At 46.5% G+C, this 144,179-nt stretch overlaps 3 protein-coding genes across 6 annotated transcripts; 1 reads left to right on the forward strand and 2 right to left on the reverse strand.

Annotated features, from left to right (window-relative positions):
* The first annotated feature begins 7,731 nt into the window (after positions 1-7,731).
* Positions 7,732-45,280, forward strand: IL7R (interleukin 7 receptor). Its single transcript, XM_073681610.1, has 9 exons — positions 7,732-7,899; positions 15,337-15,472; positions 17,783-17,919; positions 19,643-19,797; positions 24,841-24,882; positions 25,658-25,814; positions 37,715-37,811; positions 39,970-40,045; positions 41,711-45,280. The coding sequence occupies exons 1-9, from the start codon at positions 7,818-7,820 to the stop codon at positions 42,158-42,160; spliced, it is 1,332 nt and encodes a 443-aa protein (XP_073537711.1). The 5' UTR covers positions 7,732-7,817; the 3' UTR covers positions 42,161-45,280.
* Positions 45,281-47,957: 2,677 nt separating this feature from the next.
* On the reverse strand, positions 47,958-85,892 carry CAPSL (calcyphosine like). Of its 4 annotated transcripts, none has more exons than XM_073681616.1 (6): positions 85,742-85,892; positions 74,033-74,169; positions 73,724-73,901; positions 55,354-55,563; positions 53,059-53,162; positions 47,958-48,642 (listed from the first exon to the last, which is right to left on the reverse strand). In XM_073681616.1, the coding sequence occupies exons 2-5, from the start codon at positions 74,167-74,169 to the stop codon at positions 53,061-53,063; spliced, it is 627 nt and encodes a 208-aa protein (XP_073537717.1). In that variant the 5' UTR covers positions 85,742-85,892; the 3' UTR covers positions 47,958-48,642; positions 53,059-53,060. The 4 variants fall into 4 exon arrangements, with proteins under 4 accessions (XP_073537717.1, XP_073537725.1, XP_073537731.1 ...); XM_073681624.1 differs by lacking the exon at positions 85,742-85,892 and adding an exon at positions 78,590-78,672; XM_073681630.1 differs by lacking the exon at positions 85,742-85,892 and adding an exon at positions 78,516-78,623.
* Positions 85,893-93,650: 7,758 nt separating this feature from the next.
* Positions 93,651-117,377, reverse strand: LOC141271593 (UDP-glucuronosyltransferase 3A1-like). Its single transcript, XM_073681640.1, has 7 exons — positions 117,246-117,377; positions 111,075-111,176; positions 102,812-102,926; positions 98,665-99,199; positions 97,297-97,528; positions 96,972-97,191; positions 93,651-93,944 (listed from the first exon to the last, which is right to left on the reverse strand). The coding sequence occupies exons 1-7, from the start codon at positions 117,337-117,339 to the stop codon at positions 93,668-93,670; spliced, it is 1,575 nt and encodes a 524-aa protein (XP_073537741.1). The 5' UTR covers positions 117,340-117,377; the 3' UTR covers positions 93,651-93,667.
* Between the last annotated feature and the right edge of the window lie 26,802 nt (positions 117,378-144,179).

A 144,179-nucleotide genomic window follows, 5' to 3' on the forward strand; every position in this document is an offset into this window, starting at 1 on the left:
GCTATTTTACCATGAAGGCCTGCTGCACAAAGTCTCCTCTTAACAGTTGTTGTAGAGATGTGTCTGCTGCTAGAACTCTGTGTGGCATTGACCTGGTCTCTAATCTGAGCTGCTGTTAACCTGCGATTTCTGAGGCTGGTGACTCGAATAAACTTATCCTCAGAAGCAGAGGTGACTCTTGGTCTTCCTTTCCTGGGGCGGTCCTCATGTGAGCCAGTTTCTTTGTAGCTCTTGATGGTTTTTGCAACTGCACTTGGGAACACTTTCAAAGTTTTCCCAATTTTTCGCACTGACTGACCTTCATTTCTTAAAGTAATGATGGCCACTCGTTTTTCTTTACTTAGAATTTGTATTATGGCAAGAAAAAAGCAGCTAACTGTCTATTCAGTAGGACTATCAGCTGTGTATCCACCAGACTTCTGCACAACACAACTGATGGTCCCAACCCCATTTATAAGGCAAGAAATCCCACTTATTAAACCTGACAGGACACACCTGTGAAGTGAAAACCATTTCCGGTGACTACCTCTTGAAGCTCATCAACAGAATGCCAAGAGTGTGCAAAGCAGTCATCAAAGAAAAAGGTGGCTACTTTGAAGAACCTAGAATATAAGACATATTTTCAGTTGTTTCACACTTTTTTGTTAAGTATATAATTCCACATGTGTTAATTCATAGTTTTGATGCCTTCAGTGTGAATGTACAATTTTCATAGTCATGAAAATACAGAAAAATCTTTAAATGAGAAAGTATGTCCAAACTTTTGGTCTGTACTGTATACCCTATGGGAATAAACATGCTAGAAATAGGAGGAAACCACTATGGCTAATAGAGCTGTAAGGGGTGCAATAAGTGACAAAAAGAAAGCATTAAGAGAACTAAAGCAAGTAGGTAGTGATGAGGCATTAAATAAATACAGAAAATTAAATAAATTCTGTAAAAACCAAATCAAGGCAGCAAAGATTGAGACAGAGAGACTCATTGCCAGAGAAAGTAAAAATAATCCCAAAATATTCTTTAACTACATAAATAGTAAAAAACTAAAAAATGATAGTGTTGGCCCCCTTAAAAATAGTCTTGGTGAAATGGTGGATGAGGAAAAAGCCAATATGCTAAATGATTTTTTTCAACAGTATTTACACAGGAAAATCGCATGACAGAAAACATGATTAGTGATGACAAAAATTCTCCATTAAATGTCACTTGCTTAAACCAGCATTAAGTACGGCGGCGTCTAAAAATCACTAAAGTTGACAAATCACCGGGACCAGATGGGATACACCCGCGAGTACTGCAGGAATTAAGTAACGTCATAGATAGACCATTATGTTTAATCTTTAAAGATTCCATAATAACAAGGTCTGTACCACAGGACTGGCGTATAGCAAATGTGGTGCCAATATTCAAAAAGGGGACAAAAACTGAACTTGGAAATTATAGGCCAGTAAGCTTAACCTCTACTGTGGGTAAAATCCTGGAGGGTTTCCTAAGAGATGCTATAATAGAGTATCTGAAGAAGAATAACCTCATGACCCAATATCAACATGGGTTTACGAGGGACCGTTCCTGTCAGACTAATCTGATCAGTTCTTATGAGGAGGCAAGTTCTGGACTGGACCAAGGAAATGCAGTGGATGTTGTGTATATGGACTTTTCAAAAGCTTTTGATACGGATCCACACAAAAGGTTGATACATAAAATGAGAACAATGGGGATAGGGGAAAATATATGTAAGTGGGTTAAGAACTGGCTCAGTGATAGGAAACAAAGGGTGGTTATTAATGGAAAACACTCAGACTGGGTCACAGTTAACAGTGGGTACCATAGGGGTCAGTATTGGGCCCCCTTCTTTTTAACATATTTATTAATGACCTTGTAGGGGGCATACACAGCAGTATTTCAATATTTGCAGATGACACTAAACTCTGCAGGGTAATCAATACAGAGGAGGACAATTTTATATTAAATGTATACGTTTGGTGGCCAGTGTCAGGCAGCAGCTGCACTTGCAAATAAAATAATGGGATGCATTAAAAGAGGCATAGATGCTCATGAGGAGAACATAATTTTACCTCTATACAAGTCATTAGTGCGACCACACTTAGAATACTGTGTACAGTTCTGGTCTCCGGTGTATAAGAAAGACATAGCTGAACTAGAGCGGGTGCAGAGAAGAGCGACCAAGGTTATTAGAGGACTGGGGGGTCTGCAATACCAAGACAGGTTATTAGAGGACTGGGGGGTCTGCAATACCAAGACAGGTTTTTACACTTGGGGTTATTTACTTTGGAAAAACGAAGGTTTAGGGGTGATCTTATTACTATGTACAAGTATATGAGGGGACAGTACAAAGACCTTTCTACTGATCTTTTTACTCTGAGGCCTGAGACGGGGACAAGGGGGCATCTTCTACGTCTGAAGGAAAGAAGGTTTAATCATAATCACAGACGGGGATTCTTTACCGTAAGAGCAGTGAAACTATGGAAGTCTCTGCCGCATGATGTTGTAATGAGTGATTCACTACTAAAATTTAAGAAGGGCCTGGATGCCTTTCTTGAAAAGTACAATATTACAGGTTATATATACTAGATTCCTTGATAGGGCGTTGATCCAGGGAACTAGTCTGATTGTCGTATGGAGTCAGGAATGATTTTTTTTCCCCAATGTGGAGCTTAGTGTTTGACACATGTTTTTTTTTTTGCCTTCCTCTGGATCAACATGTTAGGCTATGGGTTGAACTAGATGGACTTAGTTTTCCTTCAACCTTAAAAACTATGTCACTATGTTACTATGTTACTATAACCCCCACCAGTACAGAAATACATCACCAGAACTACCATCAGTACATATATATATATATATCACTAGAGCCACCAAAAGTACATGAATACATCACCGGAACCACCATCAGTACAAAAATACATTACCAGAACCACCATCAGTACAGAAATACATCACCAGAACCACCATCAATACATGAATACATCACCAGAACTACCATCAGTACTTGAGTACATAATGAGGACCATCAACAGTACATAAATATATCACCAGAACCACTATCAGTACTTAAATATATCAGCAGAACCACAATCAGTACAGGAATACATCACTAGAAAACCCCCATCAGTACAGAAATACAGCAACACAACCCCTATCAGTACAGAAATCACCGGAATCACAAACATCATTAGGATGACCAACAGTACATAAATACATCACCAGAACCACCATCAGTATAGAAATACATTACTAGAACCCCTATCAGTACACAAAAAAACAACAAAACAACCCCCATCAATACAGAAATACAGCATCGCAACCCCCATCAATACAGAGATACATCACCAGAATCACCATCAGTACATGAATATATCACCAGAACCACCAAAAGTACATGAATACATCACCAGAACCACCATCAGTACAAAAATATATCACCAGAAACACCATCAGTACAGAAATACATCACTAGAGCCACCATCAGTCCAGAAATACATCACCAGAACTACCATCAGTACATATATACATCACCAGAACCACCAAAAGTACATGGATACATAACCAGAACCACCATCAGTACAAAAATACATCACCAGAATCACCATCAGTACAGAAATACATCACCAGAACCCCCATCAGTACAGAAATACAATAACACAACTCCCATCAGCACAGAAATGCATCACCAGAACCACCATCAGAACATGAGTACATCACCAGAACCCCCAAAAGTACAGAAATACATCACCAGAACTACCATCAGTACATGAATACATTAGGGCCACCAACAGAACATAAACACATCACAAGAACCACCATCAGTACATAAATTCATCACCAGAACCACCATCAGTACAGAAATGTATCATTAAAATCCCCATCACTACAGAAATACAGCATCACAACACATATCTGTACAGAAATACTTCATCAGAACCACCATCAGTAAATGAATACATCACCAGAACTCCCATTAGTACAGAAATACATCACCATAACTACCATCAGTACATAAATACATCACCAGAACCCCCATCAGTAAAGAAATATATCACCAGAAGAGCCACCATCAATACAGAAATGCATCACTAGAAGCACCATCAGTGTATAAATACATCATTAAAACTACCATCAGTACAGAAATACATCACCAGAACCACTATCAGAACAGAAATACATCACTAGAACCCTCATCAGTACAGAAATACATCACCAAAACCCCCATCTGTACAGAAGTACATCTCTAGAACCATAATCAGTATATTAATATATCACCAGAATAATCATCAGAACGACCATCAGTACAGGGCCCCTCTTCACACTGTCTTCTCACACTGTGTCCCCCTAGACAGCTCAGTCTCTATACTGTGTTCTCCTTGGCATACTGTTCACTCCTTCCTGCACGCTCACATTGTCCACCCATGCTGCCCCTTCTCTTTACTGACCCCGACACTACCCAGTCTTTATACTGTGCCCCCTCATACCTTTCTCCCCCATGCTGTCTCCTTGCACTATTCCCCTCAATACTGTCCCCTCACACTTTTCTCCCAGTATACTCCCCCCCTTTTTTTCTCTTCACACATTCACCCCTACACTCCCCATACTATCTTCTCAGACATTTACTGCGCACCCTCCATTCTGTCTCCTCACATATTCCCACCTGCTCCCCATTCTGTCTCGTTACATTTTCCCCATTCCTCTTTCCTCCCCCCACTTCCCACATTGTCTCCTCACACATTTTCCCCCTGCTTCCGATACTGTCTCCCTCCACATTCCCCCCCGCTACCCATACTGTCTCTTAACATATTATCCCCCTGCTCTCTGGCGGTCTCCTCACACTTCCACCCCCCGCTCCCATACTGTCTCCTCACATATCTTTCCTGACCCACATACTGTCTCCACACACATTTACTTCCCCCTTTCCTGCTCCCCATACTGTCTCCCCACACAGTCCTCCACCACCACTCATCATACTATTTTCTAACACATCCCCCGCTCATGATACTATTTACCCACACATTTCCTTCTCCTAATATTGCTGTCTCCTCAGACTTCTCCTCCACCCCCCCCCAACCCCATATGTCCCCTCACAATAAATTACATAAATTACATTGCAATAAATCTTTGGTTAGTTCAGCTCCATTGGAGCACTTACCGTACCAACGTTCAACACCTAAGCAGCGCAGGAGAGTGACGTCAGCGGCATGATCAGATGACCTGATTCCGCTCCTGACATCACCCTGACACGGAAGTGCCGACGGACAGGGCTTGAATTTTATTCTCACATGAAAGATGTGAATCCCACTCCAGCATCTATTGTTGGACTCACCCTAATATTATAGTGATGTCCTATCCAAAAGTAATACGCTTGGAGAACCCCTTTAAGCTGAATTTGACATGGGTAGACAATGTATAACTGTGTGAGATGTGGATGGAGTGGTGGGTGCAGACACTTATATGGTGGAGACCGTGGCAGAGACCCCTTTGTCTCATGCCATAATGCACATTTGTCCTCAGTAAGTGAAGCTGATTGGACATGCCACATTTTGCCATCGATTCGCATTTTCTGGTGGGAAGATGCTGCATATTCCCGATCTCACACTTTACAAAAGTCGTTTATAAATTTATGTGATGCGGTTTAATCTAAAGGGAAAAAACCTCAAAACTCTAAATCAATACCCCGGCACGGCTTCCTGGGACGCGTCCTGTAGATGATAACTTTGGTGAAGTCTGTGGTTTCCTTTAGTGTCGATTTTGCAAACTTCATTTTGAAGATGCAAGAAAATATTTGTTTTGTGGTGGCAGAGACCTACAATAACAAATGCATAATTATTGGGCTATTGTTCAGACCCCAGGGAATGATTACTAGGTGTTAACATACATGGGCAGGTACCATCCTGGACTAATTTGTACCACCTGTCCAGCCCTGATTGTCCCGCTCTAATAAGAGAACTACTTGCTGATCTTTGCTGTTTTACTTTTTGGATCAGAAAGACATAAAGTGACTTGTTTGATCTCAAAACCCAACTTTGGCCTTGTCCACTGATATTATGATAATCTGGCGGCAAGTGCTAAATTTCCCTGCAGCACCCCCACAGGATAAATGAGGCATTACACTTCTGGACATGCTGTGTATGCCAGAACAAGGGATACTTTTAGTTGCTTTTGTAGAACCAGGATCATAGGAAAGGCCAAGAGTTTAGCACCCCAAGAAAATGTCATAAATCCTTGGAAACATTTTGGACCACAAAGATTATTAAGAATATTTTTATTTTCTATGGTCTTTAGACCCCCAGACATATAAAGAGCCACCAAACCACCATAGACTATCAAAGACCTTAACTGACCCCAGCTTGTCAACTTTCCTTCCAACTTCAGTTTTGTCTGCAGTTTTTGTGCCTGCTTTGTGCCTCCTAATACTGAGCCGGCTTTGTTTTACCATCCTTGCCTCAGACTTGCTTTTCCGGCCAGCAGCTACTCCATGGATGCAACACCGAGGGCCCCTTTGTAAATACAGATCCTTGTATAATGGTCAAAGTGTGGTGGTCCAGGGTTCCTCTGGTATCTGCTAGACAGAGTGGTTTGTGTCAAATCTGTCCAATGGTAGAATTTTTGGGTTGATGGTTTTTGACAGAAGTGATAACAGTTGACAGTTGGGAGCACTGAGTGTTGGATCCATACCAACGCCTTATTCACTGATGGAAGATGATAGTTGGGAGCACCGAGTGTTGGATCGGATCCCTACCAACCCCTTTATTCACTTATGGAAGATAACAGTTTTTGCACCCGTTTTTGTCCCTCCTGATATTGAGCTTTGTATGAGCATCCTTGCTGCAGGCTCACTTCTGCAGCCAGCAGCTACTCCATAGATCCAACCCAGAGGGCCCCAATGTATAATGGTTAATGGGTAGAGGTCAGGGTTCCTCTAGTATCTGCTAGACAAAGTAGATTGAGTCAAGTCTGTCTGAGGTAGACTTTTTTTAATTGATGGCTTCTGACAGACTTTGCATAGAAGTGATAGCAGTTTGGGGGGTGCCAGAAGTTGGATCACCACCAACCACTTTATTCACTGAAAGAAGACTTACAAGTTTCTTTACTTATATGTATTGTATTGCTACATTTAATGAAATTTCTATTTCATGGAGTATGGAACACTTTATGCTTCAGTACTGAGCAGTGTAGCTGGTAATCCTGCTCTGGAGTGAGATAAAGCAATTACTAGAAAGCAGCAGTATCATCAGTCTGTGCTCCTCCTTTTCCCTCTATCAACTTCAATAGGCAGCTGTAACCTGATCCCTCAGTGACCTGGCATCCTTATTGTTTTGACCAAGACAGATTGTAGCTGTTTTTCTGAGTCAAAGATGAGTTTGGGAGACAGGGGTGAGGAGAAGTGGCTCATAAGTGGAGATTTCTCTGATAAGATATATTACAAAGTTTCTTGTATTCACTTGTATTTTCGATTTATTCAAAGTCTGATAAAACAACAATGATAATAATAAAAAATTATGCACTTACTAACCACAGGCATCACCTTATACCGCACATAATGTACACCCACAATCTCAGGATATTGTCCATAAACTAAAAAAAAAAATCTTCCATTTATGTTGAGGGCGTTTGCAATGATAATTTGTTTTTCTTAGCAGTATAAGGTGATATCAGAACTTTTCACAAACCTCTGTGTAATTTCCTCTCTAGCGCTCGCTCATCATTGGCGCATCTACATTTCTTCCTGGCTGTGGTTATTTCAGAAGTGCTTACTACATGTACAATGTTGTGGTAACGTCAGAGATGGTAGCAGACGGCTCGGTATCATGCACGCCTCGACTCTCGCTCTTCTCTTTCTCCTGCTCCGGGCCTCTCTGCAACAAAGTGGAGATTTCCCTGGGACTGACGGTAGATATTGCACTTTTCTTATATTTTAGTCATCTAATTCCTGACAATAGATAAAGCTTTAGATATTGGTGAAGGAAAAGGCAGAGACACCACTTGTGTTTTTGTTATTATGTTGCATTTCGGGGGGTTTGGAGGGAAGAGAAGTATTCTGTATTTACAGGGAATTTCCAGTTTTCTATAAAAAAAAACTCTCTAATCAGTTTATTAAATAACAGTTGGCAACTTTTTAATATACTTTATATTTTGGTTCCTTAAGGGTTTCAAGATCACTGTTTAGTCAGTGAATGAGAGAACGCTCTTGTCTCCATTCAGAGGCAGTAACTCTGTACATATCTGGTCCTGTTCTCAGCTGATACAATGTATCCAGTGTAGACAATGCTCTGTGAGCGAAACAAATCAGCAGCAGCTGCACAGATCTCTGCTGGATTGTTACAATGTATCCAGTGCAGACAATCCTCTGTGAGCTAAACACATCAGCAGCAGCTGCACAGATCTCTGCTGGATTGTTACAATGTATCCAGTGTAGACAATGCTCTGTGAGCGAAACAAATCAGCAGCAGCTGCACAGATCTCTGCTGGATTGTTACAATGTATCCAGTGCAGACAATGCTCTGTGAGCTAAACACATCAGCAGCAGCTGCGCAGATCTCTGCTGGATTGTTACAATGTATCCAGTGCAGACAATGCTCTGTGAGCGAAACACATCAGCAGCAGCTGCGCAGATCTCTGCTGGATTGTTACAATGTATCCAGTGCAGACAAAGCTCTGTGAGCGAAACACATCAGCAGCAGCTGCGCAGATCTATGCTGGATTGTTACAATGTATCCAGTGCAGACAATGCTCTGTGAGCCAAACACATCAGCAGCAGCTGCGCAGATCTCTGCTGGATTGTTACAATGTATCCAGTGCAGACAATGCTCTGTGAGCTAAACACATCAGCAGCAGTTGCACAGATCTCTGCTGGATTGTTACAATGTATCCAGTGCAGACAATGCTCTGTGAGCTAAACACATCAGCTGCAGCTGCACAGATCTCTGCTGGATTGTTACAATGTATCCAGTGCAGACAATGCTCTGTGAGCTAAACACATCAGCAGCAGCTGCACAGATCTCTGCTGGATTGTTACAATGTATCCAGTGCAGACAATGCTCTGTCAGCGAAACACATCAGCAGCAGCCGCACAGATCTCTTCTGGATTATTACAAAGTATCCAGTGCAGACAATGCTCTGTGAGCGAAACACATCAGCAGCAGCCGCACAGATCTCTGCTGGATTGTTACAATGTATCCAGTGCAGACAATGCTCTGTGAGCTAAACACATCAGCAGCAGCCGCACAGATCTCTGCTGGATTGTTACAATGTATCCAGTGCAGACAATGCTCTGTGAGCTAAACACATCAGCAGCAGCCGCACAGATCTCTGCTGGATTGTTACAATGTATCCAGTGCAGACAATGCTCTGTGAGCGAAACACATCAGCAGCAGCCGCACAGATCTCTGCTGGATTGTTACAATGTATCCAGTGCAGACAATGCTCTGTGAGCGAAACACATCAGCAGCAGCCGCACAGATCTCTGCTGGATTGTTACAATGTATCCAGTGTAGACAATGCTCTGTGAGCTAAACACATCAGCAGCAGCCGCACAAATCTCTGCTGGATTGTTACAATGTATCCAGTGCGGACAATGCTCTGTGAGCTAAACACATCAACAGCAGCTGCACAGATCTCTGCTGGATTGTTACAATGTATCCAGTGCGGACAATGCTCTGTGAGCCAAACACATCAGCAGCAGCTGCACAGATCTCTCTGCTGGATTGTTACAATGTATCCAGTGCGGACAATGCTCTGTGAGCCAAACACATCAGCAGCAGCTGCACAGATCTCTCTGCTGGATTGTTACAATGTATCCAGTGCGGACAATGCTCTGTGAGCCAAACACATCAGCAGCAGCTGCACAGATCTCTGCTGGATTGTTACAATGTATCCAGTGCGGACAATGCTCTGTGAGCTAAACACAGCAGCAGCAGCTGCACAGATCTCTGCTGGATTGTTACAATGTATCCAGTGCGGACAATGCTCTGTGAGCTAAACACATCAGCAGCAGCTGCACAGATCTCTGCTGGATTGTTACAATGTATCCAGTGCGGACAATGCACTGTGAGCGAAACACATCAGCAGCAGCTGCACAGATCTCTGTTGGATTGTTACAATGTATCCAGTGCAGACAATGCTCTGTGAGCGAAACACATCAGCAGCAGCTGCACAGATCTCTGTTGGATTGTTACAATGTATCCAGTGCAGACAATGCTCTGTGAGCGAAACACATCAGCAGCAGCTGCACAGATCTATGCTGGATTGTTACAATGTATCCAGTGCAGACAATGCTCTGTGAGCTAAACACATCAGCAGGAGCCGCACAGATCTCTGCTGGATTGTTACAATGTATCCAGTGCAGACAATGCTCTGTGAGCCAAACACATCAGCAGCAGCCCACAGATCTCTGCTGGATTGTTACAATGTATCCAGTGTAGACAATGCTCTGTGAGCTAAACACATCATCAGCAGCTGCACAGATCTCTGCTGGATTGTTACAATGTATCCAGTGCAGACAATGCTCTGTGAGCTAAACACATCAGCAGCAGCCGCACAGATCTCTGCAGGATTGTTACAATGTATCCAGTGCAGACAATGCTCTGTGAGCCAAACCCATCAGCAGCAGCTGCACAGATCTCTGCTGGATTGTTACAATGTATGCAGTGCAGACAATGCTCTGAGCGAAACACATCAGCAGCAGCTGCACAGATCTCTGCTGGATTGTTACAATGTATCCAGTGTAGACAATGCTCTGTGAGCGAAACACATCAGCAGCAGCTGCACGGATCTCTCTGCTGGATTGTTACAATGTATCCAGTGTAGACAATGCTCTGTGAGCTAAACACATCATCAGCAGCTGCACAGATCTCTGCTGGATTGTTACAATGTATCCAGTGCAGATAATGCTCTGTGAGCGAAACACATCAGCAGCAGCTGCACAGATCTCTGCTGGATTGTTACAATGTATCCAGTGTAGACAATGCTCTGTGAGCTAAACACATCCGCAGCAGCTGCACAGATCTCTGCTGGATTGTTACAATGTATCCAGTGCAGACAATGCTCTGTGTGCTAAACACATCAGCAGCAGCTGCACAGATCTCTGCTGGATTGTTACAATGTATCCAGTGTAGACAATGCTCTGTGAGCTAAACACAACAGCAGCAGCTGCACAGATCTCTCTACTGGATTGTTACAATGTATCCAGTGCAGACAATGCTCTGTGAGCTAAACACATCAGCAGCAGCTGCACAGATCTCTGCTGCATTGTTACAATGTATCCAGTGTAGACAATGCTCTGTGAGCCATAAACATCAGCAGCAGCTGCACAGATCTCTGCTGGATTGTTACAATGCATCCAGTGTAGACAATGCTCTGTGAGCTAAACACATCAGCAGCAGCTGCGCAGATCTCTGCTGGATTGTTACAATGTATCCAGTGCAGACAATGCTCTGTGAGCTAAACACATCAGCAGCAGCTGCACAGATCTCTGCTGGATTGTTACAATGTATCCAGTGCAGACAATGCTCTGTGAGCTAAACACATCAGCAGCAGCTGCACAGATCTCTGCTGGATTGTTACAATGTATCCAGTGTAGACAATGCTCTGTGAGCTAAACACAACAGCAGCAGCTGCACAGATCTCTCTACTGGATTGTTACAATGTATCCAGTGCAGACAATGCTCTGTGAGCTAAACACATCAGCAGCAGCTGCACAGATCTCTGCTGCATTGTTACAATGTATCCAGTGTAGACAATGCTCTGTGAGCCATAAACATCAGCAGCAGCTGCACAGATCTCTGCTGGATTGTTACAATGCATCCAGTGTAGACAATGCTCTGTGAGCTAAGCACAACAGCAGCAGCTGCACAGATCTCTGCTGGATTGTTACAATGTATCCAGTGCAGACAATGCTCTGTGAGCTAAACACATCAGCAGCAGCTGCACAGATCTCTGCTGGATTGTTACAATGTATCCAGTGCAGACAATGCTCTGTGAGCTAAACACATCAGCAGCAGCTGCACAGATCTTTGCTGGATTGTTACAATGTATCCAGTGTAGACAATGCTCTGTGAGCTAAACACATCAGCAGCAGCTGCACAGATCTCTGCTGGATTGTTACAATGTATCAGTTTGGAGTCCAGCGATGTTTAGCTCACAGAGCATTGTTTAGACTCAACACATCAGCAGCAGCTGCACATACCTCTCTGCTGGTTTGTTACAATGTATCTGTCTGGAGTCCTGGATGTTTAGATGTTTAGCTGCAGGCACCAGGCTTGGACTGGCCCACTGGAGAACAGGAGAATCCTCCGGTGGGCCCCCACCCTCTTATATGAGCAGTACTTGGCACAATATACTTGAATCACTATGTACAGACAAAGGAGCATCATTTAACAATCTACCCAGTTCATTGTTATATAAATTTGTGATTAAGGATAATGTCACATTTGCATGTAGCTGAAAATTGGGGCCCTGGAGTTGGCTACTGGTGGGCCCTTGGTGCCCCAGTCTGACACTGGCTGCCAGGTATGATTTACTCGGATGTGACTGCAGTGTTTCTGAGAAAATATAGTATGAGAAAGATCCGGGGACTATAGAGAGAGACCTGATTAGTCTGGTGCAGCCCCTGGCCGGCTTCTCCCCAGCCTCCTCCTCATGACTGGAACATCTCTCCCTATGTTCACACATGGCAGACACCTGTCAATTAACTGGAGTGTGGTGCCGGAGTAGTCAGTCGGTCGGCCTCACAAGTTGTGTTTTCTATAGAATGATGCGGCATTTCATAGAATAATATAACTGGTGGCAATCAAGCTGCCAGGCTCTGATTCATGCCGCCCGTGGTCCAAGCAAGAGGAACCTAATGACAGGATGCCCATAATACATATGGTGACTGTCACTGCTGCGGGATTTTAATTAAAACTTTGGATAGGAAATTCCAGATCTGATAAGTTTTCCCCATGAATAATAGAAAAGTTTAGAACTTTCCATTTATAAAACGAAGGATTCACATAAAACTGAAAAAACACCATTGACATTTTTTGCATAATCAAGTGGAGCGGCGGTGGAGCTGCTGTAAGTGATGTGGGGGAGAAGGGTCTTCACCACCGAGCGCTCGTCCTGTCACATTGTTACAGGAGATAGAGACACTTTGTAACACGGAGGCAGAAGAATCACATCGTTCCTCTTATTACAACCATAGTACAAGTCTATACAAAGAAAACTACAACCCCCAACATGACCCAACCACTGGACATGACCAAACGCAACCTTGCTATCCTCAACATGACCCAAAGCCAACGCCACCTCCATGTAAGTCATTGCATCCACCTACATAAAAAACTAACGTGCCCTATGATAAGGGGGCAGTAACTTACTCAGGGGGCCGGTCTGTACGACGTCATTGTAGCCTTTGTTTCATGTCAGATTTACACATTGTAACCAATATTATCAAGTGGGAAACAATAAAACCACAGTGAGAGCACGAGATCACTGAGCGACTGTGTGCGGAACACGGCTGTGACCAGAATGCACTGGGATGGGAGGGTTTGTACTGGGATGAGAGGGTCTGTACTGGGATGGCAGGGTCTGTACTGGGATGGCAGGGTCTGTACTGGGATGGGAGGGTCTGTACTGGGATGGGAGGGTCTGTACTGGGATGGGAGGGTTTGTACTGGGATGAGAGGCTCTGTACTGGGATGGGAGGGTCTGTACTGGGATGGGAGGGTTTGTACTGGGATGGGAGGGTCTGTACTGGGATGGGAGGGTCTGTACTGGGATGGGAGGGTTTGTACTGGGATGAGAGGGTCTGTACTGGGATGGCAGGGTCTGTACTGGGATGGGAGGGTTTGTACTGGGATGAGAGGGTCTGTACTGGGATGGCAGGGTCTGTACTGGGATGGGAGGGTTTGTACTGGGATGGCAGGGTCTGTACTGGGATGGGAGGGTCTGTACTGGGATGGCAGGGTCTGTACTGGGATGGGAGGGTTTGTTCTGGGATGGGAGGGTCTGTACTGGGATGGGAGGGTTTGTACTGGGATGGGAGGGTCTGTACTGGGATGAGAGGGTCTGTACTGGGATGGGAGGGTCTGTACTGAGATGGGAGAGTCTGTATTATGATATGAAGGTATGATGTACTGGGATGTGAGAAGGACCCCCAAAACACACCCAGTGCCTAAGATGACCCTAAAATGACATATAATTCTGTGAAACCAAAATTACCAATAATACCGCTATAGAATGGTAAATAATACTGCTACATTAAACCACAACATGGTGACCGAATAATGCCAGCATACTGATCATTGCCAGGTATGAATGTACCAAGACCGATATTGCCAGGGGCGTAACAACCAGGCCTGGTGGGTGAGGGGCCTGCAGACAGTAGACAGTACAGGATCAGTAATGTAATATATTGTACACAGTGACTGCACCAGAAGAATAGTGAGTGCAGCTCTGGAGTATAATACAGGATGTAACTCAGGATCAGTAATGTAATGTATGTACACAGTGACTGCTCCAGCAGAATAGTGAGTGCAGCTCTGAAGTATAATACAGGATGTAACTCAGGATCAGTACATGATCAGTAATGTAATGTATGTACACAGTGACTGCACCAGCAGAATAGTGAGTGCAGCTCTGGAGTATAATACAGGATCAGTATAGGATCAGTAATGTAATGTATGTACACAGTGATTCCACCAGCAGAATAGTGAGTGCAGCTCTGGAGTATAATACAGGATGTAACTCAGGATCAGTACATGATCAGTAATGTAATGTATGTACACAGTGACTGCACCAGCAGAATAGTGAGTGCAGCTCTGGAGTATAATACAGGATCAGTATAGGATCAGTAATGTAATGTATGTACACAGTGATTCCACCAGCAGAATAGTGAGTGCAGCTCTGGAGTATAATACAGGATGTAACTCCGGATCAGTACAGGGTCAGTAATGTAATGTATGTACACAGTGACTGCACCAGCAGAATAGTGAGTGCAGCTCTGGAGTATAATACAGGATGTAACTCAGGATCAGTAATGTATGTACACAGTGATTCCACCAGCAGAATAGTGAGTGCAGCTCTGGAGTATAATACAGGATGTAACTCAGGATCAGTAATGTAATGTATGTACACACAGTGACTGCACCAGCAGAATAGTGAGTGCAGCTCTGGAGTATAATACAGGATGTAACTCCGGATCAGTACAGGGTCAGTAATGTAATGTATGTACACAGTGATTCCACCAGCAGAATAGTGAGTGCAGCTCTGGAGTATAACACCAGCTTTAATTATCTTTCTATGTAAACAAATTTCTTTGATATCTAATATTTTATTTTCTTGTTAAAGATGATGAAGAGCCTGGAAATGATGTACGACCAGACTTTGACTGTTTTTCCAAGATTCGCATGAACAATATCTTGCTTTTGTGCAATGTTACAACGTTACCTCCTGGAAACATGACAAATATTAGGTTCGACGTTAAGTAAGTTCACATATGGATTGTGATATAAATCATCTAGAGAAATATGTGTAACAACAACCAACATGGCTGATGCCAAACAGCTGCTGCCAGAAGACCCGTGGCATATGCTCATGGTGCCAGGTGCTGGCAACGCTACTGCTGATGACATCCTAAGACTGGTCATCAGTGTTTAAGTCTTACAGAAGAAGTCTTTGGTCCCCAGAATCTCTACTTCCCTAGATTGTTTGGAATAAATCGCCCAATATCTAATCTGCTATAAGGAGCCCTGTCCCTCTCCCCTCTGCACTTCTTACTTGATCCAGTGATTGGCATCTTCAGCTTCTTGTGGCTCCTGCAGACTTGACCCCTCTCTTTGCCACTGCCATTTATTTTTTACCAGCTATTGAACCCGTTCTACACCCGGGTGGTGAACATTTTTATTGGTATATGGTCTCCCATGCTGGTATGTGCTGCCCCCATCCTGGTATTTGTGCTGCCCTCATCCTGTTCCCACCATCCTATCCTGGTGTGCATGGTCCCCTCACCCCCCAATCCTGGTATGCATGGTCCCCTCACCCCCCAATCCTGGTATGCATGGTCAACCCACCCCCCAATCCTGGTATGCATGGCTCCCTCATCCCTGTCCTGGTATGCATGGCACTCCTCATCCCTATCCTGGTATGCATGGCCCCCCTCATCCCTGTCCTGGTATGCATGGCACCCCTGACACCCCAATCCTGGTATGCATGGTCCCCTCATGCCTCAATCCTGGTATGCGTGGTCCCCTCACCCCCCAATCCTGGTATGCATGGTCCCCTCACCCCCCAATCCTGGTATGAATGGTCACCTCACTCCCAATCCTGGTATGCATGGCACCCCTCATCCCTATCCTAGTATGCATGGCACCCCTCATCCCTGTCCTGGTATGCATGGCACCCCTGACACCCCAATCCTGGTATGCATGGTCCCCTCATGCCTCAATCCTGGTATGCGTGGTCCCCTCACCGCCCAATCCTGGTATGCATGGTCCCCTCACCCCTCAATCCTGGTATGAATGGTCACCTCACTCCCAATCCTGGTATGCATGGCACCCCTCATCCCAATCCTAGTATGCATGGCACCCCTCATCCCCAATCCTGGTATGCATGGCACCCCTCGTCCCCAATCCTGGTATGCATGGTACCCCTCGTCCCCAATCCTGGTATGCATGGCACCCCTCGTCCCCAATCCTGGTATGCATGGCACCCCTTGTCCCTAATCCTGCTATGCATGGCACCCCTCGTCCCCAATCCTGGTATGCATGGCACCCCTCGTCCCCAATCCTGGTATGCATGGCACCCCTCATCCCCAATCCTGGTATGTGTGGCCCCCTCATCCCCCAATCCTGGTATGTATGGCACCCCTCATCCCCAATCCTGGTATGCATGGCACCCCTTATCCCCAATCCTGGTAAGCATGGCACCCCTCATCCCTATCCTGGTATGCATGGTACCCCTCATCCTGGTATGCATGGCACCCCTTATCCCCAATCCTGGTATGCATGGCACCCCTCATCCCCAATCCTGGTATGTGTGGCCCCCTCATTCCCCAATCCTGGTATGCATGGCACCCCTAATCCCTTTCACGCTGCACACATACAAAAAAATAAACACTTATACTCACCTTTCTTCCCTGTGCTCCAGCGCTGCTGTGTCCTGTTCTGCCGGGGGAGGAGTGCGGCGCCGGAGTACGCGCGTGCCCATACCGCGCTGCCTGGCGCCATTTTGCTGAAGACACACTGCAAATGTGTCTTCAGTAAAATGGCACCGGATAGCGCTATGTGCATGCGCCGATTCCGACGCCTTCACTCCTGCCCCGGTCTCCGGCCAGAAGAGAGGCGCCGCGGCAACGCTCCTCCCGGTCAGGTAAGTAAGTATGGCGCCGGAGATCGCGGTATGCGTTCAGTGTCTACACATACTGCGATCTCCGGCGCCATACACTCCTCTTACCTGTAACGGCTGGATGCCTGCTTCTGTCTGGAGCCAGACTGCGTGTCGCGCTTGCGCCGTCCACAGAGGCTTCAGACAGAGACGCATCTCCGGTTATATTATAGATTTAGAGGTCTCCATTCCCGAGGATCCCATGGCCCCTCCACTGATACGTTGGTGCCGGGCTATGGCGTCCTGATGTATGGAGGATGTGGCACCACCATGATAGTCGTAGCCCCTGTAAGGTCTTCTGTGGCCATCATGATGAATGTCCTGGACTTGCCCAGGACACCTGAACACAAGGGAGTTACTTTTCTATTAGTCTCCAGGTGTTATTATCTTTATTCTCTCTTATGTTTTTTAGCAAAGAATCTGATCGTTGGTCTAAACCTTGGACTAAAACTAAAGCTGTCGAGTTCCATCTGCATTTGTTAGAGTACAATGTTTGTATGGTCTGGAAGAAATCACAACCTTGTCAGTCTGTCAATCTGCGGAAAATTGGTAAGTGCTTTATATCTCCTGGACTGATGTCTGGGGTCATTTTATAATGAAGGTTATGAGCACCGCCGGCTACAGGTGTTCGTGGGCCCCAGAGGAAAGTTTCTCAGTGGCCCCTTTGACACATATCACAATTCATGATGCACAGATAAGAAATATAGGTATAGTACAATGCAAAGATTTCACTTACTTCTTACATTACATTACTGATATCTATTGTAAATCCTACAATATCTCAGAAACCGGCGAATCCTCACAGCGCACAGTGCAGACCGGACAGCATAGTCCTCCATACAGTATTATGGGCACCATATAAGGCTCCATACTGAATAATGGGTCCCATATAATGCTCCATACAGAATAATGGGCCCCACATAGTTCTTCATACAGTATTATGGGCACCACATAGCCCTCCATACAGTATTATGGGCATCACATAGTCCTCCAGACAGTATTATTGGCACCACATAGTCCTCTATACAGTATAATGGCCCCCACATAGTGCTCCATACGGTATAATGGGCCCCACATAGTGCTCCATACGGTATAATGGGCCCCAAATAGTCCTCCATACAGTATAATGGGCCCCACATAGTCTTCCATACAGTATTATTGGCACCACATAGTCCTCCATACAGTATTATGGGCCCTATATATTGCTCCATACTGAATAATGGGCCCCATATAATGCTCCATACAGAATAATGGCCCCACATAGTGCTCCATACAGTATAATGGGCCACACATAGTCTTCCATACAGTATTATGGGCACCACATAGTCCATAGTCCTCCATACAGTATTATGGGCCCTATATATTGCTCCATACTGAATAATGGGCCCCACATAATGCTCCATACAGAATAATGGCCCCACATAGTCCTCCATACAGAATAATGGCCCCACATAGTCCTCCATACAGAATAATGGCCCCACATAGTCCTCCATACAGAATAATGGCCCCACATAGTCCTCCATACAGAATAATGGCCCCACATAGTCCTCCATACAGAATAATGGCCCCACATAGTCCTCCGTACAGAATAATGGACCCCATATAATGCGTCTTACATAAAAAAGAAATAATCAAACACTCACCTCTCCCTGTTCCCCCGCTGCTCCGGTCTCCTCAGCGTCTTCTGACTCTCTGCACTGCTTGGCACAGAGGGCGCACTGTAGTGACGTCATCACTCCCTCTGCGCTGAGACATCACAGAGAGTCAGAAGACGCTGAAGAGACTGGAGCAGCGAGGGAATGGCGAGAGGTGAGTATTTGATACAATTATGCGGGGGGGGGGCCATAGCGTGTTGGTGCACCCGACGGCGAGTGGGTCCCCCCATTTGCCCAGGGTCCCGGTGGTGACACCAGACCTGGTTATGAGTTTTGACTCCTCCCTGACATCCGCTGGATTCATGTGCATGGAGGGGGCTCAGGACCTGAGAACAAATCACAACAGAGTCTTAAAAAAAGAAAAAACTGGCAAAAACTTTCATCTGAGTCCAGTGATTGTCTGCAGTGGTCACCAGAGTTGTAGTTGTGATTTCACTGCTGCAGACTGTCAGCAAAGACTGGCGCAGAGGCGAAGAGCCATCGGTGGACCTGGGGAACGTATTTCCGTGAAAGCCTATGGATAACCCCTTCAATAAATGCCGCTGTCATTATAATCCTTGCATTTGATGCGTTTGCTTTCTGTGTAACAGTAACTTCTGTTATTTCCATATTCACAGCGATCCCCGACCGTCCGAGCAACGTAACAATCATCTACAATAATGAGTTAGAGGAATATGTGTTTAACATTTCCGTGCCGTATGGAGGGAATGAATATCTAAGGGACAATCTGGAGCATGAACTTGTTCTACGCAATGAAGGAACGTCGTGGCTGGTGAGTGAAGCCTTTATGGGAGTAGAGAGACTTCCAGCTGTGGAGCAACAAGTGGCCGAGAGGTACCATGTAAAACGTAGATTGGTTTCTAACATGACCAACTTCAGCATAAGTACAAAACATCAAATGCTTCCGTACAGGGATAATGCACACAGTGATGTCACAGTACAGAGATAATACACACAGTGATGTCACAGTACAAGGATACTACACACAGTCATGTCACAGCACAGGGATAATACACACAGTGATGTCACAGCACAGGGATAATAGACACAGTGATGTCACAGTACAGAGATAATGCACACAGTGATGTCACAGTACAGAGATAATACACACAGTGATGTCACAGTACAGAGATAATACACACAGTGATGTCACAGTACAGGGATAATACACACAGTGATGTCACAGTACAGAGATAATACACACAGTGATGTCACAGTACAGGGATAATACACACAGTGATGTCACAGTACAGGGATAATACACACAGTGATGTCACAGTACAGAGATAATACACACAGTGATGTCACAGTACAGATATAATACACAGTGATGTCACAGTACAGGGATAATACACACAGTGATGTCACAGTACAGGGATAATACACACAGTGATGTCACAGTACAGAGATAATACACACAGCGATGTCACAGTACAGATATAATACACAGTGATGTCACAGTACAGGGATAATACACACAGTGATGTCACAGTACAGGGAAAATACACACAGTGATGTCACAGTACAGAGATAATACACACAGTGATGTCACAGTACAGGGATAATCCACACAGTGATGTCACAGTACAGAGATAACACACACAGTGATGTCACAGTACAGGGATAATACACACAGTGATGTCACATTCTAGAGATAATACAAACAGTGATGTCAAAGTACAGAGATAATATACACAGTGATGTCACAGTACAGGAATAATACACAGTGATGTCACAGTACATGGATAATACACACAGTGATGTCACAGTACATGGATAATACACACAGTGATGTCACAGTACAGGGATAATATACACAGTGATGTCACAGTACAGAGATAATACACACAGTGATGTCACAGTACAGAGATAATACACACAGTGATGTCACAGTACAGGGATAATACACACAGTGATGTCACAGTACAGGGATAATACACACAGTGATGTCACAGTACAGGGATAATACACACAGTGATGTCACAGTACAGAGATAATACACACAGTGATGTCACAGTACAGGGATAATAAACACAGCGATGTCACAGTACAGAGATAATACACACAGCGATGTCACAGTACAGAGATAATACACACAGCGATGTCACAGTGCAGAGATAATACACACAGCGATGTCACAGTACAGCGATAATGCACACAGTAATGTCACAGTACAGAGATAATACACACAGTGATGTCACAGTACAGGGATAATACACAGTGATGTCACAGTGCAGAGATAATACACACAGTGATGTCACAGTGCAGAGATAATACACACAGTGATGTCACAGTACAGAGATAATACATACAGTGATGTCACAGTACAGAGATAATACACACAATGATGTCACAGTACAGAGATAATAAACACCGTGATGTCACAGTACAGGGATAATACACAGTGATGTCACAGTACATGGATAATACACACAGTGATGTCACAGTACAGGGATAATACACAGTGATGTCACAGTACAGGGATAATACACACAGTGATGTCACAGTACAGGGATAATACACACAGTGATGTCACAGTACAGAGATAATACACACAGTGATGTCACAGTACAGATATAATACACAGTGATGTCACAGTACAGGGATAATACACACAGTGATGTCACAGTACAGGGATAATACACACAGTGATGTCACAGTACAGAGATAATACACACAGCGATGTCACAGTACAGATATAATACACAGTGATGTCACAGTACAGGGATAATACACACAGTGATGTCACAGTACAGGGATAATACACCCAGCGATGTCACAGTACAGGGAAAATACACACAGTGATGTCACAGTACAGAGATAATACACACAGTGATGTCACAGTACAGGGATAATCCACACAGTGATGTCACAGTACAGAGATAACACACACAGTGATGTCACAGTACAGGGATAATACACACAGTGATGTCACATTCTAGAGATAATACAAACCGTGATGTCACAGTACAGAGATAATATACACAGTGATGTCACAGTACAGGGATAATACACAGTGATGTCACAGTACATGGATAATACACACAGTGATGTCACAGTACATGGATAATACACACAGTGATGTCACAGTACAGGGATAATATACACAGTGATGTCACAGTACAGAGATAATACACACAGTGATGTCACAGTACAGGGATAATACACACAGTGATGTCACAGTACAGGGATAATACACACAGTGATGTCACAGTACAGGGATAATACACACAGTGATGTCACAGTACAGAGATAATACACACAGTGATGTCACAGTACAGGGATAATAAACACAGCAATGTCACAGTACAGAGATAATGCACACAGTGATGTCACAGTACAGAGATAATGCACACAGTGATGTCACAGTACAGGGATAATACACACAGTGATGTCACAGTACAGGGATAATACACACAGTGATGTCACAGTACAGAGATAATACACACAGTGATGTCACAGTACAGGGATAATAAACACAGCAATGTCACAGTACAGAGATAATACACACAGCGATGTCACAGTACAGAGATAATACACACAGCGATGTCACAGTGCAGAGATAATACACACAGCGATGTCACAGTACAGAGATAATGCACACAGTAATGTCACAGTACAGAGATAATACACACAGTGATGTCACAGTACAGGGATAATACACAGTGATGTCACAGTGCAGAGATAATACACACAGTGATGTCACAGTGCAGAGATAATACACACAGTGATGTCACAGTACAGAGATAATACATACAGTGATGTCACAGTACAGAGATAATACACACAATGATGTCACAGTACAGAGATAATAAACACCGTGATGTCACAGTACAGGGATAATACACAGTGATGTCACAGTACATGGATAATACACACAGTGATGTCACAGTACAGGGATAATATACACAGTGATGTCACAGTACAGAGATAATACACACAGTGATGTCACAGTACAGGGATAATACACACAGTGATGTCACAGTACAGGGATAATATACACAGTGATGTCACAGTACAGAGATAATACACACAGTGATGTCACAGTACAGGGATAATACACATAGTGATGTCACAGTACAGAGATAATACACACAGTGATGTCACAGTACAGGGATAATACACACAGTGATGTCACATTCTAGAGATAATACACACAGTGATGTCACAGTACAGAGATAATATACACAGTGATGTCACAGTACAGAGATAATACACAGTGATGTCACAGTACATGGATAATACACACTGTGATGTCACAGTACAGGGATAATACACACAGTGATGTCACAGTACAGAGATAATACACACAGTGATGTCACAGTACAGGGATAATACACACAGTGATGTCACAGTACAGAGATAATACACACAGTGATGTCACAGTACAGGGATAATACACAGTGATGTCACAGTGCAGAGATAATACAAACAGTGATGTCACAATGCAGAGATAATACACACAGTGATGTCACAGTACAGGGATAATAAACACAGCAATGTCACAGTACAGAGATAATACACACAGCGATGTCACAGTATAGAGATAATACACACAGCGATGTCACAGTGCAGAGATAATACACACAGTGATGTCACAGTACAGAGATAATGCACACAGTAATGTCACAGTACAGAGATAATACACACAGTGATGTCACAGTACAGGGATAATACACAGTGATGTCACAGTGCAGAGATAATACACACAGTGATGTCACAGTGCAGAGATAATACACAAAGTGATGTCACAGTACAGGGATAATACACACAGTGATGTCACAGTACAGAGATAATGCACACAGTGATGTCACAGTAGGGAGATAATGCACACTGTGATGTCACAGTAGGGAGATAATACACACAGCGATGTCACAGTACAGGGATAATACACACAGTGATGTCACAGTGCAGAGATAATACACACAGGGATGTCACAGTGCAGAAATAATACACACAGCGATGTCACAGTACAGGGATAATACACACAGCGATGTCACAGTGCAGAGATTACACACAGTGATGTCACAGTACAGAGATAATACACACAGTGATGTCACAGTGCAGAGATAATACACACAGTGATGTCACAGTGCAGAAATAATACACACAGCGATGTCACAGTACAGGGATAATACACACAGCGATGTCACAGTGCAGAGATTACACACAGTGATGTCACAGTACAGAGATAATACACACAGCGATGTCACAGTGCAGAGATTACACACAGTGATGTCACAGTGCAGAGATAATACACACAGCGATGTCACAGTGCAGAGATTACACACAGTGATGTCACAGTACAGGGATAATACACACAGTGATGTCACAGTGCAGAGATTACACACAGTGATGTCACAGTGCACAGATAATACACACAGTGATGTCACAGTGCAGAGATAATACACACAGTGATGTCACAGTGCAGAGATAATACACACAGTGATGTCACAGTACAGAGATAATACACACAGTGATGTCACAGTACAGCGATAATACACACAGTGAGGTCACAGTACAGAGATAATACACACAGTGATGTCACAGTACAGGGATAATACACACAGTGATGTCACAGTACAGGGATAATACACACAGTGATGTCACAGTGCAGAGATAATACACACAGTGATGTCACAGTACAGGGATAATACACACAGTGATGTCACAGTACAGGGATAATACACACAATGATGTCACAGTACAGGGATACTACACACAGTGATGTCACAGTGCAGAGATAATAATGCTCTTGACTGGCCGCTTCTATTTCTCACTTTGATACCAGCGAACTGATATTTTTATGTTGCAGGATTGTAAAGATGAAACATATAGGACTGGACACCACAAGATGGTAGGTGTACAGATCCTCCTAAGAGCTACCTATGGACAACGCGCGTCGTGGACTTTACAATTTGCACTTTCTGATGGAGTTTTCGGTGCATGTTCGAAGCAGAATCCAAAATAGAGTAAAAGTGTAAAAGAAGGATTTAGGAGACATCTAGATGGTGGATTTATTGTAAATCCCCCTTTAAATTTCTACTTTACATTTCAGTATCACCTGCATAAAAGATTGCTGCAAAAATATCAGTGTGTGTATCTGAATCACACAGTTCCCACTTATGAAATCCCCCAAAGTGCCCAGAAATGCCCCTTGTTATGGAAACCTGCAAAAGCAGCACCACAGCATGGTCCCAATCTGGGGATGTAAGGGTGAAATGTACGAGTCTGGTACATCGAAAAGAATGGAGGCGCCCACAGTCACTCTGCAGGGCGGCCAACCATCCAGAAATTCCAGGACAGTTGGTAAAAATCGGCACTTTTTTGCCCGGTTCATGAAAAGAATTTGAGGCGTCCGTGATTTTTTTAGAAGCTGAAGAAACTTTTACAGATTGTTTTGACTGTAATTCATCATTTTACAGTTTATGTCTTATATGAGAATTCTGGGCTGTAGACACGGATCACTTATCATAATGATTTATTATGTTTTCCAATGTGACTGCAAAAATGTTTGATAAGTTGTCCAGAAAAAAATTGAAAAGTCAAGTTGGCGACCTTGGGGGTAGGGGGATGGGGGATTTCTATCAAACCTGCTTACATATTGTTTTATTCTTATCCTTATCTTTCAGTGTTTTACTATTAGAGCTCTGGTCCTGTATGTTCCAAAGGGAAATCTAGATTATTCCACAAAGTACGAGGTGAGAGTCCGATCCAAACCTACAGAATTCTATGACGGCTCCTGGAGCCCATGGAGCGCGATAACCACCTTCAAGACAGAGAACAATGGTAAGAGAAAATGGCGAGATCCCCTCAGCAAGGGAACGGTTGTACGTTGGGATAAATGTCAGTAATCTATGATATCTGATCACCGGATTGGGGTGGTCATGTGTTATGGAAAGGAGCAGGAGGTGGGAGGGTATTGATTCCCTGGAGAACTAGGGTAGTTCACCTTTACCTTGGTAGTCTAGGGTAGAAGAGGGAGGTCATTCCCCTTTACCTTGGTGGTCTAGGGTAGAATAAGGAGGTCATTCCCCTTTACCTTGGTGGTCTAAGGTAGAAGAAGGAGGTCATTCCTCTTTACCTTGGTGATCTACGGTAGAAGAAGAAGGTCATTCCCTTTACCTTGATGGTTTAGGGTAGAAGAGGGAGGTCATTCACCTTTACCTTGGTGGTCTAGGGTAGAATAAGGAGGTCATTCCCCTTTACCTTGGTGGTCTAAGGTAGAAGAAGGAGGTCATTCCTCTTTACCTTGGTGATCTACGGTAGAAGAAGAAGGTCATTCCCTTTACCTTGATGGTCTAGGGTAGAAGAGGGAGGTCATTCCCCTTTACCTTGGTGGTCTAGGGTAGAAGAGGGAGGTCATTCCCCTTTACCTTGGTGGTCTAGGGTAGAAGAGGGAGGTCATTCCCCTTTACTTTGGTGGTCTAAGGTAGAAGAGGGAGGTCATTCCCCTTTACCTTGGCGGTCTAGGGTAGAATAAGGAGGTCATTCCCCTTTACCTTGGTGATCTACGGTAGAAGAAGAAGGTCATTCCTCTTTACCTTGGTGATCTACGGTAGAAGAAGAAGGTCATTCCCTTTACCTTGATGGTCTAAGGTAGAAGAGGCAGGTCATTCCCCTTTACCTTGGTGGTCTAGGGTAGAATAAGGAGGTCATTCCCCTTTACCTTGGTGGTCTAAGGTAGAAGAAGGAGGTCATTCCTCTTTACCTTGGTGATCTACGGTAGAAGAAGAAGGTCATTCCCTTTACCTTGATGGTCTAGGGTAGAAGAGGGAGGTCATTTCCCTTTACCTTGGTGGTCTAGGGTAGAAGAAGGAGATCAGTCCCCTTTACCTTGGTGGTCTAGGGCAGAAGAAGGAGGTCATTCCCCTTTACCTTGGTGGTCTAGGGTAGAAGAAGGAGGTCATTCCCCTTTACCTTGGTGGTCTAGGGTAGAAGAAGGAGGTCATTCCCCTTTACCTTGGTGGTCTAGGGTAGAATAAGGAGGTCAATCCCCTTTACCTTGGTGGTCTAAGGTAGAAGAAGGAGGTCATTCCTCTTTACCTTGGTGATCTACGGTAGAAGAAGACAGTCATTCCCCTTTACCTTGGTGGTCTAGGGTAGAATAAGGAGGTCATTCCCCTTTACCTTGGTGGTCTAAGGTAGAAGAAGGAGGTCATTCCTCTTTACCTTGGTGGTCTATGGTAGAATAAGGAGGTCATTCCCCTTTACCTTGGTGGTCTAAGGTAGAAGAAGGAGGTCATTCCTCTTTACCTTGGTGATCTACGGTAGAAGAAGAAGGTCATTCCCTTTACCTTGATGGTCTAGGGTAGAAGAGGGAGGTCATTCCCCTTTACCTTGGTGGTCTAGGGTAGAAATCATTTTTAAATCTCTGATGGTTTAGAATAAGTGGATAGAACAGGTCTAATATCTGATTCCCTGATGGTCTAGAATTATAAACCCTTCATTAATGGTCTAGGAACAAGAATTCAATGTAATGGCCATCAAATCCACAATACATGTATGGTTAATCAGGAGGTTGTTAATTAAACCCCTGGTGGTCTAGGGTAAAGACTCCTTCCTTAATGGTCTAGGGTGCAAGGATGGGATTAATATTTGACTCCCTTGTGGTGTAAAGTAAAAGAGGAGATTATTATTGCATACCATGGTGGTCTACAGTAATGCGTTAATGGGTTATTATTTAATTCCCTAGTGGTTTAGGGTAGAAGAGTGGCGTTTTTAATCTATTCCCTAGTGGCCTAGTGTAATGCCCCTTCCTCAGTGGTCTAGGGTCAAATGGGATTCATATTTGATTCCTGGGTGGACTTGGGTAATTCTCCTTTCCTTAGTGATCTAGGGAAGAGGAATAGAATATTATTTTATTCCCTGGTGGTCTGGAGTAATGCCCCCTTCCTTAGTGGTCTAGGTTAAGAAGGGGGGTTAATGTGTGATTCCCGGTGGGTCTATTAAATGCCCTTTTCCTTAGCAGTCTAGGGTAGAAGAAAGGGTCATATTTTATTCTCTGATTGTCTAGAGTAGTGTCCTCCTGCTTGGTGGTCTAATGTAGAAGAGTTATTCTATTATTCCCTGGTCGTCTAGGGTGCAGCCCCCTTTCTTAGTGCTGTAGGGTAGAAGGGGTGATATTTGATTCTCATGTGGTCTAGTGTAATAACCCCTTCCTTATTGGTCAAGAGTAGAAGATGGGGTTATTATGATTATTCCCTGGTGGTATAGGGTATCGTCTTCTATAAGGACTGGGGCAGGTAAGGGGTTAGGTGTCTCCCATAAATTGGGACTCTATGGCCTTGTAGTCATGAGGAAATAGTGCACATTATTATATGCATAGCCTCCTCTATCAGAGCACAAAGAATAAAGTTATGGAGAACGAGACTTATGAAGACTTAAGATTTTGCCTCCAAGAAAGTTTCAGTCCTTGGTCCAAAATTAGACAAACGTGGATTATTCCTAGAATTAAGACTTATGTTTCAGGGGCATATTTTGGTGAGAATCTTACCAAAGTTCTAGGAGTGGAATGGAAATTTTGGAGAACAGTCTCAGGAGAATTTGATATAAGTATAGGATTCTTTATACTGTGTGTGTCCATTTTTTAGGATGTTTTCCTACGAAACCAGAAGGAATATTATTTGATCCCCTGGTGGTCTAGAGTAAGGCACATTTCCTTGGTGGCTTGGGGTAGAAGATGAGTTTAATAGCTGATTTCATGGTGTTGTAGGATAAGGTTTTCATCTTTAGATTTCTAGGCTGGAAGAAGGGGGTAAAATCAGAGACCCTGGGAGTATAAGGTAATGCCCCTTTTCTTGGTGGTTTAGAATAGAAGAGGTCGGTAGTTTATGATTTAATGGTGGTCTGGGGTCATTCCCTTTCCCTAGTGGGTGTACATTTACATTAAAAGAGGAGGTAAAGAGTTAATTCCCTAGTGGTCTAGGGTAAGGGTAAGGTTCTCTTCCTTGGGTAACAAATGCTGAACTGGTAGTTTACTCACCACCTCAGTTTGTGAGCTTTGTTAGATTTCAGTGGCAAGGAGGAGGGACACTGAGGACCTGCCAGTCAGGCTAGGTGGTGGGAGATTCCACATTAGCAGGGAGGAAGGACACTGAGGAGCTATAAATCAGGCTAGGTGGGTGGAGATTAAGCAGCAGGGAGGAGGAACATTGAGGAGTGGTCAATCAGGCTAGGTGAGTGGAGATTCAGCAGCAGGGAGGAGGGACACTGAGGAGCTATAAATAAGGCTAGTTGGGTGGAGATTAAGCAGCAGCAGGGAGGAGGGAAACTGAGGAGCAGTCAATCAGGCTAGGTGAGTGGAGATTCAGCAGCAGGGAGGAGTGACACTGAGGAGCTATAAATCAGGCTAGGTGGGTTGAGATTAAGCAGCAGGGGGGAGGAACACTGAGGAGCTATAAATAAGGCTAGTTAGGTGGAGATTCAGCAGCAGGGAGGAGGGACACTGAGGAGCTATAAATCAGGCTAGGTGGGTGGAGATTAAGCAGCAGGGAGGAGGGACACTGAGGAGTGGTCAATAAGGCTAGTTGGGTGGAGATTAAGCAGCAGGGAAGAGGGAAACTGAGGAGCGGTCAATCAGGCTAGGTGAGTGGAGATTTAGCAGCAGGGAGGAGGGACACTGAGGAGCTTTAAACAAGGCTAGTTGGGTGGAGATTAAGCAGCAGGGAGGAGGGACACTGAGGAGTGGTCAATCAGGCTAGGTGAGTGGAGATTTAGCAGCAGAGAGGAGGGACAGTGAGGAGCTATTAGTAAGGCTAGTTGTGTGGAGAATAGAAGCAGCAAGAAGGAGGGACACTGAGGAGCTATAAATAAGGCTAGTTGGGTGGAGATTAAGCAGCAGCAGGGAGGAGGGACACTGAGGAGCGGTCAATCAGGCTAGGTGAGTGGAGATTCAGCAGCAGGGAGGAGTGCCACTGAGGAGCTATAAATCAGGCTAGGTGGGTGGAGATTAAGCAGCAGGGGGGAGGGACACTGAGGAGCTATAAATAAGGCTAGTTGGGTGGAGATTCAGCAGCAGGGAGGAGGGACACTGAGGAGCTATAAATCAGGCTAGGTGGGTGGATATTTAGCAGCAGGGAGGAGGGACACTAAGGAGTGGTCAATAAGGCTAGTTGGGTGGAGATTAAGCAGCAGGGAGGAGGGAAACTGAGGAGCGGTCAATCAGGCTAGGTGAGTGGAGATTCAGAAGCAGGGAGGAGGGACACTGAGGAGCTTTAAATAAGGCTAGGTGGGTGGAGATTAAGCAGCAGGGGAGAGGGACACTGAGGAGCTATAAATAAGGCTAGTTAGGTGGAGATTCAGCAGCAGGGAGGAGGGACACTGAGGAGCTATAAATCAGGCTAGGTGGGTGGAGATTAAGCAGCAGGGAGGAGGGTCACTGAGGAGTGGTCAATAAGGCTAGTTGGGTGGAGATTAAGCAGCAGGGAGGAGGGAAACTGAGGAGCGGTCAATCAGGCTAGGTGAGTGGAGATTCAGCAGCAGGGAGGAGGGACACTGAGGAGCTTTAAATAAGGCTAGGTGGGTGGAGATTAAGCAGCAGGGGGGAGGGACACTGAGGAGCTATAAATAAGGCTAGTTAGGTGGAGATTCAGCAGCAGGGAGGAGGGACACTGAGCAGCTATAAATCAGGCTAGGTGGGTGGAGATTAAGCAGCAGGGAGGAGGGACACTGAGGAGTGGTCAATAAGGCTAGTTGGGTGGAGATTAAGCAGCAGGGAGGAGGAAAACTGAGGAGCGGTCAATCAGGCTAAGTGAGTGGAGATTCAGCAGCAGGGAGGAGGGACACTGAGGAGCTTTAAATAAGGCTAGTTGGGTGGAGATTAAGCAGCAGGGAGGAGGGACACTGAGGAGTGGTCAATCAGGCTAGGTGAGTGGAGATTTAGCAGCAGAGAGGAGGGACAGTGAGGAGCTATTAGTAAGGCTAGTTGTGTGGAGAATAAGCAGCAAGGAGGAGGGACACTGAGGAGCTATAAATAAGGCTAGTTGGGTGGAGATTAAGCAGCAGCAGGGAGGAGGGACACTGAGGAGCGGTCAATCAGGCTAGGTGAGTGGAGATTCAGGAGCAGGGAGGAGTGACACTGAGGAGCTATAAATCAGGCTAGGTGGGTGGAGATTAAGCAGCAGGGGGAGGGACACTGAGGAGCTATAAATAAGGCTAGTTGGGTGGAGATTCAGCAGCAGGGAGGAGGGACACTGAGGAGCTATAAATCAGGCTAGGTGGGTGGAGATTTAGCAGCAGGGAGGAGGGACACTGAGGAGTGGTCAATAAGGCTAGTTGGGTGGAGATTAAGCAGCAGGGAGGAGGAAAACGGAGGAGCGGTCAATCAGGCTAGGTGAGTGGAGATTCAGCAGCAGGGAGGAGGGACACTGAGGAGCTTTAAATAAGGCTGGTTGGGTGGAGATTAAGGAGCAGGGAGGAGGGACACTGAGGAGCGGTCAATCAGGCTAGGTGAGTGGAGATTCAGCAGCAGAGAGGAGGGACAGTGAGGAGCTATTAGTAAGGCTAGTTGTGTGGAGAATAAGAAGCAGCAAGGAGGAGGGACACTGAGGAGCTATAAATAAGGCTAGTTGGGTGGAGATTAAGCAGCAGCAGGGAGGAGGGACACTGAGGAGCGGTCAATCAGGCTAGGTGAGTGGAGATTCAGCAGCAGGGCGGAGGGACACTGAGGAGCTATAAATAAGGCTAGTTGGGTAGAGATTAGCAGCAGCAGGGAGGAGGGACACTGAAGAGCGGTCAATCAGGCTAGGTGGGCAGAGATTTAGCAGCAGGGAGGAGGGACACTGAGGAGCTATAAATCAGGCAAGGTGGGTGGAGATTCAGTAGCAGGGAGGAGGGACACTGAGCATCTGTCAATTAGGCTAGGTTTGCACAGATTTAGCTCAGGGAGGAAGGACAATAAGAATCTATCAATCACATTAGGGAGGTGGAGATTCAGCAGCAGCAAGGAGGAGGGACACTGAGTAGCTGTCAATAAGATTAGGTGGGCAGAGATTGAGTTTAAGTTTACAAAACGCATAATTTAGACATTCTAATATGCGTTTCACAATAAGTACATCCGTCTGATCAAGTCTAAGAGATGTATTTTAGAATACAGTTATATGAAAAAGTTTGGGCACCCCTATTAATCTTAAGCTTAATGTTTTATAAAAATTTGTGTTTTTGCAACAGCTATTTCAGTTTGATATATGTAATAACTGTTGGACACAGTAATGTTTCTGCCTTGAAATGAGGTTTATTGTACTAACAGAAAATGTGCAATCTGCATTCAAACAAAATTTGACAGGTGCATAAGTATGGGCATTAATATTTAGTAGTAAAGTGACATTAATATTTAGTAGATCCTCCTTTTGCAAAAATAACAGCCTCTAGTCGCTTCCTGTAGCTTTTAATGATTTCCTGGATCCTGGATGAAGGTATTTTTGACCATTCCTCTTTACAAAACAATTCCAGTTCAGTTAAGTTTGATGGTCGCCGAGCATGGACAGCCCTCTTCAAATGATCCCACAGATGTTCAATGATATTCAGGTCTGGGGACTGGGATGGCCATTCCAGAACATTGTAATTGTTCCTCTGCATGAATGCCTGAGTAGATTTGGAGCGGTGTTTTGGATCATTGTCTTGCTGAAAGATCCATCCCCTGCGTAACTTCAACTTTTTCACTGATTCTTGAACATTATTGTCAAGAATCTGCTGATACTGAGTGGAATCCATGCGTTCCTCAACTTTAACAAGATTCCCGGTGCCGGCATTGGCCACACAGCCCCAAAGCATGATGGAACCTCCACCAAATTTTACTGTGGGTAGCAAGTGTTTTTCTTGGAATGCTGTGTTTTTTCGCCGCCATGCATAACGCCTTTTTGTATGACCAAACAACTCAATCTTTTTCATATAACTGTATATGCAGTTTGTATTTTGCAAGATGTCGACAGCTTTACTTTAATCACTGTATAAATGAAAAGTTCTGGAACTTTCTAATATTCTTTGTGTTTCAATTCCACTGCTCTCTACACCATTCTCAAAATCTCTCTCTTTCCTGCTGTCAGAAAATAGGAATATTCCTCTTTCCATCCAGAGTAAAAAAGCCTGTACAGACTTAATATTCCTCTTAGCTGAGGGTTTGGTACAATTGTAACCAGTCTGGACACATAAGATTAGCACGGCTTCTTCATGGGATACAATAGATGTAAACACTCGGCTGTGAGAAGTATTTGGTATGGCTGAGTCTTGTTCCTCTCAATCTATACAAAAATGTTCCTATTCACTGACAGCAAGCAAGAATTTAGAAAATTATCAAAAACATGAACACATAATATATTAGAAAGTATCCCCCCAATTCCATAAAGTTGGGACGCTATGTAAAATGCATGCGATGATTTGGAAATCTCTTGTAGCCATATTTCATTCACAGCAGAACACAGAAAACAGATCAGAAGTTGAATGTTGGACATTTTTCTATTTCGTTTGAAAAAAAACCTAAATTTAGAAATTGATGGCAGCAAAACGTCTCAAAAAAGTTGGGCCCGGGCCATATCTGCAGGCGGCCAGTTTATCCCCCGAATTCTTCTTCTGTGGAGCCGTGCTGCTGAGATGGAGGCAGTATGAGGTTTAGTTTTGTCTTGCTGAATTATACAATGTCTTCCCTGAAATAGACACTGTCTGGATGGATCAGATGTTGTTCTGACACTTCTATATAATGCTCAGCATTGATGGCGCCTTTCATGTGTGCGCAGCCTCTGTCACAGGCACTAATGCCCCCTAACCATCAGAGATGCAGAGCTGTGCACTGATAAGCTGCATGGATGGTCCCTCTACTCGATAACAAGCTGGATGGTCCATCTCCTTGATAACAAGCTGGATGGTCCCTCTAATCGATAACAAGCTGGATGGTCCCTCTACTAGATAACAAGCTGGATGATCCGTTTCCTCGATAACAAGTTGGATGCTCCCTCTCCTCGATAACAAGCTGGCTTATCCCTCTCCTTGATAACAAGCTGGATGGTCCCTCTACTCAATAACAAGCTGGATGATCAGTCTCCTTAATAACAAGCTGGATGGTACCTCTTCTCGATAACAAGCTGGATGGTCCCTCTTCTCTATAACAAGCTGGATGGTCCCTCTCCTCGATAACAAGTTGGATGGTCCCTCTCCTTGATAATAAGCTGGATAGTTCCTCTCCTCGATAACAAGCTGGATGCTTCCTCTCCTTGATAACAAGCTGGATGGTCCATCTCCTCGATAATAAGATGGATGGTTCGTCTCCTCAATAACAAGCTGGATGGTCCCTCTCCTCAATAACAAGCTGGATGGCCCGTCTCCCCGATAAAAAGCTGGATGGTTCCACTCCTCGATAACAAGCTGGATGGTTCTTCTCCTCGATAACAAGCTGAATGGTCCCTCTCCTCGATAACAAGCTGGATGGTCCTTCTCCTCGATAATAAACTGGATGGTGCGTCTCCTCAAAAACAAGCTGGATGGCCCATCTCCTCAATAACAAGCTGGATGGTCCGTCTCCTCGAAAACAAGCTGGATGGCCCGTCTGCTTGATAACAAGCTGGATGGTTCTTCTCCTCGATAACAAGTTGGATGGTCCCTCTCCTCCTGGGTCCACAGGACCCGGCCTATGTGGTTGCCATATAGAATTTCACATTTTGATTCATCTGACCACAGAACAGTTTTCCATTTTGCCTCCGTCCATTATAAATTATCTTTGGCCCAGAGAAGACGGCAGCGTTTCTGGATTGTTCTGATACTCAGCTTCTTATTTATATGATAAAGCTTTCACTTGTATTTCTGGATTACATGGCGACCTGTGATGTCAGACAATTGTATCTAGAAGTTAATAGCAGATTTCAAAATCATTGAATCCTTGTTTTCTGTACATTTTACACAGCGCCTCCAACGTTTTTTTAGAATTGTGGCTGTAGAAAAGTCAGTGTACTTCACAGTGACTTCATCAGCAGAATAGTGAGTGCAGCTCTGGAGTATAATACAGGATGTAACTCATGATCAGTACAGGATAAGTAATGTAATGTATGTACACAGTGACTGCACCAGCAGAATAGTGAGTGCAGCTCTGGAGTATAATAAAGGATGTAACTCAGGATCAGTACAGGATCAGTAATGTAATGTATGTACACAGTGACTGCACCAGCAGAATAGTGAGTGCAGCTCTGGGGTATAATACAGGAGGTAACTCAGGATCAGTAGTGTAATATATGTACGCAGTGACTGCACCAGCAGAATAGTGAGTGCAGCTCTGGAGTATAATACAGGATGTAACTCAGGATCAATAATGTAATGTATGTACACAGTGACTTCACCAGCAGAATAGTGAGTGCAGTTCTGGAGTATAATACAGGATGTAACTCAGGATCAGTAATGTAATGTATGTACACAGTGACTGCACCAGCAGAATAGTGAGCTCAGCTCTGGAGTATAATACAGGATGTAACTCAGGATCAGTACAGGATCAGTAATGTAATGTATGTACACAGTGACTGCACCAGCAGAATAGTGAGTGCAGCTCTGGAGTATACAGGATGTAACTCAGGATCAGTACAGGATCAGTAATGTAATGTATGTACACAGTGACATGCACCAGCAGAATAGTGAGTGCAGCTCTGGAGTATAATACAGGATGTAACTCAGGATCAATACAGGATCAGTAATGTAATGTATGTACACAGTGAGTGCACCAGCAGAATAGTGAGTGCAGCTCTGGAGTATAATACAGGAGGTAACTCAGAATCAGTAGTGTAATGTATGTACACAGCGACTGCACCAGCAGAATAGTGAGTGCAGCTCTGGAGTATACAGGATGTAACTCAGGATCAGTACAGGATCAGTAATGTAATGTATGTACACAGTGACTGCACCAGCAGAATAGTGAGTGCAGCTCTGGAGTATAATACAGGAGGTAACTCAGGATCAGTAGTGTAATGTATGTACACAGTGACTGCACCAGCAGAATAGTGAGTGTAGCTCAGGAGTATAATACAGGAGGTAACTCAGGATCAGTAGTGTAATATATGTACACAGTGACTGCACCAGCAGAATAGTGAGTGCAGCTCTGGAATATAATACAGGAGGTAACTCAGGATCAGTAGTGTAATATATGTACGCAGTGACTGCACCAGCAGAATAGTGAGTGCAGCTCTGGAGTATAATACAGGATGTAACTCAGGATCAGTAATGTAATGTATGTACACAGTGACTGCACCAGCAGAATAGTGAGTGCAGCTCTGGAGTATAATACAAGATGTAACTCAGGATCAGTAATGTAACGTATGTACACAGTGACTGCACCAGCAGAATAGTGAGTGCAGCTCTGGAGTATAATACAGGATGTACCTCAGGATCAGTAATGTAATGTATGTATACAGTGACTGCACCAGCAGAATAGTGAGTGCAGCTCTGGAGTATAATACAGGAGGTAACTCAGGATCAATAGTGTAATGTATGTACACAGTGACTGCACCAGCAGAATAGTGAGTGCAGCTCTGGAGTATAATACAGGAGGTAATTCAGGATCAGTAGTGTAATATATGTACACAGTGACTGCACCAGCAGAATAGTGAGTGCAGCTCTGGAGGATAATACAGGATGTAACTCAGGATCAGTAATGTAATGTATGTACACAGTGACTGCACCAGCAGAATAGTGAGTGCAGCTCTAGAGTATAATACAGGAGGTAATTCAGGATCAGTAGTGTAATATATGTACACAGTGACTGTACCAGCAGAATAGTGAGTGAAGCTCTGGTGTATAATACAGGAGGTAACTCAGGATCAGTAATGTAATGTATGTACACAGTGACTGCACCAGCAGAATAGTGAGTGCAGCTCTGGAGTATAATACAGGATGTAACTCAGGATCAGTACAGGATCAGTAATGTAATGTATGTACACAGTGATTGCACCAGCAGAATAGTGAGTGCAGCTCTGGAGTATAATACAGGAGGTGATTCAGGATCAGTAATGTAATGTATGTACACAGTGACTGCAGCAGCAGAATAGTGAGTGCAGCTCTGGAGTATAATACAGGATGTAACTCAGGATCAGTACAGGATCAGTAATGTAATGTATGTACACAGTGATTGCACCAGCAGAATAGTGAGTGCAGCTCTGGAGTATAATACAGGAGGTGATTCAGGATCAGTAATGTAATGTATGTACACAGTGACTGCAGCAGCAGATTACTGAGCTCACATACCAGTGTTCTTTACTTATTTTCAGTTGTTCGCCATTTCCCAGTCTACTGGTTTTCTGCTTGCCATGGGGGCAGTACACTCCTAATTGGTTGACAATTCAGACTAGTAGTGTGGTTGTAATGCCGACTTCAACTGTGCACTAAAAGTGACAGCTTTTCCTCTGTATCATCAGAGCAGCACACGGGCACTGAAGCTGACCAGCTTCATAGGAGCACTTACAAGCTCTACAGTAAAGACCTTGTAAGTGCACGCTCCTTACATAGTAGATTGACCACTGAGGTGGCTGGTAACTTAAACAAAGAACATTATATAATAGAATTAATAAGATTTTTAATAGTAGGTGAATTTAAAAGTTACTTTTTTTTACAAGCAATTTGACCTATATATGAAGATGAGAATTAACCCCTGTAAGTTTTGCAGACCAATGTACATTACATCTGTTATTTACTTGCCTTTTGTCTATTTTTTTTTTCTAAAGGGGATATGAATTCTACTGTACCAATCGTTCTAAGTACAAGCATCCCCTTTTTCTTGCTTATTGTAGTTATATTGATTGCCGTGTTTTGGAAAAGCAGGTAAGTAATACAAGTTGTATGTCTGATGATATACTGTATGTCTTACCAGTTTAATCTGTCTAGAAACACCCCCCCAAAAAATCCCAGAATGATGCACTTTGGGTGCATATGATAAGCCCTATATTCATAGCAGAGGATTAAAATGGGATGGTTGGAAATTGTGCCTTAAGGACTTTGTTCAGGAAATATATAATAATAACTGATCATTTAATTCTACGTAATCCAAATAGATTCATAGGGCGGTCAGAGCAATGTTCTAATACTCTACCCCAAATCTATCGCCATAGACATATAGTGATGTGAAAAAGTGTTTGCCCCCTTCCTGATTTCTTTTTCTTTTGCATGTTTGTCACACTTAAATGTTTCAGATCACAAAACAAATGTAAATATTAGACAAGGATAACACAAGAAAACACAAGATGCAGTTTTTAAATGAAGGTCTTTATTATTAAGGGAAAAAGAAATCCAAACCTACAGGTCCCTGTGTGAAAAAGTGATTGCCCCCTAACCCAATAACTGCTTGGGTCCTTAGCAGCAATAACTGCAATCAAGCGTTTCCGATAACTGGCAATGAGTCTTTTACAATGCTCTGGAGGAATTTTGGCCGCTCATCTTTGCAAAATTGTTGTAATTCAGCCACAATGGAGGGTTTCCGAGCATGAGCCACCTTTTTAAGGTCATGCCACAGCATCTCAATCGGATTAAGGTCAGGACTTTGACTAGGCCACTCCAAAGTCTTAATTTTGTTTTTCTTAAACCATTCAGAGATGGACTTGCTGGTGTGTTTTGGATCATTCTCCTGTTGCATAACCCATATGCGCTTTAGCTTGAGATCACGAACAGATGGCCAGACATTCTCAGTCAGGATTTTTTGGTAGACAGCAGAATTCATGGGTCCATTTACCACAGCAAGTCCTCCAGGTCCTGAAGCAGCAAAACAGCCACAGACTATCACACTACCACCACCATATTTTACTGTTGGTATGATGTTCCTTTTCTGTAATGCTGTGTTACTTCTACGCCAGATGTAATGGAACATACACCTTCCAAAACGTTTGACTTTTGTCTTGTCAGTCAACAGAGTATTCCCCCAAAAGTCTTGGCGATCATCAAGATGTTTTAGGGCAAAACTGAGACGAGCCTTTATGTTCTTATTGTTCAGCAGTTATTTTCGTCTTGTAACTCTGCCATGCAGGCCATTTTTGCTCAGTCTCTTTCTTATGGTGGAGTCATGAACACTGACCTTAACTGAGATAATTGAGGCCTGCAGTTCTTTGGATGTTGCTGTGGGGCCCTTTGTGACCTCTTGGATGAGTTGCTGTTGCTCTCTTGGGGTAATTTTGGTCTGCCGGCCACTCCTGGGAAGGTTCACCACTGTTCCATGTTTTCGCCATTTGTGGATAATGGTTCTCACTGTGGTTCACTGGAGTCCCAAAGCTTTAGAAATGGCTTTATAACCTTTTCCAAACTGATAGATCTCTATTACTTTGTTTTTCACTTGTTCCTGAATTTCTTTGGATCGCAGCATGATGTGTAGCTTTTGAGGATCTTTTGGTCTACTTCACTTTGTCAGGCAGGAGCTATTTAAGTGATTTCTTGGTTGAGAACAGGTGTGGCAGTAATCAGACCTGAGTGTGGCTAGGGAAATTGAACTCAGCTTCCCAAAGATGTGATAAACCACAGTTAATTTATGTTTTAAGGTGGGGGGGAGATCACTTTTTCACACAGGGCCCTGTAGGTCTGGATTTCTTTTTCCCGTAATAATAAAGACCTTCATTTAAAAACTGCATTTTGTGTTTTCTTGTGTTATCTTTGTCTGATATTTACATTTGTTTTGTAATCTGAAACATTTAAGTGTGAAAAACATGCAAAAGAATAAGAAATCAGGAAGGGGGCAAACACTTTTTTACACCATTGTACATGTAATTTTGCCTGCCTGCAGCCACCATTAGGGGGAGCTCTCACTGACAATAATAAACCCATATGTAGTGAGCTCCCCCTAGTGGTAAAAGTTGTCTGGTAATTCTCTCAATTGCTCAAATTTCCAATACATTTTGTGCATCAATCTCCTGTGATTTCCATCATTGTATTGTGAACTATCCGCCATTTTTTTCACAAAAAAAAAAAACAAACTTTTTTTTTAACTTTACTTTTACAGAATTAAGCCTTTTGTGTGGCCAGAAATCCCTGATCATAAAAAGACTCTGGAAAAACTTTGTGCCAAACCTAAACAGGTAGGTACATCACTGATCGACATCGCGCCAAATAACCGAATAAACAGTATACAATATATCTCTCTGGTGTAGCCGGGTCTTTTTAACAAGTGTCTAATATTCACATAGCAGGGAAAGAACTTGAGCGACCCACAACCACGTCTCTATTTTTTATGCTTCTGGCAGGTCTCCTAGTGTATATTGGGGCAGAATATGGAGGAGGTGAAGGGGCCGAGCTCAGGGGAAAATAAGCTATTTTTTTAAAAGTTGTCTAACTCTTTCCAGAACTCATAGAGAAAGCCTGTGAGTCCTGCTTCCCCGCCCACTCAAAGAGAAAGCCTGTGAGTCCTGCTTCCTCCTCCCACTCATAGAGAAAGCCTGTGAGTCCTGCTTCCCCGCACACTCATAGAAAGCCTGTGAGTCCTGCTTCCTCCTCCCACTCATAGAGAAAGCCTGTGAGTCCTGCTTCATCCTCCTACTCATAGAGAAAGCCTGTGAGTACTGCTTCCCCGCCCACTCATAGAGAAAGCCTGTGAGTCCTGCTTCCCCCGCCCACTCATAGAGAAAGCCTGTGAGTCCTGCTTCCTCCTCCCACTCATAGAGAAAGCCTGGGTACTGCTTCCCCCGCCCACTCATAGAGAAAGCCTGTGAGTCCTGCTTCCTCTTCCCACTCATAGAGAAAGCCTGTGAGTCTTGCTTCCTCCTCCCACTCATAGAGAAAGCCTGTGAGTCCTGCTTCCTCCTCCCACTCATAGAGAAAGCCTGTGAGTCCTGCTTCCCTGCCCACTCATAGAGAAAGCCTGTAAGTCCTGCTTCCTCCTCCCTCTCATAGAGAAAGCCTGGGAGTCCTGCTCCCTCCTCCCACTTATAGAGAAAGCGTGTGAGTCCTGTTTCCCCTCGCACTTATATAGAAAGCCTGTGAGTCCTGTTTCTCCTTGCACTTATGTAGAAAGCCTGTGAGTCCTGTTTCTCCTCGCACTTATATAGAAAGCCTGTAAGTCCTGTTTCCCCTCGCACTTATATAGAAAGCCTGTGAGTTCTGTTTCCCTTCGCACTTATGTAGAAAGCCTGTGAGTCCTGTTTCTCCTCACACTTATGTAGAAAGCCTGTGAGTCCTGTTTCTCCTCGCACTTATATAGAAAGCCTGTAAGTCCTGTTTCCCCTCGCACTTATATAGAAAGCCTGAGTCCTGTTTCTCCTCGCACTTATGTAGAAAGCCTGAGAGTCCAGTTTTCCCACGCACTTATGTAGAAAGCCTGTGAGTCCTGTTTCTCCTCGCACTTATGTAGAAAGCCTGAGAGTCCTGTTTCCCCACGCACTTATGTAGAAAGCCTGTGAGTCCTGTTTCTCCTCGCACTTATGTAGAAAGCCTGAGAGTCCTGTTTCCCCACGCACTTATGTAGAAAGCCTGAGAGTCCTGTTTCCCCGCGCACTTATATAACAAACTAATGCATCTATATAATTAAAAAAATGAAATCGGCAAATAATCTTGTTTAAAAGTCTACCGTTTTGTGTATACAGCCCCTATGCAGACCTAATAAGCAGTAAGGAACATAAAGAAAGGGTTTGTTTGTAGTCTGTTATTGTGGAAAACCATAGGTCTGCATGGGGGCTGTATACACAAAACGGTAAGAGAATTGAAAGCAATAGGAAAACAAGTGATTCTTAATATTATTTGTTTTACAGAACATCCACATAAGCTTCAATCCCCATTACTACGAGATCATTCCCATCAATAAAATAGATTACATCAAAGCGCCAGAGGTCACGGAAGACAACGACGAGCTCGGCATCGCAGACTGCTGCATTGAAACACCATCCGCCAATACCTGTAATACTAACCTGTCTCCTGCAGAGGGCAGCAGCAAATCTCTCACTAATGCTAATCACACAGGTATAAGCGAGAATCTCGCAGATAATGGAGAAAACTCGCTAAAATCTGGCACTGTATCGCTGCTACCTGGCGATGGCGTCTCTGAGAAATGCAGCCCATCAAATGTCAGCAATGGGATCAAACCTGTGGCCGTAAGACATCCTGGACCAAAGGGCTTATGCTGGGAAGATATTTATATTGCTATGTCTGCCTTCAAGACACCCAGCAGTGCAGTAAAGCAAGTCCCCAAAACTACCTGCTAACGCTTCACCAAGGGGTCACATTATAATCTGAGCTGTAATATTCAGACTTGGTGTAGTACTTCTCCATAGAGCCACAAGGGGGAGACCTTGGAAATCAAAAAAGTGCGCACCATGCTGGTATCTGGATAATCGGACCACCACTCCACTACTTCACATCACTGAACGTTTCATATTAGCTGCTAATGGTCACAGAAAGAACAGTTGACCTTCACTTAAATTGCGGATGCATGAAAGATACCAAAAGAATGTGCATCCCCTTCTAATTAGTGAGATCAGGTCCTGCTATTGCTTATAAGGTCCTCATATTTTAGTCTGTGTAGTGAATACTCTGAATATATATATGCAATGAAATTAGTTTGTTGAACAGCACTCCCTGTGGATAGGTGTGGTATTGCAATTTTTATACAAATTTATAATAAGAACTTGCAATACCCCACCTGACCACAAGGAGTGCTGTTCAACAAACTAATTTCATTCTTTCTTTTAGCACTTGACATCTAGTGGTACATTTATTCAGTTCTGTACTTTTCTTCTGGGTTGTCCGCACACATTAAAGGGGTTAACTATTACCTTTTATTATTTTAAAGAAAAGGGGCACATGGTGGTCATAAAATAAAAAAAATCATACTCAGGCTGCAACATGCCTCCATACTGCTACTAGTTTCCCCAGCCAGTCCAATTGCATCCTCCTTCGGCAGAAGGCTTCGGGTGACTCCTGCAGCCAATGATTGGCTGCAGCAGTCACCTGATGCCTTCCCTGTAAGATGAAGCGGTAGTATCGGATACTGATAGAGATCCGGTGTTTTGGGGGGTTTTTTGGACTACCATGGGCCTATTTTTAAAGTACTAAACAAAAAGTGGACATCTCCTTTAAGGTAGAACTGGAGCAAATTTATGGGAACTGGAGAAGTTTTCCATATCAACCAATCAGATTCCTTTTCTCATTTTTGGAAAAATGTAAAGCTGTGATCTGATTGGTAAATATGGGCAATAGATTCAATTCCTTTGTATCAGATTTCTGTTTCCTTAATTGGTCAGAATACAGACAAAAGGTCAGGCTTTATACACTTTTATAGCACTCGGACCTCCATTTTTCTAATGCATAGCTACTATGTTAATGATCTCTGTCTACCTGCAGCCACCACTAGAGGGAGCTCACTGAGTCATTTTATTATTAAATTCAGTGAATGCATCATACACAGTGAGCTCCCCCTAGTGGTGGTTGTGGGCATCCATCAATTTATCAGTAAAAGCACTCTTGTAAGTGTATCTGAACAGGCAATAGTAAAATATTTAGAAGTTCTGTATATAGGAATATGCTAGCTTATATAGGCTGCTGTGCACAGACATTTTTTTTTTTTAAAACAAAAGCTGCTAGGTAGACATAAAAATCATGATCCCCTTTAAAGTGAATCTCCATCTTTCATCACTATATACAAAATTCTGAGTAGAAATTATATTTCTTTATAGGTGTTAGAGCTCCATGTTTTTCATAAAGGGCTCCTAATGCCACGCATAGTCAGAGGAGTAAATACAATTCTGGATGCCTGCACACACTAAAGGGAGCTGAGAGGTTCAATGCATACACTGTGAGCAGGGAGCTCCCCCTAGTGGTGGCTGCAGACAGGATCTTATCATGTATCTCTGTATACAGGGAGCTCCCCCTAGTGGTGGCTGCAGACAGAATCTTATCATGTATCTCTGTATACAGGGAGCTCCCCCTAGTGGTGGCTGCAGACAAGATCTTATCATGTATCTCTGTATACAGGGAACTCCCCCTAGTGGTGGCTGCAGACAGAATCTTATCATGTATCTCTGTATACAGGGAGCTCCCCCTAGTGGTGGCTGCAGACAGATTCTTATCATGTATCTCTGTATACAGGGAGCTCCCCCTAGTGGTGGCTGCAGACAGGATCTTATCATGTATCTCTGTATACAGGGAACTCCCCCTAGTGGTGGCTGCAGACAGAATCTTATCATGTATCTCTGTATACAGGGAGCTCCCCCTAGTGGTGGCTGCAGACAGATTCTTATCATGTATCTCTGTATACAGGGAGCTCCCCCTAGTGGAGGCTGCTGACAGAATCTTATCATGTATCTCTGTATACAGGGAGCTCCCCCTAGTGGTGGCTGCAGACAGGAACTGATCATGTATCTCTGTATACAGGGAGCTCCTCCTAGTGGTGGCTGCAGACAGGATCTTATCATGTATCTCTGTATACAGGGAGCTCCCCCTAGAGGTGGCTGCAGACAGGATCTTATCATGTATCTCTGTATACAGGGAGCTCCCCCTAGTGGTGACTACAGACAGAATCTTATCATGTATCTCTGTATACAGGGAGCTCCCTCTAGTGGTGACTGCAGACAGAATCTTATCATGTATCTCTGTATACAGGGAGCTCCTCCTAGTGGTGACTGCAGACAGAATCTTATCATGTATCTCTGTATACAGGGAGCTCCCCCTAGTGGTGACTACAGACAGAATCTTATCATGTATCTCTGTATACAGGGAGCTCCCTCTAGTGGTGACTGCAGACAGAATCTTATCATGTATCTCTGTATACAGGGAGCTCCTCCTAGTGGTGACTGCAGACAGAATCTTATCATGTATCTCTGTATACAGGGAGCTCCCCCTAGTGGTGGCTGCAGGCAGACAGAATTGTATAACATAAATTTATGTCTATGCAGGGGATTTGGAGCGCTGTTAGAAAAATGGGACTCTGATCCCAATACATAAAAAATAAAAAGCTCAGAATTGTAGTGGTGAATAATCACTTTAGGGAAGTGGTGACTCCTCAGCCACTGCAAAACTACAACTGCCTGACTGTGACATGCTGAGAGTTGTATTTCGGAGCCATCAGTTATAAATCCCCGATCTTAGGATTTGCTGCTCTGGGGATACATACAGGATTCCCTTACATACTAGACTTGCTCCGCTCACGATGGACGGCATTATATAGAGATATAGCTGTATACCTCTACTTGCTGAATGTACTTCTGCTGTGCTGGACTGTATTCTTATGTCTTGCAGTATATTACGAATGTATTATGTTGTATCCTCATGTACCTGTGTGAATATGATTGTACCATTGTTGCAGTAAATATTATATACCAATGGGACAGATGTTTGGGATTATGATAAATGCACATGAAGGCGCCGTCGGGACGGGGCTTGGTTCATTGGATGGCGGCATATGGGTGTGGCTTAGCTATATAGGGGCGCAGAATTCTCTCCACGGGGTTCAATGGCGGCACATGGGTGTGGCTTAGCTATATGGGGGCGCAGAATTCTGTCCACGGGGTTCAATGGCGGCACATGGGTGTGGCTTAGCTATATGGGGGCGCAGAATTCTGTCCACGGGGTTCAATGGCGGCACATTGGTGTGGCTTAGCTATATGGGGGCGCAGAATTCTGTCCACGGGGTTCAATGGCGGCACATGGGTGTGGCTTAGCTATATGGGGGCGCAGAATTCTGTCCACGGGGTTCAATGGCGGCACATGGGTGTGGCTTAGCTATATGGGGGCGCAGAATTATGTCCACGGGGTTCAATGGTGGCACATGGGTGTGGGTTAGCTATATGGGGGCGCGGAATTCTGTCCATGTCCAGGAGGCTCCCAGAAAAAGAGGAGATCTACCTGATTCCCACAAAAGCATCAGACGTTTATGTCATTTTGGTAATGTGTTCATGAACCAGGAGGATCAGGATGATCAGGGTTGCTATATTGCTCCCAGATAGGGGAATAATGTAGTGCCTGAAAGTTCTACAGCATGATCCAAAAGTTCCTGGGGCTCTAGATAAAGCAACAGTGCCAGTGCTTGGGGAACTAGAGGAGATCCTAAAATCTACTGATCAAACAAAAAAAAATCTATAATAAAGATTTAAAGGTAGACATTGTGATAGTTTTCCAATTGAATTATCATCTGTAATCACATTTATTGCCAATCAGTCATCCTGTCCCCTAAGTTTCCACCTTGCATGTGACATGCGAGCTGCTGCGCAGAGCTCAGCCTGCAGCCTCTCCTGGGACTTTCACCTGCATCTTCGCCTCTCCAGCATCCTGGGCAGAACTTTTGAGTAATCTTTAGAATTGTACTTTCTGATAGATGTGATCTGGCTACACCTCCTTAAGATGGCGAGGAAGCAACCCGAATATTCCCTTTTAGAAAGACCATTATATTTTGGGAGAGGTTAAGAGAATGCAGTGTTATCCTTAAAGAGGTAGGACTCACATTTCTTCACATCTTACAAAAATGGATGAACACCTGTTAACTTAGTTTCTGAATTTTATGTATATTATTATATTACACAGGGATTGACCCCGTCTACAATCATTCTCAATCATGTTGGCAGATACTGGATATAATATATACAAAACACATCTAATAAAACATTCACAACTAGTGTACAATAATCCGAGGACACAATAAATGACGCAGCAAATAATTCTACAGTAATGTGCAATGATATTGCATTGATATAGATGGGATCCTTTAAGGTTTGTGCTATGGTAAAAAAAATAGACAGCGTCCAGGGTGAAAAACCAATGGAAAATTCTTTTAAATTTGTGACATGTCAACCATGGAGGGGTTTATGCTGCTTTTATGGATCTAGATTTTCCCTCTCGAACACTAAGGCAAAAATCCTCCAATGAAGGATGAGGTAGGTTACCGTATGATTCCATCTTTCGTCCAATAACCAACATTTTAGATAATTTCTCTGGGATTTTGCATTAATGGCCTATTGTTAGGTCTGATCCTGCTGCCACCGCTAATCAGCAGAACTATGCAATACACAGTCCTGTACACCAATTCTTAACTTTTTGCACAATTTTTCTTTACTCGTGCACTGTATTGCTACGTTAACACTTCTATCCTTCAAACCTCTATTTCAATGTTTTACTTCCCTGTACCTCAATTATAGGGATTGTCCACCCATTTATTTCTATTTAAAAAAAAATTAAACGAACATGTAAAGAAGAGGTACATCACTAATATGGACAGAACTTTGTCGAACACCCCCTACCCACTCCTTGCAAATCAGTCATTGCTTCACTACTAGCCCTGACCCTAAACTTTCATGGTATCATTAAAAAACAACATTGGGTAATGGTGAGTACAAATATAAAGTGTATTTTAGTGATTACTCAAAAGAATTTTGCATATTTTCTTACTTACCAAAAGTAAAAAAAAACAACAGGTAGTATCAGATTCTATCTGTGGTCAGCGGTGGTGTTTTTTTTTTTGGAAGAAAGTATCCATGTTTTTCTAATCCTGGACAACTCCTGTATTGCATTTACTTCCTGAATGATCGTGCAGTTGAATTTCAGGACACTGCTTCATATAGGTGGCGCTAGAGTCCTCTTCCTCTCTGAAGAGACAATTTGCATATTTCATTTCCCAGAGGATAGAGGGGCATGCATGGCCTATAAGTCTCCTCACTCCGACATGCCAGGCCTGACATGTCACTCTTCCACAAGAAAAAACGTTACCCCTTAGATACCAGTCCAGAGCCTCTCCGCTCGCCAACTCAGATCTCTTCCTTTGCACTAATGAGGGGCAATACTCCGAAACACCATGTCTGAAAACTGAGATTCTGGTTTGGCTTTTATCCTAATTGCAAGGGTCGATATTGACTTTTAGGATCGCTGCTTCCAATAGGTGGCGCTAGAGTTCAAGTCCTCTTCCTCTCTGAAGAGACAATTTGCATATTTAATTTCCCCAAAGGAGCATGAATGGCCTGTAAGTCTCCTCACTCTGACACTCTGAGAAATGTACCCCAAAACACCGTGTCTGCAAATTGAGATTCTGATTTGGCTTTTATCCTAATTGCAAGGCTCGTTAAAGGGTTCTTATTGACTTCCAATAGGTGGCGCTAGAGTTGTAGTCCTCTTTCTCTCTGAAGAGACAATTTGCATATTTAATTTCCCAGAGGAGCATGCATGGCTTAGAAGTCTCCTCAGTCTGACATGCCGGGCTTGGCTTGTCACTGTCCACAAGGAGAAATGTTACCCCTTAGACCCAAGGGGTGGCGCTATTATTGGAAGAAAGCAGCCATGTTTTTCAAAATCAACACCCTAAAATGAACTAAAAATGGTAAAACCATGTCCTAAAGGTCCCAAATACCCAGGAATGGGACCAGTTTTAATAAACGAGGCCTACTATATGTGGAAATTCAATTATTTTAACTCAAAATTTCACATGCAAAGCCCGTGTCTAATTCTTCGCCCAATTAGACATAATGTCAGTATAGTTTTTAACCCCCAAATCTTTAAAGGAACGTTAAAAGGGGCTAAACAAAAATTTTAAATAATGTCTCTGACAACCCGACAAAACTGAAAAACACAATAGTAAAAAAATATATATATATATTTCTGTCTATCACAACTTCCAGGCGTTCTTCATCATTAGTACAAAGTAAACATCGGTGTCGATCGATGCGCTCACCCCCGCGTAATAGTTTAGGAATTCGTCTTTAGTTACCTGAAAAATAAAAGAAAATTAGAGTCAAAAGTCATTAAAACTGGTGCAAAAGAAAAGTAAAGCAGAGGATGCCCATAGCAACCAATCAGATTGCAGCTTTCATTTCTCGGAAGCCCTTTTGAGAATGAAAGAAGGGATCTGATTGGTTGCTATCGGCGACTGTTGCTCTTTTCACTCTGCACCATTTTGATAAATTTTCCTAAAGGTTTTATAGATAAAGGCGATTATTTTTCTTTAATTTTAGGAGACGGATTCTGTTTGGATTTGATATTTCAGCAATTACAGCTTATTCTGTGAAAAATAAAAAAAAATTGACTTAAAAGTAATTGTGCATTTTTGTAGGTTTTTGGTGTTTGTTCACACACCCCTCCTCCCGTTTTCATCCCAATCCAATTTTCTGGTTGAAATTAAAGGAGTATTTACAATTCATGAATGACAGCGTCCAGGCACCGCCCACTTGTGGTGGAGCCACGAAATCCACCGAAAGCAGCTGTTTCCATGGAAACTAATAAGAATCACAAAAAAAGTGCGTCCCGGCTACGCTCGACAGTTCTCGTAACTCGCATTCACTTCTTTAGGAGCCATGAACAGCTTAGATGGGAACAACCCTTTAATGGGAGATCGGTGTCACTGCTTTTAAGCCACTCTTACGGCGTAAAAAGTTGCAAAAGATTGAAGTTCCCTAAGGGAAAAAAAAAGTTTCTCCTAACAAAAAAAATATATAAAATTATTTATTTTTATTAATAAAAAAATTATACAGTGTGTGTATATATATATATATATATATATATATATATATATATATATATATATATAATATATATATATATATATATATATATATAGGTTGAGTCGCCCCTTTTCTTAAATAAAAAATGGGGATATAAAAAATAAACACGCTTGGTTTTGTCTTGTCTGAAAAAAGTAAAATCTAAACAGTCCTCACGCATCAGTGGAAAAATGAAACAAAAAGGTCCGGATGTCAGAAAAAGGAGCCACAAACAAGACTTTTTTTTTTTACAACAAAAAAATTCATTTTTACCGCACATTGAACATGGTGAAAAACAAGAAACCCCAAAACGACGGCAAAATTTTTTAATTTTTTTTTTTTTTAACCTTTTTTGTCCCTTTTTTTGCAGCATGTTACAGTTCATGGTGTAAAAAAATGAGCTATTTTGATGGAAAAATAAAAAATGATGGATTTTGGAATAAAGGGAGGAGAAAATGAAGGCGTAAAAAAAAAAGAAAAAAAGTTCATGTAGAGGTTAATAAAATAAGAGTATCTTACGTGACCGCACTTGGCGCAGGAAGAAACGCCAAAATTCAACTACTGTATTTTTTAAAACTGTAGAGGATTTGGAGCTTTGTGTTGAGAAAAATGCAGCTCTAACCGTCATCAAGATAAATTAAGAAATAATTAAGAATGTTGGTCCTAAAAGTGATGGTAAAAAATGGAGATTCCCTTTAAAGTATTAAAGGGGTTCTCCAGACTATGACATTAATAGCCTAAATGTCTGATGGGTGTAGGTCCAGGACCCCGGCTGAGCAGCACAATGAAGGGGCGACATATACGTAGCCACTGTGGCTCTTCCACCCGAGCGTCCGAACACTACAGCTTCTACCATTCCAGATACATTAAATACAATCTATACATTAGAGGATATATTTCTTCAGGCATGCTGTAAGTGATCCACAATATAAATTAAGTAAAAAAAAATAAGACCCAACACCAGCTAAAGAGAGTGAAAAGAGTATTAAACAGATCAGACCGAAAAACCTGTTAATGAGAAATAAAGGGTTAATAGTAAACCATTATATGGAGTGTAAATAATTTTGACATGGAAATTAAAGGTTAGAATACAGATTTTGCGAATAAACGGGGACGGACGTGAATAGTGGACTGGCTGCGGAATATATTGGATATATATAAGCAACAGGAAATAATTATAACACTGATTACATTGACCGGGTTTATGGACGTCATTATTGTAGATCCTTTGGGATAAAATTCTAGTGTTTTTTTCATGGTCGATTCACAAGGGCCGTATAAAAAATTACGCTTTGTATAAATTGACTATAATAACCCCATTATCAGTTTACTACACTTTAGGTCTCGAAAGGTCTGCACAGGAGCTGTGGGCGCAAAACGGGAGGCATATTCTAACGAAGGATATTTTTGATGTTCATTTTTATTTGGAGCAATAAGAAACAGTTGAATACCCAATGTCAATTATTCAATCAAAATTATTTACCCCCCACGATGCAAATTCAGTTAATTAGTAATGTTTACAAACTTTATGCTGTTTTCAATAAAACAATCAAACGAGAACAAGGTAAAGAGCTGAACCCATCTAATATAACAAGAGGTTTCTACAAAATATCACTACTGCAGTCTCTGGATTATTCACCCCTTCATGACTTCTTTGTGTCTTTACTACTTAATAAAGCCCCTCTGGCTGTTATGACCGGCTGCCCCTCTGGCTGCTGTAACCTGCTGTCCCCTGGCTGTTATGACCTGCTGCTACTCTGGCCTAATTCCTGAGGTTTAGCCTAGTGGTCATAGACAATGGCCTCCAGGTCACTAATATTACTGGGATTCCGGCTGCAACTGCTTTCTTTATATCCTACCAAAGATTTTCTTTGGGTTCATTCGACTGTGCTGGCCACTCCAGAATCTTTCAGGACTTGTTCTGAATCTAAGACTTAGTGGACTCTGAGGGATGTTTGTGATGGTCTTGTTGGAAGATCCAATGACACCCAAGCTTCAGTTTCCTCAGAATACATGATGTTTTCTCCTAGGATTACCTGATTCTTGATTGAATCCATCACACGCTGCAGGTTTCCAGTGTCAGAACAGAATCCCAGAACTTCTGTGGCTTATTTCTACGATATTGTGCTTATTGGAGGCAACTTTTATTTTGCATTTGGGTCAGTAGATATGTGTGTCTTGGTGTTCGGGCATGGAGACCGTCAGCATTTAGCTTTAACAGATACTTGGTTTTTTTTTGACCATCTGGATCTTCAGGAATCTGGTGGCAGCCGGTGACAACGTCCTCTTTCTGCCACATCCATTGAGTATAGTTGGTGTCCCCATAACTCTGAACTTGAGGGCTCAGCTTGCAGTAGGATCTCTAGGAACTTTCACTGCCTTTGTATCTATTTGCCTCATTTTCCTTGGTTGTACTATGCAGTGATTCTGAGACTGAAGTAGTAAGCAGTCAGTAAAAGGGCCGAATTTAGAGAAACCTCTTGTTATATTAGTTGTGTTCAGCTTTTTATATTGTTCTTGTTTCATTGGTTTATTGCAAACAGCGGAACGTTTGTACAATTTGCTAACAAATCGAATTTGCGATGGGGGAAGGTGGGAAGGTGAATACTTCTGATTGTAACTGTCGATACTTTTCATTTCTAAAGGTAGTGAACCTCCAGCTGAACTATAAGAATTTTTGGATTATTTGATGGCAGATTTTAAAATTGTTCTTCTATCAATCATTATAATTAGTAATACCTGTTTCCCATTTCAAGCCCTTGTTGTTTTGGAGAGCAAACAAAGGCATTGGTGGCCATAGCCAAATTCCCCTCCTTCTACAAGTATTATATCACTAGTTTACGAAAGACGATTTAGGGGTTATGTGGTCGAATTTTTCTTTATGCTCCTGGTGGTCTGGAAGGGTTTTTAGATTACTCTTTAATATGTCAGTTGGTCTAAAAGGGATGAGGAGGTTAGAATGAATATCCATTATCCAGAATGGTCTAGGGTGGGAATAGGTTAATGCCGAATTTCACTGGAAGTCCAGGTTGGCTAGTGGTTAATCTATAGTATTATTAAATGATACTATTTGACCCTATGCTAGTAATAGCATTGGGCCCAAACTCAAATGTACAGGGTGTACAGGGAGGAAAGGGATGATGAGGTTAGAATGAATATCCATTATTCAGGATGGTGTAGGGTGGGAATGGGTTAATGCCAAATTTCACTGGAAGTCCAGAGTGGCTAGTGGTTAATCTATAGTATTATTAAATGATACTATTTGACCCTATGCTAGTAATAGCATTGGGCCCAAACTCAGATCGGTGTACAGGGAGGAAAGGGATGATGAGGTTAGAATGGATATCCATTATCCAGGATGGTGTAGGGTGGGAATGGGTTAATGCCAAATTTCACTGGAAGTCCAGGGTGGCTAGTGGTTAATCTATAGTATTGTTAAATGATACAATTTGGAGCTTATACTAGCAAAATGCATTAAAAGAAAATTAAAACTAGACAAATGCAATAAATTAATACAATGATTTGTTGAAGGTTAGTAAAATTTGCGAGTGTTTCACACACAAGCGTGCACGTGCTGACGCCACAACCAGCGCGCAGCAAGCAGTGTTACAGGTTAGTGATAAAGCTCGTGTCGTGTCACCCCGTACACTTATAGCTTCCAGGCGTTCTTCATCATGGTGATGAAGTAAACGTCCGTATCGATCGAAGCGCTGACACCAGCGTAGTAGTTTGTGAATTCCTCCGGGGTCACCTGTTACGGGTAGAAAATAAGAATTATACAATTTTTTATTTCTCTGCAGATTCTCGGGAGCCGGAAACCTGGAGAAAAAGGAAGAAAGGTTTTGTGACATTTTATGATATGACGGGTTACATTGTCATTCAGAAAAATCTGATAGAGAAAAATTAAAAATCCATAAAGACATCTCCAGAGAGAGGACATATCACCATTACATTGAACATATGGGATTAATTATAACTGGGGAAGTGAGAAAGAGCTGACAATTCAACCTCCATTGAAGTAGGGACCTCCTGCCATGAACAGGTAATTAGAGTAGAGATCTGCTCTGAGAACCAGCCACCAAGAATAAGATTTGTTTATTCATAGGCAGAGAAGTACACTTCCAAGTCAAGAGCTTCCTCTGTTCAAAGCACTCATCACAGACCTTTTGGAGCCAGTGGTCAGTGATGAATATTTGGGTTTGCATTGATCCGATATTTATGGGAGATATATTTTCACCGTCTTATGCAAATGGACTAACATAACGCATTTACTCAAATCACCGTAAGGTTATTCTAACCCCTCCAACCTAAAATCGGCCAATTGATGATGCTATCCATGCCAAGTGTCATCTCCATATAAAGGTAAAATAGTGATAGGAAACATTATGACAATATCTACCGCCTGGGACCTACAAGGGCAAAGATATACTGAAAGTTAAGGATCTCATAAAATTCTAACAGACCTAGCACATCCCACAATCAGCCCCCATATGAGCTCACCAAGTAGAGGTAAGAGGGGGTAACCTTGATCTAATAAAAAGCAGAACTTGGGTGTCTGTCTTTGTCATTTTGGAAGACACAGTTTGCTGTGAGAGTGTTCCATTTTCCTAATCGGAGTGCTTCCCTCCATAAAGATAAGAGCCATTCCTGCAACATCAGGTTTAGTACTTTTCTTTCGTTATTCCTTTTTATTTCATGTAATTATATATACCATATTATTTGGTTCCCAGTTTGTATCATCTTTGTATATTTTTTATAAACACTGCCTATCTTTCTGGATTAAATATATAAAATTTAATAGTTCTGTTCCTCTTGCTCTGTAAACTGCACCCCTGAAGGTATACGCTACCAGTAACTGGTGTATAAACGATTAATGGTGGCAGCTAGTAATTCCTTTAGTTATCGTGGAGTTGGCAGTGAACATACCAGGGTATATATATATTCCATGCATTGGAATCGCAGGTGTATATACTATACTCTCACTGTGAGTTCCCCAATAATCGGCCTAGTAATGGAAGCAGCCGCGGCCTCGTCCATCACTCGTCAGTCAATTACGTAATTGTCCTGATGATTGGCGGCGGTAAAGTGCAGTTCATGACCACTTGGTAACAGCGGGGGGATATCTGCATGATCCCCTGGCTGTTCCCCTGACAGAATATATTACAAAGGATCATAAACTTTAAAAAGGCTGATCAATAATTAAATAATAACAAAAAAAAAAAGTTGACTTACTCTTAAAAGTTTAATATTGTTATTTTTTTTGTTTTCCTATTTTAACTACAAAGACAGCATGAACTAGGCAGATAAGTCAGAACTTTCAACATGGTGTTAAAGATAGAAAGGAAACAAATAATAAAGTAAAGAAGTATATCACAAAGATTCATAACTTTACAAAAGGATGGTCAATAATTAAAACAAATACATTTTTGTTACTCTTTAAATCCTACTCCTGCCATGGATGAAGTAAGAAAGCACTTATAAGGTTGTTTCATTTATAACCTGAAAATTCACTTACGACTCCAATTTCCTACAATTAACAAGGGGGGTGGGGGGTATGAGGAGCTGAGATATGGGGGGTTATCTAATGGAGCACTGTAAAGATGACATGAAGGGGCTGCATATAAAGCTGGAGAGAAGCGACGGAGCCCAGCTCTGGGAGGTCTCAGTGGTAACAGTCTGTGCAGGACCCCCCTCCCCTGAGGAGCTGTATTGTGGTAGAGAATTGGTCCAAGAGTCAATAAAAAGGGGCAAAAACATGCCAAATCCTTCTGTCCTGGGTGGGAAAACAACACACACAATTATGCTAATTATCCAATTATAACTAACATACTGTACTCCCCCGTTTTAGATGCTTTTTGCAGAATTTCATGATTCTAAGATTTTTTTTTAAAATCTTTTATACCATCTATAAACGCAAAATATCAGGTCATGCTGCCACTTACCTGACCGTCTTTTTCATACGGAGAGTCAAAATTGTCTAAAAAAGTCCTAAAAACTTGGTCTTCCGTCCACTCCCCGTTCTGATACTTCGGATGGTATTTTGCATTATAGACGCCCCGTAAATCCTCGATGGTAACGACCCCGTCCCCAGTTTTATCCAACTTGCGAAATGCCTGCATGATAATATCCTTCCTTGCATTCGACATCGGCGGCTGGAAAATACGTAAGTAACAGTCTACAATCAAGTGGTGGAAAGTCTTTCCGTGGTTTATTTTAATCAGTGACTAAATGAAAAGTTTTACAACTTTTCCATCAACTTTTTGTTTCTGTTCCTTTCCATTGTGTTTGCTGTCAGTGAATGAGAACACTTTTCTTTCCATTCATAGACAGTAATCCTGCATATAGTTAGTCCTGCTCTCAGTTGAGAAGATACATTTGTATCCAGTGTAGACAATGCTCTGTGAGTGGAAATACATCTACCTATTTATTATGCTATGCTTATAGCACCATCATATTCCACAGGACTTTATAAACATTATCAGTGCTGTCCCCTATGGGGCTCACTATCTAAGTTCGCCATCCAAATGTCTTTGGAGTGTGGGAGGAAACCGGAGAACCTGGAGGAAACCCACACAAACACAAGGAGAACATACAAACTCCTTGCAAATGTCATCCTAGGTGGGATTTGAACCCAGGACCCCAGTGCTGCAAAGTAACACTGCTAACCACTGAGCCACCATACCACCCACATCAGCAGCACCTGAAAAAAATCTCTCTGCTGGTTTCTTACAATGTATCAATCAAGGAATCCTGGATGTTTAGCTCACAGAGCATTGTCTACAGTGATTAAATGCCACAACAGCATTGCTATTAACCCCGTATTGTGGAGTGTGCAGTATTTCAGTGTAATGTATGGGTGTTCAATTGATCAAATATTCAAGTTTCCTAAGGGAACTAATCAAAACTGTAAAAAAAACACTGAAAACATCTTTAAATAACATGTAAAAAAAAAAATATATAATATATATCTACTAGCTATTGAGCCCATTCTACGCCCGGGGGGCGAGCATTTTTATTGGTATATGGTCTCCCATGCTGGTATGTGCTGCCCCCATCCTGGTATTTGTGCTCCCCAATCCTGTTCCCCCATCCTGTTATGTGCTGCCCTCATCCCTATCCTGTAATGCATGGCACCCCTCACCCCCAATCCTGGTATGCATGGCACCCCTCATCCTGGTATGCATGGCTCCCTCATACCCAATCCTGGTATGCATGGTACCCCATCCCTCATCCCTATCCTGGTATGTATGGTACCCCTCATCCTGGTATGCATGGTACCCCTCATCCCTATTCTGGTATGCATGGTACCCCTCATCCCTATCCTGGTATGCATGGCACCCCATCCCCCATTCTAGTATGCATTGTACCCCTCATCCGAATCCTGGTATACAGTGCCTACAAGTAGTATTCAACCCCCTGCAGATTTAGCTGGTTGACACATGCGGAATTAACTTGGCATTGTGACATTTGTACTGTAGATCAGCCTGGAAGTGGGAAATGCACTGCAGCAATTTTTTTTTTTTTTTTTTTTAAACGTTAAAAGTTAATTCAGAGTGTCATTTATTATTCAACCCCTCAAACCACAAGAATTCTGTTTGGTCCCCCTAAAGTATTAAGAAGTAGTTCAGGCACCAAGAATAATGAGCTTCACATGTGTGGATTAAAGATCTCTTTTGCCAGCCTTTTCTGACTATTTAAGACCCTCCACAAACTTGTGAACAGCACTCAGACATGGTCAACATGGGAAAGACAAAGGAGCATTCCAAGGCCATTAGAGACAAGATCGTGGAGGGTCACAAGGCTGGCAAGGGGTACAAAACCCTTTCCAAGGAGTTGGGCCTACCTGTCTCCACTGTTGGGAGCATCATCCGTAAGTGGAAGGCTTATGGAACTACTGTTAGCCTTCCACGGCCTGGACAGCCTTTGAAAGTGTCCTCCCGTGCCGAGGCCAGGCTTGTCCGAAGAGTCAAGGCTAACCCAAGGACAACAAGGAAGGAGCTCCGGGAAGATCTCATGGCAGTGGGGACATTGGTTTCAGTCAATACCATAAGTAACGTACTCCACCGCAATGGTCTCCGTTCCAGACGAGCCCGTAAGGTACCTTTACTATCAAAGCGTCATGTCAAGGCTCGTCTACAGTTTGCTCATGATCACTTGGAGGACTCTGAGACAGACTGGTTCAAGGTTCTATGGTCTGATGAGACCAAGATCGAGATCTTTGGTGCCAACCACACACGTGACATTTGGAGACTGGATGGCACTGCATACGACCCCAAGAATACCATCCCTACAGTCAAGCATGGTGGTGGCAGCATCATGCTGTGGGGCTGTTTCTCAGCCAAGGGGCCTGGCCATCTGGTCCGCATCCATGGGAAGATGGATAGCACGGCCTACCTGGAGATTTTGGCCAAGAACCTCCGCTCCTCCATCAAGGATCTTAAGATGGGTCGTAATTTCATCTTCCAACAAGACAACGACCCAAAGCACACAGCCAAGAAAACCAAGGCCTGGTTCAAGAGGGAAAAAGTCAAGGTGTTGGAGTGGCCTAGTCAGTCTCCTGACCTTAACCCAATTGAAAACTTGTGGAAGGAGCTCAAGAATAAAGTCCACATGAGACACCCAAAGAACCTAGATAACTTGGAGAAGATCTGCATGGAGGAGTGGGCCAAGATAACTCCACAGACCTGTGCCGGCCTGATGAGGTCTTATAAAAGACGATTATTAGCTGTAATTGCAAACAAGGGTTATTCCACAAAATATTAAACATAGGGGTTGTATAATAATTGACCCCCACTTTTAGGTTTAAAATTTAATAAAATTCAACTGAGCAACATAACTTTTTGGTTTGTAAGATTTATGCTTCTGTTCATAAAACGTACTCTCGTTTGCAGTTTGAAGGCTCTAACTTATTTGCATCTTATCAAACCAGCTAAATCTGCAGGGGGTTGAATACTACTTGTAGGCACTGTAAATGGCCCCCCCTGATCCCTATCCTGATATGCATGGCACCCCTCATCCCAAATCCAGGTATGCATGGTATCCCTCATCCTCCAATCCTGGTATGCATGGCATCCCTCATCCCCAATCCTGGTAAGCATGGCACCCCTCAACCCCAATCCTGGTATGCATGGTACCCCTCATCCCCAATCCTGGTATACATGGCACCCCATCCCTCATCCTGGTATACATGGCACCCCTCATCGCCCTATTATGTGAACACGAATTTTAGGAGTGACTACAAGCTAGTATATCCATGGCTGCACTGGATAAGAGCAAAGAGAATTTTTTGGGCATGGAATCAAGTATCATACTGAATTATGTATTCCACTACATGAATATCTGGGTTTAATAGTCCATTTTGGGAGACAGTTTATAACCTCCTTCTATTGGTCTGTGCTCCACTGTAGAACACATTGGTATACATATAAGCCTCTATGTGCGGCTGTGCTGCCCTCGGGCGGGTCACTGCGCTCCGGGCTGGAACACACACATTATTGATCTGGCGGAGGGATCCCCTCCTCCTCCCCCGGGTGCATTATTACACTTCGGGTTGGATCCCCTCCTCCGGCTTCATATGTTCCTTATCAATTGCGCTGCCTCACTGGCGTGCGCCTCGCGCTGGAGAGGGCGGTGCCTCCTTGCGCTCCAGCGTAGAGCACATTCATCACTTCCGGTTTCTATGCAGGGAGAGTTAAGCCTCTTGTGCTGACACACAGGATATGTGCACTTCGTCTCCTGGGGACGGGGGAGCCCATTGACACATGGATAAGCTCTCTCTTAGGGGCGTGGGGAATGTTCTATCTATCAACATGGGGGATATTTAAACCTGGCCTCTGACATACAGTGGTGGCCAAAAGTATTGGCACCCCTGCAATTCTGTCAGATAATACTCCGTTTCTTCCTGAAAATGATTGCAATCACAAATTCTTTGGTATTATTATCTTCATTTAATTTGCTTGCAAGGAAAAAACACAAAAGAGAATGAAGCAAAAATCAAATCATTGATCATTTCACACAAAACTCCAAAAATGGGCCAGACAAAAGTATTGGCACCCTCAGCCTAATACTTGGTTGCACAATCTTTAGCCAAAATAACTGCGAACAACCGCTTCTGGTAACCATCAATGAGTTCCTTACAATGCTCTGCTGGAATTGTAGACCATTCTTCTTTGGCAAACTGCTCCAGGTCCCTGATATTTGAAGGGTGCCTTCTCCAAACTGCCATTTTGAGATCTCTCCACAGGTGTTCTATGGGATTCAGGTCTGGACTCATTGCTGGCCACCTTAGAAGTCTCCAGTGCTTTCTCTCAAACCATTTTATAGTGCTTTTGGAAGTGTGTTTTGGGTCATTTTCCTGCTGGAAGACCCATGACCTCTGAGGGAGACCCAGCTTTCTCAGACTGGGCCCTACATTATGCTGCAAAATTTGTTGGTAGTCTTCAGACTTCATAAGCCATGCACACGGTCAAGCAGTCCAGTGCCAGAGGCAGCAAAGCAACCCCAAACATCAGGGAACCTCCGCCATGTTTGACTGTAGGGACCGTGTTCTTTTCTTTGAATGCCTCTTTTTTTTTCCTGTACACTCTATGTTGATGCTTTTTCCCAAAAAGCTCTACTTTTGTCTCATCTGACCAGAGAACATTCTTCCAAAATGTTTTAGGCTTTCTCAGGTAAGTTTTGGCAAACTCCAGCCTGGCTTTTTTATGTCTCGGGGTAAGAAGTGGGGTCTTCCTGGCTATCCTACCATACAGTCCCTTTTCATTCAGACGCTGATGGATAGTACGGGTTGACACTGTTGTACCCTCGGACTGCAGGGCAGCTTGAACTTGTTTGGATGTTAGTCGAGGTTCTTTATCCACCATCCGCACAATCTTGCGTTGAAATCTCTCGTCAATTTTTCTTTTCCGTCCACATCTAGGGAGGTTAGCCACAGTGCCATGGGCTTTACACTTCTTGATGACACTGCACACGGAAGACACAGGAACATTCAGGTCTTTGTAGATGGACTTGTAGCCTTAAGATTGCTCATGCTTCCTCACAATTTGGTTTCTCAAGTCCTCAGACAGTTCTTTGGTCTTCTTTCTTTTCTCCATGCTCAATGTGGTACACACAAGGACACAGGACAGAGGTTGAGTCAACTTTAATCCATGTTAACTGGCTGCAAGTGTGATTTAGTTATTGCCAACACCTGTTAGGTGCCACAGGTAAGTTACAGGTGCTGTTCATTACACGAATTAGAGAAGCATCACATGATTTTTCAAACAGTGCCAATACTTTTGTCCACCCCCTTTTTTAGGTTTGGTGTGGAATTATATCCAATTTGGCTTTAGGACAATTCTTTTTGTGTTTTTTCATTGAAGACAAATTAAATGAAGATAGTAATACCAAAGAATTTGTGATTGCAATCATTTCAGGAAGAAACTGAGTATTATCTGACAGAATTGCAGGGGTGCCAATACTTTTGGCCACCACTGTAGCTCTTAGAGCCAGCCATCCTGCAGCAGCTTTCATCATGCAGCTCCAGCTTTCATGATTCCATAATATCTACATCGGCCTCCTGATGAACCAGACACGGTTGGGGAAACGAGTTGAGGCGTTAATATGATACAAGATAAGTCTATCAATTTTCTTTTTGTCAAAATGTCTATCAATATCTCCTGTATACTTTGATTAGAAATAGGAGCAACTCTGTATTAGACCAGGCAGTCACCTTATTACCCTGTTTAGATCACCTGATCGAGATTAACAGGGACAGCCATCGCTGAGTGGGGGCGCCAAATACACAATTTTAGGGTGCCAACCTCCACGCTAGGCAGGATTGAATTAGTGGCATATCAGGGCTTGTCGAGGCCATCGTATCACTTTGGGAGCCCTTATTATCTTCTAATAAGACAGCTAAATATTTTAATACACAGGATTTTTTTGGTGTGTGTTTTTTAAATCAACTAAATATAATCTATTGTTTTAGTGGGAATACATGTTCACGTGGTATGCATGGTACCTCGCATCCCTATTCTGGTATGTATGGTACTCCTCATCCTGGAATACATGGCACCCATCATCCCAATTCTGGTATGTATGGCCTCTTCATCCCTATTCTGGTACGCATGGTACCTCTCATCCTGGTATGCATGGCACCCCATCCCTCATTCTGGTATGCATGGTACCCCGCATCCCCAATCCTGGTATGTATGGCCCCCTCATCCCTATCCTGGTATGCATGGCACTCCTCATCCCTATACTGGTATGCATGGTACCCCTCATCCTGGTATGCACAGCACCCCATCCATCATCCTGGTATGCATGGTACCCTGCATTCCTATTCTGGTATGCATGGCACCCCTCATCCTCAATGCCGGTATGCATGGCCCCCCTCATCCCCAATCCTGGTATGCATGGCACCCCTCATCCCCAATCCTGGTATGCATGGCACCCCTCATCCCCAATCCTGGTATGCATGGCCCCCCTCACTCCCCAATGCTGGTATGCATGGTACCCCTCACCCTCCCAATCCTGGTATGCATGGTCCCCTCACCCCTGGTAAGTATGGTACCCCTCATCCCCCAATCCTGGTATATATGGCCCCTCATAACCCAATCCTGGTATGCATGGTCCCCTCACCCCTCAATCCTGGTATGTATGGTACCCATCACCCCTGGTACGTATGGTACCCCTCATCCCCCCAATCCTGGTATGTGTGACCCCCTCATCCCCCAATCCTGGTATGTGTGACCTACTCATCCCCCAATCCTGGTATGTGTGACCCCCTCATCCCCCAATCCTGGTATGTGTGACCCCCTCATCCCCCAATCCTGGTATGTGTCACCCCCTCATCCCCCAATCCTGGTATGTGTGGCCCCCTCATCCCCCAATCCTGGTATGTGTGGCCCCCTCATCTCCCAATCCTGGTATGTGTGGCTCCCTCATCCCCCAATTCTGGTATGTGTGGCCCCCTCACTCCCCAATTCTGGTATGCATGGTGCCCCCTTATCCCTAGCCTGGTATGTGTGCCCCCCCTCAACCCCCAATCCTGGTATGTGTGGCCCCCTCATCCCTTTCACGCTGCACACATACAAAAAAAAACACTTAGGGTATATGCCCACGTTGCGGAAATGAAGCGGAAAATTTGCGCTTCATTTCCGCATGTCCTTTCCCGGAAAAACGCATGCGAAATTTCGCAAGTGTTTATCGCGCGTTTTCGACATGCGGAATTGCCTTGCGTTTTTTATTGCATTGCAAAGGCAATTCCGCATGCGGAAACGCAAAATTAATTGACATGCTGCGGATTTTTGTGCGCATCAAAAACGCTGTGGAAAAATCCGCAGCATGGGCATAGAACTTGGGGATTCTCATTGGGGACCATAGGGTGCGGATTACCAAGCGTTTTACAAGCGTTTCCGCTGCGGAAATTCCGCATCAAATACGCTTGTAAAACGCTACGTGGGCACATACCCTTATACTCACCTTTCTTCCCTGTGCTCCAGCGCTGCTGTGTCCTGCTCTGCTGGAGGCCGGGGGAGGAGTGTGGCGCCGGAGTACGCGCGTGCCCATACCGCGCTGTCCGGTGCCATTTTGCTGAAGACACACTGCAAATGTGTCTTCAGTAAAATGGCACCGGATAGCGCTTTGCGCATGCGCCGATTCCAACACCTTCACTCCTGCCCCGGTCTCCGGCGAGAAGAGAGGCGCCGCGGCAACGCTCCTCCCGGTCAGGTAAGTATGTATGTATGGCGCCGGAGATCGCAGTATGCGTTCAGTGTCTATACATACTGCGATCTCCGGTGCCATACACTCCTCTTACCTGTAATGTCTCCATGCGCTCTTCTGTCTGGAGCCAGACTGCGCAGGCGTGTCGCGCTTGCGCAGTCTATAAAGGCTTCAGACAGAGGGACGCTTGTACGATTATATTATAGATATACAGTATATATAATGTAAAATGACCCCCTTTTCCCAAAAACATAAATGACAAAATGTAAAGAATATAAAAAAAATAACATATTTGCTATCACTGCGCGCGTAATTGCCCAAACTAGTAAAATATTAAAATATTTGCCTGATAAGGTGAAACCAAAACAATTGAAATGGCAGAATCAGTTATATTTTGTCTCTTTGCCTCCCCCCCCAAATAAATGGAATAAAAATAGATCAGAAAGTTTAATGACCCCCAAATATTATGTCTCCCAGAAAAAAAAATTCAGAATTTTGTTTCACTTTTTTTCTAATTAGTTAATCAAAAAATATTTACGGTATATATATATATGTATAAATTTGATATCATCATAACCATTCTGACCCATTGAACAAATTTACTAGTTCACTTAAACTAGAAAGTGAACATTGTAAAAATAAAATAAAAAAACAACAAAACCCCCATTTTTTCCCATCTTCAGTGCAATATGTGGTAAAGTGAATGGTAAAACTGAATAATAAAAATAATAATGGTGTCATTCACAACTGAAATTCATCCAGCAAAAAAAAAGTCCTTATACCACTATGTCGACATGAAAATCAGAAGGTCATAGATTTTGAAAGGTGAGAGGAAAAAAACGAAACCAAACCGAAAAAAGCAAAAAAAAAAAAAAAAACATATGCATTTCCAAAGGGATAAGAAAAAGCTAGATTCAAAATTCTACAGGTTTCTGAACTCAAAATTTCAGTAGCACCTGCTGGTTCAGTGTCTATAGAAAGCCTGTTCTGCTGATCTACATTCAGGGAGGAGGAATAATCTCACATGAGACACTTTGCAGACAGTGCTGCACTGCAGATACCCAGTTAAGCTCTTCTGGGTGTGTTTGTCGGCGCAGTGTTGACAGATTCCAGTATCAATCAGAAGAACTGTTACTGCACCTCGGGACTACAGTACAGGCGTAACTAAAGATCGCACAACAAAAGTTATCAAATTTAGTATTGTTTCACTTAAATGATCCCTGTACTTTCATTTTATATTTTTTGAATTTCACTTCTACAAGAAGAGGAAGTGGGGGGTGTCTTTGTCTCTCTATAGGAAGTGGGGGGTGTCTTTGTCTCTCTAGAGGAAGTGGGGGGTGTCTTTGTCTCTCTAGAGGAAGTGGGGGGTGTCTTTGTCTCTGTACAGGAAGTGGGGGGGTGTCTGTGTCTCTCTAGAGGAAGTGGGTGTGTCTTTGTCTCTCTAGAGGAAGTGGGGGTGTCTTTGTCTCTCTATGGGAAGAGGGGGGTGTCTTTGTCTCTCTAGAGGAAGTGCGGGGCGTCTTTGTCTCTCCAGAGGAAGTGCGGGGTGTCTTTGTTTCTCTAAAGGAAGTGGGGAGTGTCTTTGTCTCTCTAGAGGAAGTGGAGGTGTGTCTTTGTCTCTCTAGAGGAAGTGGGGGTGTGTCTTTGTCGCTATAGAGTAGGTGGGGGTGTCTTTTTGTCTCTAGAGAAAGTGGGTGTATGTCCTTGTCTCTCTACAGGAAGTGGGGGGGTCTTAGTCGTTACATAAGTGGGAGAGGGTCTTTGTCTCTCTACAGGAAGTCCGGGTGTGTCTTAGTAGTTATAAAAGAAGTGGGGTCATATCTTAGTCTCTCCACAAGAAGTAGAGGTGGGTGTTTGTTTTATCTACAGGAAGTAGGACTGACTCTTTGTCTCCCTAAAAGAATTGGGGGTGAGTCTTTCTCTCTCTACAGGAAGTAATGGCAGGTCTTTGTCTTTCTACAAGAAATGGGGGGCGGATCTATAGTACAGACCAAAAGTTTGGACACACCTTCTCATTTAAAGATTTTTCTGTATTTTCATGACTTTGAAAATTGTACATTTACACTGAATGCATCAAAACTATGAATTAACACATGTGGAAATATATACTTAACAAAAAAGTGTGAAACAACTGAAAATATGTCTTATATTCTAGGTTCTTCAAAGCAGCCACCTTTTGCTTTGATGACTGCTTTGCACACTCTTGATGAGCTTCAAGAGGTAGTCACATGAAATGGTTTTCACTTAACAAGTGTGCCCTGTCAGGTTTAATAAGTGGGATTTCTTGCCTTATAAATGGGGTTGGGACCATCAGTTGTGTTGTGCAGAAGTCTGGTGGATACACAGCTGATAGTTCTACTGAATAGACTGTTAGAATTTGTATTATGGCAAGAAAAAAGAAGCTAAGTAAAGAAAAACGAGTGGCCATCATTACTTTAAGAAATGAAGGTCAGTCAGTCTGAAAAATTGGGCAAACTTTGAAAGTGTCCCCAAGTGCAGTTGCAAAAACCATCAAGCGCTACAAAGAAACTGGCTCACGTGAGGACCGCCCCAGGAAAGGAAGACCAAGAGTCACCTCTGCTTCTGAGGATAAGTTTATCCGAGTCACCAGCCTCAGAAATCGCAGGTTAACAGCAGCTCAGATTAGAGACCAGGTCAATGCCACACAGAGTTCTAGCAGCAGACACATCTCTACAACAACTGTTAAGAGGAGACTTTGTGCAGCAGGCCTTCATGGTAAAATAGCTGCTAGGAAACCACTGCTAAGGACAGGCAACAAGCAGAAGAGACTTGTTTAGGCTAAAGAACACAAGGAATGGACATTAGACCAGTGGAAATCTGTGCTTTGATCTGATGAGTCCAAACTTGAGATCTTTGGTTCCAACCACCGTGTCTTTGTGCGACGCAGAAAAGGTGAACGGATGGACTCTACATGCCTGGTTCCCACCGTGAAGCATGGAGGAGGAGGTGTGATGGTGTGGGGGTGCTTTGCTGGTGACACTGTTGGGGATTCATTCAAAATTGAAGGCATACTGAACCAGCATGGCTACCACAGCATCTTGCAGAGGCATGCTATTCCATCCGGTTTGCGTTTAGCTGGACCATCATTTATTTTTCAACAGGACAATGACCCCAAACACACCTCCAGGATGTGTAAGGGCAATTTGACCAAGAAGGAGAGTGATGGGGTGCTACGCCAGATGACCTGGCCTCCGCAGTCACCAGACCTGAACCCAATCGAGATGGTTTGGGGTGAGCTGGACCGCAGAGTGAAGGCAAAAGGGCCAACAAGTGCTAAGCATCTCTGGGAACTCCTTCAAGATTGTTGGAAGACCATTTCCGGTGACTACCTCTTGAAGCTCATCAAGAGAATGCCAAGAGTGTGCAAAGCAGTCATCAAAGGAAAAGGTGGCTACTTTGAAGAACCTAGAATATAAGACATATTTTCAGTTGTTTCACACTTTTTTGTTAAGTATATAATTCCACATGTGTTAATTCATACTTTTGATGCCTTCAGTGTGAATGTACAATTTTCATAGTCATGAAAATACAGAAAAATCTTTAAATGAGAAGGTGTGTCCAAACTTTTGGTCTGTACTGTAGGTCTCCATATGAAGTAAGGATAAGTATTTGCATCTCTACAGGAAGCAGAGGCGTTCTTTGTCTGTCTTGACGAAGTGGGTCAGGTCTTAGTCTCTCTACAGGAAATGGGGCCAGGTTTTTGCCTCTGTAGTAGGTGAGGGAGGACCTTTGTTTTTCTACAAGAAGGGGAGACATGTTTTGGTCACTCTAAAAGAAGTGGGGGTGGGTCTTTGCTTCTTTAAAGGAAGGAGGGGTTGGTATTTGTCTCTCTACAAGAAGTGGGACAGGTCTTTGTCTCGCTAAAGGAAATGGAATGGACCTTTTTCTCTGTACAGGAAGTGGGGGTGGGTTTTTGTCTCTTTTACAGGAAGTAGGGATTGGTCTTTGTTTCTCTACAGTAGGTGAGGGAGGACATATGTTGTTCATTAGGAAGTGAAGGGATGTCTCACTCTCTCTACAGGAATTAGGCATGAGCCTTTGTCTCCTACAAGAAGTGGGGACTCGTCTTTATCTCTACAGTAGGTGGGGGAGGACCTTTGTCTTTCTACAGGAAGTGGAGGAATGTCTTCCTCTGTCTAAAAGTTGTGGGGGTGAGTCTTTGTCTCTACAAGAATTGTTAGCAGGTCTTTGACTCTCTACAGGAAGTAGGGGCTGGTCTTTGTCTCTCTACAGTAGGTGGGGGAGGACCTTTGTCCTTCTATAGGAAGTGAGGGGATGTGGGTCTTTTTTTCTCTGCAGGAAGTAGGGGTGAGACCTTGTCTTCCTACTTGAAATGAGGATGGGTATTTGTCTCTCTACAAGACATTGAGGTGGGTCTTTGTCTCTCTACATCATGTAATGGTATACAAAAAATGTAAAAGCTCAATAGGGTCTAATCCAGGTAAAAAGTTTTATAAAAGTTAAGTAGAACCGCTCACCTTATCGGGTTGTGTGAGACACAACACCTAAAAAGCCTACAATCAAGATGCAGCAGCTTCCATGAATTTTGTCAGAAATAAATATCGGAAGTAGAAGTATTCCTGCGCTCTCTGGAGTCACGATAATCCAATGATAAGGTAAAATGTAGGTTTATTGTCAACGTGTTTAAGAGTCACACCGACTCCTTCTTCAGGACTATGTAATGCAGCGACTTGCTGGCATTACGGTAATGGTCCAGGATGTGTTTTACCTGACCATGTACCTTCCCCCTCAGGTGACTGGTCACATGACTGTGACATAGCACAGGTCCTGCGTGCACAGAATGTCTGTCTGATCACATGACTGTGACATCAGCAAGGTCCTGTCTGTGTCTGTGTGTGTGTGTGCATGGGATGGATATATAAACCCTGCTTGATGGGAGACAGGTGTGTTCGGTGTGTTGGGCGTGAGGCCTGTTCCCATGTGTGTGGGACACCGTTCGTGTGAGGCCTAGTGAGGCTGAGTGAAGCCTGGCAGCCTGAAAGGCCGAGACTGGATCCTGTGAGTGGATGCTAGTGGCCTTGGAAGGCAGCGGCTTGGTGAAGAGTCCGGAAAGGCACAGACTGGATGTGTGTGAGTGAAACATTCCAGTAGCCTTAGACGGGACGACGGCTAGAGACCCCAACCTGGGAAAACCTTAAAGCCACCGTGGTGGCGGATTAAATGGACTGCAGAAACTAAACCCGGCAAAGGTAATACACTTTGTTATATGGACACCTGTATGGACATTGCTAAAGTATTACCTTGCTGAAGGCTGTAACCTGGGCCACGTGGGCCTGTCTGCCACTTGGGCTCGTGAACATTATATGTGTGAACTGCGGTTTATGAAGTGCAATAAACTGCTGAAGTGTGAAAACCGGAAAGACATTGCTGGTGTGCATTAATTGACCCGGTGCAGCGAGTATCCCCCATTATGATGACTAGTGCTGCCTTACATATGGTTCGAGAATGCGGGCAACTGCAGCCCGGTTGCTAGCGGCAACGACAACCCGGTTGCTAGGGGCAACTGCAGTCCGGTTGCTAGGGGCAACTGCAGTCCGGTTGGTTGAGGCAACTGCAGTCTGGTTGGTTGAGGCAACTGCAGCCCGGTTGCTAGCGGCAATGACAACCCGGTTGCTAGGGGCAACTGCAGCCCGGTTGCTAGGGGCAACGGCACAGATCGACGAGTGTGGTAAAGCATCTGGCTACAACTCGGCCGGGTTGCGAAGATTGTCGTCGCACTCAAACCTGGTTTGCTGTGGCTCGGCGGGGCTCACGAAGTTTAAAGCATCTGGCTGCAACTCGGCGGGGTTGCGAAGGTTGTCGTCGCACTCAAATCCGGTTTTGCTGTGGCTCGGCGGGGCCACGAAAATTTTCAGGGAGAGCGGTGTAAAGTGTCTAGTGTGTACCGTGATGGCCATGAATGGTTCAGTATCTCCAGACGGAATGGAGAAGGAGTTAGATGACCGTGTGCAATCGCTCTTCGGCATAATGGAGTTTCCTGAAGAAATGCAGGAGCAGATAATGATGGCTGTGAAGGGAGCAGCAGATGAGTCTGAAGCTGTTGAGCGATTGAAATGCCTGTTGGAGTCGCAGCAGCAGGCATTGGAGAAACAACAACAGGACTCGCAGCAGGCATTTGAGAAACAACAGCAGGTATGGGAGAAACAACAACAGGACTCGCAGCAGGCATTTGAGAAACAACAGCAGGTATGGGAGAAACGACAAGAGGTCGTGGTGCAGGAAGGGCAGGAGCTGTTGGCCCGTTACAGAGAGGCGGCAGTGGACCATTCCGTGAACTCTCCGGGGGCGCCCTTGTTGTCCCAGTGTGCCCGGGGAGGTGGTAAGAGCTGTTGTGAACTGAGTCCTGAGACTATTGTTGATTTTTCTTGTAAAAATTCCCCTGCCGGTGTGGTTGCTAAAAAGGGGGCGGAGTCTAAAAAAGGGGCGGTTGTTCAAAACAGCGTGGAGGATAGAAAATCCAAAAAAATTACTGGTGGTGGGTTGGTACCTCCTAAAAATGACAATGTGACCGTTGATAACGGGGTAGCTCCAGTAGAAGGGGGTGACGTCAAAGTGGGAGGTGACGTGTTAGTCCACAACACCATGGGGAGTGACACAGACCCCGTAGCTAACGGGGACATTACGAAAGTAGAAGGAGAGGTCAGTCAGGAGGGGCTAGACGAGGTGAGAAAGTCCCCATCTCGTAGACGGCGCAAGGGCCACAAAAAGGTTGCTCCTGTAGACTTGGCTGAAAGTGAAAATAAGGAAAATGTAGTACTGTGTGCCTTTGTTTCAGGGGTGGATCCTCCTTCCGAGGCAGAAGAGGAGGTGACGTTGCCAGTAGCAACCTCCGGTACGGTACCGAGTCAGAAGGATCTGACAGCCCTGAAAGAGGAGGCGGCCAGTCGTGACCAAGAGCTGGAGCCTATCAGCCAGCAGTGTCAGAGTGACGTGCAGCAACTATGTGGAAACCTGGAGATCGTGTCCTCAGACCAGCGGAGCCTGGAGTCTGAACGGCAGAAAATAAACCAGGTTGTGAGGAACTGGCAGCGAGAACTGGAGGAAAACAGCAAGGAAGTCAACAATTGGAAGGAAAAGTTCCAGAGAAATAAAGAGGAGGTTTTTCAGTTGGGGCTTGACAAAGCGGAGTTTGAAGATGAGCTGTGCGAGTTGAAAGATCGGTTCTCCCTGGTACACGTAGAGCTAATACAAGTGAAGCAAAAGCTGGATGAGGGACTACACCAGAGGGATAGAGAGCTGTCTGCCTTAAAAGAGGCGCTGCAGGTTGAAGTTTCCGGACGTGACCAAAACCTAAAACGACTGCACGAACAGTTCAACCGGGAGCTATGTGACTCCAAGAAGGAATATGGTGAACTCATGAGGGAACTGCAACAAATCAAGAGAGACTATGAGGATCTCCTCAGGGTTAAAGGAAAACTAGAGGATGATAAGGTGGATGCAGAGCACAGGCGCCAAGTGGTTGAGACCACTCTCCAGGACACCCGTAATGAAAATGGTGATCTCCGCAGAAGGACCTTAGGTCTGGAAGCTCAGGTGAAGGAGCTGCAGACGTCCTGTGATAATCTCCAGAGGGCAGAGACGTGCCTTAAGGAAAGGCTCAGCAAGATGGAGGCTGAGCAGAAACAGATGGAGGAGTCTATCGGAGAAGCCACAGACCAGGGCCAGGAGTTGGCCGCTGGTGATGGGAGGTATGAAGCAGATACCTCCTCGAGTGATGTGAGCTCGGATGATTCGGTGGATGTAGGAGCCGAGATCAAGGAGCTCAAGGAGTCGCTACAAACCCATTGGAAGCAGGAAGAGCTTCAGAGACGGGCCGCTGAGAGGCGAGTGGCGGAGCTAGAGGAAGAAGTTTCCGGGCTCAAACGTCGCCTGACAAAGTATCACTCAGTGAACGAGGCCTTCTTGGAGAAGAAAAAGGGCGAACACGTTGCACTCACTCCCTTATACCAAGAGAGGGTGGACCTGAGGAGAGCTAAAAGAGTGTTAACCACAGATAAATATGAGATGGAAGTGGTTAAGATGAAAATTCGTGAATTTGTAGCTGTGAGTCAGCTCAGGGGAAGCATACAGGGTGAAGAAGCTGGAGGTTAGTTGTCCCTGAAACCTGAGCTGGGTGATCGTCTGGAAACCACTGGTGAGACACAAATGTCTCGTTACAAATGCCTCGTAGATGTATGTGAGGATTTGAGGGAAGAATGCACCAGTGAGTCCGTGCATGAACAGTTTAGGAAGGCTGTGGGAGCCTGTAAGGTGTACCTGACCTCAGAAGCTAAACAGCTGGTGGTCCTGTCCACGACCGAAGTCACAGTGAAGAGGGTGGCTATCCTAAGTGATGTGCACTGGCGATGTATTCGCACGAAGCGGTTTCTCCGGTTGAAGACGGAACAAGCCGTCAAGAAATTATAAGACCAGACAGAGAAAGGGCCCCCTAAATAACAGAACAGCTATAGCTGGAGTTAGGCACCTTTCAAGATGTCCTGAGAGTAGTGGGCGTGGGTTTACAGGTAGTGAGACCTCCAGTAACTCAGGTTTGAGCAGCCCATACAAACGACCCAATAGAGGACGGGACAGTACGGAGTCGAACCGGACCTTAGATACCAGGGCATGTGAGTCACACCGCTGTATGACTGACCGCTGGGAGCGGGGGAGACCTGACAAGGTTATGACTGACCGCTGGGAGCGGGGGAGACCTGACAAGGTTACAACTGACCGCTGGTAGCGGGGGAGCTCTGACAAGGTTACGACCCGGAAAGGTGACCTGACTAAGTCAGTGACAGTGACAAATGGTAGGTCCCTAAGGAATGGGCTAATGTCGTTGACTAATGTTCCAGGGGCTGAGTAGCACAATTGTAAAGTACATGGTCTCTGTGTGAACCGTGGGTTATAATGTGATTGAGTATATTATGTGTTCAACCCCACAAGTTTGAACAGAGGGGGGGGGGGTATGTAATGCAGTGACTTGCTGGCATTACAGTAATGGTCCAGGATGTGTTTTACCTGACCATGTACCTTCCCCCTCAGGTGACTGGTCACATGACTGTGACATAGCACAGGTCCTGCGCGCACAGAATGTCTGTCTGATCACATGACTGTGACATCAGCAAGGTCCTGTCTGTGTGTGTGTGTGTATGGGATGGATATATAAACCCTGCTTGATGGGAGACAGGTGTGTTCGGTGTGTTGGGCGTGAGGCCTGTTCCCATGTGTGTGGGACACCGTTCGTGTGAGGCCTCGTGAGGCTGAGTGAAGCCTGGCAGCCTGAAAGGCCGAGACTGGATCCTGTGAGTGGATGCTAGTGGCCTTGGAAGGCAGCGGCTTGGTGAAGAGTCCGGAAAGGCACAGACTGGATGTGTGCGAGTGAAACATTCCAGTAGCCTTAGACGGGATGACGGCTAGAGACCCCCACCTGGGAAAGCCTTAAAGCCACAGTGGTGGCGGATTAAATGGACTGCAGCAACTAAACCCGGCAAAGGTAATACACTTTGTTATATGGACACTTGTATGGACATTGCTAAACTATTACCTTGCTGAAGGCTGTAACCTGGGCCACGTGGGCCTGTCTGCCACTTGGGCTCGTGAACATTATATGTGTGAACTGCGGTTTATGAAGTGCAATAAACTGCTGAAGTGTGAAAACCGGAAAGACATTGCTGGTGTGCATTAATTGACCCGGTGCAGCGAGTATCCCCCATTATGATGACTAGTGCTGCCTTACAACAACCATAGATGTACGTTGACAATAAACCTGCATTGTATCTTATCATTGGATTGTCATGACTCCAGAGAGCACAGGGATACTCCTATTTCCGATATTTACTTCATGACGAATGGTGGATCTTTGTTTCTCTACAAGAAGTGGGTCTTTGTCTCTCTACAGGAAGTAAGAGCGGGTCTTAGTCTCTGTAAAGGATGGGAGGGCAGATCTATGCCTCTCTACAGGAAGTAGGGGGGGTCTTGGTATCTCTACAAGAAATGGAGGCGGGTCTTTTTCTTTGCGGGGGCAGGTGTACTCTACTACTCTAATAGCTGTCGTACTACATAATGGCATGACAGAGAGGTAAGATTTCAATTCTGGTCAGGCAAGACGTTACAGAATGGTAGGAGCAATGTAGGCTGGGAAATGAGAAAAGGAAGCACCAGCACTTATAGTGCTGGCATAATACTGATTACGTGTGGATGGTAAGTTACAGAACACGTGCACTAAAATAAGTTTTTACCTTGTGGGTGATAAGAGAAACAAGACCATCCACAGGAGATACTATAAATGTCTGATATGTGCAGGTCCCACCTATCAGGAGAATGGGACTCTGTCCTATATGGAGAGTCTGGTGGTCGGGAAAGGGGATTACTTGACCTTTGCAATTCTGGTAGGTGAAGCTCCCCATGGATGTGCCATACAGGCTTAGGAAGTGAACTCTTGAAAAGGTTGTACTATCTGGATTACACTTATTGGGGCGTATGGATAACATAAAGGGGTACCCAATGACTTCTGACAATAGATTACTTTTAACATATATGAAAAAAAACAAAAACATTAACCCTTTGTTCATCAAAGTCACTCACCCGTAATGTGACCAAGAATTCATCAAAGTCTATCGTTCCACTTCCGTCTTTGTCGAATACTCCGAAAAGCTGCATAGCCTCATTCTTGTCTATCATCACGCCATAATCACTCAATCCTTTTAAAAACTCCTTAAAATCCAACGACCTGCTGTTATCATCATCCATGATCTTAAATACTCTGAAGAAAGAGGAGAACAATGATGGCTATTACCGTCAGAAACATTTCTGTACAGACTGAGACAGGATAAGCAGAGTCGTTTCATTATCATTAGAGTACGTTAGTGGTAATAGGCACAATCTTCTGCTCACCTTCCCAGACCTTTGATCCCTGCAGACCCCCGGGAGAGACACTGCAGACGAAGCTTCTCTACCGGATCTGAACATGTGGATAAATCCTTCTTTGCCTGCATCGCCATCTCGCGGTCGTGTCTCGCAGTGCCGGCCATCTGGAGGGCACAGAGAACCATGGAGACTTACAGTAACGTGCAGCATCAAGAAAATGTACATGATGGTACATGTGTATTCTTCCTGGGGTGTCGATGAACTACAACCTGACGCAAAAAAATCAGGGCATGCTGAGGGTTGGAGACTAATGCAGCCAATTAATGCTTCAAAAACTGCCCCATCATTTGGCCCTTGGAGCTCACGACAAAGACACAACTTCTAGAATGGGTCAGAACTTTATATCCAGAGTATTGAAGTCACAAGCATGCAAAGTTTCATCCTCTTTTGGTCCATGTGTCTATTTTTACCATCTGGATGAAAAACTAAAAAACTAAAATGAAACTAAAATAAATGTAAAAAAAATAAAAACAGGGACATCTGCGGATCAAACTTGCCCATTAAAATAATAATAATAATAATTTTTATTTTTATAGCGCCAACATATTCCACAGCACTTTACAAATTTTAGGGGGGACTTATACAAACAATAGAGAATAAACATATCTCATATCGAAAGGAGTGAGGGCCCTGCTCGCAAGCTTACAGTCTATGAGGAAATGGGGGAGACACAAAAGGTAAAGTGTACATATATTGTATAATGCAGCCTTGATATACTAAATAGGATAAATAATACATGGACTGGTCGCCTGCCAGTATGTGTGCAGTCCTGACCGAGGCTATTAAGTTCATGGCTGGTATGAACCTGAAATTGAAGAAGATTTTAATATGCGGGAAAACTGGGACCGACAACTGGGATGGACAGGTAGTGTGTGGAGGCGACACGTCAGTCTAAAGAAATGGGTTTTTAGGGTCCGCTTGAAACTGTGGGTATTGGGAATTAATCGAACTGTCCTGGGTAGTGCATTCCAAAGAATTGGCGCAGCACGCGAGAAATCTTGGAGACGGGAGAGGGAAGTTCGGATTATGGAGGATTTTAGTTTTAAGTCACTGGCAGAACGGAGGGCACGTGTAGGGTGGTAGACTGAGACAAGGGAGGAGATGTAGGGGGGTACTGAAGCATGGAGCGCTTTGTCGGTAAGCGTGATAAGTTTAAATTGAACTCTATATTGGATGGGTAACCAATGCAATGACTGGCACAGGGAAGAGGCATCGGTGTAGCGGTTGGCGAGGAATATGATCCTGACTGCTGCGTTAAGGACGGATTGGAGAGGGGAGAGTTTAGTAAGAGGGAGATCGATTAGTAGAGAGTTGCAGTAGTCCAGACGGGAATGAATAAGAGCTACAGTAAGAGTTTTTGCTGAGTCAAAGGTGAGAAAAGTCCTGATTCTTGAGATGTTTTTGAGGTGTAGATGACATGAACAAGCGAGTGATTTGATGTGAGGAGTGAAGGAAAGATCTTAGTCAAAAATGACCCCAAGACAGCGGGCTGGTTGCTGGGGACTAATGGTTGAGCCACAAACGGAAATGGCAATATCGGGCACAGGTAGGTTAGTGGAGGGAGGAAATACGAGTAGTTCAGTTTTTGACAGATTCAGTTTTAGACAGAGGGAGGACATAATGTTAGACACAGCAGAAAGACAATCACTGGTCTTTTGTAGTAATGCAGGGGTGATGTCCGGAGCAGAGGTGTATAATTGGGTGTCATCAGCATAGAGATGGTACTGAAAACCGAATCTGCTGATTGTTTGTCCAATAGGAGCGGTGTATAAGGAGAAAAGAAGGGGGCCTAGGACTGATCCTTGAGGAACCCCGACAGTAAGAGGAAGTAGGGAGGAGGAGGAGCCAGCAAAAGACACAGAGAAGGAGCGGTCAGAGAGATAGGAGGAGAACCAGGAGAGAACAGTGTCCTTGAGGCCGATAGAGAGGAGTATAGTGAGGAGGAGCTGATGATCCTGAGTATCGAATGCTGCAGAGAGATCCAGGAGAATCAGCAGGGAGTAGTGACCATTAGATTTAGCTGTTAGTAGATCATTAGAGACTTTAGTGAGGGCAGTTTCAGTAGAATGTAAAGAGCGGAAACCAGATTGTAAAGGGTCAAGAAGAGAGTTGTCTGAGAGATAGCGGATTAGACGGGAATGGACCAGGCGTTCCCGGAGTTTAGAGATGAAGGGAAGATTGGAAACAGGTCTGTAGTTGGCCGTGCAGTTCTGGTCAAGGGATGGTTTTTTAAGTAATGGATGTATGCTGGCGTGTTTAAAAGAAGAGGGAAAGATACGAGATGAGAGAGAGAGAGGTTGAAAATTTTAGTTAGGTGAGTGGTGACAGCTCGAGCAAGGGACTGAAGGAGATGTGAGGGAATAGGGTCACTGGTGCAGGTAGTAGGGCGAGAAGATGCAAGGAGCCTGATCACTTCATCTTCCGTGACTGGTTCGAAGTCAGAAAGTGAGCAAGATACCATATGGCGGGGGAGAGCATGCATAACGTTTGGGGATTGGGAGAAAATTTCCTGTCGGATATGGTCTATTTTTTCGTTGAAATAATTGGCCAGATCGTCAGCTCTGAGGTCGGTGATCAGGGCCTGTGCTGTTTGATTGAGGAGAGAATGAAACGTGTCAAAGAGTCGTTTAGGATTATTGCAAAGTGGGATTATGAGGTTGTTAAAGTAGGTTTGTTTGGAGAGGTGAAGGGCAGAGTTATAGTTTTCAGCATAAATTTATAATGGAGGAAATCTTCGGGCAGATTAGATTTTCTCCACAGCCTTTCAGAGCACCTGGAACACCGCTGGAGAAGACGTGTTTGAGGCGTGTGCCAGGGTTTTCGCCGTCTATGCCGAATTGTTCTTTGTGTAGGAGGTGCGGCTTCATCCAGGGCGCATAGCATTATTTCGTTATAAAGCTTCAGTGCAGAGTCGGGACATGAGAGGGAGGAGATTGGGGCCAATGATGATTGCAACTTTTTCATAAATTTCTGGGTGTTAATGGCGCATATATTTCTATAAGTGTGGAAAGTGGGGGTGTCTTGAGTAGAGTCACAGTTCTTGACAGAGAATGAAAGAAGATTATGGTCAGAGAGTGGAAGGGGAGAGTTAGTAAAGTCATGTACTGAGTAAAGCCGGGAGAAGATCAGGTCCAATGTGTTCCCGTCTTCATGTGTAGGAGAATTAGCAAGCTGTGAAAGGCCGAAGGAGGAGGTTAGTGATAAAAGGTGAGCGGCAGATGGGGAAAGAGGATCGCCAATTGGGATGTTAAAATCTCCCATGATTATCGTGGGGATGTCGCAGGATAGAAAATTTGGAAGCCAGGCAGCAAAGTGATCCAGGAACTGACGGGAGGGACCTGGAGGGCGATAGACAACCGCCACCCGCAGGGCGAAGGGCCGGTAGAGTCTGACTGTGTGGCCTCAAAAGACGGGAAGATAAGGGAGGGTACTGGGGGGATAACCTGAAAACTACATTTTGTTGAAAGAAGCAGACCAAAACCTCCACCTGATCTGTTGTCAGGTCTCGGAGTATGAGAGAAGTGTAGGCCACCATAGGAGAGAGCTGCAGCAACGGTGGTGTCTGACTGCTGGATCCAGGTTTCAGTGAGAGCCAGAAGGTTGAGGGAATTAAAAAAATTAAAATGAGCAGGTCCATGATAAAAACAGGCAGCACTTAGATGCCGTCCATTCTGCATCCCAGTGTTGTCCATTTTTAACTTTTCGTTACCGCTTAAAGACACCACTGAACTATGTGCTTTTTGTTGCTTTTTTTCTTCTCTTCAGTCTTATATAGGGAGACTTAAAAAATCACTTGTACCAAGTGCAATTGTGGTTTTAATGCCAGAATCCTAGAGTTTCTGCACTAAAAAAAAGTGCATGAAAAAAACATTTTTTTGAAAAACTGAACCAAAAAAGTATCAAAAAAGGTATAAAAAACGCAACGACAAAAAAGAAGATTGTTATTGCGTATCAGAGCTGGACATCTGCTATATAAAATATAAGGCGATGGCCTCGGTTCACAAAACAGATTTGCCAAAATTTTGAAGGAAAAAATGTTTGAAATTTTGCGAAAATTTTGTGAAACTTGCAGTTTTGCAAAAATGTTACGACATTTGGCTCTTTCAAGCCAGTCCCTGCCAGCTCTGACAACTCTTTGAAAAGTGAGTAAAGCTTAATGGGCTACAGCTGATCATTGGGCATCAATGTAGTGGGTGATTCATGGACACAAAACGCCACCATTGCTCTGTCGTGCAGCAAAATTTTTGCCATGAGGTGTCATTCTACAGAAATTAATGGAGTTATGGAAGCAGATGGAGCAGGCTATCACCTAGGGATCCATTGAGGGGAATCAGAAAAGCCAGACAATACCACATATAATGCTATAGAGGAAAATGGCTAATTGTATTGTGGCTGAGGAGTATAAGGGGGGCTTCTGCAAACCCCTACCCTCGGCAAAAAGAGAGTTTACCTGGCTTTGGTATGAAGTCCCTCAAATAACATATAATAATGGCTTTGTTCCGATTATTATGAGTTGTTTCTCACCCTAGATCCGTTCCCCGATGTCACGCCTGATCTCGGTTATTGAGTGACAGATCTAGTTAAACATTCTTAACTGGAATTTGCAAAATGCCATAGACTTTCCAGCAAAAGAGGACAGTGGGCATCAGTATATTACCATTTTAAAGGATTAAAAAATGACTGCTTTATTTTTTCTTGAAACAGTGACACTCCTGCCCACAGGTTGTGCGTGGTATTGCACCTCAGCTGTGTTCACTACAATGAAACTGTGATCTACATTACCAGAGACAACCTGTAGACAAGAGTGATGTTGTGTGGTGCTAACTCTGGCTCCCCTTCTTCATATGGATTGAGGAACTGGGTCAATGTTCCAGTTGCCCCTTTTTCCTACAAGGAATGAGTAGTGGGGGATAAACATGACACCAACCTGCCCACTTAATATATAAGCTGTAGGTGCATTTTTTGCTATAGGTGGGTGGTGTGTTACCCCATAGCGGTACCAACTCTGCTTCTACCTATACTATTCTAGAAGAACTGGTGATAAAGTAAATATTTGCAAACAAAAGAGGGAATCTAATAATTTGCCTTTACATCCAACCCTCTACATTACTTTGGGCTATTGCAGTAACCAGCAACCACATTACAATTATATATACAATATCTTCTCTCAAAATGTAAAGGGGTTGCCTTAAAAAAAAAACAATTCTTACAAAATATACCCATGGACATCATAGAGGAGGTTCTCTGCTTGGGGCCAATTACAAAGACCCTGTCACTCATGTTAGAATATTGAGCTGATATAGTTAATATAGTTACACAAAACATATACTGAATAGTGACTATAGGGTTAAATTCGGAATAAAAAAATATACTTAATATTTTTGTGCACAGCTGTTGGCTACTCTGTCAGAATAACTTCATGGTCAATTGCCGACCTTTGTGTAGTACTTCTTGTACTTTGATAAATCTGATAAGCATGGACATCTGGACATCTTGGCCAGAGAATATCGTGATAAAATACTTTTTTTAAGAGATTTGTGTTTTTTTTTCAAATGATTATGAATTTTTCTCCAACTAATTGTGGCGAATATACTGATCTTTGCATGCATGCACGCCATGCAGTTACTAAATACAGTATCCTATATAAGCGCCTGTAATAATGATCAGAGCATGATACAACCGCAATATTATCGTTTTGAGACGGACACAGATTTTGGGTTACATAGTTTGCTGTTTCAGTATTTAAAGTGGCAATTTGCATTAACTCTAAACTGTTATGAAGAGAAAGCAGATGAACTGCAAAAGAATTGCAAAGTCATTCCTTACCATGAAAATTAAAGCTACGCACGCAGGTGGGGCACATGATTCATGGATTTACTGTGCCCTAGGGCCGGGCTTGCCTAGGAGAGGCTAAGCGGCTACCAGAGCTGCTGATGGTGGAGTCAGGCTTGGCTGCAGGTAGCCACCAGGTTCCACTCCTAGGTAGCCCCCGATACTACAGCTGCTGACCCCAGGGGTCAGGTATACAGACAAAAACATGGACTTGGGTGTCATTCAGACAACTAGGTTTAGGATCCTCAGGCACATTGGTTACTGACGCGGATACAGACTCAGGCTCCTTACAGATTGCAAAATTCTAGATCCTCTGGCAAAACAGTTTCGCCGGAGCGGCTTCAGGGTTCAGGTGTCGCCGATGCAAGCTTCTGTGTTTGGAGATTGGTTATAGCAGTCCAGAGACACAGAATACACGTACATCCATTGGCTGCACACGGACCAGGAGATGAGGTTCAGGCACTAGTCGCACAAGGACCAGGGGTTTGGGTTTAGGATGGGGCCACAACAGCACCAGGGGACCTCACAACTTCACTGGTAAAATACCACACTACCTCATGACTGAATGTGTTGCTTGGCACCTCCCTATTGGAGAGGGTGCCTTTTAAACAGGATGCCTCATTGGCTGGGAGCCATTTTGCAGGTGTACTATAGGTGTGCTATAGGCTAGGGGCATTTTACTATATGCGCACTCTGCCCCTTTAAGAGCAAAGGAGCACACGCGCACACATTAGGCGTGTTGCTGGGAAGTGCAGCGCGCACACAAGGAAGCAGGGAGCACGCCGCACGGACGGGGCGGTGAGTATGCCGGCGTCCTTGAATGGAGGGGGAAGAAGAACCATGCAGGGGCACTGGCCAGAGCGTTACTGAACCCCCTTCCCTTTTGCCACCTCTTTCTCTTTCATCTCTTTTCATCACAAAAATCCCATTTCTAATTAATTTTAGCCCTACCACAAAATGACCTGCTGACATCATTTCAGTGATCTACTCATTAGCTCAGGAGAAAGTGTTAATGAGGACAAGGCAGCTGATATCAGCTGTAATGCTGATTGAATTATAAGAGCAGACTAGTTGCAATAAAATGGGGCTGGTGCTTGAAATCATTGGCCCAGATTCATCAAGACCGGCGGTTATCATGCCGGTCTTGATAAGGAGGTGTGCTAGAGTCAGATGCTCCTGATTCATTCGGTGTGCGCATCGCAACAAATCTTACTCCTGTCTAAGACGCTCGTCGGAGCAGGGCAAAAGTGGGTGAGAACGCCAAAAGTCAAAAAAAATTAGCACAGCCTAGCGTTGTGCCAAAACGTTGAACCTTTTCAAAGCCTTTCACAACAAAATTCTGGCATAAAAGCTTTGATATATAGAGCCCATTGTCTTTTTCTGTTAACTTCGGTTACCTCCAAGGAAACACATGCAGTCATCATTGTTTTGCATCATACGGGCTTTACAGTCAAGGACATTGCTTCTTGTAAAATTGCCCCTAAATCAACCATATGCTGTATATCAGATCATCAAGAACTTTAAAGAGAGAAGTTCAATTGCTGTGAAGAAAGCTCCAGGGCACCCAAGAAAGTCCAGCACATGCCAGAACCATCAAGAATTCAGCTATGTGATTAGTTCAACACCAGTGCAGAGCTTGCTCAGGAATGGCAGCAGGCAAGTGTCAGTCCGTCTGTACATCTGCACGCATGGTGAGGCGAAGACTTTTGGAGTATGGCCTGGTGTCAAGAAGGGCAGCAAAAAAAAAACACTTCTCTCCAAAAAAATATAAATAACACATTGAAATTCTGTTGACAGTACAGGGATTGGGATAGACACAGACAAAAGGGGGCCTTTGTACAAGGGCAATATATGGGAACTTTGCAGTCCAATAGTTGATTATAATGCTCCCCTTCATGTATCAGTGACAGAAGCTGCTTGCTGCTTTGGAGGTAGAGAAGGCCCTGTTACACCCCATGCGGCTGCACAGGTTGCACCAGTGGTAGTTTGCTCCTGGAATGAAGTGTAGAGGACAGGGGTAAAGTTAATTTCACTGAAGCCTCTTCTGACTGTTTGAGACATCTGAAAGAATGATTATCCAGAGAAGAGAAGGTGACGCTCCCATGAGTCCTTTGTATGCCAGCAGTAAAGCCTCCTGAGACCATTCATGTGTGGGGGCTTCACATCCATGGAGGGGGTCACTCACAATTTACCTAAGAACACGGCCATGAATAAAGAACGGGATCTAAACCTCCTCCAAGACCAACTTCTCCCATCATCCAAGACAATGTGGTGATGATGATTATCCTCCCATGATGGAGACCAGGTCACATGGAAAATTGAGAACTAAGTGTCTCAGGGAACAAAACATTGACATTTTGGGTCCATGGCCAGAAACTCCCCAGATCACCTGCGGTCAATCCACAAAAAGCGACAAAACTCAGAAATTGTGATAACTTTCGAGCTCTGATGAGACAAGAACGGGCGGCCATCAGTCAGGATCTGCCCAGAAGCCGATATCCAGCTGCCGGGGGAAGGGCAGAAGTCTGGAGAATAAGGGGCAGAAGTGTGGAGAATAAGGGGCAGAAGTGTGGAGAATAAGGGGCAGAAGTGTGGAGAATAAGGGGCAGAAGTGTGGAGAATAAGGGGCAGAAGTGTGGAGAATAAGGGGCGGCGCTGGGAATATTGAGGCGTCACAGAAACTTCATGGATTTGTCAGGAAAAGTCTAAAAACTTATGAAATGTTTATAATTGTCCGTCAGTAACAAGAGAAACATCTGACTAAAAAAGAGCGGAAAACACAAAAGTCGCAAAATGTGAAAACCAGAATTTGTCTCAGTCCCAAAACTTTCAGCTACAATTGTATGTGTCTCAATGAGGTGATCGCTCTCCGAGTTGTTGTATGATCCATATATCATGAATCCCAGGATGGACACAGTTGTCAGATGGGATTCACTCTGAAAACAACTACAAGATCAATGGCTGGCATGTAATACTACATCTTCTCTGTAGGACTGTATTGTAGGTCTAATATGTGTTGGTTTCTTGGGATGTAGGGATGGGGGTCTAAACCTGGACCCACAGCAAACAGCTGATCAACAGTGTAATTATAGGGGCTTAAGACATAACTTGCAACAGGGGGGTCCATTGTGCACCAATCACAATACAACTACACAGCAGGTTCCTTGATATATAATGATATATACGCTAAATTTTACTTTAATGGGTAAATTTGTTCAAAAGCAATCTTCTTATATGTCACACAGACCTGTCAGTAGATAATATCAGTCTACTAGGAAAGATGTAACTTGGACTTAGGATCCCAAGGCCACATCTGTACCAGACCTACCATGAGCCATTTACAAGATTGGTGTCTTCTTAAGCCTTTATTTTCCCTAAGGAAACGGGATATTACCTTTTGGACCCCATTTACCTACACACCTAAGTGGTTGGGTTTAAAGAAGTTGTTCACTACTTTCACAGTGATACCCTATCCATAGGATAGGGCATCAATGTATGATCTGCCGGGGTCCCACACACAGCACCCTCCGCCGATCAGCTGTTATCCTGACGATGCTTGGCCATCCATCTGTAGTGGCCGTCGCGGGGTACTGCACCTCCGCCTCCCTTTCAATTGAATGGGAGGCGGATGTGCAGAAACAAGCGGCAGCCACTACAACTTGACGGCCATGCAGCGCAGGTAAGAACTTCACGCCGGCACCGATAACAGCTGATCGGCGGGGGTGCTGCGTGCCGGACCCCAGCAGATCATACATTGATGCCCTATCCAGTGGATAGGGCATCAATGTGAAAGTAGTGGACAACCCCTTTAAACAGTTGATCCCCAGGAAATCTCCAATACAACATTGTAAATAACGTTCAATGGAATGATACATTGTTTTAAATGACTTATTAAGGTTATATTTATGATAACAGGTGATAGTCCAAATGGAAGGATTACACCCACTAGATAACTTACTATTTTTTTTTTATTATTATACTTTCATATATAGCTCCACCATATTCTGCATGTCCTATGAGGAACGGTTAAAGGATCTGGAAGTGTTTAGCTAAGAGGAGACTTAATAGCTGTCTACAAGAATCTGAAGGGATGTCACAGTGAAAGGGAGAAGATACAGATTATATATTAGAAAAAACTTTTTGACAGAGAGGGCGATCAATGAGTGGAAAAGGCGGCCACGAGAGGTGGTGAGTTCCCCTTCACTGGAAGTCTTCTGAGACTGGACAGACATCTGTCTGAGATGGTTTAGTGAATCCTGCATTGAGCAGGTGGCTGGACACGATGACCCTGGAGGTCCCTTCCTACTCTAATGTTCTATGTGCTTTACAGGCATTGTCATCACTGTCTTCATTGGGGATCACAACATAAATTGCCTATCAGTATCTCTATGGTGTTTTGGAGGAGCACCCCAGTGTACCCGAAGGAAGTCAACACAAACTCCCTGCAGATGTTATACTTGGTGGGACTTGAACCCAGGACTACAGAACTGAAAAGCAATGGCCACATCCTGGGATATAAGTGTACGACACCCCTCTCTCCCTATTTTTGAGTGCCCAGTCATCAACCAGATTATAAGACTGTAATGGGTTCCTAACAAGCGCAAAATATTGTACCCAATGTCATCTTCATGTTTTGCAACATCCGGACACCTGGAATGGCAATGGCAATCAGGGGCCTACTGATGGCTCCCATCTTTGTCATGTTTGCACCGCACAGGCCGGGCTTCACAAGAGAGCGGGGATTTTACAACACAGTGTAACATTACAATATGTGTTATATGTGCTATAGGAGGCCCATACAAGGACTCAGCGGTGTACCGCAAATAGTGATAGACCATGCAGCCGCTATGGGGCCCGTGAGTTGGGTTCCTCCTCCCGCCTGGCATCTCACATTCAACTGTGTGGGGGGGGCATTATACTGTTTGCAGGACTATGTGGGGGCCATTATACTGCTTGGAGGGGCCATTATACAATGTGGATGAGCCATCAAATTGTGTGGAGAGTTATGTAAGGGCCATTATAGTGTATGGAGCAGGGGTGGACATATAATTGGTGCAACCTTACCCAAGAGGTAAGAGGGCTCGTTTCTACCTCGAAAAGCAGATGGAATTGGGCATTATGATGAGCTAATGGAGTGCAAAGGGCCCATATTGTACTTGCACAGGGGCCCTTTCCTGTCTGTGTCCACCAGTGGTATGGAGGGTGGTTATATTACAAGGAAGGCCATGTTGGAGCCAATATACTGTGTTGGGGTCACTGAGGTGGTATCAAACTTTGTGGGTTGGGGATAATATGGGGTTATCACATGTGGAGAGATCTGTGCAGGAAATCACTGTGGGGGTATCATACAGAGCACTTTTGTTGGCAACATACTTTATGGGGACCATGAAAGGGGGATCTTAATGCGAACACTAAGGGTCTTTATTAGGAGGATAATTTCTTCATAAGGGCTGCAAAGTATGCTGGTCTGTGACCCCGAAGAATATATATATTTTTTTTGGGGGGGTGGGGTTAATTAGGACTTCTGCTATGGGGCCCCATGATTTTTATGTTTGCCCCTGGAGGACACTATGGGGTAAAATCAAAGGCAATGAGGGGCCCCTGGGACTGTGTCACCTAATGGCCCTGATTGAGGGTATCTATGGGATGATTATTGGATGTTCCCATTCAATACAAAATATCATAAATCCTTCTTACCCAGAATACTGGACAGTTATAACTTTACACATCACTTATAGGGAGTTGCAGAACTTTTCCAAGTAGCATCAACATGAGCAAGAAAAGACATTAAGAGCAAAGGATGAAAGAAATGTCTCCGTATAGATTATAGGGGTAAAATGTCACCTTCAGTCTCAGGATGGGGATCCTCCCAGCACCAGCCCGAGCCTTCACCTGCTACTATGGACGCAGCTCCCAACCAGCAGGGACTGTACAACTGCCCCACCGCATTTCTGATTGGCTCACCAGACAGAACTCTCCTCAGTGATTGGTGGAAGTCGCTGCCTGTCACGTTGCCCCGCCCCACTCGTGCTCGTTACTTGAGGTTAGTTACACATTGCATGGTTGCTATGGAGACGGCATCAGACGTTCGAATACAGAACTGCGCAGTGTATAGCCCCGCCCCTTGGAACTGTCGACACAGCATTAACCCTTCCTGTACCGCAAAGCTTTATAGAGTCAGGAAATGACCAGAATTAATTATTAACTGTGAAGATTATTGTAAATATTTACCAATGTCAGAAAAGGATTAGACGAGGCTCCAAAAGTATCACTGGGCTGCAGGGCCGGCACCACAGTCCCACTGCGCCACTTTTGAATGTTCCTCTTCATCTCCTAAGAGCCAACATTTTTTTTTTTTTGGTCAGTTATATCTGTAGTTTTTACCATCACTATTTTAATGTCTATATGACTTTCGGATTTTTTTTTTTTATTCTAATTTTTTTCTGGGAAGTGAAACGACCAATAAACAGCGATTCCAATGTTAAGACTTTTTTATTTTTTATTATTTCAGGGTACACCGAATGAGATAATTATTATAATGTCCTTCAGAAAAAAAAAAATAATAATAATAATTTTACATATATATATATATATATATATATATATATATATATATATATATATATGACTCGCCCCCTGGGCCGTGGGGCACGCGGATCCGGGCGATAGGGGAACGATGGGGGTAGTAGTGGTGGCGGCCCGGTCCCGCGGCTCAGGGTGGTCAGACCAATGGTAGTCTGCTACGTGCTTCAGATAATGTCCGACTACGCCACCCGTGGATTGCGGTTATTAGGAACCGCCGCTGCAAGGCAGTCCGCTGGGGCCGATGACGTGTGCAGCTGGGATGATGTGACTCCCCACGGGAAGAGTGCGGCCCCAGGGCAGTGTAGTGGATGGTGGGAGTGATGGTGGTGAGAGTCCCAGTACCGGTAGTGCTGGAGGCGCGAAGGAGCACACAGACAACAAGTTACAGTCCAGGGTCTTTACTCACAGTTCATTTGTTCCGGGTCACTTCTGTCAGCAGTGACCGCCCGAGCCGTGCTGCGTCCACCAGGTGTGGGGCTCGGTCAACTCCCAAGCAGTTCAGGAGCATGGCACAGGACCCCCTTTAATCCTTTCTCTGGCCTGCCTCACCAGTGACCCACTTTTGTCCAGCTGCCGCGGACTTGTGCGGTTAAACGTGGGCCCCATCCTCCGCTGTCCTATATGGTGCCTTCCTAGCAGGTTTGATGAGGTGTCGCACCAATATATGATCACGACGACCGGTCTTTGGCTGAGGGTTGTTTCTCCTCCACCAACTTGGGATCCGGTACCCTTAATCTGCCTGACCCTGCACCCTGGATTCTCGTGGGTTCTTAGGGTCCCTTCCACCTTCTTGTTCCTGAGCCCTTCTGTTTCTCTGTCTCTCCTTCTTTGCAGTTCCTGTTCTGTTCCTTTCTCTTGGAGCTGAGATGAGCCAGAATCTCAGCTCCCCTTCACCTCCTCCTCGGCCTCTCACTAGGCCCTCCTGGAGTAGAGCTCCTACAGAGCCTCTACTCCCTGTCTTCTCCTCTGGCTGAACTGACCCAGAACTAAGATGGTGCCCACCTTTTATACCGCCCTCTAGCCATGAGCCCAGGTGACCAGCAACCAATGGGCTCCTTCCTACACTCAGAAACCGCCCCCTATCTGCCCCTACAGCACTGGGTGTTCCACCCCTCCCTCCCCACTCCAGCAGGGACATGGTCGGTCATGCCTGCACTTCTGTCTAGTGGGAGCACCGTTGAGCTGTCCCTCGGAAATGGGGTGTGTGTGCTGCATGCAGCTAACTGAGCCCTGGTCCACACTCCATCCTTACCCGGGAGTGGAATATCACACCTCTGGCAGAGGTGCAATACCCCTGTAGCGGCCGAACCCTCGGGGCGCTACATTCCCCCCTGGTAAAGCACAGCACGTCCTCGGGCTGGAAAAGAGCAAAAACAGATAATTATAGGACATGCAAAAACTTTTTCAATAACTTTTCACATCAGAAAACAGGTAACATGGTTCAATTCCCTTTATGGGAAACACTCCTCTTCTCTTGCCACTACCACAAAACACTTTGCTAATGCCTCTGGAACTCTTTTGTCATATAAAACATCTTGTAAAACATTTGCATTATCACCTAGCAGCATATAAAACTTTCTCATGTAACACATTTTTAAGTAAAGCACATTCTTGGATTCTTGGCTGCGGTGCAACTTGCAACCAGGTAAAGGTGCAACAGTCCAGTAAATCTTGAGGTAGACGTTGCGTTTTTTGTATAAAACCAGTAGGGGGCGCTTTAGGAAGCGCAACTATATACAAGGGGTTGACCGCTCTCAGTCCTCGGCCAGTTTTGGGAAGGGAATGGCTGCTCACAGTCCTCAGCCTGGTAGGGGATGAGGGGCACACAGGTAACAGTTCAATCTTTGTCCCAACGGGGACCACACTTTCAAGACGGGAACAGTCCCAAAAACAGTTCTGATACCCTGACGGGTAACTATGTACACAGGTACTTTGCTACTTACTAGTAGCGGTGTCCTCCATATGCTCCTTCTTCCTCCTCATATGGTTCTTCAGACCCGTCCGGGTCCTCTTGGCTCTCCTCATAGCCGCGGTATTGTAGCTCCTCCTCGGTGAGCCGATGGACGTGTAGGGCGTATGGTCCTTTTGCACCTACGTGGCGGGTGAAGGTGACCACATCACCAGGGTACAGGTCACGGCCACGATGCCCCTCAGGTAGATGACTTTCGACGTCCCTGCGGGTCACAAAGACGTCGCCTGCTGTTTCAGGGCCCCTGATGAAGCCCCAGCCGTTCTCCATGTGGAACTTGACTATGGTCCCGGTGATTCGGGGACCACGGGCAGCTTTGGGGTCTTGGCGGGCCTTACGTTTTTGTTCAGCACTCTGGGCTTGGAGCCGTTCCTCCCTGACGCGCCTCTCTCGTCGCTCCCGCTCAAAGGTCGCCAGTTGCTGGTGACAGGCCTCCAGACGACGGACCGCGTCTGCCCGGGTCTCTTGGGAGAACCCCATCAAGTTCTCGCCGGTGGAGTCCCATGCAAATTGGACGTCTTCTAGTGGGGGTAGGGTGACCTTGACGGGTTCAGGAGCCGGTATCAGAGGCTCGCGCGGGGGCTGGGCCTTCCATGGCTTATTGCCGGTCACTTCAGCCGGCCACTCCAGCGGCAGTCCATCCGGACCGGTGTGATGGGCAAACAGGTCCACGCCCAGCGATGGTATAGTGGGGGGACCTGATCTGGGAGCAGCGCCCGGGGGCACTCGGCCTTGCGACCAGGCCGGGGGTCTTGTGGCTGCGCTAGGTGGCAGTCCCATCCGGGACAGGGGCGCAGGCTTGGCGATGGCGCCCGGGTCATCCAGGCCTTGCGACCAGGCCGATGACGCTTCTCGCTTTACGGCACCCGGGGTCAAGGGGCGTGGCGACGGGCGGGGCGTGGCCGCGGCGCTCACCGCTTGAGGCCTAGCTGGAAGTAGTGGCGGCGCGGCAACAGGCGCGGTGAGTGGGGCTTCGGGTGCCGCGACTGGGGGCTGGGGCTGGCTTGCGGTTGCTGGGCTTGGGGTGGTGACGTCCCTTTCACTTGCCTCAGTCCTCGCGGCTCCCTCCGCGGCGTCGCCTCCGGTCCTCTCTCCTCTTGCGCCGTCCTCCGAGGCAGGCAAACCGCGGGGTGCGGCTGAAGTCTGTCGCTGGTGGGTCTCGGCCTGCCGGGCCAGTTCTTTTCTCCACTCTGTGAGTGCATCTTGCTGCGCCCGGACCATCCTCCGCTCCAGGTCCTCCAGTGCAGCTTGTGCACGCTCCGGATCTCTGGGGAGCTGCGCCAGGACTTCTGCTAGGCTGCAGAGCGGTTCGGCCTGCAGCAGGCTTCGGGCCAGGAGACTGGTGCTGCTCAGGGCGTCCATTCCCGGGTGCGGTCTGTCTGGACTGATCCAGACCACCCCCTGCCCCGCAGTTTTCTTTCCTATCCGCCCCCATGGGGGGTGGTCCTGGGGCATTCTGCTGACAATCACTCTCAGGGGCAGCCCCCCCACGTTGACGGACATTTCCACAGCAGTGCTCATGGTTGTTGGGGGCGGGCTTCCTCTTTGGCGCCATTCTGGGACCCGGCCCACGATAGGAGGCGGCCTCCTGTGGTCTTTTGGCGCGCACATTATGGCGCTCATTCTTCTGGGGCAGGCGCTATCTTTAGTACCGTGAAACAGTCTCTTTTCAGGCGCGCAGTACCCGTGGTTAGCGGGCACGAAATCCTGCCGACTACGCCAAAGCTGACTCGCCCCCTGGGCCGTGGGGCACGCGGATCCGGGCGATAGGGGAACGATGGGGGTAGTAGTGGTGGCGGCCCGGTCCCACGGCTCAGGGTGGTCAGACCAATGGTAGTCTGCTACGTGCTTCAGATAATGTCCGACTACGCCACCCGTAGATTGCGGTTATTAGGAACCGCCGCTGCAAGGCAGTCCGCTGGGGCTGATGACGTGTGCAGCTGGGATGATGTGACTCCCCACGGGAAGAGTGCGGCCCCAGGGCAGTGTAGTGGATGGTGGGAGTGATGGTGGTGAGAGTCCCAGTACCGGTAGTGCTGGAGGCGCGAAGGAGCACACAGACAACAAGTTACAGTCCAGGGTCTTTACTCACAGTTCATTTGTTCCGGGTGATTTCTGTCAGCAGTGACCGCCCGAGCCGTACTGCGTCCACCAGGTGTGGGGCTCGGTCAACTCCCAAGCAGTTCAGGAGCATGGCACAGGACCCCCTTTAATCCTTTCTCTGGCCTGCCTCACCAGTGACCCACTTTTGTCCAGCTGCCGCGGACTTGTGCGGTTAAACGTGGGCCCCATCCTCCGCTGTCCTATATGGTGCCTTCCTAGCAGGTTTGATGAGGTGTCGCACCAATATATGATCACGACGACCGGTCTTTGGCTGAGGGTTGTTTCTCCTCCACCAACTTGGGATCCGGTACCCTTAATCTGCCTGACCCTGCACCCTGGATTCTCGTGGGTTCTTAGGGTCCCTTCCACCTTCTTGTTCCTGAGCCCTTCTGTTTCTCTGTCTCTCCTTCTTTGCAGTTCCTGTTCTGTTCCTTTCTCTTGGAGCTGAGATGAGCCAGAATCTCAGCTCCCCTTCACCTCCTCCTCGGCCTCTCACTAGGCCCTCCTGGAGTAGAGCTCCTACAGAGCCTCTACTCCTTGTCTTCTCCTCTGGCTGAACTGACCCAGAACTAAGATGGTGCCCACCTTTTATACCGCCCTCTAGCCATGAGCCCAGGTGACCAGCAACCAATGGGCTCCTTCCTACACTCAGAAACCGCCCCCTATCTGCCCCTATAGCACTGGGTGTTCCACCCCTCCCTCCCCACTCCAGCAGGGACATGGTCGGTCGTGCCTGCACTTCTGTCTAGTGGGAGCACCGTTGAGCTGTCCCTCGGAAATGGGGTGTGTGTGCTGCATGCAGCTAACTGAGCCCTGGTCCACACTCCATCCTTACCCGGGAGTGGAATATCACACCTCTGGCAGAGGTACCCCTGTAGCGGCCGAACCCTCGGGGCGCTACACATATATATATATATATATATATATATCTTTGTACCGTGTTAGCCTGTAGATAGAAAAATATTAAGATTTAAGAGTTCTCGGTTATCCATTACAATGTTTCAACCACCGAGTTCTCAGAGATGGTAATATTTTTCTATATCGTTCTATTCGCTCGGACAGTTGCACACCTGGTGATGCCAAATATGGGAACTTTTTTATGTTCTGGGCAATGTGGGTGACAACTGTCATATATTTTTATCATATTTTTCATTGTTTTGTTTTTACATTTTTTTTAAATATCACTACTAGGGAATCCCTCGTGCAATCAACTGCAATGATGCAGCAGCGTCTAATGGGTTAAGCTTCTGCGCCCGCTCCACCCATGCACAGCACAGGAGGCCGAGTGGACCCTACTCTAGGACGCAGTGGGGCCCGTCACTTGGCTGGATTGTCGGGGGGTCAACTCCGACTATATCCAGCCCTACTATTAACCTCTTCAAGACCAGACTATTTATTTATATCTAAATATTCCAGTATCCATAACTTTTTTTTTTTTCTATTGTTCTCATTAACCTTTTGAGGACCAGGCTATTTGAATTTCGGATCACCTACATTTGTTGTTTTTATTTGTTTTTTTTTATTGTTGCATTGATAGGACAATATGGAGCCTTTTGGGATACATATTAGGTTTTAGCAAAAAGATTTTCAGGGACCTTTGTCCAGCAGGCACGTCCGTGTTCCTTGCACTAGAGCCTGTGAACCTCGTCCTACCTGGAGGCATCACCGGCACCTGTTCTGGTACGTAGGCCTGGCACGACTTCATGCATGTGTTGCACTGCGATTTACGTTGCGAGGCCGACTAATCAGAAGAGTCACCGTGGATCCCATCAAATGAGAGGAGGTTCTACCGACTACTGATGTCGCTGAAAAACTTTGTGATCAACTCCAGTAGTATGTATGTTGGTATGATACAAAGTATGATGGTATGTATGATAGAAAGTATCAGTGTGGTCACTAGCGCCAAAACCCCAGAGCAGTGCCCATGTCCCCGATCTCTGGGTGAGCCTCGCTTTATCCATATCGGAGTAAACATATTGAATCCTTTCCCCTATCTCCATCCTGCGGGCTGCTGCAGACCTCGGCCCTACAAGTCGTCAGCGTCCCTGCGGGGGCCGGCCAGTGATGTCACTACAATGCACTGCCTGAGTCGGCCCACCCTGTCTGCAGGGAAGGACAAGACTCGGTCCTTTATTTTTGTGGAGGGGTGGCACAAAAGTGGCATTATTACTTTTTAAAGCAGCCCTTAGGGGGCATTGATGCTTTTTAAAGGGGGCATTTGTTTTAAGGCAACACTCAGGGGGCATTATTACTGGATTATGGGGTGCAATATTTGTCTTGCATTGGCAACCCACAACATGTCACTGTTACCCCATGTTGGACATATACTACGGAATTGTAAAAAGATGTTAAAGGCGTTCTCTAAGCTGTCTCTAAATGATTAATTGGCTTGAATGGGAGCCCACCCTGTTAAGGTTAGGGTACCCCCTCTATGACATCCATTGGGCAAATTGAAAGAAACCAAAAACTGGATTTGTATTAGTATAATATTCTCAAGACACATAGAGGACATGCAAAGATACCGGCGAACCCAGAGGAAACTCGCAGGAACACGGAAAGAACATACAAACTCCATGAAAATGTCACACACGTCAAAAACAGCCTTGACGCCCTATGGAATTGGTACCAGATGTTGAGCTGTTATGTCAGCACCACCTAGAGGTGATATGAGATATTACAGCTTTTTGAACTGGATTCATTCTCTAATTGGGACTTTTCCCATCTTTTATCTTCATTATCAATTGAAATGCAAACCCAACCCTGACTGCTCTGATTAACTGTAATTTAGAGTTTTATAATTAGTGACACCCCCCCCGGAACAGCGGGGGACTGGAGAAATACCTGATGGCGGCTTTTGCCGGCTGGTATTGTTTGGAGTCATCATTCTGTGACGCTGTGAGTGCAGCCGGTCGGACATTATTAGTTTAGTGAGATGTGACTGATTGCAGAGCAGCAGTTAATGAGAAATGTCTAGAACTTCATCCCTTTGTGAATGGGTTTCTTCTAACCGGCCATTTACAAAAGTGAAATTCCAATTTCATAAGTTTTTGTAGGTTTTAAGTAGTTTTTAAAAAAAAAAAAAAAGAATGCAAATACTAACATAAAAAATATTTTTAGTTTTGTTTTTGTTTCCTGTTGGGAGAAAGGAAGGAGAGAAGAACTCTGCAGACTTTCACGATGAGGTAGACGATCACAGCCACAATGGTGGAGATGAAGAGGATGACATCCAGGAGATGCTGCTGGTACCAGGGCTGCTGGTAAGAATAGGGCCGGAGATGGCCGCCTCCACCGGACTGGAGGATGTGCTCCACCCATCCCAATAACTGACGGTCAGGGGGGAATGGACGGGAGCGCAGGATGGCGCTCAGCTTCATGGCTGTTGTCTTGTAGCTGGGGAAGGAAAAAAGGTTCAAAGTTTTCCAAAATAATTATCACCCCCGGGCTCCTCAGCGACATTCGCAGCTTTACTTTTTATGATTTTTGTAGAATCGCTTGAACCTTTCTTTGATGTGGAGCAGAGGTGCACAAATTGCAGTACGGGGGTCCTTGGCAGCCCACCATCATACATCAGTGCTTGAACATAACCTCCCTGTCAAAGAAGAGGGGTAACAATATATGTCTATATATAAATATATATATTTCTAAAGGTGCTATTGACATGAAATTCTCACCAGATGTCAGTACCAAGTCAATCCATCTAATCTACACAGGAATAATTTATGGACATCTATGTGTAATAATGAGAAATTACACAGGGAAAAAGTATTGAACACATGAATAAAGAGAGGTGCAAAAAGCCCTGGAAAGTCCTGACACTGGCTGAAATCTATCAGTAATTAGAAAGGAATCCGGCCACTTAGTGACAAATAATATCAGTTGGTTCAAATGATGGACTATGAAAAGGTGTCTCATTACGAAGGTGCCACACAAGAAACATCTCATGATGAGTAGAACAAGTGAGTTGTCTCAAGACCTTCACAACCTTATTGTTGCAAAACATACTGATGGCATTGGTTACAGAAGAATTTCTCAACTACTGAAGGCTCCAGTGAGTACTGCTGGGCCATAATCCTTAAGTGGAAAGAACATCATTTCACCATAAATCGGCCACGACCAAGTGCTAGATATCAGACAGAGGAGTGAAAAGAATTATCAGAAGAGTTGTCCAAGAGCCAAGGACGACCTGTGGAGATCTACAGAAAGACCAGGAATCAGCAGGTACAATTGTTTCAAAAACAACAATAATGAATGCACCAACCTCCATAGCCTGGATGCACGCTCACCACAAAACCTCCATGGCCGGTATGCACACTCGCCACGCAACCTCCATAGCCTGTACGCACGCTCACCACGCAACCTCCATAGCCTGTATGCACGCTCACCACACAACCTCCATGGCCTGTATGCACGCTCACCACACAACCTCCATGGTCTGTATGCACGCTCACCACACAACCTCCATGGCCTGTATGCACGCTCACCACACAACCTCCATGGCCTGTATGCACGCTCACCACACATCCTCCATGGCCTGTATGCACGCTCACCACCCAACCTGTATGCACGCTCACCACCCAACCTCCATGGCCTGTATGCACGCTCACCACACAACCTCCATGGCCTGTATGGACGCTCACCACACAACCTCCATGGCCTGTATGCACGCTCACCACACAACCTCCATGGCCTGTATGCACGCTCACCACACAAGACTCCATTGCTGAACAAAAAGTATGTTCAGGCGCGTTTACAATTTGCTCAACAACATTTTGACAAGCCTGTGAAATACGAGAATATAGTCTGGTCAGATGAGACCAAAATTGAACTCTTTGGATGCCATAATACACATCATGTTTGGAGGCCAAAAGACACTGCACATCACCCCAAAAACACCAGACCAACATGTCCAAGATGAATGGACAAATGTACTGAGACACTTTTTATAAAAATCTGTATAAACATTTTAGCAAGACAATAATCCCAAAAACACAGTAAAGGAAACTCTCGATTCGTTTCAGAGAAAGAAAATAAAGAGGCTAGAATGGCCGGGCCGATCACCCGAATCTAATAGAACGTGTATAAAAGGAAGTGAAGCTCCGAGTTCATAGAAGGAGCCCACGGGAGCTTCAGGATGTGGAGATCGTTTGTGTAGAAGAAAGGGCCAAAATCACAGCTGAGCAATGCCTGCGACTAGTTTCTCCATACAGGAGGAGTCTTGAAGCTTCATCACCAACAAAGGCTTTTGTACGGGGGACATTGTGGGGGACATTGTGGTACTGTTTATGGGGGGACACTGTTTGGCTTTCACTATTGTAGGTGGCACTGAGGCTGGCACTATTTTGGGGACACTCTGATGTGCACTGTTGAGAGGGCACTATGTGGCTGGCACTAATGTAGGGACACTGTGAGACTGGTACTGTTCATGGGAAACACTGTGTGCCTGGCACTGTGTGTCTTGCATTATTGTTGGGACACCATGTGGCTGGCACGGTTTTGGACTCACCGTGTTATTGACACTGATGTGGAGGAACCATCTGGCTGGCACTGCTGTGGGGCACTATGTAGCTGGCCCTGTTGTGGGGGCACTGTGTGGCTGGCACTTTTGTGGAGGCATCATGTTATTGGCACTGTTGTGGAGGGACTGTGTGGCTGACACTATTATAGAGGCACCGTGTGGCTGGCACTGTTGTAGGGGCACCGTGTGGCTGGCACTGTTGTAGGGGCACCGTGTGGCTGGCACTGTTGTAGGGGCACCGTGTGGCTGGCACTGTTGTAGGGACACCTTGTGGCTGCCACTGTTGTGGAGGCATCGTGATATTGGCACTGTTGTGGAGACACTGTATGACTGGCACTGTTGTGGAGGCATCGTGATATTGGCATTGTTGTGGAGGCATCATGATATTGGCACATTTGTGGGGGCATCATGATATTGGCACATTTGTGGGGGCACTGTGTGGCTGGCACTCTTATGGGGGATACTGTGTGTTTGTCACTATTTTGGATGTAATGTGTTGCCTTGTCCATGGAGACACGTGCATCAGGAGGGAGCAAGTAACCCCAATTCTCCAGAAGTGGAACCCCTATGTATCAAGCATTAATGGCAATACTGTATACTGTCGATATGGGAATACCCCAGTATCAGTGCCAATACACCCAATGCGCAGTAATATTATGGCCCTCTGAGGACTCCTGCCAGCGAGGTACCATTATTTTTGCAGAGTATTCCACCCATGCTGATCACTGGGGAAAAATACGCAACAAAAACACATGTCAAAAATGCGGAAAAACTCACATATTTTACGCAGCGTTTTTCCTGCCAACACATCAGGATTTGCAGCAGAATTTTCTGCAGCAGATCCTGAACGTGTGCACACAGCCTTACGGTTCTGAAGGTATTAAATCAATAACCAAACGTACCGGCTATTTTCGATCACTCCTCGCATGGTGTTTGCAAACTTCTCGGCCTCCATTTCTTCCGGGGGGATGAACGTTCCCATGTTCTTGGCTTTAACGCGAATCAAATTTTCATTCTGGTCTCCAAAAAGTGGGATTCCGACCACAGGAACCCCGTGGTACACGGCCTCCATCAGACTGTTCATTCCTCCGTGTGTCACCAGGAGCCGCACCTTGGGATGGCCTGGAATGAAGAGGAAGAATTATTTACCGGATATGAATTACCGTAAAGTGACAATTCTTTGCAGCAGATCGCTGTATGTTCCAGAGTCGATCACAGATCTCTTACCCAGCAGATCGTTCTGGGACAACCAGTCCACGAGCCGGACGTTAGGGGCAACTTCCACTTCTTTCGGCCAGCGCGACCTCTCATATCTCCAGATGACTTTCTGCCGTATCTTGGCGAATCCATCATTCATCTCCGTCAGAAACTCCAATATTGGAAGTGAAGAAATCATCGATCCCAGAGTCACCACAATAAAGCCGGAGTCCTCCGATTCTGCAATAAAGTCCTCCAGGTCCTGCATGATACACAACAGTAATACTAAGAGTATGCATAACAGTATGTGGGATGGTGCGCCCCCAACTGCGGATTATGGGAAGTGACGGAGACCATATGACAGAATGAGATCAGGAATATATGGCGGAATTTACTTTAACATTTTAAAATGAGGTTCTGCAGCAGCTGAGAAGTGTGTTACTGTCCCTATCACAGTGATCCCCCCCCCTACAGTGCCAGCCATTGTAATTCTAATATACTGTTACCCACAGCGCCCCTCACACTGTGTCAGCCACAGCGCTCCTTACACGGTGTCAGCCACGGCGCCCCTTACACGGTGTGAACCACGGCGCCCCTTACACGGTGTGAACCACAGCGCCGCTTACACGGTGTGAACCACAGCGCCCCTTACACGGTGTGAACCACAGCGCCCCTTACACGGTGTGAACCACGGCGCCCCTTACACGGTGTGAACCACGGCGCCCCTTACACGGTGTGAACCACGGCGCCCCTTACACGGTGTCAGCCACGGCGCCCCTTACACGGTGTCAGCCACGGCGCCCCTTACACGGTGTGAACCACGGCGCCCTTTACACGGTGTCAGCCACGGCGCCCCTTACACGGTGTGAACCACGGCGCCCTTTACACGGTGTCAGCCACGGCGCCCTTTACACGGTGTCAGCCACGGCGCCCCTTACACGGTGTCAGCCACGGCGCCCCTTACACGGTGTGAACCACGGCGCCCCTTACACGGTGTCAGCCACGGCGCCCCTTACACGGTGTGAACCACGGCGCCCTTTACACGGTGTCAGCGACGGCGCCCCTTACACGGTGTCAGCCACGGCGCCCCTTACACGGTGTCAGCCACGGCGCCCCTTACACGGTGTCAGCCACGGCGCCCCTTACACGGTGTCAGCCACGGTGCCCCTTACACGGTGTCAGCCACGGCACCCCTTACACGGCGTCAGCCACGGCGCCCCTTACACGGTGTCAGCCACGGTGCCCCTTACACGGTGTCAGCCACGGCGCCCCTTACACGGTGTCAGCCACGGCACCCCTGTGTTTTACCCTGTAACCATCTTTATTTGGGTATTTGGAGATTTGTAACAGCAATTCGTTCCTTCTAATGCTCTATAGAAACCTGGGCATTATCCTCACCGCAGACACCGGCTTCGCCGGCCCGGCCAATAATCCTCCAATGCATTGAATGTTTGGTAAAAGCGGTCGCGGAAAGTCGATGGTGAAGTCCACGTTGTATATCCAGAGCTCGGCCTTCACTTGGAGATCAGCTATGGACGGTCTGGAGCCGGCAGGGAAGTGCTCGTCAATCACCTTCTGAAATGACCCATCAATCATTCCGTCCACCATGTACGATCCCATGTACATCACCGTGTTCTTCAGACGTCCAAAGAAATCCATGCGGTCAGTGAGCTGGGACTGGAATAACGGGACGTAGGAGAGAGGACCGTGTGCCCCCACCCTGCCGGCGTTCATGAAGATCCCCGGGAAGAAGGCAATGAATGGGACTCCTAGCTTCTCCGCCACCAGGAAGGAGCAGGGATTGAAACCTTCGATGAACGCCAGATCGTACTTTTCCTCCTTTAAGAAGTGCAATATATCAGATTGATGCAGCGTTATATTACACTGATACGAGAGCTGCTCCATAAAAACCATGAAGGCGCTGAGATCATATCTACAGAGAGAGAAAGAAAAAGTGTTCACTCTGTTAAAGGGGAACAAACACGGCTGCTTTCATCCAGAAATAGCACCACCCCTGTCCACAGGTTGTGTTTGGTATTGCAGTTCTGCTGTATTTACATGAATGGGGCTGAGCTGCAATATCAGACACACCCTGTAGACAGGGGTGGCGCTATTTGCAGATAAAGCCGCCATATTATGTCAAATCTTGTAGGGGTATCTGTCAGTTCCATAAAAGAGCTGCACTGTGCTGATAATAATAATAATATAATAGTTTTTATTTTTATAGCGCCAACATATTCCGCAGCACTTTACAAATTTTAGGGGGGACATATACAGACAATACAAAATAAGCATATCTCATATCGAAAGGAGTGAGGGCCCTGCTCGCAAGCTTACAGTCTATGAGGAAATGGGGGAGACACAAAAGGTAAAAAGTACATATATTGTATAATGCAGCCTTGATATACTGAATAGGATAAATAATACATGGACTGGTCGCCAGCCAGTATGTGTGCAGTCCTGACCGAGGCTATTGAGTGCATGGTTGGTGTGATCCTGAAGTGCTGATGATGTGTTGATCCGTTCAAATTGGGAAATGGGACCCTCGTACTGGTTAAACCTCCAGCAGTCAGACCGTTACCTTGTGGATAGCTGATAACTTTGTATTCTTCACCATTTTTAATCTCTTCCTGATACCTTTCATATGTATACTGGGCAATGTTGGCTGCATGGGTAAGGAGCTGTCTCTGGGGCTGACACCCACCTGCAACTGCCGCAATTGGTGACGGCAGCATCTAAGCGGTCAGACAGAGTTGGAGCATCCATTCATCTCAAATGGATTTTTTAGACTGGAACATCCCTATAATCAGCTATAGGGTCACTGAAAATAATCCGGATCACAACATGCCCAAATAACTACATGCCAAATCACTGCATGCCCCAATCACTGCATGCCCCAATCACTGCATGCCCAAATGACTGTGACGCGCCCCCTGGGCCTGTGTTGTGCAGGGAATACCCGGAGCCGGATCGCTGGGGGTTGTAGTCTCCGTGGCGCTGACCCGGTCCGTGCCCAGGGTGGTCAATTCAGTGGCAGTCTTAATAGAATTATGATTGTCCGACTACGCCACCCGTGGATTGCGGTCAGTGGGGACCACCGCTGAGATGCAGACCACTGAGGCTGATGTTGTATGCGCAGCCAAGTATGGGATGACTCCCCACGGGAGAAGTATAGCCTCAGGGCAGTTAGTGCAATGATGGGAGTGATGGTGCACGGGCGTCCCAGCACTGGTAGTGCTGGTGCGGCGAAGAAGCACAGAGACGTGTGGTTGCAGTTTCCAATGCTTTACTCACTGTTCTTTACTGGTCCTAGTCACCTCGGTACCGGCGGTGACTGCCCAAGCCGTACTGCGCCCACCAGGCAAGGGCTCGACCAACTCCCAGGCAATTCCAGAGCATGGCACAAGGCTCCCTTCTCTTCCTTTCTCTGGCCGTGCCCCACCAGTGACTCTACGTTTGTCCGGCTGCCTTGGGCCTTCTCTTGGTTTGCTGATCTCTGCGTCCCTGACCCTACGTGGTGTGCTTTCCTGGTAGGTGTAGTGAGGGGTCGCAACGAGATATAGTCACGACCACCGGTCTTTGGCTGAGGATTAGTCGCCTCCACCAACTTGGGATCCGGTACCCTGTTCTGCCAACCCGTCACCCGCAATCTCCTGGGCCTATGGAGTTCCTTCTTCTCTCGTGTCTCTGGGCCTCTCTTAAAGTTCCTTTTCTTCTTTCCTTTCTGTTCCTTTCTGTTTCCGTTCTCTCTGGCTCCGGCCTTCACCCTAGGCCTGCCTCGTGGAGCTGGGCACAAACTGAGGCACAGCTCCCTGTCAGCCCTCTCTGGCTGAACTCCTCTCTGAACAGAACCCTGTTTTAAGATGGTGCCCACCTTATATACCTCCCTCTATGTGTGAGCCCAGGTGACTAGCAACCAATGGGCTCCTACCTTTGCCCAGAGACCCACCCCTATCTGCTCCTACACCACTGGGTTTTCCTCCCCCTCCCCACTCCAGCCAGGGACAGATGCTGTCGTGCCTGCACTTCTGTCTAGTGGGAACACCATCCTTACCCGGGAGTGGAATATCACACCTCTGGTTTGAGGTGCAATACCCCTGTAGCAGCCGAGCCCTCGGGGTGCTACAACTGCATGTCCCAATCACTGCATGTCCCAATCACTGCATGCCCCAATCACTGCATGCCCAAATGACTGCATACCCCAATCACTGCATGCCCCAATCACTGCATGCCCCAATCACTGCATGCCCCAATCACTACATGCCCCAATCACTACATGCCCATATCACTGCATGCCCCAATCACTGCATGCCCCAATCACTGCATGCCCCAATCACTGCATGCCCCAATCACTACATGCCCCAATCACTGCATGCCCCAATCACTGCATGCCAAAATGACTGCATGCCCCAATCACTACATGCCCAAATCACTACATGCCCAAATCACTGCATGCTCCAATCAATCACTACATGCCCCAATCAATCACTACATGCCCCAATCAATCACTGCATGCCCAAATGACTGCATGTGCCAATCACTACATGCCCCAATCACTGCATGCCCCAATCACTGCATGCCCCAATCACTGCATGCCCCAATCAATCACTACATGCCCCAATCAATCACTACATGCCCCAATCAATCACTACATGCCCCAATCACTGCATGCCCCAATCACTGCATGCCCCAATCACTGCATGCCCCAATCAATCACTACATGCCCCAATCAATCACTACATGCCCCAATCACTGCATGCCCCAATCACTGCGTGCCCCAATCAATCACTACATGCCCCAATCAATCACTACATGCCCCAATCACTACATGCCCAAATCACTACATGCCCAAATCACTACATGCCCAAATCACTACATGCCCCAATCACTACATGCCCCAATCACTACATGCCCCAATCACTGCATGCCCCAATCACTGCATGCCCAAATCACTGCATGCCCAAATCACTACATGTCCCAATCAATCACTACATGCCCCAATCACTACATGCCCCAATCACTGCATGCCCCAATCACCGCATGCCCCAATCACCGCATGCCCCAATCACTACATGCCCCAATCACTGCATGCCCCAATGACTGCATGCCCAAATCACTACATGCCCAAATGACTGCATGCCCCAATCACTACATGCCCCAATCACTACATGCCCCAATCACTACATGCCCCAATCAATCACTACATGCCCCAATCACTGCATGCCCCAATCACTGCATGCCCCAATCACTGCATGCCCCAATCAATCACTACATGCCCCAATCAATCACTACATGCCCCAATCAATCACTACATGCCCCAATCACTACATGCCCCAATCACTACATGTCCCAATCAATCACTACATGCCCCAATCACTACATGCCCCAATCACTACATGCCCCAATCACTACATGCCCCAATCACTACATGTCCCAATCAATCACTACATGCCCCAATCACTACATGCCCCAATCAACGCATGCCCCAATCACCGCATGCCCCAATCACAGCATTATAATAGACAGATCCTTATTACAGATTTACCGGCCTTTAAGATATTCCTTCTGACCCTCGATGAAAAGGTCCCTAAATTCTTGCACATATTTCTCGCCCAGTGAGTACGAGGACACGGGGTAGGGGCTCTGCCGGAGTAGGTGACCTAAAGTGGAGACATATTGTGACCATGAGCAAAACATGAGATGTAAAAAAAAAAAAAATCACTAATTTATCATAAATGATCCCAGAGATGAACGATTCTACCTCCAAAATGAATGCGATTACCAGAGAAAATATTTAGCTTATACATCAGCAAAAATGGCTCAAATTTATTAAATTCCGGTCCTGTATTAAACAGACACCCCATTAATATGAATGAGTAATGTGTAATACTTAATTATAATTCCTCCTATGGAGGCGCTGCAAGAAAATCAAACACTGCCAGGTTTCCTTCCAGATTATAGCTGATCACTGTTGGTCTGCACATTCCAAGACAGATAGATCTAAACCCCATCAGTATCTGGTAACTGCCCGTCGCCTTCATCCATTCTTCTAGATATATTTGCACACAGTGTATGAAGGAACACGGCAGGAGGTTGTTCCAAACATCTTGGAGACCAGACCCCAGATCTTCTGTGTATGAGACTTGTGCAGATCTGTCTGTTCATGTTATCCCAGACAGACTGGATGATGTGAGTTCAGGGATCTGTGGGGCCGGATCATCACTTCCAGGACTCCTCCTTCTTAATGATATTGGCTGGATGTTTGAGATTGTTATACGGCTGCAAAATAAACTTGGAGCCAATCAAATGCCTCCTGATGGTATCACATGATGGATAAGTATCTGCCTGCATTGCTCGGCATTGAAGACACCATTAATCCTGATCAAATCCTCAACTCCTTAAATAATGCAGGAGACACAGGAATGTGCTCGGATACTAGCAAAGCTGGGACCACCCCCACGGAGCATCTGGGGACAATGTGATCTTTGTCTCCCGAGGAGTGGCGAGTTTAAAGAGGGGAGGAATGTAAGAGGATTAGGGACTTCTGTAGCTGAGTATACAGCGAAGCTTAAATAAGCAAACGTCGTGATCTAGCGGCCAGAGTTTAAGAACAGGAAGAAAAAGAACAAGCAGGAACCATAAAATAGGCATGTGTTGCTGGGGAGGAACCAAAAGAGAGGTCATGTAATAACTGTGTCACAGGTATGAATTATAAAAGGCCCAGGGGAGCAGAGAAGGGGGGAGTCCACAGCTGAACCTGTATCAGGACAGACGTATGGAAGTAGCTGAGCTGTCTTATAGCCGCAACTACCAGCACAGGACAGACCAGTGTTGAAGCCTCAGCCTTGAGGGCGGAAGAGGGATCCGAGAGAGAGAGACGAAAATAGGGATCAAGAGAGAGGGAGCCAACCAGAGGAATCTAGACGACCCAAGAGAGGTAGCTGATCAGAGGAATTGAGGAAGATGGATCCGAGAGAGAGAGGGAGCCGACCAAAGGAATAGAGAGAGAGAGAGAGGGAGCCGACCAAAGGAATAGAGAGAGAGAGAGAGAGGGAGCCGACCAAAGGAATAGAGAGAGAGAGAGAGGGAGCCGACCAAAGGAATAGAGAGAGAGAGAGGGAGCCGACCAAAGGAATAGAGAGAGAGAGAGAGGGAGCCGACCAAAGGAATAGAGAGAGAGAGAGGGAGCCGACCAAAGGAATAGAGAGAGAGAGAGGGAGCCGACCAAAGGAATAGAGAGAGAGAGAGAGAGGGAGCCGACCAAAGGAATAGAGAGAGAGAGAGAGAGGGAGCCGACCAAAGGAATAGAGAGAGAGAGAGAGGGAGCTGACCAAAGGAATAGAGAGAGAGAGAGAGGGAGCTGACCAAATGAATAGAGAGAGAGAGAGAGGGAGCCGACCAAAGGAATAGAGAGAGAGAGGGAGGGAGCCGACCAAAGGAATAGAGAGAGAGAGGGAGCCGACCAAAGGAATAGAGAGAGAGAGAGAGGGAGCCGACCAAAGGAATCGAGGGAGCCGACCAAAGGAATAGAGAGAGAGAGGGAGCCGACCAAAGGAATCAAGAGAGAGAGAGGGAGCCAACCAAAGGAATAGAGAGAGAGAGAGAGAGGGAGCCGACCAAAGGAATTGAGGGAGCCAACCAAAGGAATAGAGAGAGAGAGGGAGCCGACCAAAGGAATCGAGGGAGCCGACCAAAGGAATAGAGAGAGGGAGAGGGAGCCAACCAAAGGAATAGAGAGAGAGGGAGCTGACCAAAGGAATAGAGAGAGAGAGGGAGCCGACCAAAGGAATCGAGAGAGAGAGAGGGAGCCGACCAAAGGAATCGAGAGAGAGAGGGAGCCGACCAAAGGAAGAGAGAGAGAGGGAGCCGACCAGAGGGATAGAGAGAGAGAGAGGGAGCCGACCAGAGGGATAGAGAGAGAGGGAGCCGACCAGAGGGATAGAGAGAGAGAGGGAGCGAGAGGGAGCCGACTATAGGGATCGAGAGAGAGAGAAGGAGCCGACCAGAGGGATAGAGAGAGAGAGGGAGCTGACCAGAGGGATAGAGAGAGAGAAGGAGCTGACCAGAGGGATAGAGAGAGAGAGGGAGCTGACCAGAGGGAGCCGACTAGAGGAATCTAGATGACCCAAGAGAGGTAGCTGATCAGAGGAATCAAATAAGATAGAACTGAGAGAGAGAGACGATAATAGGGATCGAGAGAGGGGGAGCTGACCAGGGGGATCGAGAGAGAGGGAGCCGACCAAAGAAATCGAGAGAGAGAGAGGGAGCCGACCAAAGAAATCGAGAGAGAGAGAGGGAGCCGACCAAAGAAATCGAGAGAGAGAGGGTGCCGACCAAAGGAATCGAGAGAGAGAGCCGACCAAAGGAATAGAGAGAGAGAGAGGGAGGGAGCCGACCAAAGGAAGAGAGAGAGAGGGAGCCGACCAAAGGAAGAGAGAGAGAGGGAGCCGACCAAAGGAATCGAGAAGACCCAATAGTGGAAGCCAATCAGAGGAACTCAGATGACTGTGGTGTAAATTACAGTACAGAGGGGACTTGGGGCCTTGCTTCAGGAAATGGAGGTGGCCACGGTAAAGGCATCACTGAAGCAACTAGTCGATAAGGGACTTGCGGCCTAACGGAGTAGCACCACTGACTTCCATTATGGTCTGTACTGAGATTGTTACTGCTGACGTACTGACTAAGTGACGATGGTGAAGAGATAGAAGCTGACTGTGACACACTATAGACCAAGGTTATAGGACTGAGGCGCCATTACCCATCATTATTGTTTGTTGCCTTGTACGATAGAGGTTTATTCTTAGAATTGTTACAGCAACTCCCACCCCCAAAAAGGGGTATACATTTCCATTGTAAAATGCTTCACTGCATTCCAATAATTTGTCAATCCTTAATTCTGTATCTTAATCACCTAAACTGTTGTGTTAGATTAATAAATAATCTTGGGTAAAGTTACCACTGTGTCTCCATCTTCTGTACTGTTGTGCTGTTGCATCTACGCACCTGTTTATATACACATGCAGCCCCAAATATGCGGGACCCTCCACCGAGCTCCACTGCTCCTGCAGACTCTCATTACTGTGCCGCTCTCCAGCCCTTCGGTGAAGAAACTGCCTTCTGTTACAGCCAAATATCGCACATTTTACCCAACAGTCCTATGTTTCCTGCATAGTTGTATCACATAGCCTTGTTTCCATGTGGACAGTCTGGTTTTTGGCTGCATTTCTTCCATGAAGGCTCCTTTTGATTAGTCTTCCCTGTAGCTGAGCCCCACTGGTTGCTGCCAGTTCTAAGCTGATGCCACTGCTGGACATCTCCCGACTTCACAGTGAAGTAACATGATGTGTCTTTCATCTGCTGCACTAACTTTCCTTAGCCAATCACTGCACTTATGGTTCTCAACGTTTTTCAACTGTTTTTTTTTTTTTCAGAAGATCTTGAACAGCACATCTTGAAACCCCAGTCTGCTCTGAAATCCTTGCCTGGGAGAGACCTTACTGATGCAGTATAACTACCTTGTTGTCACGGGTGTGTCAGGTGTGACAGTCGCTCTGGAGCTGGCTATAGAAGGTTGACATTGCAGACACCTTCTTGATCCTCTCATCTCTTTAGTATAGCAATACCCTTCTTCCTTTAGGATCCAGCAGCAATCTCCACCTTCTGCTGCTGATTTACACACCCTTGCTTGAAAGTTAAAAACTCTCAGTTTCTCCAGAGAGTCGCCGGTGATAGTTCTATGTACCTCTGTGCAGACTTGGAGTACTGGCAGTCGGCTAGTCTCGTCTTTAGTGTCATTGGAGGACAGTTGGCATTATCTCTCTGGTGTCTGCTCAAGCTAAGTGTATCCCCTTTGCTTGTTTACCTTGTTGTCTTTAGTTTGTAGTGGAGCCTGACTAGTGCTCACCCCGTCCCTTCCTTATCTAGGGACATTCAGGGTTTAGGTTCCTGCTCGGTGATTGGTGCAGAACCAATATAGGGATGATAAGGTAGGCAAGGTGATATTAGATCTGCCTAGGGGTCTCCGCTCCCCTTTTTCCTAGTTGTTGGTCTCCCTTCCCGCTCTTCCCATCATTGTACACTTATTCCTTCCCTCACCTTGCGTGACACTTGTGCCTTGTTGCTGTGATCAGTCTTTCCATAGTGTATGACCTGTGACATGAATCTGTCTTCTATAATCTCACCTTTGTAGCAGAGTCTGGCTGTTCCTCACCCAGTTTTAAGCCTTCTACACCGCTGTTTCTGTTTCAGTCAATGACTGTGTTTTAACCTACATATGATGATCATTATTGTCTGTCTGGTATAAGTGGTTACACCCCACTATAAGCCTACAAAATTCCTGACTGTGTGCAAGTATGGAAAAGAAGTGATGAAGACAAAGGGGCGGTCACCAAATACTGATGGGATTTAGATTTCTCTTTTGTTCAGTCACTTTGCATTTTGTTAATTGATAAAAATAAATTATTAATACTTCTATTTTTGAAAGAATTCTTGCTATGCAGCATTTTTCGATGTATAGATAGATAGAGATACTGTACATAACAGATAGATAGACACTGATGGATGGATGGATAGATAGATAGATACTGATGGATGGATGGATGGATGGATGGATGGATGGATAGATAGATAGATAGATAGATAGATACTGATGAATGGATAGATAGATAGATAGATAGATAGATACAGATGAATTCATAGATAGATAGATAGACACTGATGGATGAATAGATAGATAGATAGATAGACACTGATGGATGAATAGATAGATAGATAGACACTGATGGATGAATAGATAGATAGATAGATACTGATGAATGGATAGATAGATAGGTAGATAGATACTGATGAATGGATAGATAGATACTGATGAATTCATAGATAGATAGATAGATACTGATGAATTCATAGATAGATAGATAGACACTGATGGATGAATAGATAGATAGATAGACACTGATGGATGAATAGATAGATAGATAGACACTGATGGATGGATGGATGGATAGATAGATAGATAGATATATAGATACTGATGAATGGATAGATAGATAGATACTGATGAATGGATAGATAGATAGATAGATACTGATGAATGGATAGATATATAGATACTGATGAATGGATAGATAGATAGATACTGATGAATGAATGGATAGATAGATAGATAGATAGATAGATAGATAGACATGGATGGATAGATAGATAGCTAGACACTGATGGATGGATAGATAGATAGATAGATACTGATGAATGAATAGATAGATAGATAGATAGATAGACATGGATGGATAGATAGATAGATAGATAGACACTGATGAATAGATAGATAGATAGATAGATACTGATGAATGAATAGATAGATAGATAGATAGATACTGATGAATGGATAGATAGATAGATAGATACTGATGAATGAATAGATAGATAGATAGATAGATAGATAGATACTGATGAATGGATAGATAGATAGACACTGATGGATGGATAGATAGATAGATAGATACTGATGAATAGATAGATAGATAGATACTGATGAATGAATAGATAGATAGATAGATAGATAGATACTGATGAATGGATAGATAGATAGATACTGATGAATGAATAGATAGATAGATAGATAGATAGATAGATAGATAGATAGATACTGATGAATGGATAGATAGATAGACACTGATGGATGGATAGATAGATAGATAGATAGATAGATACTGATGAATAGATAGATAGATAGATAGATAGATACTGATGAATGAATAGATAGATAGATAGATAGATAGATAGATAGATAGATAGATAGCTAGACACTGATGGATGGATAGATAGATAGATAGATACTGATGAATAGATAGATAGATAGACAGACAATGATGGATGGATGGATAGATAGATAGATGCATACTGATGGATGAATAGATAGATAGATAGACACTGATGGATGAATAGATAGATACATAGACACTGATGGATGAATAGATAGATACAGTTATATGAAAAAGTTTGGGCACCCCTATTAATCTTAAGCTTAATGTTTTATAAAAATTGGTGTTTTTGCAACAGCTATTTCAGTTTGATATATGTAATAACTGTTGGACACAGTAATGTTTCTGCCTTGAAATGAGGTTTATTGTACTAACAGAAAATGTGCAATCTGCATTCAAACAAAATTTGACAGGTGCATAAGTATGGGCACCTCACCAGAAAAGTGACATTAATATTTAGTAGATCCTCCTTTTGCAAAAATAACAGCCTCTAGTCGCTTCCTGTAGCTTTTAATGATTTCCTGGATCCTGGATGAAGGTATTTTTGACCATTCCTCTTTACAAAACAATTCCAGTTCAGTTAAGGTTGATGGTCGCCGAGCATGGACAGCCCTCTTCAAATGATCCCACAGATGTTCAATGATATTCAGGTCTGGGGACTGGGATGGCCATTCCAGAACATTGTAATTGTTCCTCTGCATGAATGCCTGAGTAGATTTGGAGCGGTGTTTTGGATCATTGTCTTGCTGAAAGATCCATCCCCTGCGTAACTTCAACTTTGTCACTGATTCTTGAACATTATTGTCAAGAATCTGCTGATACTGAGTGGAATCCATCCGTCCCTCAACTTTAACAAGATTCCCGGTGCCGGCATTGGCCACACAGCCCCAAAGCATGATGGAACCTCCACCAAATTTTACTGTGGGTAGCAAGTGTTTTTCTTGGAATGCTGTGTTTTTTTTGCCTTTTTGCATGACCAAACAACTCAATCTTGGTTTCATCAGTCCACAGGACCTTCTTCAAAAAAGAAATTGGCTTCTCCAAATGTGCTTTTGCATACCTCAGCCGACTCTGTTTGTGGCGTGCTTGCAGAAACAGCTTCTTTCGCATCACTCTCCCATACAGCTTCTCCTTGTGCAAAGTGCGTTGTATAGTTGACCGATGCACAGTGACACCATCTGCAGCAAGTTGATGCTGCAGCTCTCTGGAGGTGGTCTGAGGATTGTCCTTGACTGATCTCACCATTCTTCTCTGCCTTTCTGATGCTTTTCTTGGCCTGCCACTTCTGGCCTTAACAAGAACTGTCCCTGTGTTCTTCCATTTCCTTACTATGTTCCTCACAGTGGAAACTGACAGGTTAAATCTCTGAGACAACTTTTTGTATCCTTCCCCCGAACAACTATGTTGAATAATCTTTGTTTTCAGATCATTTGACAGTTGTTTTGAGGAGCCCATGATGCCACTCTTCAGAGGAGATTCAAACAGGAGAACAACTTGCAAGTGGCCACTTTAAGTAGCTATTCTCATGATTGCATACACCTGGCTATGAAGTTCAAAGCTCAATGAGGTTACAAAACCAAAAAAAGTGCTTTAGTAAGTCAGTAAAAAGTAGGTAGGAGTATTTAAAACAAGAAAATGATAAGGGTGCCCATACTTATGCACCTGTCAAATTTTGTTTGAATGCAGATTGCACATTTTCTGTTAATACAATAAACCTCATTTCAAGGCAGAAACATTACTGTGTCCAACAGTTATTACATATATCAAACTGAAATAGCTGTTGCAAAAACACCAATTTTTATAAAACATTAAGCTTAAGATTAATAGGGGTGCCCAAACTTTTTCATATAACTGTAGATAGATAGATAGACAATGATGAATGGATGGATGGATAGATAGATAGATAGATACTGATGGATAGATAGATAGATAGATAGATACTGATGGATAGATAGATAGATAGATAGATAGATAGATAGATAGATAGATAGATAATAGATAGATAGATAGATAGATACAGTAGATAGATAGATAGGATATTCTGACCTGGAAGCATGCCATCTCCGAATTGAAGGAACATTCTGACCTCGTGGCCATTGTTGTGAAGGATACGGGAGATCTTGTCCATCAGCAGATAGTGACTTCCACCTATAATATCATCAGAAATAATTCCTAAATCTATTGGACAGACCAGACCCCCTATATTATATTATCTCTATATTATCACATGTGCATGCAGCAGGTTCACCTATAGAGACCCAGCACCTGTACAGAGGGGGATTGTATATACTGGGTGGGATCTGATGACTATTGCCTTTGTCCAGTTGTGTATCCTAAAACATATAGGTCTAAATGTCCAACAGGAATTCCAGCTATCACAGAACTATATTAGTATTGGTCTTCTCCTATGTGTCATAGGGACCCGCTGGGCCCCTAGGATCCGGGAGCATCTGTAGCACCTGTATGGTTATGTCTCTGCTTCCATAATGCCAAATATATGTTGTGTCTAAGCAGATAATAATGTATGACATGATCAATATACATATGAACATCCCCTGCACAGCGGAAGAGAACGGGGTCTCCAGTGCCACCTATAGGAGGTCACAATCCTAGAAGAAAGTTTAAAGAATCTAGTCACATGAATAAAGCCACATCACAATATTCTTCAAAAGGAAAAGACCTGCCATTTGTTGTCAGCTTTTTCAGGGTTCTTGCCCCTCATCAGTGTAACGCAGGAGCTTGGTTCACTGGAGCATTGTGTGGCCTATACATCTCCCTATGCCAGCTTGGCGGTCTACTTAAGGAGAAACTTTTACCCTTAGATCCTCCATCAAACGTTTATCACCAATCAACCAGTCTCCTACTTTGCACTGACTAGGGGCAAAAATCCCAAACAGTTATCTGAAAATGGGAGGTCTTTTCCTTTTGGAGTAGATACTAGTTTGACCTCATATCCAAGGTCAAGTGATAAGGCCCTTTAACCCCTTCCTGGCTACAGGAGAGACCTGTCAATCACCTAGAGCGGCGCTGGGAAGAGCCGGCCAGGGATGGAGCAAGACAAGAATTATTCTGATGGTGCCTGGTTGGATTTTTCTAATTATAATGTTTCAGATAAAAAATATACCTGACTGCAATCATGCAGCCGGGCACAGATTCATGCTGTCCGTGGTTTGAGCAGCACGAAGCAGGTGACAGGTTCCCTTTAACTCACCCCGCCTCCTTCTTTCCCTTATTAAAAATAAAGACATTAAAAAGAAATAAACATATTTGGTAGTTTAATCTATCAAAATGTAAAATGATTTAACTCGTACTGTGATTATCATAAAGCAAAGAAAAACAAAACTAAATACCAGCATTGCCATTTTTCGGTTCCCGGACCTCCGCAAAAACAAAAATGTAATAAAAAGTAAAAAGTGATAAAAACATTGATGATCAGCAGATCAGCACAGAAAAGACAAGCCAAAAAGACAAGTTACAGAAAATGGCCACACAAGCCAAATATCCAAATATTTTTTCTTAACAAATTTTTAAAATTCCATCCCGTTCTTAAAAAAATAATAATAAAATAATAATAATAATAAATTATACACGTTTGGTATCATAGTCATCATACTGACCTGGGGAATCATGTTATAGCAGGTCACTTTTACCCCACAATGAATGACATAAAAACAAAACCCCAAAAAACAATGGTGGGATTGCGGGTTTTGTTTTCACCATTTCACCGCACTTGGAATTTTTTCCTGTTTTTCAGTACGTTGTAGAGTAAAATCAATGGAATTATTAAAAATTACAACTAAAAAAAAATCCCAAATGCTTGTAATTTGATGACTTTTAGGGACCCCCCAGAGGCACAATTTGACTACAGTACCGCTGCAAAGGCCATATTGCGTGCCACAGAGAAGCATTAACTAGACACGTCGGAGGACTGTGCAGCGGGGGAGGGAACTGTATTATTAGGACATCCTTAGGGGTGCGTGACTGCAGGTAGCGTGCTCTGTGTGCGTGACATGGGGATGTGTTATTATTTGGACTTTAGTAGGTTTAAGTGCATAGTGACTTGTGCCCTGTAACCAGAGCCTGCCGGTGGGTGTGCCCGAGCTGTCACGCACTGTCACTGACTGGACCTCATGTGGGTGCAGACTGAGGATATCGACATCAGCAAATCCCAAAAAGTGGCTGCAATAGTCAAATATTCTATAATTATTCAGCATTTTCAAGATCTCTGCTTGCTATCAATGAATGAGAACAATCTACAAAGACAGTAACTCTGCACATCGCTCATCCTGCGCTCAGCTTATACAATTGTATCCAGTGCAGAAAAGGCTCTGTGAGCTAAACATCTTTCACTCCAGACTGATACATTGTAACAATCCAGCAGAGAGATCTGTGCAGCTGCTGCTGATGTGTTTTGCTCACAGAGCATTGTCTGCACTGGATACATTGTAACAATCCAGCAGAGATCTGTGCAGCTGCTGCTGATGTGTTTAGCTCACAGAGCATTGTCTGCACTGGATACATTGTAACAATCCAGCAGAGATCTGTGCAGCTGCTGCTGATGTGTTTAGCTCACAGAGCATTGTCTGCACTTGATACATTGTAACAATCCAGCAGAGATCTGTGCAGCTGCTGCTGATGTGTTTTGCTCACAGAGCATTGTCTACACTGGATACATTGTAACAATCCAGCAGAGATCTGTGCAGCTGCTGCTGATGTGTTTAGCTCACAGAGCATTGTCTACACTGGATACATTGTAACAATCCAGTAGAGATCTGTACAGCTGCTGCTGATGTGCTTGGCTCACAGAGCATTGTCTGCACTGGATACACTGTAACAATCCAGCAGAGATCTGTGCAGCTGCTGCTGATGTGTTTTGCTCACAGAGCATTGTCTACACTGGATACATTGTAACAATCCAGCAGAGATCTGTGCAGTTGCTGCTGACGTGTTTAGCTCACAGAGAATTGTCTGCACTGGATACATTGTAACAATCCAGCAGAGATCTGTGCAGCTGCTGTTGACGTATTTCGCTCACAGAGCATTGTCTACACTGGATACATTGTAACAATCCAGCAGAGATCTGCGCAGCTGCTGCTGATGTGTTTGGCTCACAGAGCATTGTCTGCACTGGATACATTGTAACAATCCAGCAGAGAGATCTGTGCAGCTACTGCTGATGTGTTTTGCTCACAGAGCATTGTCTACACTGGATACATTGTAACAATCCAGCAGAGATCTGTGCAGCTGCTCCTGATGTGTTTCGCTCACAGAGCATTGTCTACACTGGATACACTGTAACAATCCAGCAGAGATCTGTGCAGCTGCTGCTGATGTGTTTGGCTCACAGACCATTGTCTGCACTGGATACATTGTAACAATCCAGCAGAGATCTGTGCAGCTACTGCTCATGTGTTTGGCTCACAGAGCATTGTCTACACTGGATACATTGTAACAATCCAGCAGAGATCTGTGCAGTTGCTGCTGATGTGTTTAGCTCACAGAGCATTGTCTACACTGGATACATTGTAACAATCCAAAAGAGATCTGTGCAGTTGCTGCTGATGTGTTTAGCTCACAGAGCATTGTCTACACTGGATACATTGTAACAATCCAGCAGAGATCTGTGCAGTTGCTGCTGATGTGTTTCGCTCACAGAGCATTGTCTGCACTGGATACATTGTAACAATCCAGCAGAGATCTGTGCAGTTGCTGCTGATGTGTTTTGCTCACAGAGCATTGTCTACACTGGATACATTGTAATAATCCAGCAGAGATCTGTGCAGCTGCAGCTGATGTGTTTAGCTCACAGAGCATTGTCTACACTGGATACATTGTAACAATCCAGCAGAGATCTGTGCAGCTGCTGCTGATGTGTTTGGCTCACAGAGCATTGTCTACACTGGATACATTGTAATAATCCAGGAGAGATCTGTGCAGCTGCTGCTGATGTGTTTAGCTCACAGAGCATTGTCTACACTGGATACATTGTAACAATCCAGCAGAGATCTCTGCAGCTGCTGCTGATGTGTTTGGCTCACAGAGCATTGTCTACACTGGATACATTGTATTAATCCAGCAGAGATCTGTGCAGCTGCTGCTGATGTGTTTAGCTCACAGAGCATTGTCTACTCTGGATACATTGTAACAATCCAGCAGAGATCTGTGCAGTTGCTGCTGATGTGTTTAGCTCACAGAGCATTGTCTACACTGGATACATTGTAATAATCCAGCAGAGATCTGTGCAGCTGCAGCTGATGTGTTTAGCTCACAGAGCATTGTCTACACTGGATACATTGTAACTATCCAGCAGAGATCTGTGCAGCTGCTGCTGATGTGTTTGGCTCACAGAGCATTGTCTACACTGGATACATTGTAATAATCCAGGAGAGATCTGTGCAGCTGCTGCTGATGTGTTTAGCTCACAGAGCATTGTCTACACTGGATACATTGTAATAATCCAGCAGAGATCTGTGCAGCTGCTGCTGATGTGTTTAGCTCACAGAGCATTGTCTACTCTGGATACATTGTAATAATCCAGCAGAGATCTGTGCAGCTGCTGCTGATGTGTTTAGCTCACAGAGCATTGTCTACACTGGATACATTGTAACAATCCAGCAGATATCTGTGCAGCTGCTGCTGATATGTTTCGCTCACAGAGCATTGTCTGCACTGGATACATTGTAACAATCCAGCAGAGATCTGTGCAGCTGCTGCTGATGTGTTTCGCTCACAGAGCATTGTCTACACTGGATACATTGTAAGGCTATGTGCCCACGTTGCATTTATGAAGCAGAAAATTTCTGCTGCATAAATGCAAGTCCTCTCCCGGAAAAACGCATGCGGAATTCCGCACGCGTTTATCGCGCTTTTTTCGCGCGTTTTTCACGCGTTTTCCACATGCGGAATTGCCTTGCGTTTTTTATGCATTGGACAAAGGCAATTCTGCATGCGGAAACGCAAAATTAAATGACATGCTGCGGATTTTTGAACGCGGCATAAACGCTGCGGAAAAATCCGCAGCATGTGCATAGAAGTTGCGGAAACCCATTGGGGATCATGGGGTGCGGGTTACCAAGCATTTTACAAGCGTTTCCGCTGCGGAAATTCCGCATCAAAAACGCTTGTAAAACGCTACGTGGGCACACAGCCTAACAATCCAGCAGAGATCTGTGCAGCTGCTGCTGCTGTGTTTAGCTCACAGAGCATTGTCTACACTGGATACATTGTAACAATCCAGCAGAGATCTGTGCAGCTGCTGCTGATGTGTTTTGCTCACAGAGCATTGTCTGCACTGGATACATTGTAACAATCCAGCAGAGATCTGTGCAGCTGCTGCTGATGTGTTTCGCTCACAGAGCATTGTCTGCACTGGATACATTGTAACAATCCAGCAGAGATCTGTGCAGCTGCAGCTGATGTGTTTCGCTCACAGAGCATTGTCTGCACTGGATACATTGTATCAGCTGAGAACAGGACCAGCTATGTTTAGGGTTACTGCCTGTGAATGGAAACAAGGTTTTCTCATTTGCTGACAGCAATCAGTGATTTGGAAAATAGCAAATGAAACATAAAATCTTTTAGAAAGTTGTAGAACTTTTTTTCTTTTTACAGAGATTAAACTCTTGTTTAAAACTTGAGCAAAACTTGTATACTGTGTTATGTCTAATGCAGGACCTGAGGGTGCGGAGCCGGCAAACGAAGGAGGGTTGGCGTTTCTATGCTGGGACCCCATTTCGACAGCCCTATAGTAGCATCAGGGACTTATAATCTGATGTCCATTGTGCAGTCCCATGTAAAACTATAAACAATGTATTATCATGTCACTCAGCTCTGCTACATCCTTATAGAAGCAATGGTCATGGTCACCGTCAGTGGGAGAAGCCCAACCATATGTTTGGAGATTATTTGCCATTTTTTATACTTATACAGATGGAGCAGAGCTCCACTTTGGGGGCCTCACTAATCACTGGACTGGAGGTCCCCAGTCCCTTCTTTCCTTCTCACTGCAGTCTATCGTGTGCGGACACTCCATGCAAAATCTATGGGACTGACAGCGACAAATAAAGACAAAGACAGAGAAAAATAACACATTCAGCTCTGCTACATCAGCCAAAAATATGAGACATGTGATATGGACTTTGCATTAACTCTGTATAAGAGAAACCAGTCCCAATTCACAGACATGTAGCAGAGCTGTAAGGTGGGGTCGGGACTTACCAACAAAGCACAGTGTGAGGATCTTGGCCGCCTGCAGAAGAGGAAATTGTAAGAAAAGCAGCAGGATGACAGCTCGTCCCTTCTCCCCGGCCATTCTTCTTCTACTGATCTGCTGGCTGCAGAGTCTGGAGAGAGTCCAGAGTCAGGCGTCATGTGGGAGGGGCCAGTGTTAGCCACGCCCCTCTGGCTGCAAATATTCCCAGTAGTGGGAATAAAGTATTAACTGAGGCAAATGCAAAAGTTTGGGAAATCAGGCAGAGAAATAATATCTACATCAGTCCCCGCAGAATCTCCTAGCCAGGGCGGGAAAAAGACACAGTGGGGCCAAAAGCTAAAGTATTGCCCCATCTCACAGAAACGTCAGATTTCAGACCATTAAACGAGCGCAAGTCGCCCATATACAGGTCGTTCAGTGATAGTTTATCGGCTTCTTTACACCGACTGACGAAAACGATCACTAATAGATCAATCTGTCCCCATAAAGTACAATGTATCCAGTGTAGACAATGCTCTGTGAGCGAAACACATCAGCAGCAGCCGTACAGATCTCTGCTGGATTGTTACAATGTATCCAGTGCAGACAATGCTCTGTGAGCTAAACACATCAGCAGCAGCTGCACAGATCTCAGCTGGATTGTTACAATGTATCCAGTGTAGACAATGCTCTGTGAGCCAAACACATCAGCAGCAGCTGTACAGATCTCTGCTGGATTGTTACAATGTATCCAGTGTAGACAATGCTCTGTGAGCTAAACACATCAGCAGCAGCTGCACAGATCTCTGCTGGATTGTTACAATGTATCTGACTCACCTCCTGAGCCAGTGCTGTAGTGCGGCGCGCGTGCGCGCGGGGAATACCCGGAGCCGGATCCGATGGGGGTAGTAGTCTTCGTGTGGCGGTGACCCGGTCCGTGCCCAGGGTGGTCAAACTAAGTGGCAGCTATTGGTATGATGGTATTAGTGTCCGACTACGCCACCCGTTGAATGCGGCTATGAAGCCGCCGCTGCAGGGCAGTCCGCTGAGGCCGGTGGTACGGATGTGCAGCGTGGATGGTATAACCCCCAACGGGAGGGGTATGGCCTCAGGGCAGAGGATGAGGTTGATGTTGGGAGTGATGGTGTGGATGTCCCAGCACTAACGGTGCGACAAGGAAGCACGGAAACGCGAGGGTACAGTTCAGGGTCTTTACTGATGGTACAAGGCAAATTCCCCCGGGAGTACTGGCTAGTAGTTGGGGCCTGGTTAGTCTGCGAGTAAGCCGGAGTTCCCCTGGCCAGGTGGAGTTGTAGGCCTTCCCGTTAGTCTGTACCCTTCCTGGCTACCCTGCTTTCGGCGGTTACAAGTAGCCCACGTCCCTGGGTATACCGTGTGGTGCTCACCCGTATGGCTGGTGACCTGGGGCCTCCTGTTAGCCTCCGCTCCGGGATGGCGGTGCTGGTCCCTTCGTTGTGACTGAGCCTCCGGGCTTTTATGGCCAGAGGACCTGGAATCCCCTGCCGGATGGATTCTGCTGCTGGGTATATCTTAGTCCCCACAGCCTCGGACTCCTGTGCCCGGTTTTTGTACCTTCTCCCAGGGCGAGCTCTGCACAGCTCCAGCCCCTGGCGCTTCTCCTTGGCTCCTACAGAGCTCCTGATGTCTATCTGTCCCTGTTTCTGCGTGTCCAGGCCAGACTCCGTCTCTGTCTGGAACTCCTCTCACTAACCCTGCCTCAGCCCCAGTTTATATAGGGGAAGTTCTTCCCCTCCCAGGACTGGGCAGGAGGTGTGGCATGCTTAGGATTCCTGCCCAGGAGACCTCCCACCTGCTCACAGACGTAATACTGCTATTACTGTGGAAACCAGACCCCTGGGGTGCCACATTCCCCCCTAGTGAAATTTAGTACTCCCGGACTAAACATAACAGGGTATAAACAATAACAATTAAATACATGAGATGGTCACGGCGTGTCCGTAACCGGGAAGCAATAAGGGTGTCCATTTCACCAAAGAACAGGGAGCCGTAACCAGGTAGGGGTCTGTCCTGCCCCGAGTCCTTAACAGTCTTTAGTCCATTCCTGGGTCACGCTCCAAACATATTTACAACAGAGTTCCGGTTACTCACTGTCCATAACCTGTCAGTCCATATAAAGAAATCTGTAACTGAAAAACATAATTAGCAACGGCTACAACAAAAACAGGTAAACATAAAATAGTTAAAGCAACTAGCCAACTTAGATTCTCCAACGTACGGGCATCTGGCCTCTGGTAACCCTAGTGGACCTACGGAGCTCACTCACTGGTCCTGCGCTACAGGGTGTAGGAGGTTTTATGGGCAAGCTGGGCAGCTTTCTGCGCACTCTTTGGCTCACTAGGGGCACGGCAGGCTCACTACTAGCAGAGGGTTGATCCTCCTGTACTGCTGGTGTGGACTCTTCTGCCTCTTGGGCCGGCTGCTCTTCCAGCTCTTCCGGTTCCTCTGTAGGCACTTGCGGGGCTGGTTGGAGAAAGGTGAGGACGGGTACCACGACAGCACCGTTTACTTGTGTCCAAGACCGGGGGAAGTCTCCGAGTACAGTCCTGATCATTTCTTCCCTTTCCTCTGCGGGTCGAGGGTTTTCTTGATCTTCTTCTTCAGGGTTTTGCAGCTGCTCGCGACACTTCTTCAGGTGGTCTCTGGAGACAACGGCTGTGGTTTCTCCTCCATCCTTACTGATCATGCAAATCTTTGGGTTCTCATGGCTTGATGGCAGTACGGTGTACGGGTCCTTCTCCCACTGGTCGTCCAACTTTTGGAGCCGTCTTTTCCTCTTCAAGACCTGCTCTCCAGGTACCAGGGGAACAGCGGGAGCATACTGATTATAAGCCCTCTCTTGCCTTTCTCTAGCTTGAGACAGACTTCGCTCGACGCTCTCCTGTACTTTCCGATACTGCTGCTGCCGTTCTGTATCCCAGTCTGCCTCCGGCGAGGTGTCCTCGGGCGTCAGGACTCCCATATCCAGGTCGATAGGCAGCTTACCAGGTCTCGCTCTCATTAGGTAAGCCGGGGTACAGTTGGTAGAACCTACAGGGATGTGGTTGTATAGGTCCACCAGATCAGGCAGCTTCTCAGGCCACATACTGCGTTCTTCCAGGGGCAATGTTTTCAGGAGGTCTATCACCACCTGGTTCATCTTCTCGCAGAGTCCATTAGTTTGTGGGTGATAGGGCGTTGTTCTTATCTTCGTGCAGCCATACAGGTTGCAGAACTCCTGGAAGACTTCCGCTTCGAAGGCTGGCCCTTGGTCTGTCAGCACTTGGTCCGGGTACCCGTGTGGACGGCAGAAGTGCTGCTGGAAGGCTCTAGCTGCTGTTTGAGCCGTTAAGTCCTTGACCGGGACCACCACCAGGAACCGGGAGTAATGATCTACGATTGTGAGGGCGTAGACATACCCAGATCTGCTTGGAGCCAGTTTCACATGGTCCAGGGCTACCAGTTCCAGTGGCTGTCGGGTGATGATGGGCTGCAAGGGAGTCTTCTGGCTGGCACGGTCCTTCCTTCTTAGGTGGCACGGTCCACAGTCTCTGCACCACCTCTCGATGGCTCCTCTCATGCCTACCCAGTAGAACCGTTCACGCAACAAGAACTCCAGCTTCTTCCACCCGAAATGTCCTGCTCCGTTGTGGTACGCCTCCAGAATCATAGCCGCGTCTCGTCTGGGGACCACTACCTGCCAGGTCAACTCATGTGTTCGAGAGTTAACCATTCTCCGGCACAACTTCTCCCTGTAGAGGAACAACTTACTTTTCTCCTTCCACAGTTGCTTGGTCTCCTCTGGAGCGTCTGGGTCAAGACTGGCATCGGCCTGGGTCAGCATTTCCTTCACCAAACGGACTGCGGGATCACTGTCTTGCGTCTCCGCCCAGTTGTAGTGGGGCAAGGGATTGAACGTCACGGAGCGCCTGTCCTTCACACGGTGAGAATACAGGGTAATCCCATGACGGTGGAACGCAGGGAGCTCAACTTCTTCCAGATCTTCTGGATCTTCCCCTACATCCGGTAAGTTCGGCATTCTAGACAGGGCATCCGCGTTGGCATTTGAGATTCCTGCCCGGTATTTGATGGTGAATTCAAAGTTGGACAGGCGGGCCATCCATCTCTGTTCCAGGGCACCGAGCCTTGCAGTGTCCAGGTGTGTCAACGGGTTGTTATCCGTGTACACGGTGAATTTGGAGGAGGCAAGGTAATGCTTGAAACGTTCGGTCACTGCCCACACTACTGCCAGGAACTCCAGCTTGAATGAGCTATAATTCTCAGGGTTCCTCTCCGTGGGCCGTAGCTTTCGGCTGGCGTAAGCGATTACCCGTTCTTTCCCCTGCTGGATCTGGGACAGTACGGCTCCTAGCCCGATGTTGCTTGCGTCCGTGTGGAGGATAAAGGGCTGGCTGTAGTCTGGATATGCTAGGATTTCATCCCCCGTGAGGGCCATCTTCAGCTGGCAGAAGGACTCCTCTTCCAGCTTTTCCCACCTGAAGGGCGGCTTCTGGTTTTTGGCTTTCCGAGATTGACCTATCAGGAGGTCCTGCATAGGGGCTGCCATTTTGGTGAAACCGGGAATGAATCTTCGGTAGTAGCCTACCAACCCGAGGAACTGCCGCACTTCCTTTATGCTGGAGGGTCTTGGCCAGTCCTTAATCACGGTGATCTTATCAGGGTCAGGAGCCACTCCGTCAGCACTCACCACGTGTCCCAGGTATTGCACCTTTGGTTTCAGGAGGTGACACTTGGAGGGTTTCACCTTTAGGCCGTAGTTTGCCAGAGCTTCAAGCACTTCCGCCAGGTGTTTCAGGTGATCCTCGTAGGTCTTGGAATAGACGATGACATCGTCCAGGTATAACAGGACCGTCTCGAAGTTCCGGTGTCCCAGACAGCATTCCATCAACCGTTGGAAGGTTCCTGGTGCGTTGCAGAGCCCGAACGGCATACAGTTAAATTCGCTGAGACCCATCGGGGTGGTGAATGCGGTCTTCTCCCGGTCTGCCTCTGCTACAGGAACCTGCCAGTACCCGCTAGTGAGATCCAAAGTAGAGAAGAAGTTAGCAGATTTTAATGCAGCTAAGGACTCTTCTATCCTTGGTAACGGGTACGCATCTTTGTGTGTGATACGGTTGACCTTCCTGTAGTCTACACACATTCTCATAGTGTTGTCCTTCTTTTTCACTAAGACTAGTGGAGCTGCCCAGGGGCTACAGCTGTCCCTGATTACCCCAGCCTCCTTCATGTCTCTAAGCATCCTCTTGGCGTGTTGGTAGTGTGCAGGGGGTACGGGTCGGTATCTCTCCTTTATGGGAGGATGGTCTCCCGTGGGGATGTGGTGTTCTACCCCCTTTACTCGCCCGAAGTCTAACGGGTGTTTACTAAACACTCTCTCGTACTCTTGAACCACCTGATAGACTCCCTGTTTCTGGTGTGAGGGAGTGGAGTCAGTACCCAAATGTAGTTGCTGACACCAGTCCTCCATTGGTTTCTTAGAGCCGTTACCTTCCTCTGGTTGAGATGGAGGCAAGGGTTCCACGGCCTGTACAGAATTCTGGTTTATGGTGAACAATTTAGCTAGCGTGGCATACCGGGGCAGGTGTACTTCTCTCTCACCGATATTTATGATGCGAACGGGCACCCTCCCATGGCGTACATCGACCACCCCCCGTGCTGTCAAAATGGTGGGCCTACTGTCTGAGTAGACGGGTTCTACCATTGCTTGGTAGTCTCTACCTCTTAGACCAATAGCTGCCCGGCACCAAATCATCATCTCACTTTTTGGGGGCATGGCAATAGGGAACGGGTCACACATTCTCACGCTACCTATCTCACCACCAGATAGTTCCACCTGTTGCCGCTTCATCAGTGCCCGGATCTCTTTTTGGAGCACACGCTGCTGGCCGGAACTGGCGTTCTTGGCAACCTGCTGTAAAATGAGAATCACCTCTGCAAGACAATTTTCAATTACATTGGTTCCCAGGGTGATTCTAGGGTGACTCTCATGACGGTCTATGTCCACTATAATCAGTCCTTGTGCCGCCAGTTCGACTTTACCGATCTTAATGGTCACCTCTTTGAATCCCACCTGCGGCACGGGCTGACCATTGCTGGCGATGATACTTAGGTCGTCGTCTGGGGAGCGGGTTATGTCCGAATCATTCCAGTACTGCTTGAAGAGCACGTACGGGATGGTGGTGACCTGTGACCCAGTGTCTAGTAGGGCACTCATAGGAATGCCATCCAGTACCACAGGCAAGATTGGACGTCCCCCTACGTATTTATCACGCCAGTTTGATGGGCCTGATGGTCTTATGCCTGGGGGTTGGCCCTCTACCCCAGGTTGTGCCCGTTTAAATGACAGTACCTTGCCACATGTCCGGGTTGATTGCAGCGGCGGCAAATAGGTCGTCCGTCCTCATTGTATCGATCGCTGGGTCTTCCTCTGGCCGGTGGGGTCCTCCTTGGTCGGCGCCACGGGATGTCCTCCGGTCCGGATGCCAGCTCGATCTTCCCTGCAGTAGAAACCTGTAAAGACTGCACAGTTCGGGTTAGCGCGGCAACGCTTTTAGTTAGCTCTTGGACCTGATGGTGCAGGTCTGTAGCCGGGTCACTGTTTAAAGCCTGCGCATCAGCTCCCACAGGCCCTGCAGACAAGGGCGCCGTCTCCTGGTGATAAGTGATAGCAGGGCGCCTGTGTGTCACAGCGCCACCTGGTGCCGGTTCTCGGAGCACCCGGATGGCTCTGTCCTTGAACTGTGCAAAGTCCAGGTCAGGGTCCTGTAAGGCCATTGCCCGCAACTGAGTTCGGTGAGCATTGCACAGTAGACCCTCAATGAATTGTTCAGTCAACAGCTTATCTTCATTCCCCACGCTGTCAGGGTCTGCCTGCTTAATGGCTCTCAGGGCCTCTTGTAGGTTTAGAGCATAGTCTCTTATACTCTCATGTGCCCGTTGTTTGCACCAATAAAATCTTAGTTTTATTTCGGCTGAGGTGCGGGTGTCAAATGTGTCTTTCAGCCGGGCTAGTATCTCTCTGACAGTCCTCTTCCTCCCAGGTGGCCAGGACTTTACCTCCCTTTGGGCTGCCCCGATTAATTGGGCCACCAGGATGCTCACTTTTTGCTCTTCTGTGAGGGGGTACACCTGGAAGAGGCTATCCAGCCTTTCTCTGAAGTCATTTAGGGTATGTGACTCCCCTGAGTACTGGGGTAGCCAGGCTGCCCCCGGGATATAGGGCATGGTGAAAGGCATGACCGCAGCAGCGGTGGCGCTGGCGGCGGTTGTGGCGGTGAAGCTCTCCTCCGTATCCGACATCCTCCTCCCCCCTAGTGGACCGTGGCCTACCTTGCGATGATCCTCTTCCGTAGGCCGCGGCTCCACAGTGGATCGTCAGGGTTGAGGACCTTCCGTCGCGCTCCTGTGACGTCGGCGTCTGCTGGGCTCCTTCCAGGACCTTACGCAACGTCCGGACGTGAGGCGGGGCTTCAGTTCTCGCGGGCTTTCGGAGTCCACGCCCCTCTTCTTCCCACGCGGCGCCCTCAAGATGGCGTCCAATGGCGGGAAAACTCCACGGATGGCGGGAAGAAGGCAGAAGATGGCGTCGGATGGCGGGAATCGGCTCCAGATGGCGGGAAACGACTCCGGACGGCGGGAAACTTCACCACAGGTAAGTATAAAAGTCTCTTTTTCAGGCACGCAGTACCCGGTGGTTGCGGGCATGAAATCCTGCCGACTACGCCAAAGTTGACTCACCCCCTGAGCCAGTGCTGTAGTGCGGCGCGCGTGCGCGCAGGGAATACCCGGAGCCGGATCCGATGGGGGTAGTAGTCTTCGTGTGGCGGTGACCCGGTCCGTGCCCAGGGTGGTCAAACTAAGTGGCAGCTATTGGTATGATGGTATTAGTGTCCGACTACGCCACCCGTTGAATGCGGCTATGAAGCCGCCGCTGCAGGACAGTCCGCTGAGGCCGGTGGTACGGATGTGCAGCGTGGATGGTATAACCCCCAACGGGAGGGGTATGGCCTCAGGGCAGAGGATGAGGTTGATGTTGGGAGTGATGGTGTGGATGTCCCAGCACTAACGGTGCGACAAGGAAGCACGGAAATGCGAGGGTACAGTTCAGGGTCTTTACTGATGGTACAAGGCAAATTCCCCCGGGAGTACTGGCTAGTAGTTGGGGCCTGGTTAGTCTGCGAGTAAGCCGGAGTTCCCCTGGCCAGGTGGAGTTGTAGGCCTTCCCGTTAGTCTGTACCCTTCCTGGCTACCCTGCTTTCGGCGGTTACAAGTAGCCCACGTCCCTGGGTATACCGTGTGGTGCTCACCCGTATGGCTGGTGACCTGGGGCCTCCTGTTAGCCTCCGCTCCGGGATGGCGGTGCTGGTCCCTTCGTTGTGACTGAGCCTCCGGGCTTTTATGGCCAGAGGACCTGGAATCCCCTGCCGGATGGATTCTGCTGCTGGGTATATCTTAGTCCCCACAGCCTCGGACTCCTGTGCCCGGTTTTTGTACCTTCTCCCAGGGCGAGCTCTGCACAGCTCCAGCCCCTGGCGCTTCTCCTTGGCTCCTACAGAGCTCCTGATGTCTATCTGTCCCTGTTTCTGCGTGTCCAGACCAGACTCCGTCTCTGTCTGGAACTCCTCTCACTAACCCTGCCTCAGCCCCAGTTTATATAGGGGAAGTTCTTCCCCTCCCAGGACTGGGCAGGAGGTGTGGCATGCTTAGGATTCCTGCCCAGGAAACCTCCCACCTGCTCACAGGCGTAATACTGCTATTACTGTGGAAACCAGACCCCTGGGGTGCCACATATCCAGTGCAGACAATGCTCTGTGAGCGAAACACGTCAGCAGCAGCTGCACAGATCTCTGCTGGATTGTTACAATGTATCCAGTGCAGACAATGCTCTGTGAGCTAAACACGTCAGCAGCAACTGCACAGATCTCTGCTGGATTGTTTCAATGTATCCAGTGCAGACAATGTTCTGTGAGCGAAACACATCAGCAGCAGCTGCACAGATCTCTGCTGGATTGTTACAAAGTATCCAGTGTAGACAATGCTCTGTGAGCTAAACACATCAGCAGCAGCTGCACAGATCTCTGCTGGATTGTTACAATGTATCCAGTGCAGACAATGCTCTGTGAGCTAAACACATCAGCAGCAGCTGCACAGATCTCTGCTGGATTGTTACAATGTATCCAGTGTAGACAATGCTCTGTGAGCTAAACACATCAGCAGCAGCTGCACAGATCTCTGCTGGATTGTTACAATGCATCTGTAGCACCCCGAAGGCTCGGCTGCTACAGGGTTATTGCACCTCGACAAAGAGGTGTGATATTCCACTCCCGGGACTCGTTTAGCTGCATGCACCACACACACCCCATTTCCAAGGGACAGGTCAACGGTGCTCCCACGAGACAGGAGTGCAGGCACGACAGCATCTGTCCCTGGCTGGAGTGGGGAGGGGAAAGTACACCCAGTGGTGTAGGAGCAGATAGGGGTGGGTCTCTGGGCATAGGTAGGAGCCCATTGGTTGCTAGTCACCTGGGCTCACCCATAGAGGGAGGTATTTAAGGTGGGCACCATCTTAGGACAGTGTTCAGTTCAGTCAGGAGTTCAGCCAGAGAGGGCTGACAGGGAGCTGTGGCTCAGTCTGGGCCCAGCTCCAGAGGCAGGCCTGGAGTGGAGGCCAGAAACAGCAGAAAGAGAGAGGAGAAGGAACGGAAAGGAAAGTAAGAAAGGAACTGGAACAGAGGAGAAAGGAAGCAAGGAACACAGAGAAAGGCCCAGAGACGCGAGTAAAGAAGGAACCCCATATGCCCAGGAGATACAGGGTGAAGGGTTGGCAGAGCAGGGTACCGGAACCCAAATTGGTGGAGGCAACAGATTCCTCAGCCAAAGACCGGAGGTCGTCACCACATCTTGGTGCGACCCCCCACTACATCCACCAGGAAAGCATACTGTAGCACCCTGAGGATTCGGCTGCTACAGGGGTATTGCACCTCAACCCAGAGGTGTGATATTCCACTCCCGGGTAAGGATGGAGTGTGGAACTGAGCTAGTAGGCTGCATGCACTACACACATCCCATTTCCGGGGAACAGACCGATGGTACTCCCACTAGAGAAATGTGCAGGTACGACAGTGTCTGTTCTTGGCTGGAGTGGGAGGGGGGTGGAACATCCCAGTAGTGTAGGGGCAGATAGGGGGAGCAGCCTGGGTAAAGTTAGGAGCTCATTGGGTTCTGGTCACCTGAGCTCACACATAGAGGGAGTATATAAGGTGGGCACCATCTTAGATCAGGGTCAGTCAGTCAGTCAGTCTGTCAGAGTGTAACCTGAGAAGCAGAGCAGAGGAGAAGAGAGAGAGACCCAGAGGCGCAGAGGGGACCCCAAGAGCCCATAAGAGAGCTAATAGGGTGAAGGGTCGGCAACAGGGTACCGGATCCCAAGCTGGCAGAGGCTACAGCACACCTTAGCCAGGAACCGGAGGTCGTGGGCAGGATCTGCCACGATCACCCACTAAATCCACCCGGAAGGCAGACCAAGAATAGGGTCAGGGAGCCCAGAGGAGGCTTGACCAACAAGAGGCCCGAGGGAGCCGGACTTAGGTGGATCCCTGGTGGGAACGGCCAGAAGAAGGGAGAGACAGAAAGGAGCTCAGGACCACACTCCGGAGTTGCCTGGGAGTTGACCGAGTCCAGGACCTGGTGGACGCAGCACGGCTTGGGTGGTCACTGCTGTACACAGTGACCCGAGCAACACCAGTAAGTAAAACCCTGGAACTGCATTTTATGCCTCTGAGTCTCCTTGCTGCACCTTCACAACCACCATCCTCCACGGCTGACCCCCTGAGGCTATACCCCTCCCGTTGGGGGTTATACTACCTAAGCTGCACTCACATCATCAGCCTCAGTGGACCCTGCTGCAGCGGCGGCCGAATTGACCGCAAATCAACGGGTGGCGTAGTCGACACAAAAGAACATCTAGTAACATCATAAGGACTGCCACACACTGAGCTTGACACCCTGGGCACGGACCGGGTCACAGCCACTCGGAGACTACAACCCCCATCTGATCCGGCTCCGGGTATCCCTAACAGCACTGGCCCAGGGGGCGCGTCAACTTCGCATAGGGTCAGGAAAACCGGAGATAGGTTTCGCCAACAGAAGGCCCGAGGGAGCTGGACAAAGGTGGGTCACTGGTGAGGACGGCCAGAGAAGGGAAGAGAAGGGAGCCCTGTGCCACGCTCTGGAATTGCCTGGGAGTTGGTCGAGTCCCTCACCTGGTGGATGCAGCACGGCTTGGGCAGTCATCGCCTGCAGGATTGACACGAATACCAACTGTGAGTAAAGCATTGGAAACTGCAACCGCACGTCTCTGTGTTTCATCGCCGCACCAGCACCATTAGTTCTGGGACGCTCACACCATCACTCCCACCATCTTCTACACTAGCTGCCCTGAGGCAATACTTCTCCCGTGGGGAGTTATCCCATACTTGGCTGCGCATACAACATCAGCCTCAGCATTCTGCAGCGCAGCGGCGGTCCCCACTGACCGCAATCCACGGGTGGCTTAGTCGGACACTTGTTACAACATTAAGACTGCCACTGAATTGACCACCCTGGGCACGGACCGGGTCGCCGCCACACGGAGACTACAACCCCCAGCATCTTACAGAAGGCCTGGCTCCGGGTATCCCCTGCACAGCACAGGCCCAGGGGGCGCGTCAACTTTTGGCGTAGTCGGCAGGATCTTTACCAACCCGCCACAAGCGGGTATTGCGTGCCTGAAGAAGATTGTACATATACCTTGAAAAGAAGTCTCCCACCATTTCCAGAAGTTTCCCGCCGTCCGGAGTCGTTTCCCGCCATCAGACGCCATCTTGGACCGTTTCCCGCCATCTTAATCTGTTTTTCCCGCCCTGGCAGAGCGGACGCCATTATGTGCGCACCAAAAGACAGCAGGAAGCCGCCTCCCATCGTGGGCCAGGTCCCAGAGTGGCGCCAAAGAAGGGGCCTGCCCCCAGCAACTATGAGTGCGGCAGTGGAAATGTCCATCAACGTGGGGGGGCTGCCCCTAAGGGTGATTGTCAGCAGATGCCCCCAAGACCACCCCCCATGGGGGCGGATAGGAAAGAAAACTGGGGGGCCGGGCGCGGCCTGGATCAGTCTGGACCTGCTGCACCCGGAGATGGAGCGAGCAGAGAACTCCACCAGCACCCTGGCCCGCAGCCTGCTGCAAGCTGAGCCACCCTGCAGCTTAACGGAGTTGCTGGCACAGCTGCCCAGAGACCCAGACTGCGCGCGAGCTGCGCTGGAGGACCTAAACCAGAGGATAGTTCGGGCGCAGCGAGATGTGTTTGCCGGGTGGAAGGAGGAGTTGGCCCGGCAGCACGAAAACAGCCAGCGGAGGACCCCGCAAGGACCGAGCAGCGCGCCTGCCGCTGAGCACGGTGAAGATGGACCGGCGGCTGCGGACGACGCCGCGGAGGAGGCAACGGAGGCCGAGGCAGGTAACGGGGACGCCACCACTCTATGCCCTGAGATCACCAGCCTGCCCCCACCCTCCGTTGCGGGACCCGAAGTCCCGGGGACCGTACCTGACACTACGCCTCAACATTAACAGAAATAAACACTTGAAATAGATCACTCTGTAATGACTCTATATAATATAGGAGTTTCACTTTTTGTATTGAAGAACTGAAATAAATTAACTTTTTGATGATATTCTAATTTAGTGAGATGCACTTGTATCATGTTATCAGCAGCACATCTGTTTACACCGGGAGATGTGCTGCCGAGAACAAGGATTTTCTGTTCACCATAGATGATCCAATCACCCGATGCACGAGCGCCTTGCTTGTTTGCTGGGCGATTCCCGAAATGTTTATACCGCGCTGACGCCATTTATAAATGTGAACACTAAACTCACACTGTATGTTTTACATAAACCAACTGCACCTTATCCACACTGTATGTCACACACACATTCCATGCTAAACACACACTGTATGACACACACACTCCGCACGGTGAATGTCCTTTGGTTTTGTAAAGACAGGTAGCCACATACTGACCGGTCCACTGAGCGTGCAGCCATGTAGGGTGTCTCCGGGGGCTCATTTGGGGATATGGGTCTTGGGAAATTGTACAGTTCCATCCACATTCTTCCTCTTCCCCAACGCCCACAATCACCAGCCCTGCTCCTAACATACTAATAGGTCAATGTGCAGGAAGGGGTTAAGAATATGTTTCCCTTCCTTACATCAGCATAAATAAGATGAAAGTCCCTGCCCTTCAGGCTGTAGTATATAGGATGATAGAAATCCCTGCACCTTTCTTTCTTTTTATTCTTTTGCCTTTGCCCAGTTTCCTTCATTGATGACCTTTTGACTTAATCATCTCCTCACATTCAGATTTCAGCCTGCGTCTGTGTTTCATTGGACGCCTCATAGGTTTGCTGCCTCAGGACCGGTAGGGCTGATGGGGTCGCACTAGACTCCTTGCGCTGGTGGGGTCGCACTAGACTCCTTGCGCTGGTGGGGTCGCACTAGACTGCTTGTGCTTGTGGGGTTGCACTAGACTGCTTGCGCTGGTGGGGTCGCACTAGACTGCTTGTGCTTGTGGGGTTGCACTAGACTGCTTGCGCTGGTGGGGTCGCACTAGACTGCTTGCATTGGTGGGGTCGCACTAGACTGCTTGCGTTGGTGGGGTCCCATTAGACTGCTTGTGCTGGTGGAGTCTCACTAGACTGCTTGCGCTGGAGGGGTCCCACTAGACTGCTTGCGTTAGTGGGGTCCCATTAGACTGCTTGTGCTGGTGGAGTCCCACTAGACTGCTTGGGCTGGTGGAGTCCCACTAGACTGCTTGGGCTGGTGGAGTCCCACTAGACGGCATGTCCTGGTGGGGTCTCACTAGACTGCTTGTGCTGGTGGAGTCCCACTAGACTGCTTGCGCTGGTGGGGTCCCACTAGACTGCTTGCGTTAGTGGGGTCCCATTAGACTGCTTATGCTGGTGGAGTCTCACTAGACTGCTTGCGCTGGTGGAGTCCCACTAGACTGCTTGGGCTGGTGGAGTCCCACTAGAATGCTTTTGCTGGTGGAGTCCCACTAGATGGCATGTCCTGGTGGGGTCTCACTAGACTGCTTGCGTTGGTGGGGTCACACTAGACTGCTTGCGTTAGTGGGATCCCATTAGACTGCTTGTGCTGGTGGAGTCCCGCTAGACTGCTTGCGCTGGTGGAGTCCCGCTAGACTGCTTGGGCTGGTGGAGTCCCGCTAGACTGCATGTCCTGGTGGGGTCTCACTAGACTGCTTGCACTGGTGGAGTCCCACTAGACTGCTTGGGCTGGTGGAGTCCCGCTAGACTGGTTGGGCTGGTGGAGTCTCACTAGACTGCTTGCACTCGTGGAGTCCCACTAGACTGCTTGCGTTGGTGCGGTCTCACTAGACTGCTTGCGCTGGTGGGGTCTCACTGGACTGCTTGCGCACTCAACACTGAAATAACACATCCTAGATCTGAATGAATGAAATCTTCTCATTGAATACTTTGTTCTGTACTAAGTTGAATGTGCTGACAACAAAATCACACAAAAATCATCAATGGAAATCACATTTATTAACCAATGGAGGCCTGGATTTGGAGTCACCCCCAAAATTAAAGTGGAAAAACACACTACAGGCTGATCCAACTTTGATGTAATGTCCTTAAAACAAGACAAAATGAGGCTCAGTATTGTGTGTGGCCTCCATGTACCTGTATGACCTCGCTACAATGCCTGGGCATGCTCCTGATGAGGCTGAGTATTGTGTGTGGCCTCCACGTGCCTGTATGACCTCCCTACAACGCCTGGGCATGCTCCTGATGAGGCTGAGTATTGTGTGTGGCCTCCACGTGCCTGTATGACCTCCCTACAACGCCTGGGCATGCTCCTGATGAGGCTCAGTATTGTGTGTGGCCTCCACGTGCCTGTATGACCTCCCTACAACGCCTGGGCATGCTCCTGATGAGGCTCAGTATTGTGTGTGGCCTCCACGTGCCTGTATGACCTCCCTACAACGCCTGGGCATGCTCCTGATGAGGCTGAGTATTGTGTGTGGCCTCCACGTGCCTGTTTGACCTCCCTACAACGCCTGGGCATGCTCCTGATGAGGCTGAGTATTGTGTGTGGCCTCCACGTGCCTGTATGACCTCCCTACAACGCCTGGGCATGCTCCTGATGAGGCTCAGTATTGTGTGTGGCCTCCACGTGCCTGTATGACCTCCCTACAACACCTGGGCATGCTCCTGATGAGGCTCAGTATTGTGTGTGGCCTCCACGTGCCTGTATGACCTCCCTACAACGCCTGGGCATGCTCCTGATGAGGCTCAGTATTGTGTGTGGCCTCCACGTGCCTGTATGACCTCCCTACAACGCCTGGGCATGCTCCTGATGAGGCTGAGTATTGTGTGTGGCCTCCACGTGCCTGTATGACCTCCCTACAACACCTGGGCATGCTCCTGATGAGGCTGAGTATTGTGTGTGGCCTCCACGTACCTGTATGACCTCCCTACAGCGCCTGGGCATGCTCCTGATGAAGTTGTGGATGGTCTCCTGTGGGATCTCCTCCCAGACCTGGACTAAAGCATCCGCCAACTCCTGGACAGTCTGTGGTGCAACGTGACATTGGTGGATGGAGCGAGACATGATGTCCCAGATGTGCTCAATCGGATTCCAGTCTGGGGAATGGGCGGGCCAGTCCATAGCTTCAATGCCTTCATCTTGCAGGAACTGCTGACACACTCCAGCCACATGAGGTCTGGCATTGTCCTGCATTAGGAGGAACCCAGGGCCAACCGCACCAGCATATGGTCTCACAAGGGGTCTGAGTGACTCGCCCAGGGGGATGGGAACGACTCGGTACCCAGGCCTTTGCCTGGCCTTGGGGATGTCACGGTGGTCGGCTCCCAGGCCCGTACCCTGGGGTCAGCTTTTAAAAGGGGATTATTTGTTAACTCTATGAAAGTTCGTGACACCACCTGTGGTTTCTGGTGAGAATCACCAGCGCTGCGGCAGTCCACTGAGGCCGGTGATAAGGCAGCTCGATGGTATAGCTCCCCACAGGTGGAGCTAGGCCTCAGGGCAGCTTACGGAGAGGGGGATGCAGGACAGGCGAGACCCAGCCGGGTCAGAGCAAGAAAGGGGACGGACACGGTAGACTCTTCAGTACCTTTTACTGGTGGTAGTTCAGGCACATCCCGGAGCACTGTAGGGTGAAGGGTGCATATCAGGATCCTCCCCAATGAGCGGGTGTAGGGCCTCCTGTTTCTTGCCTCTGCGTAGTAAGTTTCTGACCTGCCTGAAGCTAGGCCTAACTTTATCTCTGTCCTGCACCGGCTGACGTTATGGTAGGGCCTTCTCCTGGAGTGCACGCTCCCAGCTTACGGGGCCTATGTGTCTCCTGGCTCTGTTATGTATCAGCTCTCCGGTGAACCTGGGACCTGTAGTTCTCCAGGGATTCCGGTTACGCCTTACTGGGTCGTAGAGACCCCGGTAAGCTCGGACCCGGTGTCCGGTATATATTTCAGGGTGAGCTGGGTAAGCTCCTCTGCCCCCACTGCTACTCACTTTCCACTCGCCTTCGGCCACGCTCGGGCCCTCACTAGGCTACTCACACTAACGGCAGCTTGCCGCTCTTCACCGCTCTTACAGGCGTCAGCACACCTTTGGCTCACTTACTTGAGCTCCTGAGTCTAGACTGGGCTTCAGGACCACTGGAGGCCTAGCTTGCCCACACAGCAACCCACGTGCTTCTCCGCGCACACAGCTTTTCACTCTCTGTGCACTCCAGACTAACTGAGCTCGACTCTGTATTCATATCTGTACTTGCTGAACTCTCCAGAGGACCTGACTGCCTAGCTCCACCTTCCCTATTTATATCCCTAACGGGCTCCCTCCGCTGGTCTGAGGTGGAAGGTGGAGATGTGTGAATGTTTATGGGGGCCTTTTGTGGAGGATTCCATTAATGCATCCTTCTAGGATCTGTGGTACCAAGCGCAGCTGGGCGCCACATTCCCCCCTAGCAAAGATCTGCACTCCCGGACTGAAGTACATTTTAAAACAACAATAGTAAACATTAACAATCTTCCCTTTATGGGAGGCACATTTCTTAAACGTTGCATAACAAAAACAGGTACAAAGTGTCCTCAGAATTCAAGTCTCTTGTGATGAGGTTCCCAGACAGGATGTCCATCTCACAGGGTAGAGTACTTGGTGGTTTGAGGGACCTGTCCCAAACCCTCAACGTAGGCCCTGGGGTGGCTGCAGGGCATGAAGATCCCGAGTTGGACCTCCATTAGAGCCACTCCAGACAGGTTTTACTTCTGATGTTACCTAAAAGGGGCACTCCAGGAAGCGCAATTATATACAATAAATAGTTTTTGGGCTGCACACAGTCCTCAGCCACGGAGTTCTTAGATAAATAAGGAAGTCATTAGGTAACGTGTCCATATAACTTGAACTGTTCAGTAATAAAGCAAAACACAAAATAATATACATATGCATGAAAACACACAATATAATTCAATACCCCAGGGGTAACTATCTACACTTGTCAGTTTAGCTATCTTACTGATTATACCTGACAGGGGGTTGACCTTTAGTACTACGCGTGGACCTGTGTGGTACTGGAATGCGTGAGGCACTAATAGGTGCTCTACCTCCCAATGTGTCAGTACTAGGTGTGGAGGGGCTACAAGGCTGCATTGCCCTCTCTACAGGGCTGACAAGTTCACCATTGGCTGGGCCTTCTTGCTCTTCTCCTACCGGGGATCCTTTGTCGGGGGATTCTTCTTGAGCTGGCTCCTCTTCAGCACTTACAGGCTCTTCTTGCTGTGGGTAGAAGGTGATTACAGGGATGATTACTGCTCCTCCTAGTTGGGGCCAATCTGCCAGGAAATCTCCTAAGTCAGTGTGTATTACTGCTTCTTTAGGCTCCTCCGGTACGGTGAGAGGCACCTCTTCTTGGGGCTTTAGCAGGTCTGGACACAACTTTAGGTGATCCCTGGATACTGTTGCAGTCGTCCTTCCTCCGTCTCTACTAATTATGCAGGTCTTCTTATTATCAAATCTTGAATTCAACACAGTGTAGGGTTCTCTCTCCCACTGGTCATCAAGTTTGTGGTTTCTTCTCTTCCTTTTTAGTACTACTTCACCAGGTGTGAAGGGTTCTGCTTGGGCACCTCTGTTGTATTGAGCTTTCTTCTTGTCCCTCACCCGAGTGAGACTGTCTTCAACACAGGCTTGTACTCTTCTGTACTGCTCCTGTCTGGCCGTGTTCCAGTCCTCAGTGGTCACATCCACTTCTGGTTCTACAACACCAAGCTCCAGGTACATGGGCAGCTTTCCTGGCCTTGCCCGCATGAGATATGCCAGAGTACAGTTGGTGGAACTTACTGGTATGTGATTGTACAGATTTACTAGGTCAGGTAGTAGGTCTGGCCACTGATTTCTCTCCTCAAGTGGTATGGTCTTTAGTAGGTTGATGATGATGTTATTCATCTTCTCACAGAGACTATTGGTTTGTGGGTGGTACGGTGTAGTTCTTATCTTCTTACACCCGTATAGATGGCAGAACTCCTTGAACGACTCAGCCTCAAAGGCCGGGCCTTGGTCCGTCAGCACCTGCTCAGGATAACCATGGGGTCTACAGAAATACGCTTGGAACGTCTTTGCTGCTGTCTCTGCCGTCAGGTCTTTGACGGGGGCGACCACCAGGAAACGTGAGTAGTGATCCATCATGGTCAGAGCATAAGAGTACCCTGACCTGCTGGGGGACAGCTTGACATGGTCCAGGGCCACAATCTCCAGGGGTCGAGTCGTCTTGATGGGTTGCAGGAGTGCCTTCTGGCTGCTGTAGTCTTTTCTTCTGAGGCCACAGGGTCCACAGTCCCGGCACCACCTCTCAATGGAGCTGCGCATTCCTACCCAGTAGAATCGACACTTCAGCAGGGTCTCTAGCTTTTTCCAGCCAAAGTGCCCCACCTGATCATGGTAGGCCTCCAACACCATTTGGATGTCTGTCTAGGGGACCACTATCTGCCATACCATCTCATGGGTTTTTGGATTGACGTACCTCCGGCACAGCTTCTCACGGTAGATAAACAGCCGGCTTCTCTCATTCCATAGCTGCTTTGCTTGCAGAGACGCTTCTTTTTCCAGGGAGGAACCTTCTTGGGTTATCAGCTCCTTGATGCAGCTGACAACCGGGTCGCTGTCCTGGGTCTCTTTCCAGCTGTGGTGAGGCAGGGGGTTTAACGTCTTTCCACGCTGCCTCCTGGAGGCTCGTTGCTCGTGGATCATTCCATTTCGGTGAAAGGCAGGTAGCTCGATCTCTTCCAGGTCATCCACTTCTTCTTCTGTGTCTGACTGGTGAGGCACCCTGGACAGGGCATCGGCATTGGCGTTCTTGCGGCCCGCCCTGTATTTAATTGTGAATTGATAATTTGACAGCCGAGCCATCCATCGTTGTTCCAGTGCTCCTAGCTTAGCTGTTTCAAGATGGGTCAAGGGGTTGTTATCAGTGAAGGCAGTGAACTTACTGGAGGCTAGATAGTGCTTGAACCTTTCAGTGATGCCCAGACCAAGGCCAGGAACTCTAACTTAAAGGTGCTATAGTTCTCTGGGTTCCTCTCAGTCGGGCAGAGCTTCCTACTTGCGTATGTGATTACTTTCTCTTGGCCATTCTGCTTCTGACTTAAGACAGCTCCCAGTCCTTCGTTGCTGGCATCTGTATACAGCAGGAACAGTCGGCTGTAGTCAGGGTGGGCCAGGATCTCGTCGCCTGTCAGGATCTCCTTCATCTCCTGAAATGACTCGGCTTGCTCCTTACCCCAGTGGAATGGGGGATTTCTGCCTTTGGGGGACTGTCCTACCAGGAGGTCTTGCAGAGGCGCTGCTCTCTTGGTGTAATCTTTTACAAACCTCCGGTAGTATCCTACTAGTCCCAAGAACTGACGCACCTCTTTGAGGTTCTTCGGCTCCAGCCACTTCTGGATGGCAGTGATCTTCTCCGGGTCTGGTGCTACCCCTTCCGGACTAACAATGTGCCCCAGGTACTGTACCTTTCTCTTGAGCAGGTGGCACTTTGAGGGCTTCAACTTCATCCCGTACCGGGACAGTGACTCAAAGACCTCTGCCAGGTGCTTCAAGTGGTCCTTATACGTTTTGGAGTACACTATCACGTCGTCCAGGTATAGTAACACAGTCTCGAAGTTGCGGTGTCCCAGGCAGCACTCCATCAATCTCTGGAACGTTCCACGCGCATTGCAGAGTCCAAACGGCATACTGTTGAACTCGCAGAGTCCCATCGGGGTAGTGAAGGCCGTCTTCTCCCGATCCTCCTCAGCCACAGCGACCTGCCAGTACCCACTAGTGAGGTCAAGGGTGGAAAAGTAATTTGCAGACTTTAAGGCAGCTAGGGACTCCTCTATGCGTGGTAAAGGGTATGCATCTTTATGTGTAATGCGATTTACTTGTCGGTAATCTACACACATTCTCATGCTCCCGTCCTTTTTCCTAACTAGCACTAGGGGAGCTGCCCAGGGACTACAACTATCCCTTACTACCCCCGCCTTTCTCATGTCGTGCAACATTTCCTTAGCCTTCTGGTAGTGTGCTGGTGGTATAGGCCTGTAACGTTCTTTGATGGGTGGATGGTCACCTGTGGGGATATGGTGTTGAACCCCCTTAATCCTCCCGAAGTCAAGTGGATGTTTACTGAACACCTGCGAGTATTCTTGAACCACCCGGTGTACACCCTGTTTTTGATGGGCAGGAGTGGTTTCTGTCCCAACATGGAGCTGTTGACACCAATCCTCCACCTGGGTTGCAGGGTCATTATCCTCCACTTCGTCTGGTGAAGTTAAGGACTCCGCCGTGTGAATGGAGTTGTTATTTACAGCATGTAATTTGGCAACAGTGGCATAAAATGGCAGTCTGACCTCATCTTCCCCACAGTTGAGAAGACGCACGGGCACCCTCCCATTGCGTACATCTACCACTCCTCTGGCGGTTAAGAGCGTGGGTCTATGCTCGGAGCAAAGGGGTTCTGCTACCGCCTGGTAGCTCTGTCCTCTAAGACCTATGGCAGCTCTACTCCAGATAAGCATTTCACTCATTGGGGGGATCGCAATGGGTATGGGGTCCGTCACCCGCACATTACCGATTTCACCATCAATTAACCTTACTTGCTGTTGGTACATCAGGACTCGGATCTCCTTCTGCAACACCCTCATCTGTCCTGGTCTGGCAGTGTCAGCTATCTGTTGGAGTAAGAACACAACTTCTCCCAAACAGTTACCAACAATGTTAGTGCCTAGCACCATATATGGATTGGTATCATCAGGATTAGTCTCTACTGCAATTAGTCCCTGGTCCTTCAGCTCCACTCTCCCCACTTTTAGGGTATGTGCCCATGATGCAGAAATGAAGCAGAAAATTTCTGCATCATTTCTGCATCTCCCTGGCAGAAAAAATGCATGCGTTTTTCCTGCGGAATACATGCGGATTCACATGCGTATCCACATGAGTTTCCGCATGCGGATTGACAAGCGCTTTCCAGGCGATTTTAGCATCACCTGGAAAGTGCTTGACAACTAGGTCACACTATATAAATCCATGCAACCGGCATGGATTTATATAGTGTAACCGTAAAAGAATGTTTAAAAATAAAAAAATAAAGCTATACTTACCCTCTGATGGCCCGGTGTGTGCTGCCACGTTCGTTCCTGGCTTGTTCCTGGCTGCCGGGATTTCGCGAGACACTGCGCTGAAGGGCCTGCGGTCACATGACTGTGACGTCACCGAAGGTCCTTCAGTCTTGCACGCAAGCAGTGGGAAGGAGACCAGGGGCCGTCGGAAGGTGAATATATCTTATTTTTTATTTTATTCTTGTTTTACAGCTTTTTTATGGTACCTGGGTGTGGAGGAGAGTCTCATCTTCTCCACACTCGGGTACCATCCGCACATTAGAACGCGCCAATAACGCAAGTACAAACACAGTCTTGCTGTATTGGCGCGTTCTAATGCAAGTCAATGGCGGCGAAAACGCCGCGTTTCCGCAAAATTAATGGACATGCTGCGGATTTTTGAGCGCAGCATAAACGCTGCGGAAAAATCCGCAGCATGGGCACAGCACATGTGGATTATCATTGGACATTGCTGCCCTTCTACAATGCGTTTTTAATGCGTTTCTGCAGCGTTTCCGCAGCTGCAAAAACGCTGCGGAAACGCATTAAAAACGCATCGTGTGCACAGAGCCTAACTGTCACATTCTTAACCCCAATTAGGTTAAGGGGGAGTCCATTTGAGGCATAAACAGAAAGATTTGGAGCTGGCGGGCTTAGGTCGTCCATGGACCAGAACCTCTTGTAGAGGACGTCAGGCATTATGGTTACCTGAGATCCTGTGTCTAGCAGAGCAGGTGTCGGGATGCCGTCCAGCACAATGGACAGGAAAGGTCTTCCTCCGATGAACCTGTTGTACCAGTCTGAGGGGCCTGGCTGAGTTACTCCTGGGTGTCGGCCCTCGGCCCCTGGGTTTTCTCGTTTAAAGGACAATTCTGGGCGGTGTGTCCGGTCTTGCGGCAGCGGTAGCAGGTAGGGTCCTTCTGTGGGTGGCGCTGGTCACTGATTCTCGTAGAGGGTGGTGTTGTCCTCCTCCTCCTTTGCATCCAGGGGACATCCTCAGGGCTATCGGCTAGCAGGATCCTTCCTTCCTCCTCGGGCTCCGTCTGCTGCTGCAGGGCACTCAGCACGGTGGTCAGGGTTCTCTCCAGCTCTCTAGGGGACGTTGCTGGAACCTTGGCTTCAGCAGCCACTGGGGAAAAGGTGGGTGTAGCAGGCACTGGGGTAGCCCCACCCTGGTAACATTGGATGGCATTTGTTTCCAGGGGCTGCAGTCCTTTTATAGCCATGTCCTTAATATTGTCAAAGGCATCTGGATGATCTAAGGACCACCAACGCACAGTACTGCTCTCCTCTGGAGACCTCAGTCCCCGGACAAACTGTTCCTTCAGCATTTTGTTTTAATTTTCGATTCTGGTCGGACTAACCTGTCTCAGAGCCCACAGGGCCCCTTGTAGACGCCAGGCATAGTCCCGAACATTGTCCTTCGGATGTTGGGAACAGTTGTAGAACCTCATCCGGAGGTCCTCCTCAGTATGATCCTCAAAAACAGTCTGTAGCTTTTTAAAGATTGCGGACACTGACTCCTGGTCTGCGGCTGACCATGTTTCCACTTCCCGTTCCGCAGCACCGGTCAATTGTCCTAACACAACAGCGGCTCTTTGTTTGCCTGTCATAGAGTACATGTCCAAGATACCGCATATCTTCCGTTTGAATCCAGACAGGGTATCTGGTTTGCCGTTGTACTGGGGGAGCCACTTTGCTCCAGGGATGTACGGTAGAGTTATGGTATGACAGGAGTTACAGGCGCTGCTGGTGGAGCTGCCGCCTCGGCCTGCCCGGCGTCGGGCGCGGGTTGAACATCAGGGCCGTTAACCGGTATTCCGGCGTCGTGCTGTTCCTCGGACATTCTGATGCCCCCCTAGCGAATCGTGGCCTACCTTCTTTTCTTTTCTTCCGGTAGGCCGCAGCTCCGCAGGTGACGGTCGTCTTCAGGACCTTGCGTCGCTTGCATCCTACGTCAGAGCGTTCAGCGACGCTCCTTCCAGGACCTGGCGCTTCCTGGTTTGACGTCGAGGTGTGGGGCGTGTCCGGGGCTTCGCGCGCTTTCACAGGTACGCCCCTCAGTTTCCCGCGGTTACACCCTTCTTCTCGCTCGGCGGCCCAATAATGGCGGCTGTCTTCCTCACAGTTTAACATACACAGTTTTTTAACTAAAGGCGCACAGTACCCGGTGGCAACGGGCATAACACTCCGTTGCTGCAGCGGGCACGCGATCCTGTTCGTGACGCCAGGGAAGATGACTCGCCCAGGGGGATGGGGATGACTCGGTACCCGGGCCTTTGCCTGGCCTTGGGGATGTCGCGGTGGTCGTCTTCTGGGCCCGTACCCTGGGGTCAGCTTTTAAAAGGGGATTATTGGTTAACTCTATGAAAGTTCGTGATGCCACCTGTGGTTTCTGGTGAGTATCACCAGCGCTGCGGCAGTCCACTGAGGCTGGTGATAAGGCAGCTCGATGGTATAGCTCCCCACAGGTGGAGCTAGGCCTCAGGGCAGCGTACGGAGAGGGGGATGCAGGACAGGCGAGACCCAGCCGGGTCAGAGCAAGAACGGGGACGGACACGGTAGACACTTCAGTACCTTTTACTGGTGGTAGTTCAGGCACATCCCGGAGCACTGTAGGATGAAGGGTGCATATCAGGATCCTCCCCAATGAGCGGGTGTAGGGCCTCCTGTTTCTTGCCTCTGCGTAGTAAGTTTCTGACCTGCCTGAAGTTAGGCCTAACTTTATCTCTGTCCTGCACCGGCTGACGTTGTGGTAGGGCCTTCTCCTGGAGTGCACGCTCCCAACTTACGGGGCCTATGTGTCTCCTGGCTCTGTTACGTATCAGCTCTCTGGTGAACCTGGGACCTGTAGTTCTCCAGGGATTCCGGTTATGCTTTACTGGGTCGTAGAGATCCCAGTAAGCTCGGACCCGGTGTCCGGTATATGTTTCGGGGTGAGCTGGGTAAGCTCCTCTACCCCCACTGCTACTCATTTTCCACTCACCTTCGGCCACGCTCGGGCCCTCACTAGGCTACTCACACTAACGGCAGCTTGCCGCTCTTCACCACTCTTACAGGCGTCGGCACACCTTGGGCTCACTTACTTGAGCTCCGGAGTCTAGACTGGGCTTCAGGACCGCTGGAGGCCTAGCTTCCTACACAGCAACCCATGTGCTTCTCCGCACACACAGCTTTTCACTCTCTGTGCACTCCAGACTAACTGAGCTCGACTCTGTATTCAGATCTGTACTTGCTGAACTCTCCAGAGGAACTGACTGCCTAGCTCCACCTTCCCTATTTATATCCCTAACGGTCTCCCTCCGCTGGTCTGAGGTGGAAGGTGGAGATGTGTGAATGTTTATGGGGGCCTCTTGTGGAGGATTCCATTAATGCATCCTTCTAAGATCTGTGGTACTAAGCGCAGCTGGGTGCCACATGAGGATCTTATCTCGGTAGCATGGAGGGCTGTGCGGCCCTCCAAAGAAATGCCACCCCACACCATTACTGACCCACTGCCAAACTGGTCATGCTGAAGGATGTTACAAGCAGCAGATCGCTCTCCACGGCGTCTCCAGACTTTGTCACGTCTGTCACATGTGCTCAGTGTGAACCTGCTTTCATCTGTGAAGAGCACAGGGCGCCAATGGCGACTTTGCCAATCCTGGTGTTCTGTGGCAAATGCCAAGCGTCTTACACGGAGTTGGGCTGTGAGCACAACCCCCATCTGTGGACGTCGGGCCCTCATACCACCCTCATGGAGTCGGTTTCTAACCGTTTGTGCAGACACATGCACATTTGTGGCCTGCTGGAGGTCATTTTGCAGGGCTCTGGCAGTGCTCCTCCTGTTCCTCCTTGCACAAAGGCGAAGGTAGCGGACCTGCTGCTGGGTTGTTGCCCTCCTACGGCCCCCTCCACGTCTCCTGGTGTACTGGCCTGTCTCCTAGTAGTGCCTCCAGCCTCTGGACACTACGCTGACAGACACAGCAAACCTTCTTGCCACAGCTCGCATTGATGTGCCATCCTGGATGAGCTGCACTACCTGAGCAACTTCTGTGGGTTGTAGAGTCCGTCTCATGCTACCACGAGTGTGAAAGCACAACCAACATTCAAAAGTGACCAAAACATCAGCCAGAAAGCATTGGTACTGAGATGTGGTCTGTGGTCCCCACCTGCAGAACCACTCCTTTATTGAGGGTGTCTTGATAATTGCCAATAATTTCCATCTATTGTCTATTCCAATTGCACAACAGCATGTGAAATTGATTTTCAATCAGTGTTGCTTCCTAAGTGGACAGTTTGATTTCACAGAAGTTTGATATACTTGGAGTTATATTCTGTTGTTTAAGTGTTCCCTTTATTTTTCTGAGCAGTGTATAATGTACCCCTTTAGTTCTCCATATAGTATATTGCACTCCCTATAGTATAATGCACACCATAGTCTACTATATAGTATAATTCCACCGATAGTCCTCCATATAGTATAATGCACCCCCCATAGTTCTCCGTATAGTATAATGCACCAACTCCATAGTCCTCCACACTGTATTATGGCCATCACAATGTATTCACTGATTTTAAAAAATAAATAAATACAATACTCACCTCTCCTCCTAGTTCCCTCGCTGCTCTTGTCTCTACAGGGAGCGTTCTGAAGCGTTGTCTTCACTGCTCGATATCATAGGTAGCTTATAATGAGGACAATCTGGGCTACCACCCGGGACATGGGCTCTGGGGGCCCATGACCAGATGGCCCTTACTATAATGTTTTGTGTGCCGAACATATCCCGGCAGGGAGCTTTCCTGGTGCTCTACTGCTGACAATACAGAATGGCAGCACAGTTCAGTTCTTCAATACAAAAGGGGAAACTCGTATATTATATAGAGTCATTACAAACAGAGTGATCTATTTCACGTGTTTATTTCTGTTAATGTTGATGATTATGGCTTACAACCAATGAAAACACAAAAGTCATTATCTCAGTAAATTAAAATAATTAACAAAAAACACCTGCAAAGGCTTCCTAAGCATTTAAAAATGTACCTTAGTCTGTTTCAGTAGGCTCCACAATCATGGGGAAGACTGCTGACTTGACAGATGTCCAGAAGGCAGTCATTGACACGCTCCACAAGGTCCCAGAGTCTGGAGGAAGAGTGGAGAGGTCACAATCCAAGCTGCTTGAGGTCTAGTGTGAAGTCTCCACAATCAGTGATGGTTTGGGGGGCCATGTCATCT

This window comes from Phyllobates terribilis, unplaced genomic scaffold (genome assembly GCF_046119375.1).
Source record: "Phyllobates terribilis strain yellow unplaced genomic scaffold, ASM4611937v1 Scaffold_1__5_contigs__length_1240528914, whole genome shotgun sequence".
In the NCBI taxonomy this organism is placed as follows: domain Eukaryota; kingdom Metazoa; phylum Chordata; class Amphibia; order Anura; family Dendrobatidae; genus Phyllobates; species Phyllobates terribilis.

What these genes read in the sequence shown, in the direction of transcription:
- IL7R (XM_073681610.1), top strand. Translation starts at nt 7,818, where the DNA reads ATGCACGCCTCGACTCTCGCTCTTCTCTTTCTCCTGCTCCGGGCCTCT. An exon ending in AATATTAGGTTCGACGTTAA is followed by an intron (nt 15,473 to 17,782) that starts GTAAGTTCACAT and finishes TATGTTTTTTAG; the next exon opens with CAAAGAATCTGATCGTTGGT. An exon ending in CTTCAAGACAGAGAACAATG is followed by an intron (nt 25,815 to 37,714) that starts GTAAGAGAAAAT and finishes TTTTTTCTAAAG; the next exon opens with GGGATATGAATTCTACTGTA.
- CAPSL (XM_073681622.1), bottom strand. Translation starts at nt 74,169, where the DNA reads ATGGCCGGCACTGCGAGACACGACCGCGAGATGGCGATGCAGGCAAAG. An exon ending in AATTCTTGGTCACATTACGG is followed by an intron (nt 55,564 to 73,723) that starts GTGAGTGACTTT and finishes CGTATTTTCCAG; the next exon opens with CCGCCGATGTCGAATGCAAG. An exon ending in CGTATGAAAAAGACGGTCAG is followed by an intron (nt 48,643 to 55,353) that starts GTAAGTGGCAGC and finishes TTTATTTTTCAG; the next exon opens with GTAACTAAAGACGAATTCCT.
- LOC141271593 (XM_073681640.1), bottom strand. Translation starts at nt 117,339, where the DNA reads ATGGCCGGGGAGAAGGGACGAGCTGTCATCCTGCTGCTTTTCTTACAA. An exon ending in CGGCGAAGCCGGTGTCTGCG is followed by an intron (nt 97,529 to 98,664) that starts GTGAGGATAATG and finishes TGTATCATGCAG; the next exon opens with GACCTGGAGGACTTTATTGC. An exon ending in GTCCCAGAACGATCTGCTGG is followed by an intron (nt 97,192 to 97,296) that starts GTAAGAGATCTG and finishes TCTTCATTCCAG; the next exon opens with GCCATCCCAAGGTGCGGCTC.